Source organism: Dryobates pubescens, chromosome 15, assembly GCF_014839835.1.
Source record: "Dryobates pubescens isolate bDryPub1 chromosome 15, bDryPub1.pri, whole genome shotgun sequence".
Classification (NCBI taxonomy): Eukaryota; Metazoa; Chordata; class Aves; order Piciformes; family Picidae; genus Dryobates; species Dryobates pubescens.
The window spans coordinates 17,867,910-18,003,756 of NC_071626.1; the positions used below are offsets into that span (position 1 = coordinate 17,867,910).

At 53.8% G+C, this 135,847-nt stretch overlaps 10 protein-coding genes across 11 annotated transcripts; 1 reads left to right on the forward strand and 9 right to left on the reverse strand.

Moving 5' to 3' along the window:
• Positions 1-8,604: 8,604 nt before the first annotated feature.
• Positions 8,605-18,047, reverse strand: ENO2 (enolase 2). Its single transcript, XM_009899615.2, has 12 exons — positions 17,890-18,047; positions 14,794-14,885; positions 13,789-13,884; positions 13,443-13,501; positions 12,371-12,440; positions 12,054-12,187; positions 11,232-11,454; positions 10,605-10,802; positions 10,292-10,493; positions 10,009-10,117; positions 9,841-9,899; positions 8,605-9,514 (listed from the first exon to the last, which is right to left on the reverse strand). The coding sequence occupies exons 2-12, from the start codon at positions 14,876-14,878 to the stop codon at positions 9,445-9,447; spliced, it is 1,305 nt and encodes a 434-aa protein (XP_009897917.1). The 5' UTR covers positions 14,879-14,885; positions 17,890-18,047; the 3' UTR covers positions 8,605-9,444.
• LRRC23 (leucine rich repeat containing 23) lies at positions 16,929-25,093 on the reverse strand. The gene is made up of 7 exons (XM_009899670.2): positions 24,930-25,093; positions 24,737-24,849; positions 23,621-23,874; positions 23,395-23,525; positions 19,867-20,003; positions 18,867-19,122; positions 16,929-16,943 (listed from the first exon to the last, which is right to left on the reverse strand). Exons 1-7 carry the CDS (start codon positions 25,029-25,031, stop codon positions 16,929-16,931), a joined length of 1,008 nt encoding a protein of 335 aa, XP_009897972.2. The 5' UTR covers positions 25,032-25,093.
• A 5,534-nt stretch (positions 25,094-30,627) lies between these two features.
• Positions 30,628-33,504, reverse strand: TPI1 (triosephosphate isomerase 1). The gene is made up of 7 exons (XM_009899614.2): positions 33,368-33,504; positions 32,433-32,556; positions 32,263-32,347; positions 32,003-32,135; positions 31,666-31,751; positions 31,427-31,514; positions 30,628-31,172 (listed from the first exon to the last, which is right to left on the reverse strand). The coding sequence occupies exons 1-7, from the start codon at positions 33,477-33,479 to the stop codon at positions 31,054-31,056; spliced, it is 747 nt and encodes a 248-aa protein (XP_009897916.1). The 5' UTR covers positions 33,480-33,504; the 3' UTR covers positions 30,628-31,053.
• Positions 33,505-33,723: 219 nt separating this feature from the next.
• On the reverse strand, positions 33,724-53,199 carry USP5 (ubiquitin specific peptidase 5). Of its 2 annotated transcripts, none has more exons than XM_054167722.1 (20): positions 53,064-53,199; positions 51,460-51,585; positions 50,627-50,693; positions 46,323-46,456; positions 45,931-46,076; positions 45,137-45,321; positions 44,017-44,111; positions 43,006-43,199; positions 42,787-42,858; positions 40,426-40,507; positions 40,097-40,222; positions 39,541-39,694; positions 38,555-38,729; positions 37,341-37,429; positions 36,532-36,654; positions 35,783-35,926; positions 35,491-35,636; positions 35,253-35,406; positions 34,499-34,583; positions 33,724-34,340 (listed from the first exon to the last, which is right to left on the reverse strand). In XM_054167722.1, the coding sequence occupies exons 1-20, from the start codon at positions 53,169-53,171 to the stop codon at positions 34,247-34,249; spliced, it is 2,499 nt and encodes an 832-aa protein (XP_054023697.1). In that variant the 5' UTR covers positions 53,172-53,199; the 3' UTR covers positions 33,724-34,246. The 2 variants fall into 2 exon arrangements, with proteins under 2 accessions (XP_054023697.1, XP_054023696.1); XM_054167721.1 differs by having other exon boundaries at positions 36,463-36,654.
• Positions 53,200-53,568: 369 nt separating this feature from the next.
• CDCA3 (cell division cycle associated 3) lies at positions 53,569-55,765 on the forward strand. Its single transcript, XM_054167719.1, has 5 exons — positions 53,569-53,693; positions 53,761-53,890; positions 53,982-54,221; positions 55,150-55,271; positions 55,617-55,765. The coding sequence occupies exons 1-5, from the start codon at positions 53,580-53,582 to the stop codon at positions 55,752-55,754; spliced, it is 744 nt and encodes a 247-aa protein (XP_054023694.1). The 5' UTR covers positions 53,569-53,579; the 3' UTR covers positions 55,755-55,765.
• Positions 55,766-57,585: 1,820 nt separating this feature from the next.
• GNB3 (G protein subunit beta 3) lies at positions 57,586-68,731 on the reverse strand. The gene is made up of 10 exons (XM_009899611.2): positions 68,718-68,731; positions 63,375-63,476; positions 62,798-62,836; positions 62,531-62,637; positions 62,362-62,425; positions 62,105-62,267; positions 61,938-62,004; positions 60,151-60,352; positions 58,857-59,073; positions 57,586-58,055 (listed from the first exon to the last, which is right to left on the reverse strand). Exons 2-10 carry the CDS (start codon positions 63,429-63,431, stop codon positions 57,949-57,951), a joined length of 1,023 nt encoding a protein of 340 aa, XP_009897913.1. The 5' UTR covers positions 63,432-63,476; positions 68,718-68,731; the 3' UTR covers positions 57,586-57,948.
• A 3,218-nt stretch (positions 68,732-71,949) lies between these two features.
• On the reverse strand, positions 71,950-83,283 carry P3H3 (prolyl 3-hydroxylase 3). Its single transcript, XM_054167693.1, has 15 exons — positions 82,864-83,283; positions 82,376-82,528; positions 80,999-81,191; positions 80,742-80,873; positions 79,770-79,903; positions 79,414-79,503; positions 79,081-79,133; positions 78,820-78,878; positions 77,602-77,726; positions 77,381-77,476; positions 75,595-75,745; positions 75,313-75,430; positions 73,450-73,525; positions 72,907-73,047; positions 71,950-72,639 (listed from the first exon to the last, which is right to left on the reverse strand). The coding sequence occupies exons 1-15, from the start codon at positions 83,281-83,283 to the stop codon at positions 72,424-72,426; spliced, it is 2,157 nt and encodes a 718-aa protein (XP_054023668.1). The 3' UTR covers positions 71,950-72,423.
• Positions 83,284-87,328: 4,045 nt separating this feature from the next.
• On the reverse strand, positions 87,329-93,671 carry GPR162 (G protein-coupled receptor 162). Its single transcript, XM_054167709.1, has 5 exons — positions 93,453-93,671; positions 90,060-91,790; positions 89,087-89,276; positions 88,362-88,513; positions 87,329-88,201 (listed from the first exon to the last, which is right to left on the reverse strand). The coding sequence occupies exons 2-5, from the start codon at positions 90,897-90,899 to the stop codon at positions 87,674-87,676; spliced, it is 1,710 nt and encodes a 569-aa protein (XP_054023684.1). The 5' UTR covers positions 90,900-91,790; positions 93,453-93,671; the 3' UTR covers positions 87,329-87,673.
• Positions 93,672-103,124: 9,453 nt separating this feature from the next.
• Positions 103,125-110,425, reverse strand: LOC104299502 (T-cell surface glycoprotein CD4). Its single transcript, XM_009899666.2, has 9 exons — positions 110,365-110,425; positions 108,726-108,881; positions 108,497-108,640; positions 107,403-107,678; positions 106,410-106,772; positions 106,048-106,290; positions 105,558-105,676; positions 104,391-104,458; positions 103,125-103,140 (listed from the first exon to the last, which is right to left on the reverse strand). Exons 1-9 carry the CDS (start codon positions 110,423-110,425, stop codon positions 103,125-103,127), a joined length of 1,446 nt encoding a protein of 481 aa, XP_009897968.2.
• A 17,781-nt stretch (positions 110,426-128,206) lies between these two features.
• On the reverse strand, positions 128,207-132,229 carry LAG3 (lymphocyte activating 3). Its single transcript, XM_009899607.2, has 8 exons — positions 132,166-132,229; positions 131,828-131,996; positions 131,438-131,664; positions 130,844-131,101; positions 130,368-130,661; positions 129,758-130,048; positions 129,377-129,489; positions 128,207-128,314 (listed from the first exon to the last, which is right to left on the reverse strand). Exons 1-8 carry the CDS (start codon positions 132,218-132,220, stop codon positions 128,207-128,209), a joined length of 1,515 nt encoding a protein of 504 aa, XP_009897909.2. The 5' UTR covers positions 132,221-132,229.
• Between the last annotated feature and the right edge of the window lie 3,618 nt (positions 132,230-135,847).

Here is a 135,847-nt window from a genome sequence, read left to right on the forward strand (position 1 = left end):
AGGATGGAAGCAGGTTATCAGGTGTGCAGGAAAGCTGCACACCTGTCCTGGGCTAGCACGGCCTGCTCTCACCAAGCTCCTGACCCACGCACAGACAGGAGGGGAAGTACCAGCACAACCCCTCTGGGCTGAGATGAGATTCACTGAGAGGCTGCATAGGTACCTTAGCAAGAGCAGCAGAAGCCAGCAATAAAACAGCTCCTCCAAGCCCACTGCCAGCCCAAACTGGAAACCATCAGCAGCCACCACCCAGGAACCCTCCCATGCCCCAGTCTGAACTACAAGCCCCACCATGCTTTGCTCCAGGCAGCACTGCCACTGCGAAGCTGGCATGACACTGGCATGGGGTTGAATACACAGCAGCAGACTGAACTCAACCCAGGACAATACCCAAACAGGGAAAACTGAAGACTGGGGAAATGTTCAGGTAGGTATTTAAGGCAGGGCACAGCTGAATAAATGCTCACACCAATTACAGAGCCTGCACTTGCAAAGGCATTGCCCCTCAGATCTGGGGAATAAATCATCCTTCCCCACACAGCTCTGTATGCCACAGCAACTGTTCCCCCTGACTCCACCTCCACTCCACAGGAAAATGCTGATGAACATGAGGCAGCTCCAAGAGGAATCAGGAACATAACAGAAGCAGTGATAGAGGCTGAACTCCGGGAAGAAGAAAACCTGCCTGATTCATTTCAGCTACAAATGAAACCAGAATGGAGTACTTCTGTTGGAAGGAACCCACAGTGACCATCTAGTCCAGATGGACTTGGACACTCATCTTCTTGAAGAGAAATACAGACCAGGCTGCTCTGAGAATACTGATCCTGCGATGGTTTAGCATCACAGCTCCTGGCATGTACATCAACGCTTTGGAATACAAACATACCCACGAGAAACCTCGTCACAATTCCTTGTGCAGACAAAGCTAAAGGTGAGAACGCCAGAACTTCTCAGAGTTACCCAAGGAGTACAAAACCTGGGGGAGAAGGTGAATACATACGAAGAGAGGTGAAGGGAGGCCACCACAGCAGGCTAAACCTGTTCATCTTCTTCATTAGGATTCACTGCACATTTAATTTTCACATGTTTGGAAGGGTTTTCATTGTTTCCAGCACAAAAGTGTGGTACTGTGTCTTCACTTCTTAATGGCCATACTTGCAAAGCCCCACCATGAATCACAACTGGAAGTCTGGTTTGAAAGACCAGATAATTCCCAAGATGTTGGGGAAAGACACAAACAAATCGTTGGGCAGTCCCCAATAGCCAATGTAAAAACAATAACTTGGCCAAGAAATGGGGAAAGAAGGCTGAAATTCATTCCAACAAACAATCTGACCATTCACTTTTACAAGTGTCCCATCCATGGGTGATGACCTTGGAGCTCCAGCCCCTCAGGGATACACACATGCAGCACAGCACCGACACACAATACCTTCGGGCTTAGAAGAAAGGAGGGTCCAGCCTCCATCTCAAGCAAACGTGGGATTTGTGTTACAAATCTGGGGTAATCAGGCAGAGATTTGGCTGATGTGCTGACACTGACACACCGGTTCTGGGGGAAGTCAAGGCTGAACTCTGAAGCTTTATGCACATGCATACCTGCAGGTTGTGTAAATCGTGCTCAACCATCCAGGTGATCACAAAACAAATGGCATTTCCAACTGTTACTCCTCTGCTCTTCAGCTACACACCTTAGGATAATGGCCCACTACTTTCCCCTCACTTTTTCAATGCTGGAAGCACCGCACTTCCCATGCAATCCACCCACTACAATCAGAAATAACAAAACCAGCTTTGAACAGCTATCTCGGTAAGGGCATACTCCTGAAGAACCACGGCACTGCAAACCAGACCCTGCAGACAAAAGCCATCGAAATTCTTACAGTAGCCTTCCTCGGAGGCGCCCCGCACGCCTCAAGGCAGCCACAGCACTGAGCCGAAGGCAAAGACAGACACTGCCCATCTCGAAAGCAACTTCGGGAACGTACAACAGCCATCAAGGCAGAACCCAACGGCAGGCAGAGGCAGCGTGGGAAGCAATGCCATGGTGACCAAATGGCTGCCACTTCAAGAGCACCACAGCCACTCAGCAAAGCACGGCCGCCGATTCGCTGGGCAACAGCCAAAGCAGGTCCAGGCCAGCAGCCTGCAGAAGCCATCAGGGCAGAACCGCTACCAGCTCGATGGCACAGCATGGGAAATACGGGTGCCACTTCTCCAAAAACCCTAAACCGGCACACACCCAGCCCGAGGCATCGGGGGGTCCCAGCTGGCTCGCAGCAAACACCAGCGCCATCCTGAAGCCACCCATCCTCACGGGTCTGGTCTGCTGCCTGGTCACTAAGTACCAACGTCGAGTTTCAGAGGAGAGCGCGGCGGGCTCCTAGGCTGAGGGTGGCATCAAGGGGTGTGGGGGGACGAATCCCACCCGTGCCTGCCCTAGAAACAGAGGCCCCTATTCCCCCGCGCAGCTCCCGATGGAAACGGCGTTTCCAAATATTCCTGCCAGCCCCCCGGTCGCAGGGGACAATACGGGGCTCCTCGGGAGGCGGCAGCTGTGGGGGCCGGCAGGGCGGGCAGATCCCCCCTCCGGCATTGTTGTCCGTTCCTCCCGGCACGGCACCGGGCGGCGAACTCCCAACTCCCGCCTCGCACCGGCCGCCACCCCACCCCCGGCCAGTCGCCCCCCGGCCCCCACCGAACTTTCTGCTGCAGGGAAGGGGGGCTCCGCGGGCTGTGACATCACGGGGCCAAGCAGCGGGGGCTGTCCTCGCCCCGGGACCCCCGCGGCGGGCGCAGAGCCCCTGACAACACACACACACCCCTTCTCGCCCCCCAAGTGAAGGCACTCCGTCACCATCCGAGGCAAACGAGCCCCGGGCGGGTGGCCTGGGGCGGGCGGCGCACCCCCCGGTGACTTGGGAGTGCTCCCTGCCGCGGCCAGGACCCACCGCGGGGAACGGGATGGGCTCCCCGTACCGCCGAGCCCAGTCTCCGTGACCCGCGGCGTCCCGGCCCCTCGCTGCATCCACGCCGGGGCTGACAACGGCCACGGCGGTTAATCGCCATCCCGCCCTCGTCCTGTCCCGCGTCCCCCAAGCCCCCCAACTTCGCTCTCCCCCCTTCACCCCGCGCCGCCTCGCCCTCCTCCCGACAGACGGACCGGAGGGAAGAAAAAACACCCGTAGTAGAATGCAGCCAGTGGGCGAAAATGACAAGCGGGGCGGGAGCGGCTGTGAGCGGGCGAGCGACTCACCGACGGCTCCGGAGGGGAGGTCGAATGAAGGGAGGAATGGAGGCGACGAGGAGCAGGGGGAAGGGATTTAAACGCTGCCAGCCCCCCTCCCCCCCTCCTCCTTTTCCGCGCTCCCTCGTTTTCTCTCGCGTCTCCGGAATAACCGGTCGGTGGCGGGGGCAGCGGCTCCGGGGGGGAAGAGGGGAATGCAGCAAGGAGCGGGGCTCCCCCGCACCGCGGCTCTATCGTCTCGTCTCTCGGCGCGAACCCCGCGTCCAGGCGCCGCCGCCTCTGCCCCACCGCCCTCCTACCGCTGCCCGCCTTAGCCACCTCCCATTGCCGAAGAGCCCAGAACAAGCCCCCCCCCTTCTCCACTCCTCCGCTCCAGCACCCCCAAGCCGCACCCCCAGCTGCACTCTCCACCGCCCCTCCCCGCCACCCTTTCCCCGCAGGGGCCCCGCTAAACACACCATACACCCCCAACCCACCCGAGCAGCGGGGGTGGGAGGGAGGCCGAGGGGAGCGTAGGACGAGGGAGGAGACCTGGCCCGGGGCGGGCGGCCGGCCCCGGCCGCGCCCCGTTGCCCCCTCCCCCGTCCCGGCGCCGGCACAAAGGGCCGCGGAGGGGAAGAAAGAGCCCGGAGGAACCTTTTTTGGCAGGACGGGCTCGGAGCAACTCGAGTCCCCGGGGCGGGGGAGGGGAAGACCACCGGCCGGGGCCGGGCTTCCCGCGGCCGCGGGAGGGGACTGCGCCGGAGGGGCGGGGAGCGGGCCGGGCGGCGGCGCAGGGCCGGGGCCTGCGGCGAGGCCTCCTGGGGGGCGGAGGCCGCCTGCCTGGCGTTCATCAGCATGCAGCGCGCCGCCGCCTCCCATCCCCCGCCCTGTTGCCAGGCAACGGCACAAAGGGAGAGCCTTGTGGTAGGCCGCGCCGCCTCGCCCGCGCCGCGCAGGGCCATCGGGCAGCCTCGGAGCCTACGCGGGGTGCCCGGGTGCGTACCTCCTCTTGCTTCCCCCGCCCCGCCAGGCGCGGTGACGGCAGCGGCGGGAGCGGGGAGGCGCTCTCCGTCCCGGACCGCCAGCACAAAGGCGCCCGTGCAGGCCCGGCGAGAGGCGGTGCGCCCAGACGCTGCAAAATGGGAACGGCCCCATCGGAAGCCCATCTGGCTCACCTTGACGTCGAAGGAAGACTTCGGGAAGGGGGCAGCCCGTCAGGATTGTGACCTGGCAAGCTCCTGAAGGCTCTAACCCAACTGCAGCCACCACCGCGGCGTCTTGGGGGCATGGCCAGCTGGAGCTGGGGAGCGTGAGTCAGAAGCTACCAGTGCCCATAGTGACTGCTGGAGGTGCAGAAACCGAGGCTGGTTGTACCAGCAAGACACCGAGCACCACACGGCCGTGTCTGTCTGGTGGCTAAATAACAGATTTTGTATGCACACAGGCAAGGGTTTGTGTTGTTCTCTCAGAGTCTTTAATCACAAAACATTCCATCAGTAGGACCTTTCAGGGAGCAGGCTGGATCGTGGAGTCATTAGGGTTGTAAAAGTCCAACCTTTATTTAACTCTAGCAAGTCTGGTGCTAAATCATGTCCTTCAGCACCACATCTCTGCATCTTGAACACTTCCAGAGATGAGGATTCAGCCATCTTCACGGGGGACATGTTCCAGTGTTGGGAGAACCTTTCCAGTCAAGAATTTTCTTCTGATACCTAATCTAAACCTTCCCTTTTGCAACTAGAGGCCATCACGAGGCATACCCAGGCCCACTAGCATGGGTTGATGAAAGGCAGGTCCTGCTTGATGAAGCCAATCTCTTTCTATGACAAAGTGACCCGCTTGGTGGATGAGGGAAAGGCTGTGGGTGTTGTGTACCTGGACTTCAGTAAAGCCTTCAACACAGTTCTCCATAGCATCCTCTTGGACAAACTGGCTGCCTGTGGTCTGGACAGGCAAACTGCTGGATCACAACCTGTCTGGCTGACCCCAAAGAGTGGTGGGGAATAGAGTTAAATCCAGTTGGTGACCAGTCACCAGTGGTGCTCCCCAAGGCTCGGTATTGGGGCCAGTTCTATTGAACATCTTTATCAAAGACCTTGATGAGGGGATCGAGGTACCCTCAGTAAGTTTGCTGATGACACTAAGCTGGGAAGGAATGTTGATCTGCTGGAGGTGAGGAAGGCTCTGCAGAGGAGCCTGGGTAGGCTGGATGGGTTTAGGCCAACTGTATGACATTCAACAAGGCCAAGTGCTGGGTCCTGCACTTGGGTCACAAAAACCGCATGCAATGCTACAGGCTTGGGGAAGAGTGGCTGGAAAGTTGCTTTGGCAGGCAGGAACCTGGGGGTGTTGGCTGGCCATTCACTGCATATGAGCCATCAGTGTGCTCAGGTGGCCAAGAAAGCCACCAGCCTCCTTGGTATCAGCAATAGGATGACCAGCAGGACCAGGGAAGTGATTGTGCCCCTGTACTCAGCACTGGTGGGGCTACACCTTGAGTACTGGATTCATTTTTGGGGGCCTCACTACAAGAAAGACATTGGAATGCTTGAGTGGGTCCAGAGGAGGGCAATGACACTGGTGAGGGATCTTGAACATAAGTCCTATGAGGAGTGGCTGAGTGAACGGGGATTGTTCAGCCTGGAGAAGGGGCAGAGGGGAAACCTCATTGCCTACAGCTCCCTGAAAGGAGGTTGTTGGGAGATGGGGACAGGCCATTTTTCCTGGGTAACACGTGATAGGATGAGAGCAAATGGACTGAAGAGACAGCAGGGAAGGTTGGATTGGATATTGGAAACAATTTTTGCCAAAAGGAGCATAGGGCACTGGAACAGGCTGCCCAGGGAGGTGGTGGAGTCACTGTCCATGGAGGTGTTTAAAAGACACCTGGATGAGGTACTTAGGGACATAGCCTAACAGTTGTGTACAGGAAGAAGTTAGGTTGTGATTGCACTTGATGATACTAAGGTCTTTTGTAAACAGGCCATTCTATGATTTCCTCTCCTATCACTTGTTAATAGGGAGAAGAGTCCAACCTCAAAACCTGCCCTGCTCACCCATCACACTGCTCACAGAAGCTCTGCATCTAACATAAGGCCAAGGAGGTGTGTGGCTGGGACAGGCAGGTGTGTGGCTGGGACAGGCAGCAGTGAGGTGTGTGGCTGAGACACAGGCAGTAAGGTGTGTGGCTGGGACAGGCCAAGCCCCGCGCTGCCTGCCCTGCACAGCTGCCTTTGCAGGGGATGTGGCTGCGAGGGGCTGCAGGGGGCAGCACGGTTGGGCATCCGGGCCAGGAAAATGGAGTAGTATTTCCAGGGCAGTGCCTGGACTACAGCTCCCAAAAGGCAGCTGCTGGCTGGCCACCGTGGGCCCCTTTGTCTGTCTCCCAGCCCCTGGACTGCAGACCCCAGGTTGTGGACCCCCAGCAGCCAGCCTCGCCCACTGTAGCAGTGTCCTCCTCAGCTGCTGATCCTCGGTGTGGCCAGCAGCAGCCTCCCACGTGCTGTGCAGCCTCTCCAGGGATATATCCACCTGAGGGCACGAGGCCTGGAGCTGGATGTGCTGCTGGCTTCTCAGTGCAGCTCTGAGTTTGGGCTGAGACCGATGCCACAGCCACGCTGCTGCTGTGAGGCTGAGTGGGAGGCTTCAGGTAGAGCATGGGTGAGAGATGGACTGCAGCTGGGACACAAACTGTTCATCACCACCAAGATTTGTTCTGTATTCACTGGTGATGCCCTAGGAACCTGTCTCTGCCCTTACATTCTCCCCATCCCACCCCAAATCTCTTCTCTGTTCTGAGCAGGTGTGCCATGCCTTTGTCTCACTCCTTTTCCTCAGCTGTTTTGTACAGAAGCAGCAGTGAAGGGCCTGTGTTTTAACACCTTGTCTTCTGATTTTCAGGACTACATCAGCACACAGTCAAGGGGGCTTGGGACATGCTGAGCAAACTTAGTCTTTATTCTTGTCCTTGCTCATCGTGAAACACAGAGAGAAAGACCTGAGGGTGTTGATTGACAGCCACCTGAAGATGAGGAAGTGTGTGCCCAGGTGGCCAAGAAAGCCACCAGCATCCTGGCCTGGATCAGCAATGCTGTGACCAGCAGGGCCAAGGCAGTGATTGTCCCCCACTATTTAGCACTGGTGAAGGCCTCACCTTGAGTACTGGGTTCAGTTTTGGGGCCCTCACTCCAAGGACATTGAGGTGCTGGAGCAGGTCCAGAGAAGGCCAAGGAAGCTGGTGAAGGGTCTGGAGAAGAGATCTGCTAAGGAGCAACTGGGGTTGTTCAGTCTGGAGGAAAGGAGAGACTTCATTGCTCTCTACAGCTTCCTGAGAGGTTGGAGCAAGGTGGGTGTGGGTCTCTTTCATCCTAGTAGCAAGTGGAAGGATGAGAGGAAATGGCCTCAAGATGCAGCAGGGGAAGTTTAGGTTGGACATTAGAAGAAACTTCTTTCCTGAAAAGATTCATCAAAGACTGGAACAAACTCCCTAGGAAAGTTGAAACCCCATGCCTGGAGGTGTTTAAGCAAGGCAGAGGTGTGGTGTTGCAGCGCATGCTTTAGCACCAGGCTTCACTGAGTTGGAGAATGGTTGGACTCTATGACCTTAAAGGTCTTTTCCAGCTGAAAATGATTCCATGACAGTGTGGCTCAAGCCACAGTCTGAAAACTTTCTGTAGTGAAGTGGTGCAGGAGGTTTGCAGGAACTGAGTGTACCCAAGAGGGGCTGCAGCCATGAACCATTGTTGTGCATCATAGCTTGGGTTGAGTTACTGCCGGTGGCACGCCTTGGCCTCCCACGCTCACTGGAGCCTATCCAGAATAAGGCTGCTGAGCAGCCTCTGGGGTGTGCTGGCACTCAGCCTGGTGGGACACTGACTGCAGCAGAGGCTGCTGTGTGTCCCTGGCAAAGTCGATGGAGCTGAGACAGACACCCCCCTACCCCTCTGTTCACTGCAAGCCCATTTTGGGTGAGAAGGGTTAGCTTTTTCTCTTCCAAAAACTTGTAGTTCCAGTGTAGCATCTCTTGAGTGCAGTGGCCTGTGGCCCACCCTGAGGTCTTCCTTCAGTGGAGGGCATGAATGAAAACCACACACAGCAGGTTTTTGTGTGACTAGGTTTGGTGGAGAGGCTGGCAGCAATTCCCACCTGCCTTACCCTTGGCCTTCCTCGTTTGGGTGGCTGACCGAGCAACCCAGCTGTAGGACAAGGCTGTGAAAGGAGGTGGGGGCACCTGGGCCTTTTCTTTCTCTTGCTGGTCCCCTCTACTTCTTGCAATTACCTTTTTGCTTGAGCTTCTCCTGCTTTGATGGCAAAATGTCCCCATTTCCCAAATGCTGGCATGTGGAGAGAAACATCAGGCCAAGGCAGGCAGCTGAGGTGTGAAATACATTTTAATTGAGTTCAGGGATCTGTAGTTCATCTGTTGCTCAGCTGAGCATGGGCTGTCCAGAAGGTGAAGCAGACATTATAGGTGGAGAAGAAGGTGAAGCAGTGCAAGAGGGAAGGGAACAGAGAGAAAAAGATCACAAGAAGCAAATGAAATAGCATGGGTTTGTGTAGGGATGTGTTTCAATACATCGCCCCACAGTCCTGTGTGCTGACCTGGGGACTGATAACACACACAGAGCCCCCTCCCCAGCGAGGGGCAGCGGTGGGCTTGGATGCTAAACTGCTGGCAAGCACGGCCCAACACAGCACGGCACTGGGAGTGCAGGAGGGGACAGTCGGGTCCCACCAGGGCTCAGTGCAAACACGTCTAGGGGCAGAGGGATGCCACAGGCCGGTACACAGACACCTACACACATGCACGAGGAGGGTGAGCCACTGGCCACACTCAGCTGGCCACAGCTGCAGAGCCAAACACAGCCTCTGATGCACACCCACCAGGGAAGCACCCTGGGAGCAGGCTCCCCACGGCTGAGGGGCAGACAGTGGCCCAGGCACGGCCTGCACAGGAACCAAAGGGACAGCAAGGCCTAGATCCAGAACCGCTCAGGAGCCCAAAGCAAGGGACAGGCTGTGGGCCTCGCTGTCATCCTTCGCCTGGGGACACCTAGCTGGGGATGCTTGTACTCAAGGGGGTCTGAGGTATGAGGAGGACTGCGTGATGGAGGAGAGAGAAAGAGCAAAAAAGGGGGCAGTGGAGGGAAGGGAGCTTCAGAGTCTGTGAAGTGGAAAAGAGCAGCAGGATGGCTGTGCTTTGGGAACAACGTTCAAAGAACACTTGGGTTGCGGAAGTTGTGTCCGGCAAAGCGTGCTTCATCGCCAAGCTCTTCCTCAATCCTGCAGGACACAGAGAGAGAGACAGCACACTCAGGCCCGTCCTGCGAGGGAGCATTGAAGGCACCAGGGCACTGGAGAGGCAGTGTATCAGCAGGAAACTGGCATGGGCAGGAGAAGCTGCTGTGCTTGTAGGGCTGCACCCTCACATAAAGGAGAAGGAAAGGAGACTGCTCCAGAGGTCTCCCCAAGATCCTGCTGTCATCTTTGTGCACTGTCTTAATAACATTTCCCTTGCAAGCACTGCCTACCCTTGGGCTTTCAGATTCTCCCACCTCAATGAGTCACTCCCTCCTCTGTTCTGTGCCCCCATCCCTCAAGCCCCTTACCTCATGAGCTGGTTGTACTTAGCCAGGCGTTCAGACCTGCAGGGAGCACCCGTCTTGATCTGTGAAGCATTCCCGAAACAGACACTGTGAGACACCATCCTGAATTGCACCACAGCGGGGCAGAGGACTCTGCCCTCATGCTCCCTCACTTCCCTGGGGCTCACCTACCTGCCCAGTGCACAGTCCTACAACCAAGTCAGCAATGAAGGTGTCTTCGGTCTCCCCAGACCGGTGGCTTACCATCACCCCCCAGCCATTCTCCTGGGCCAACTTGCAGCTGCAAGGAGCGAGAAACTCGGTCAGTAGCTCCCAGTCCTACAACCACCACCTGCAGACATCCTCTGCTCCCACCCTCAGCCATCCTACACTCTGGTGGAGACAAAAGTCTCTTCATGCAGTGGGTAGTTGTTCATTGCCAGCCCTTTCACAGGACAAGGAGGGCTGCACTTACGCCTGAATGGCCTCTGTGACAGACCCGATCTGGTTGACTTTGAGCAGGAGGCAGTTGCAGGCCTTCTCTTCAACAGCTCGCTCGATGCGCTTGGGGTTTGTCACTGTCAGGTCATCTCCCACTATCTGGATTCCCACATTGGCTGTGAACTTGGACCAGGCCTCCCAGTCATCTTGGTCAAAGGGATCCTCAATGGAGACCACTGAAAGGACAACAGAAAAGATACGAGTGGAGTCCACCTACCTTCCCACCCTCAACCCATGGAGGGGATGCCTATTAAAAGTGCCCTCCAGTGCTGGGTGCAGCAGCTCACCTGGGTAATCACGTACAAAGCTTTGGTAGAGGTCTCCCAGCTCATCTGCAGAGATGTAGCGGCTTGGGTCATCTGGGGACTTGAAGTCCAGGTCGTATTTGCCATCGCGGTAGAACTCGGAGGCTGCCACATCCATGCCGATGACGATCTTGTCTGTGTAGCCTGCCTTGTCGATGGCTTCCTTCAGCAGCTCCAGAGCTAGGAGGAGGAAAGTTGCAGGCAGGAGAGTCAGCTCAGGCAGAGTTCTGTCTTTTGGTGAGAACCTGCCCAGGAAGGGTCCTGAGAGCACCTGAGAGCCTGACAGTGCAGTAGGAGAGAGCCCAGAACATTGGAACCGTGCAGGCCACCTCCAAAGGGATGAGGAGAAATTGAAACACAACCTCACAGCCCAGAGGCAAGTCATGGGGAGGCCTTGGAAAGGAGTGCACACACATGGAGGGTTTATATGGAGAGGCTGTAACGTATCAAGGCCACCCCAAGGACAAGGAGCATAGAAACCACTTCCTAACACAGGAGGTCAGTGACACTGAGGCAACATCTTTTGAACCAGTCTTTGGGGAGTGTTGTGAGCTGGGCTTAGGAAGCCACAGCATTGAAGGCAGGGGCCATCCTCTGCAAGGCTCTCACCTTCACTGTTTTCCAATATGTTGGGGGCAAAGCCTCCCTCATCCCCCACATTGGTAGCATCTTTGCCATACTTGTCCTTGATGACGCTCTTGAGGTTGTGGTAGACTTCAGCCCCGATGCGCATGGCGTCGCGGAAGCTTTCAGCCCCCACGGGCAGGATCATGAACTCCTGCATGGCCAGTTTGTTGCCTGCATGGGAACCTCCATTGATCACATTGAATGCCTGAAAGAGTCCAGAAGAGCATCTGAGCTGAAGGAACCAGTCTTGGCACCACCCTAGGAGAGGTACATCCCATGGGGTAACGGTAACACATCAGCCACAACGCATCACACCAAGGGCACATAAGCCTGGGGTCTCCCTTCCAACAGCAGCTCAAAGCAAATGGTTGGAGAGGACTCTCCCACCCATTTTCCTCTCTGAGATCCTCCCAGCCATGGGTGCTTATCTGTATGTGTTTATCAGCCTCCATCAGTGTCTCTTCAAAGACCTTTTTACTTGACACAGAAAAATTGAGCATCCACAACCCCCACTGTAAAGGAGTTTCACAGGGCAGCTGCCCTTGGTGTGAAGATCCATAGGCACTTGCTTTGGAATTGTGCCCACAGGCTTCACGTGATGACCTCTGATCCTCAGTCAACCCCCACCCCATCCTCAGGGCCCCCTTTTCCATACTGAAAACTGGCACATCTCAGGCCTTGGTTTGCTTCCTCGATGAGTGCAGTGCCCTCAGCTGATGTGTCAGCCCTGTGTCCCTTCCTTCTCTACCTCCCGACACATCCTTTAAGTTTCTGAAGGGGGTGTCAAGGACAGAGGGGTCTTACTGGCACGGGGAGGATGAGGTCAGAGTTGCCAGCCAGGTCAGCGATGTGGCGGTACAGGGGGACCTCCTTCTCTGCAGCTCCCGCCTTGCACACCGCCAGCGACACTCCCAGGATGGCGTTGGCACCAAACTTGGCTGTGGGGAAGCCCAAGGAGGAATTAAGGCTGCTCAAGCAGCAAGCTCCTGCCCACAGATGCTCTTGGCAGCACAGCCTTGAGCTCACCACAGCTCTAAGTGTCCCCTGCCCTAGCCCTGGAGCCTTCTGCGGCTCTTCTGTCTCTCCTTATGCCCCAGGCCAAGAAAAGAGGAATGACTTACATTTGTTCTCTGTGCCGTCCATCTCAAGCATCAGGTTGTCTATCTTCTCTTGATCCACAACAGAGAGGCCCTGCAAGAGAGAAACAGCTCCTAAGGAGGGGAGGCTGAGAAGGGCTGTTGGCTCTGCTCTGCAAGAAAGGAGGCATTAATGGAGAAGCTGGGGCTACAGAGACCTCTTTAGCTTGTGGAGGAACACACACACACAAAGCTCTGGCAGCTTGTGCCTCGGTGCATTGGCAAGGTAGTGACAGTGGCGGTGTTGCTGCAGACCAGTGCAGATATGCCCACACTGGAGAGGAGAGCAGCTGCATCCCAGACAAGATCATGCGTTTCTGGGGACACAGGACTGTCCTGGGGATTTACTCAGCCTTTTGGCAGCTTCTGGGGAGCTTTGTGATGCTGTGGCCACACAGAAGCTAGGCAGACCAACAGGACAAGCAAGCAAAGGTAGTCTAAATGGAGCTGTCCCCAGGAGCAAGGTGGAGAGCAGGACTGAGGCAAACACAGGCTGCCCTCCACCAGGCCAGTTATTTTTCAGAGCTGAAGAGAGCTGGGCCCCAGGCTGCACAGGGTTAACGTGTGGCTTCAGGTCAGCTTTTCTCCCAGCAGGCTCCAGGTCTTCAGGTGTAAGCAAGTTGCAGAGGTGACACCACCGCCCTGCACGGCTGTGCTGGAAGGCTGCCAGACCTTTCGTGGCATGGTCATTGCTCATCACACCATGAATGCTGGGTGGGACAAACAAGCATGAGGCCACAGACATGTGGATGAGGTTCAGTGCTTGAGGAGGAGAGCATCTGAAAGAGGGAGAGAGCTCTACAGGGAGCTTCAGGAGCACTAGTGAGGTGGTGCAGAAGCTGCAGAGGACCAGGCAGTGCTAAATCCTTTCCACTCAGAGAAAAGATTGCTGTGGACACATCCAGGCATGGGGAGCAGGAGGGATGTGCCCAGATTCCCAGGGAGCATCACTGTGTCTGTTATCCAAGTGGGATGAGGAAAGGCAGAAATGGAGATCTGAGAGCAGAGACTGACCAAAGAAAGTGTAGGACAAAGGAGATCAAAGAGAAATCCTTACAGAGCCCACGAGAGCTGGGGCGACAGTGCTGTTGATGTGATCCACGGCCTGCAGGACCCCTAGAGAAGGGAAGAGACAAAGAAAAAGAGAGAGAGAGAGACAGAGAGAGAGAGTGAGGCCAAGAGGAGAGTGGAGGGAGGGAGAGGACCAATAGAGACTAAGAGAGTGAGACAGCGAGGGAAGATCAGGGCCTGATCTTTCAATGTGTGCTAGGCCTGTGCCCCTGCGGTTCTCCTGAGGGCAGTGGGACACATCCACATCACAGCAGAGGATGAGTGGTACCCTCTGGCACAGCCCTATGCACAGGCAGCCCTGGGGGCAGGGTGCAGAGCAGGCATCTCCCCACCTTTTCCCAGGAAGCGTGACTTGTCGTTGTCTCGCAGCTCCAGCGCCTCGTAGATGCCAGTGGACGCGCCGCTGGGCACCGCCGCTCGGAACATACCTGGGAAGCAACAGAGCACAGCTGGGGGACACACAGAGAGAGGAGGGGAGGGGAAGGCCTCCTGCCACTGCTTCTGTCCCACTCCTGAGAGAAATCGTGTGCCAATCACTTGTGCAAATGGATGGTCCCACTGGCTGTCCACTCGTGGCTGGTCTTACCAGGTGGAGCAGCTCCTGGAGGTGAGCACCAGGGCTGCAGAAATAAAAGCACCCAGGGGGTTCAGAGCGGGAAATCTGGATTTCTGGTACCCAGAGGTGCACAGCATTCCCAGAACTATGGACAGCAGGTGGAAGTCTGGCTCCTCAGCCTTCCTCCTGGTTCAGAGGCAGCCTGATGCCCCAGCCACCAGTGACTGCCTTCCCCTCAGACTGGGGCTGGATTTCTGCCCCAGTGCAGGAGGAGACTGGCAGTGTGTCTGCTTTGGCCCCTCACCACTTCTCACCCCTCAGTCCACCTAGTTTTGGGCCCAGTGCAGATGCAGCTTTGCCTACACAGGGATCCTGGGGGCAAACATTTCTCTGCCTCTTCAGAATGGCTGTGGATGTGCTTCCAAACTCGTGCTGCGTCCTAGGAGCACATCTGCAGGAGAACACTAAGGGGATAGGGCAACTAATTAAATGTATTTATGTTAAGGAAATTTTCCATCCTTGTTCCTAGCAGGCACACATCTCAAGTCAGGTACAGGCCAGCCAGCTGCCTCCTTGTGATCTGCCCACCATGTGTGCAGATTTGCTAAGTACACTCAGAAGCAGAGCTACGAGCCAAGCTTTGGGCTCTGCCCCTTTCTGTGGCTCTCTGCCTGCCAGGGGTTTGCTGGAGAAAGCCCCTCTGTGCTCTTGGCAGAGTATGCCACCAGTTCTGCCAGGGTAGGTGAGACTCCCCTTCCATCTCTTGTCCTCATCTGCATACCTTTGTGTGTGTACAAGTCCACCTCAACCGTGGGGTTCCCACGAGAGTCCAGGATCTCACGGGCATGGATCCTTTCAACAGCCATGGTGAGTCTGTGAAGAGGACAGGACAGGACAGGACAGGACAGATTCAGTTCTGAGAACAGGGTGTAGTGCTCATCTGTCTGAGGTCTACACCAACACTGGCAGAGAGAAGAGAGCTCAAGGAAGAGCAGCCTTAGGAGATGGAGCTAAAACTGCTGTCTCAAGGACATGCAGAAACTGCTGTTAAACCCAGATTGTGGGAATCAACCCCTGTTTTGTCCAGGAACTGGTTACCTGTTTGAGTTTATCCTGCTCCTCTGCCGCAGGTAGGTAACAAACTGGGATCCTTCTCTCTGTACCACAGCTGAGCACTGCCCCTTCTCATGACTCCTGATAGAGCCCAGGTGGCAGACACAGGAAGGGTACCAACAGCATCCATGGGTGGTGGAATGTGAGGGATCAGCTGGTGCAGCCAGGAGGCATCCCTGTCCCCAGCATCAAGGACAGGGGAGCCAGTTCCCAGCATCTCCCTTCCCTTTGCTGGGGGAGAGGATGAGCCCTGCCAGGACTGTCAGTGAGCATCTGCTGTGTCCATACTCAGCAGGCAAAAAGCCAGCTGAGTGGTAGCTGCCTGGGGCAGAGCCAAGCAGGGCAGGAGGGTGCTGGACCCTGAGCCCCTCTCCAGTCTGGCTCCCCTGCATCCCCAGCCCATGGCTGAGCACCCATCTCAGCTTTCCCTTCCCTGCAGTGAGGCTTTGGGTCTGGCTGTGCTGTGGTGAGGGCAGCACAGAGAAGGCAAGCAGCCCGAGAAGCCATCTTGCTGAAAGCTGCCGTGCCTCAGACATGGCAGAAAGGGCTCTGAACTGAGGGGGAGACGAGGGGGACTGGCCATGGCTGAAGACAGGAACTGGGCCCAGCTCCCCACCCTTTGCTTCTCTCCTGAGACTGGGAAGCAGATGAGACCAGGAAGCGCCTCTGCTATCCAACAGAGACAAGAGGAAGGTGAGCACACCTGGCATTTTGGGGCACCTTATTAAACCTGAAGTGGAAAACAAGCTGGTGGGTGCGGATGGCTGTTTGAAAGAGCTTCTCTTGCTGGTTTGCTCCCTAGGAGGGGTCCAAAACAACTGATTCCCCCCTCCCCCAGCCACGGGGCTCTGCGATGGCAGAGAGCTGCATCTCCACTTGTGACTCTGATTCTGTGCAGAGAGGCAGCAGCAGCAAGGTGCACGGCACGCCCACCCTCCCCAGCATTTCCTCCTCCTGCTCCCACAGATGATTCATTCAACCCTCAGCAGGGCTGGACCCAGGCAAGGCTCAGTGCAGAAGCCAGGCCGGGGGGGGCGCATGGGGAAACAGACATTTTGGCCCAGGCACAAGCATGCCACGGTGCCTGTGAGCAGCTGGCAGAGGTGTGGGCAGCGCAGAGGCTCAGCACGCGTGTGGGGTGCTGCAGATGGTGTGGCACAGCACTGCGGGCAGCTAAGCAGCAGGCTGGGGGAGGCTGGCTTGGCTCTCGACTCCGCTGCCTCGGGTGGGCGGGAAGCACACACCGGGTGCGAGGGGACCACGCTGGGCGGAGTTCCAGCGAGAGCCTTAGTCAGTGACACCAAGGCACCCTGGAGCCTGCGCAGGGCCCTCCAGTGTGTCCACCGGGGCTGGGATCCCCCATCAGCCGCTCTGGCAGCGCTCCTCAGGCCATCTGGCACACGCCGTGGGAACTTCCTTCAGAGCTGTGCCCGCGCAGCTGGGAGCTTCCTTTGCAGGAGTGCCCTGGCCATGCCCCAACAGCCTCCATGGGGGAGAGAAGAACAGGACCCCATGAAAGTGACCTTTGACAGCAAGACCCGTGCCAGGTGCATTGCCTGTGCGGTCATGTTGTCCACATACACCTGCCCCTGCTCAGGCCATCTCTGAGGAAACCAATTACCAGCCCAAATCCAGCCTTGCTTGCCCCATCCCAGTGTTTGAGTTCTTCTCCCTTCCAGTCCATTAAACTCTTTTCTTCACTTGTGTTGCTGCCCCACATCCCCCCTGCATCTGCCCTTCTTTGAACAGTGCAAAGAACCACCCTGAAATCCCTGGCATCGGTTGCACTGTCCTGAAAGGAGGTCAGAGGCGGATAAGCTGGGATAAGGGATTGGGATGGAGCCACAGCCGGGAGCCCGTACACCATGGTGAAGAGAGGAAGAGGAGCCAGGCTGGAGGTTGGGCAGCCTTCCTTGAGCAGCAGCTGGGCAGGGCACCCCGGGACACCGGCACTGCTGCAGTGCCTTCCTGTGGGCACTGCTTTGTGGCAGTGTGTGTTGCCAGGGCATCTTCTCTCTGGAGTAGGTGCTGCGGCCATTGCCCCTCCCCGCCAAGCAGGCCAGCACGGCAAAGACCTTTCCCCAGAGCCACCAGCACCAGTCCTGTGCATTGCTGCCTTGCCCCCCGGGTGGCACTGCTCCCAGGAAGCCCGCACTGCTGCAGTGTCGTGGTTGGTGCAGCTACTGCTTGCCTGACTGTCACCTCCTCTCCCTGCTGCCCTTCTTCCCCCCCGCTGTGTGCTGTGGGGGAGGGAGGCAGATTGCTCTCCCTGGGATCCGGCTGAGCGCCTGTGTTTATGTCAACACCTCGAAGGTCGGCGGGGGGGCTGGTCTGTGCCGAGGCTGGATCCTTTCTCCAGCAGCCAAACTGAGCTTTACCTCCTCCCCACTAGCACCTCCCTCCCCCAGGTAAGGCTCCCTCCCGCAGCACCTCCCGGCAATGCCCTTGGCAGTACCACCTATCCTTGCTGGCTGCCCCCCCTCCTGAAACTCCCTGGGTTCAGCTGAAATGATGCTTGCCGGGGAGAGGGAGGGAGTACCCGAAATTAAAATGTGAAAGAAAAGTGAGAAAGGTGGGAATGAGGAAAAAGCGGTGGGAGGAGCAGGTGGAGGAAGTGAGGGGAGTTGCGTTGTTGATGCCGCTCACCGTGGTCCTTTCTCCGCAAGAGACCCCAAAGTGCGGGGGGGGAGGTTTGGAGGGCACAGGGTGGGAAACAGAAACACGCATGCTGCGAAAGGGAGGTGCTGGCCGTGGGGACACTTACCTTCCTAGGGCGGGGGTGAACGAGAGATTGAGAAAGTGCTGGCAGAGAGGAGAGAGGACGAAGCAGAGGAGGGATGCAGGACCTCAAGGGGAGATGATGTGTCCTCTAAGCCAACGGCAGCGGCAGCAGCAGGATGGAGACGCCCCTGATAGGGCCGGGACAGCAGCATGTGACCCAGAGCTGCGATGAGTCAGGATTCAGCAACGCTTTGCAAACAGCACGTAGGGGATGGAGAGAGAAAGAGAGAGAGACAGACCGGGGACAGACACAGCAAGCGAGGGTGAGAGAGCCAAGCAATAGCCGTGGGTGTGCAGGATAAACAATTCCAGTCGCTCCAGGCTCATTAATAAATTTAATTCAAATCAGACAATCCTGTCGGATTTGGGGGAGCCATAAACCAAAGCACAGCACCTGTAACTCTCCTCCCCTTTCCCCTCTTGGATCACATGGGGATAGAGCACATCAATACTGTGACAGCAGGACTGCAGTACCTCAGGTCAGCGCCCAGGACTGGGGTGGGTAGCCCTGCTCATTTCTCCAGGAGTGAGATGAGGTGAGGATAGCTCTGGTACCTACAGCTCTCACTTTCTCAGCTGCACAACTGGGGGAGGCATCTTCAAATCCTGACCAGCTCTGGGAGCAGCTGCTAAATACAGAGGTCACTGGAGGGACCCTTCCCTCTCCTGAAGAAGGAAAGAGGAAGAAGTTAAATGCCTCCATGTCTGACTTCTTCTCCCCTTTCACTTCTGGTGTGCTGATGAATGGCAGTAAGGCAGGGGGGTGGAACTAGATGGGTCCCTTCCAACCCAAACCATCCCACGAATCCATGAGTCTATGAGGTGTGATGCTGGCCGGCACAATCAGGTTGCAAAGCCCAGCCCCTCTGAGCTTCCTCTGCCCTCAGGACTGACCTCCTTCAGCCTTCTCCTTGTGTGAGCTAGAGGAGGAGAGGCTTGATCGGCAGGTTTGATACTCACTTCTGTCTGTTCCCCCAGCCCAGCTGTTCTCACCTTTTCTTTCTCCTGCCTTTCCTGACGGATCCTGGCTGCCTCTTGGTGCTCCTCTTGCTCAAACAACTCCTTGTCGAGGCGCTGCAGGTGTGGCAGCGTGACCAGAACCTCCAGCCGGTAACTGGGTCCTGTGGAGCATGGATTGTCCGTCAGCACCAGCGCCTGCAGCATGGGCAGCACCTGCAGTTTTGCCACCTCCTGAAGGCTGCCGATCCTGTTATTCCTAACAAGAGGAAGCACAGAGAGCAGGGGAGACACATGCAAGAGAGTGAGAGCTCTTTGGAACAGCAAGTTGACAAGACAGACAAAGCAAAATTTAGCAGCATGGCAGACTGCAGACCTTAGACCACAGGTCTCCGTGACCTAAAATCCAGGTCGCTCAAGGCCTCATCCAGCCTGGCCTTCAACACCTCCAGGGAAGGGGCATCCACAACCACCCTGGGCAACCTGTTCCAGTGTCTCACCACCCTCACTGGAAAGAGTTTCTTCCTGATCTCCAGTCTCAATCTGCCCTCCTCAAGCTTAAATCCATTCCCCCTCATCCTGTCACTCCAAGCCCTTGTCAAAAGTCCCTCCCCAGCTCTCCTGTAGCCTTCAGGCATTGGAAGGCTGTTCTGAGGTCTCCATGGAGCCATCTCTTCTCCAGGCTGAACAGCCCTAACTCTCTCAGCCTGTCCCCATAGGGGAGGTTCTCTAGTCCTCTGATCATCTTGCTGGCCTTCTCTAGACCTGCTCCAGCAGATCCACATCCCTCTGACGCTGGAGGCACCAGAACTGGACACAGCTGAATTTATAGGACTTACACTCCTGGACAGCTAAGTGATGAACACCAGCTAAAGATGGTAAAGATCAACCTGTTCCCATCAGGCCTTCAACTTCCAAAAGACCCAGAAAATCCTAAAGATGTCAGTGGGAGTACAGCCCAGTGAAGGATCTCTGGTCCCAACACAGAGCAGGGAGGACCCACCGTAGATTCAGGTACTGCAGGCACTTCATGCTGCTGCAGAATCCATCCAGGCTTTCCAGACTGTTGTCACGCAGGTGCAGAGTTGTAAGCTGCTCAAGTCTCTCAAGGCCTTCAAGGCTCTTAATGGTGTTCTGAGCCTGAGCAGCAGGGAGGCAGGAAGAGAGAAGGAAAGAGGGGTCACACAGGAGAGGGATCAACAGTTATTCCTGGCTTCTAGAGCTCTGTCAGACTTCCTCCACTCCTAACATGGCTTTCTCTGAAGCTAGATCAGGTTGTTCAGGGTCTTGACCAAACTGATTCTAAGCATTCAGACTCAAGGACCAAGAGTCTGAAGAACAAGTGTTCTCTGTAGGAGAACTGAGGCAAACCCACCCCAGGTGAATACTGCCAGCACAGCACCTCCTTCCACTGCAGCAACAACTCAGAGTCCCCAGGGCCTCAGAGAGCAGCAGTGTGGGGGAGAAGCATGGACCTGAGCCTGAAACAAGGGTATTTAAAGGATAAATAATCAGCCCCTCTCAGTCACACAGTCCATGCATTCCAGGGACCTTCCAGTATCAGTTGCTTCTCTTGTGGGGGACATCTACCACCAAGATGTCTGTTCTTCTACTCCTCCAGTAGAAGCAGCAGGCTGTGTGTTCCTGAGAGAGGTTGCAAGGGGGTTGTTGGCTGGTTTAACGTTGAGCTTTTGCAGGTGTACTTGTTGTTACCCTTCCACAGGTGCACCCTCTTGCCACGGTCTGACAATCACGCAGCAGGAGGAATGTGTCCTATCAGCTCAAAGGCCCCCAGCGATGAATTTCATTCCCTTCACTGCACTGAGAACTGGGAGCCAGGGAATTACAAAGCTCTGAATTTCAGTTTCATAGGATTCAGGGCGGAGAAGACCACTAGAGGTCTCCCGGCCACGCCGGGGCTCCCAGCGGGGCGAGCAATCTCCAATCAGGCCACTCCCGGTATTTGCCAGCCAAGCGTGGAGCTTCCCTGGCAACTACGACCTCCCCACCGCGTTCTGCAGCCTGCAGCTGGGCAGGGCTTCACTGTGGTTGTGGCTTCGAGCTGCAGTCCCTAAGGACACAGACACCTGAAGGGGAAACGCGGAGGGAGGAGCCACTGCTCCCTGCTCCTTATGGGTAGCCGGGCAGTGGCCAATGCCTGAAACTAATCAAAGGGGCACAGGCTGAACTGGGAGGATAGGAGGACTGTAATGGAAACTGGACAAGTAAAAGCCTGGAGCAGTTGGGCCAAGGAAAGAGGGTAACATGAGGACAAAAAGAGGGAAATCAGAGATTTAGCACAGGCCACGTGAAGCGATTTAACAGTCAGGAAGGATTAGGACACTGTACCTCAGAGGACATCAGGAGCTGGTGTGGGGGACAGGGTGAGGGGGAGCTCACTGATCACTGCTTTGTAAAATGAACAGTGACCTCCCATCACTCTCACCTTCTCCATTACTTCAGTGTGAATGGTTTTAGTTGCTCTGTCCATGAAATCACTAACAGGACAATGCAGGATGGATTTTTGTTCAGGGGGTTGTGTCCCCCCAGAATCAAATAACCTCCCACATGACACCCTTTATCAAATGACATCATCACCTTACCTTAGCTGCCAGTTCTTCACACAGATGTGATGCCACCACTGCTGATGGAAACCTGCTATGTTCTGTTCTCCATGCTTCCCTATCCCCTTCCTGCATGCCTGGCCTTGCCCTGGCTCGCCTTTGTCACCACTGTTGCACAACAGGCAGGAACTAAGCCAGCCCCAGTGACAGCAGTGACCCTCAAACCCACACCCATGGCACGCAGCTAGCTAGTAGGTATAACTTGGTTAAAGCTCAGTTTCATCTAGATGCAGTTCTGTCATGCATTAACCAAATTTGCTTTGGTTCCTTTAAACTGTACCCTTTGTCTTGAACCTTGTCCTCAAGGTGCCAGCTGCATCTGCCCATGGCTCCAGTCACACCAAAATCTTTGTACTGAAAGCAAAGCACTGCTGGGGGAGACTCCCCTCCAAAATGAGCAGATGAACATGGGAGACAAATTCAGGCCCCAAAGGTTCCTGAGAAATGAGTCAATTGTTCCTGTTTTAATAATGAATGATGACAGCCACAAAGATGATCAGAGGGCTGGAGAACCTCCCCTATGGAGACAGGCTGTGGGAGTTGGGGCTGTTCAGCCTGGAGAAGAGAAGGCTCCAGGGAGAACTTAGAGCAGCTTTCCAGTAGCTGAAGGGGCTACAAGAAAGCTGGGAAGGGACTTTTAACAAAGGCTTGTAGTGATAGGATGAGAGGGAATAGACTGAAGCTTGTGGAGGGCAGACTGAAACTGGAGATTGGGAAGAAATTCTTTACAGTGAGGATGGAACAGGTTCCCCAGGGAGGTTGTGGAGGTGTTCAAGGCCAGGTTGGATGAGGCCTTGAGCAACCTGGTCTAGTGGGAGGTGTCCCTGCCCATGGCAGGGGGGTTGGAATTGGATGATCCTCAGGGTCCCTTCCAACCTAAGCAATTCTGTGATTCTGTGATGCCTTGCAGTATTTGTCCATTTCATATGTGCAGCTCTGAAACCCCTCAGTCATGCCAGGAATCTTCCTGACATGTAGGTGCTGTTTGCTTCCCTCCAAATCATTCAAGTGAGGGGGTTTACCTCCAAGTTCTGTATTGTATCTATCCAGTGTATCTAGACTAAAGCCACTTCATCTCTTCTTCCAGCACCTCTCATCCAAAAACCTGTTTTCCACCAGGAAATTGCAAGCAATCTCAGCAAGTAACCTCCTCAGTGTTTTCTGTCAGGGAGGCTTGATAAAAAGAAGCCTTACAGCTTTTCAAAGCCTTTTTCATCTTTAATTGTTTTTCAGGAGGTGGTGACTCAGGACACCACTCCAGTCTCTGCAAGCTGTAGCACTGTGTGATGCATGGGACTGAGCCAGACACACTTTCTGTGTCTCTGGGAGTAAATGTTCCCTAAAGCAATCGGCTATGGCACTAGGAAATTGCTTCTCCTATCTTACTTTCACTGAGGTGTTTAATCAGTTCCCCTGTTTTTGGCAGCTGAAGCTGTGAATCATGTAATTGTGCTGGGTTTAAACCTGTGTTTCATTAGGCCCATCAGAGAAGAGAAAGAAGCATCCCCTCCCCGTCACGCAGAGCAAACCTGGCACTCTCCCCACTGACCTCTTGGGCACGCACCAAATGCGTGCAAGAATACTGCTCCTGCAGGAGGCCAGGAGAAAACAGCCTGACCAGCTGAACACTGCCAGCTCCTCCTCTGCAGAGGAATTGCTGGACAATGGCTGCTTCCTTCACATCATCTGGGCAGACAGCATAGAAGGAGCTACCACAAAGGAGTGGATTTGTTTTGGAGGAGCTCTCTGAAATCTGTTTCTCTTCATCCGAGAAGATGGAACTGAACTGGCTAGCAGAAAAAATACGCTGCTTTGAAGGGGGCAGCCTCCTCCCTCCTCACACTGCCTGGCGGTGCCAGGCTCTGCAGCAGCTCTGTCCCACTCTCCAAGCTAGCTATACCCTTTACCAAATAGAGGTTCTTCAGCTTGGGAAGATTGAGCCCTGCTGTGCTCTCTAGGACATTTCCTCGCAGCTCCAGGATTTGCAGGTTGAACAGCTGGCCATGACTCAAGCCCAGTGTTGACTGGATTCTATTTCCTGAGTGGCAGAGGAGGAAGAGACAATGAGAGAGTTAATCCCATCCAAAGTAAGTGTCCTATGTGCACAAGGATGAAGAAAGTGGTCTGTATCACCTTTCAGGCTGAGGTTGGTTAGGCGAGGGTGAGTGATGCCCTCCACATCCTTGATGCGGTTCTGGCCAAAGCTGATGAACTGGAGGTAGGGCAGCTCCTTCAGACAGGGACTGGTGAGCAGATTCCCATCCACCTTCAGCCAGAGCAGATTGGTCAGGCTGCTCAGTGGAGACAAATCTTGCAGCTTGTTCTCTGACAAATCCACATACTGCAGGTGTATGAAGCATTTGAGGAGGCTGATGTCTGTCAGGTCCCTGTGGGAGGGAGGACGCTAACAAAACATCTCGCTTACTTCCCTCCGATACCAGCTTGCAGTTTGCTCCTCACCACTACTGGAGGGAAGGTATCCTCCCCTCCCACTTCCCTGCTGTTCTAGGAAGCATTGCTGGAGAGCAGGAGGAAATAAGCAGGTGACAGAGCGAGCCTGAATAGTCTGTAAACAAGGCTGAATGTTAAGATGGGACCTGCTTTCCTGACACAGGCAGTACTTACTCCCATGGGACCCTGCCTGTCAGAAGACAGCAGAACAAGAGTAGGAGAAGGTAAATCTAGGGAGTGGGTCCAGTAGACACTAGTGGCAACAACTAGGGCTGCGTGGAAGGACTTTGCTAGTGGGGACAAAGCTGCTGAAAGACACACTCTGACTGAGGCCTGTTCATTAGCTTCAGGGCTGTGCAGGGGTGCTGATGGGGCCGAGGCTGCAAACCACTTCCAGGCCGTTGTGGCACATGCCTTAAATGTTAGCACTTCAGAGGAGAGAGATTTAATGGATAATTCTCCAAGTGGCTGTGGGGAGGTCCCCTGAGGACACCACAGTCCAGAGGGAAGCACAGGCTCCTGCCAATTTAGGGGGACACTGACGTTCCCACCAGTGCATCTGGACATGGTGGAGGCAGTCCTCTGCTCAGGGCTGAGGATGGCAAAGCTGTGCTGAGGCTCAGCCTGGAAGCGTCCACCACAGCCGGTCAGCAGCGGTCTCAGCGCGGGGCTGCTCCCCGGGGGCTGCTCCCCGGGGGCTGCTCCCCGGGGGCTGCTCCCCCCCCCGGGGGCTGCTCCCTGGGGGCTGCTCCCCGGGGCGGAGCTGCCGCACTCCCGGGGCAGGTTCCGCACACTCACTTCTGTCGGGCTTCACATTTCACGAAGGCGTGAGCCAGGCCGTTGCTGGTCTTGCAGAGGAGGGAGAGGCCTTCCCTCAGGACCTCCTCTGTCAGGGGAGACGGGGCCAGCTCCTGGGAGAGAAAACGAGAAGCGAGCACAGTGCCAGTGCCGGCCTCACCACGGCCAGAGGGTACTGGGCCCCCTCCCTCACCTGGGCTTCCTCCTCCCCTTCCCTCAGCGCCTCCTGCTCTCCCTTCTCCTCTCCTTCCTCCTGAAGGCTGTTCTCGTCCCCTTCCAGCTCCTCGTCCTCCATCCTCACAGGCCCCGCTTCCCACCCCGGTGAGGGAGCTCCGGCAGTGCCGGCGGTAGCCTGCCCAGGCGTGGCGAGCGGCGGCGCCTGGCCCCGGGAGAGGCGGCCCCGGCCCCGCTGCCACGGCAACCGCGCTGGCCTCCCGCAGCGCTGTGCCGCGGCCGCCCTGGCCTCAGCCTCCGCGCGTTCCCCCTCGCCTCCCCTAGCCCAGCCCCTCCTGCTGCCTCAGGCAGGGCAAAGGAGCTCCACAGCCCGCTCAGCCCTGGGGAAATCCCTCCCCAAAAAGCCTCCTGTTATTCACAGGTAGGGTTGGGTGATTGGTTGGACTTGATGATCTTGGAGGTCTCTTCCAGCCTGGTTGGCTCTGTGGTTCTGTGGAACATAGCATTTTTTTCAGTGGGGACAGACCTGTAAGGTCATCGAGGCCAGCCATCAACCCACCGCTGCCGTGCCTGCTAAACCGCATCCTGAAGTCCTATGGCTACATGGTTTTTAAGCGCCTCCAGGGATGGTGCCTCCACCACCTCCCTCGGCAGCCTGTTTCAATCCCTGAACGCTCTCTCAGTAATTAATTTTTCCCTAGTATCCAACCTAAACCTCCCCTGGTGCAACTTGAGGCCATTTCTTCTCATCTATTGCTAGTTACTAGGGGAAAGAGACCAACACCCATCTCACTGCAACCTCCTTTCATGTCTCCCCTCAGCCTCCTTTACTCCAGGCTAAACACCCCCGTCCCCTCAGCTGCTCCTCAACAGACCTGTTCTCCAGACCCTTCACCAGCTTCCTTGTCCTTCTCTGGGCACAAGCTCTGCTCTGGTTAGTGCATCCTGCTGCTCAATTTCCTGCAGCCATGCAGGCACCGCTGGTTTGCCTTTCATTGGCCATCACGCTCCCTGTGCTTTCTTTTTACATTGTCCTGCTAGGAATATTCCTCTCCTAGCTGACCACTTCTGCCATTTTGCTGCTTCAGCTGCAATAGCTTGTCATCTTTGGTATGAAATTCCAGGTGGAAAGCTCAGAGCACCTCTTGCCTTCATCTGCAATTATTAGGAGTGTATCCAGAGAACTGAAGGACTGTTTCTGTGGGAAGGGACCACTGGACGTCCTCCTGTCCATCCCCATCTCAGAACAGGGCTGGATGAGCCACACAGGATGGTGGCCACTCAAATGGTGAGTATCTCTGAGAAAAGGCATTCCCTCTGGTAAATGTTTAACATTCTGAGCAGAATTAAGGACAGGGTTGGCATGAAACCTTCCAAGACATGGTCTCCTAGATGCCAGGAAGTGGATTGTGGGATATGGTGTCTGGACCTGCTGCGGGTGACACTGCTTGAACACTCTCCTCCAGACTGGAGAGCTGGGGAGGGCTGAGGCTGCCAGTGCCCAGCAGATGCCATTGGTGCCTGCCCAGGTTTAGCACCCCTGGGCAGGTGGATGGCTGTGACCCCAACAACTGCCAAGCAGTGCTGGATGTTTGCCGGCCAGGAACACTGCATTTTGGGGTTAGAGTCCAAGGCTCTTCCTTTCCAGTGCACTTTGCTTCTTTGCAGCTTCTAGACAACGTCAGCATTAGATAAGCCAGTCCAAACTCAAGCTGGACACGCAAATGTCAGCCACGAGTCTCTCGCAGTACCTGTGCCAGCCATCACCCTTCCTGCAAAGCGCCCCTGAGTGCTCAGGGCTGCACCAAAGAACTTAGAAGAAACAAGAGAAATTCCCCAGGGAAACCCAAATCTTTAAAAGAGAAGAATTTTATTTAGGTTATCAAAAAGATCCTAGACCTAACTTTATTCTGACTACTGATCATTAAGGAGGCTATGAGACAAAAGCTCATCTGCACGTCCCCAAAGGAGCCCAGGAAGAAGGTGGCAGGAGGATGGCAACCCTGCCAGGTTGCTCCCAGGCCATCCCAGGAGCCATCAACCCACCAAAGGCCCATCTGGAGGAGCACAGGAGCATGAGTACACACGTACACACACGGTCACCGGCACACATGAGTACACACGTACACACATGGTCACCAGTACACATGTGAGTACACACGTACACACACGGTCACCAGCACACACGTCAGTACATACGTACACAGACGGTCACCAGTACACACGTGAGTACACACGTACACACATGGTCACCAGTACACATGTGAGTACACACGTACACACACGGTCACCAGCACACACGTCAGTACATACGTACACAGACGGTCACCAGTACACACGTGAGTACACACGTACACACACGGTCACAGGCACACATGTGAGTACACACGTACACACACGGTCACCGGCACACATGTGAGTACACACGTACACACACGGTCACCGGCACACATGTGAGTACACACACACACGGTCACCGGCACACATGTGAGTACACACGTACACACACTGTCACCGGCACACATGTGAGTACACACACACACGGTCACTGGCACACATGTGAGTACACACACACACTGTCACCGGCACACACGTGAGTACACACACACACTGTCACCGGCACACACGTGAGTACACACACACACGGTCACCAGCACACATGTGAGTACACACGTACACACACGGTCACCAGTACACACGTGAGTACACACGTACACACACGGTCACCGGCACACATGTGAGTACACACGTACACACACTGTCACCGGCACACATGTGAGTACACACACGCACGGTCACCAGCACACACGTGAGTACACACGTACACGCACGGTCACTGGCACACATGTGAGTACACACGTACACGCACGGTCACTGGTACACATGTGAGTACACACACACACGGTCACCGGCACACATGTGAGTACACACGTACACACACGGTCACCGGCACACACGTGAGTACACACGTACACACACGGTCACTGGCACACATGTGAGTACACACGTACACACACGGTCACTGGCACACACGTGAGTACACACGTACACACACGGTCACTGGCACACACGTGAGTACACACGTACACACACGGTCACCGGCACACACGTGAGTACACACGTACACACACGGTCACAGGCACACATGTGAGTACACACGTACACACACGGTCACAGGCACACATGTGAGTACACACGTACACACACGGTCACTGGCACACATGTGAGTACACACGTACACACACAGTCACCGGCACACACGTGAGTACACACGTACACACACGGTCACTGGCACACACGTGAGTACACACGTACACACACGGTCACCAGCACACATGTGAGTACACACGTACACACACGGTCACCGGCACACTGCTGTGCTGTGCAGAGAGGGATTAGGATGAGGCTGCCTGCACTGTGCTCGTGTTCTACACATCTGGGTACCCCTTCCCCCCCCCCCCAGTGCACCTGCGTGGTCCCTGCTGGTGGCACAGACTCAGCCTGGCTGCTGGCTAGGGCCGAGAACATGGAGCTGCAGCAGCCTCTTGCAGGCTGTCATCTGACACAAGGCATCTTTCCCAACAGCAACCTGTTTAAGATCCAACTGCTACAGTTTGCAGCGAGGATCTGGCAGCATTTCTACTCCTCCGGAGCCAGAAAGCAGGCACAAAGACGATCTGGCACTCCTGCTGATGCAGGAATTATGTTCCACAGGTTTATTCTGTGTTAAATTAATGCTTTCATGCTTCTGCATTCTCCTCAACTCAGTAACATCAAAACTTGGCTCCCATCTGGTTTGGTTTATGTAGGTCACTCTTTTGGCCTATCTCTGTGGACTGGGCTGGGCAGGAGCGGGAATGAACAGCAGAGCTGCAGCCACTGGCTGCTGCCTGTGAGCTTCCCACAGCCGCAAGCACTGTGTCCTGACCAAGCCACTGCTGCTTTGATCACACCGACCCCACGCACCACACCACAGTCGTCGCCCACCCACCCCTCAGAAGCACACACTATGGCTGAGGGAACCACAGGGGTTTCAGGGTTAGGTTCTCTCTGCCTTTGAAGCCTCTTCCTCTCAAGGTAACTGCATGCACCGAGAGCTGGTGGCTGTCACCTCTGCACTGGAGCCCTTCCTCCTCAGGCCCCCTCACATCCTGCCCTCTCTGCCTGCTTTGCTTCCATCACCAGAGGGTCGCAGCCGCCGCTCCCTTACGCCCCGGGCCCACCACCCTGTGTTTTCTAAGGCCAGGGCCGCTTTCGGCGCCATTTCCGCGCTGCCCGCCCATCTAACGCCCCGGCGCAGGCTCCGGCGGCCGAGAGCGCGGCGGCCGCCCGGGGGAGCGCCAGCGCCGCCCGCGGGAGCGCCAGCGCCGCCCGCGGGAGCGCCAGCGCCGCCCGCGGCACCCGGAGCGGCCGCAGGCTCCTCCCCGAAAGGCTCCTGCCCAGGAAGAGGCACGGCACTGGCCGCGCTGCTGCTCGCAGCTGGGAGATGCCCCTGCAGGAGCTTCTCCGTCCCTGTGCGTTCCAACCGCGAAGGAGGAATCCCTGCAGCAGCACGGAGGAGCAGCTGAGAGAGCTGAGGTTGTTTAGCGTGGAGAAAAGGAGGCCGAGGGGAGTCCTTCGTACTCCCTAACTCCCTTAGAGGCTGGAACAAGGTAGGTGTTAGTCACTTCTCCCTAGTAACAAGTGATAGGACATGAGGAAATGGCCTCAAGTTTCCCCAGGTTCAGGGAAGGTGGTTGAGTCCCCGTGCCTGGAGGTGTTTAAAAGAGGCAGAGATGTGGTGCTGAGCGACATGGTTTAGCACCAGACTTGGTCAAGTTAGAGAATGGTTGGATTTGAGGCTATTAAAGTTTTTTTTCTAACCCAAACAATGTGATGATTCTGTGACCAGCAGCATTAGTGTGTTTCCTCATACTTTCCTCCTTGGTCCCTCCCCATCTGCCTGTCACCCCTCAGGTGATGCTGGCAGGCCAATAGGCTGGCAGCAGAGTACCAGGGAAGGGACATGCTACAATTGCAAAAACCACTGCAGACCAGAAACGTGCAATGGAAGAGAACCTCTCAGATGGGCATCACCAGACTTGAGTGCCACTCTGCATGCCAGCTCCAGACCAGGGCAGTGTTCCCAAGGCCATACTGCCTCACAGCTAAGCTTCTGAGGCACTCCCATTACCCTTAGCACTACCTAAAAACCTCCTAGCTGGTGCAGCAGCTGGAAAGTAACATCTAGAACTGCAAGCAAGCAGCAAACACAGCTTCAGCACATGGCCTATAAACCTTCTCTGGATAGAGAGCCTCAGCACTCTGCATTTAATGACCAGTAAAGTCAACTACCAGTCCTCCCTCACAGGCAATGAATTGTTTCCAGGCAGCCTTGGTAACATGCTGGTCATGTAAGCTCACTAGTGAGACAACCAGGGGGTCCAAGCAGCTATGAAGTAGAGAGACAGATCAGAAAGAGGCACACAAATCACCATGAGACCAAAGAGGAGCTATCACAGAAAAGAAGCAAGAAGCTCAGGACATCCTGAAGATGAAACCTAGGATGTAGCAAGATGCATGTTGAGCCTGTGCCATGCCCACTGGAGCAATGTTGATCCCTTAAAGAATACAACAGCTCACAAATCCCAAATTGCCCTCTGCAGCCAGCTGCCTCCAGTAGCAAATCCTGTACAGCAGCTGCCCCCAGCTGCTTCTGAAGAAGATCAGGACACAACTTTGCTTTTCCTTTGTTCATTTATTGTTCAGTATGGGACACAAGTGAGGCAAGACAAGGGTCTAAGCTGACAGGCTCCCTGCTGATAGAGCTGAAGGATGTGAGACACTAGTTCCTTCCTTCTTCCCCAGCACCATGTCCCCCTGTCCCTGCAGCACCACAGAGAAAGGGGGAAGTGCTGGCCAGGTTGACTGTTACAGGTCAACAGACAACAAAGCATTTTGACAATTCAGAGAGGGGGCTGTCAAGACAGGTTCCTACCAACAGGACTCCAACACGGTGGTGGGTTAGCAGCACAGCTATAACAATGACTGTGGAAGGGAAAGCCTCAGAGAAGGTCTCTGTACCGAGATGTGTGCAATGAAAGGTCCCTTCTTGCTTCTGTTTCTTGTACTGAACCACAAGGAACTGCTCCTGACAGGCTGCTTCAGTGTTTAGCATTGATAATATCCACAAATTCTGGCTTGAGAGAAGCTCCACCAACGAGGAAGCCATCCACATCATGCTGAGAGGCCAGCTCCTTACAGTTGCTACCAGTGACTGAACCTAAGGAGGGAGGAGTGTTTCAAGGTCAGATGTGACCAGCTCTAGAAAACAGGGTCAGGTAAAAGTGAGGTACTAGCCACTTTTTACTATGCAGGCAGTAAGCCTGTCTTCCATTTACCCCAGTAAACTAGTACACGGTTCTTCATGCTGAGAACCTCAGGTTTCCTCACTAGCAGCGCATGCTGGACAACCACAGCAACAAGCAGAGGAACAAATCCTTTCCTACAGAGGAAAGGGGCTCCAGGCACATTTACCTCCATAGATGATCCTAGTTGACTGAGCAACAGCATCAGACACGTGGCTTTTCAGCCACCCCCTCAGCTTCTCATGAACTTCCTGAGCCTGCAATGGAATAGAAAGAAGGCTGAGCCACTCTGCATGCAACCTGTTTCCAAGGAGGAGAATGACTCTCTAGTCTTTAGAGAGCATATTCAGGAAGATCTCACATGGGAATAATCAGCTAGCCATTCAGCCACCTTTCCCCTGCTCCCACCTGTTGAGGAGTTGCAGTTTTACCAGTTCCAATAGCCCAAACTGGCTCATAGGCAAGAACCACTTTACTCCAGTCCTTCACATTATCTGGGGAGGAGAGAGAAGGAAAACATTTAGCACAGCACCTCACACTGGGAAGGGCAGAGGTGGAAAACTTTCTGGAACATGCTGACCTTTTATTTATGTGATCATGTTTATACTGACTGTAAAAATCTGCAGTAACCTATCTGTGAGCCTTACAAGGAAGGCAGGGTGGCCATAAAGGCTTCCCAGAGAAGGTCAGGACAGCATTTCCCAAATGGCCAAGGCAGCAGTGCACACTCAGCATCCTCCCTTACCAGCAATGGCCTTGGTCTGTTCAAAAACCACCTTCTCTGTTATGCCAGCCTCTCTCTCATCCAACTTCTCTCCAATGCAGGCAATGACACCAAGGCCCTCAGCTAGAGCATGAGCCACCTTCTGCCCAATCAACTGGGAATGGAAAAGACGACAATCAATAGATCAGACCTAATTTTGTAGTCATACTTGAACTGCTCTCCTCTCCAGCCTTCACAAGCACACCTGAGTGGGAACATCTCTCCATCCCAGAGACACTCACCTCGTCAGACTCTCCAAACACATGCCTTCGTTCCGAGTGACCCAGGATCACCCATGTGGCTCCAATGTCTTTGACCATTGCAGGGCTGGGGAGAAAGGAGAGCACTTACACCTCTGGTGGAAATTCACATCCCAGAGGTACTCTGGCTTTACTTTTCTTTGTGGGCTCACCTGATCTCTCCTGTGAAAGCACCCTTTGGTACCTTGTAACAGTTCTGAGCTGCAACTGCAATCTTTGCATCAAGCTTCTGACGGGCAAAGTCAAGATAGATGGAAGGGGCTCCACAAACCACCTCTGGAAGGCAAGGAGGGTGTTTATGCTTGAGACAGGTGAAGGTCAAATTGCACCCAGGCACCAACCTCAAATCCTACCCCCAAAAGCTCATCCCTCTCTCTCATCCCCTGCTCCTATGAAGGCTCAGCCTGCCTGCCCTTACTTATGGTTGAAGGACCCTCTGCAGCAGGAATCTCTCTGCTGCCTAATGACTCAACAGCAGGAAGGAAGCCCTTTTCGATGGTCCCATCGGGCCGACGGCCAGGCGTTTCGGCTAGCTCACAGGTCCCTTTGACAGGGCCCAGCTGAAAATCTGGTCGAGAATCCCGCCCTGCCGCCCAGGCCTAGCTGGGTCGGGAGCGGGAGAGGGCTGCGTCAGGTCACGCCAAGGGTTGGAACCAGGAGGAGGCGAGGCAGGGTCCCGGTCCCGCATCCTGCCGGGGCAGCGCGGCTCAGCCCGAACGCAGCTCAGGCACCGCACGGTTCCTGCCGACGCACGGGACCAGGGCTGGGGGAGAAGACCTCAGGTGGGACGCGGGGCCCAGGGAGCCTGGTGGCTGGGACGGGAGCTCGGCAGCGGCGACGCCGGGACAGCCGCTCCCATCGGGGCCTGCCGGGGCCCTGCGGCTCGGGGATGCAGCCGCAGGCGCCTGTGTGCGGCCGCACGTGTGGGCCGGGCCCGCAGCCGGCTCCGCAGGTATTTTTAGCCCCGACGGCAGGGTTTATATTTAGGCTCCCGCCGCCCTCTGACATTTTGCTGCTCCCCGGCCCGGGACCCGGCCCCCAGGCGCCAGCGGGCGGGACGTGCGCTACGTGCAGCCGCTCTCCTCACCGGTGTCGGCGGAGAGCTTGGCGCCGTTCAGCGTCTGGATGAGCTCGCCCAGGCTCTTCTTGTCGCCATTCATCTTCCAGTTGCCCCCCACGAAGAACTTCCTGGGCGCCATGGCGGGAGAGCACAGGGAGCGAGAAGCGCAGAGGCCAAGGTCGCGGAGCGCAGGACGCCGGCGGCAGCAGCAGGAGGGCTCGGCTCCCCGCGCCTGCCTTTATGGCGCAGCCCGCCCGAAGCGCCGCCCCCTTCCCCCGGCCCGGCCCCGCCGAGAGCACCGGCAGCCCGGCCCCACCCACCCGCGCCTTTCGGCTCCCGTACGACCCTTGGCGATGCAGAGGGCAGGCAAAAACCAGCGGGGCTATTTTGACCTTTATTTTGTTCCTCGTGTATTTTGGCATGTAAAGGGGAGGATGGGTGGGGGGATGCTGCTCGTGGCCCACCTTGCTGCGCACGGTCCGTGCCTTCCAGGCTGGATCCCCCCACCCAAGCCGCACAGACACCCAAACCCCCTCCTCCTCGTCCAGACAGCAAGGAGGTGGCAGCATCATCCCAGCAAGCAGCAAAGCACAAGGGCTGTGTCACACGGGGGTGGGGACAGCGAGGTCACTCTATCGAAACAGATATTCCCATTCCCTCCCACCCCCCAAATCCCTTTTGCTCATGTCCACGGGGCCTCCAGCCCCCAGTTTCTCAGTCAGAAAACTCTGGTCTTCTCCTGTGTCTTTGTAGAGAGGCCAAGAACGGAGGAGTGGAGAAAGAGGAGCAGGGGAGTGAAGGCAGCTGCTCTCATCCTCACTGCTCTCGTCCTCACTGTCCATACCCCTTTCCCCACCATGCCTTGAGCCTGCTCTCTCCCCCCACTACACACAGCAAGAGGCTGTTCTAGCTGGGAATCCGCTGATAGAAGTAGATGTAGCCCAGGTCCTTGGGGGGCTTCTCAGAAGCACAGACTTTCTGGTCATTGTAGATCACCCACCTGCAACAGGCAGAAGGGGAGCTCAGGGATGCCATTCCCTCATTCCCCCAGGCCTGCTCTCAGCCCTGAGCTCCCAAGGCTTCAAAAGAAACAGGAGAGGTCAGCTGATTTAAAGCTATACCTCACAGTCCCCCCTAGGCTGTGCAAATGCCTCTTACCTGCCATCTTTCTTGATGTGACAAACATAGTGTCCACACATAGTTGAAGTGCCCATGTGGCTGATGAAGGCAAACAGCTGATATTCTTGAGAGGAGGAGGGAAGAGGAATGATCAGAGAAGGAAAGGCATCTTACCCTGAAAGACCCTGTGTAAGGCCTGTGAGAAAAGGATCCCTGAAGGAAGGTCTGCTGGGTAAAAATTTATAAGTGGATCTCTGTCAAGTGTGACTAGGAGGATTTGGTCTGAAGGCCAAATGTATAGGAGAACAGGAGAGGGTAAATGCCACCCTGCCACTCAGCCTTCTCTCTTCTGACTCTTTATTTGGCCCTGTGGGTGTCAGGTGGCTAATGGCAGAGATTCCCCCTCCCTACAGCACCCAGTAGTGTAGCAGCACTAGCACCAATCCCAGAGACTGGACCTGGTTTTTCAAGGGGAGGCTGAAGAACAGAAGCCTCCCCAGGAAGACTTGGAAAAAAGCAGCACAACCCTTCCTCTCTTTCACCTGATGATACTTCCTCTGCCTTTCTTACCTTTGCCTTTCTCTTATTGGCTTCCAGGTTAATTCCCAGCCTGAAGGCTCTAGACCCTGCTTTGCTATCCTCCCTTTCCTCCCTGCTTCTCACCTCAACACCCAGACCAGCTCTGTGGCAGCTGCTGCTTGCTGAAATCTGTGGTACTGTGTGGATTAGGGAGAATAAAGCCACACTGAGTTTGCACTCCAGTGGAATCCACATTCCACTGCTTGAAACTCACTTCCAGGCCCGTCACGCACTTTAGGACCAACAGGGACAGACTCCGAGATGGACTCTGCTGCCGAGCGCCCCTCTGAGGTATCCATGGCAGCTTCTGCATCGAGGTCATCAATGTGACTGAAGATCCAATCCACAGCACGCTCCAGACTGTTGTTCTAGAAGGATAGAAGATTGTGAGGTTGGAATGTGGGGAACACCCAAAACTCTCCTTTCGCTCTGACATCGCCCATGCCTCTCACCGTGGCTCTAAGTGCTTTCATAGCCTGGTCCCGGGAGAAGCCCATGGAGACAATGGTGGCCACACTGTCTTCTGAAGGAGGGTCTGGGCAGGCAATAGTTGACCCTGGTCCACTGGATCCAGGCAGAACTAATGGGTTAGCAAAGTCTGCAGCAGGAAACAGAATGCAGCTCAGAGCAGCAAAGGGATGCTGTCAGAGGTCCCAACTACTTCAGTTTTCCACTGCAGCAGTAGGACAGGAGGTACAACGGCCCAGATGCAACATGCTCCCCCATGGCTGCGTGGCTTCATACCTGGATCATCCATATGTGACATGACCCAGTTCATGGCAGCCTCAACCCCACTGTTCCCTGTGTAGTACACGGCTTTGCGGCAGGCGTCCATGGGAAAACCCATCTCCACCAGCTGGATAATCACTGACTCATCCAGCATGGGTGCTGTGGGAAGACAGAGATTAGAGCCATCCACTCCCACCCAGCCCTGCCTGCTCCCTTTTGAGGCAGCATCACCTAGTTTCCCTCAAGCCACCACTTCCTGGCTTCATTTTGCACAGGTGCTGTGTCCCTGCTCCCTTTGCTACTTTCCTTCCTCACCAGCTGGTCTCAAAGGCAGGCACCCCAGTGGAACAAATGGACTCAGCTGGAGCTGAGGAACTCTTCCCTACCCTCCAAACCCAACCTCCTGCTGTGCCTGGTGAATATAAAACCTCGACCAGCTAGATCTGGTATAAACCCCAGCTCAGCCCTCTCTCGGCGGACCAGACGCGTGCCCTCCCCATCTTCCACACGAGAGCAAATCTCAGACTCCCTTGCATAACACCCTTGCATAAGAGGCATGCAAGGGAGGCAGCCAGCATGCACCGACAGCAGGGACAGGGACAGCCTGTGCAGGTGGGAACGGCTAGCGTGAGAGACAAGACAAGGAGAGCGAGGGGGCAGTCAGGCACCAGGAAGAGAGGAGGAGAATCACTAACATGTCGGAGAGGAGAAGTGAGGGGAGCAGAAGGAGTCGTCGTCCTCGTTGCCATAGAACCCCAGGCTACCTTTGGGCTCGTCTGGTGTCACCAGCGGAGGGGCGATGTCTGGCATCTCCTCTTCCCCATCCTGCAGCCCCGTGCCCTGCAGCGCAGAGATATCCAACTCCTCTGGCATCTCGATGGAGACATCTGCAAGACACCGTCCTGCTCAGCCTGCCTGCGGCGGCACAGCCGGAGCACTGCGCTGCGGGTGCGGCACGCTGCGGGCTGCAGCTCGCATCCACAGGCTGCAGTGGGTTGGGAGGGACCTTCAAAGGCCGTCTTGTCCAACCCCCCTGCACTCAGCAGGGACACCTCCAACTAGATCAGACTGCCCGAGGCCACATCCAGTCTGACCGAATGTCTCCAGGGGTGAGGCCTCAGCTGCTGTTCCAGTATTTCACCACTCTCTTTGTGCAGAACTTCCTCCTGGTGTCCAACCCAAATCTGCCCTGCTCCAGTTTAAAACCATTGCTTCTCACCCTGTTACCACAAGCTCTTCTCAACAGCCCCTCCCCCCCAGCCTTCCTGCAGGTCCCCTTCAGATATTGAAATGCAGCTCTAAGGTCTCCCCTGTAGCCTTCTCTTCTCCAGGCTGGACAGCCCCAATTCTTCCAGCCTGTCCCTATAGCAGCGGTTCTCCAGCCCTCTGATCACCTTGGTGGCCTTCTCCGGACCTGCTCCAGCAGGCCCATGTCTCTCTCGTGTTGGGGGGCCCCAGAGCTGGACACAGTAGCTCCTTTTTGGGGTAGTTCCTTTCCTCTTTGCAGCAATGACCACAGCACCCCTTTGTGACCCCCAACACCTCTATGCTCTGCACCTCTCATCCTTCTTACCAAGCTTTTTGGGCACCCAGTCCAGGCCGAAGGTGAACTTCTTGATCTGGATCACAAGATAATCTGGGAACGAGGCGAACCGTGTTGTTCTGAAAGAGATACACAAGGCCTTCAATGCTTGACTGGGGGCATCTAGTTGGCTCAAAAAAAATAATCAGGGAGCAGGGTAGAGCTATGGGGGATACACAGATTGGTGCAGCTCTCTTGTGCTGAGCTTAAGGCTCTTCAAACACAACCACTTCCAAAGCAGATGCTCTGCCAAGATAAGGCAGAACGCAACCTCCACAAAATCTTGGGGGTAGAGGAAAAATAGAACACATCAGCTGCCTGCCAGGTTTCTGTTTTCCAAGCCTTCTCAGATTTTAGTATGTAATTACAAGCCTAACCTTTGAGAAATTAAAGGAAATCAAATTTTGTTAGACTGACACATCCAGCTGCAGGAAGTGACAAGCTCTCAAGTGCAAGAGCACTTCTTCAGGCCTTAGAGCAGCCTTCCAGTAGCTGAAGGGAGCTACAAGAAGGCTGCAGAGGGACTGTTTGCAAAGGCAGTGATAGGACGAAGGGCAATGGTTTGAAATGAGGAAAGCAGATTTAGATTGGATGTTAGGAACAGGTTCTGCACCATGAGGCTGCTGGAACACTGCAACAGGTTGCCCAGGGAGAGCATTGAGGCCCTGTCCCTGGAGATACTCAAGGTCAGGCTGGACAAGGCTCTGAGCAAGCTGATCTAGTGCAGGATGTCCCTGCTGCCTGCAAGGGGTTGGACTGGATGAGCTTTGGAGGTGCCTTCCAACCAAACCATTCTATGCTTACATAGAGCAGAACAGCAGTGCCTGTGAATCCTTCCCATCAGATTTCAATGGCTATGGGGCAAGGAAAATCCAATCATCTTCCAGAAAGCTCTCAGCTTTTCATTCTAAATTCCAAATTCAGCTGTAAATTCAGTGCTGACCTTGAATATCTCCAGGGGTGTGGCCCTCAATTGTCATTCCAGTGGAGGGTCCCAGAGCTGGATGCAGTACTCCGGGTGAGGGACAATTGCTCCAGCACTGATGAACTGGTTGCCCCTCTCCTTCAGTGTCCCCTGGGCCCAGGGTGTGCAGGACTGCAAAGCTCTGGTAACACTTCTTCCCCAGACAACTAAAATAAGTCCCCAAAGGTGTGCAGCTATGGCCAGTTTGCCACAGCCCAGCTGGTAACTCCTACACACTTACTTGAGAGCCACAGACTTGGCCTGCAAGGCTGTGCTCCAGAAATCATCCACCTGCTCTGGAGCTCCATAGGCCTCTAGGCAGGAGCTGAAAGGCACCTTGGCGCGCACCAGCTCAGGCAGTGGCTGCTTCTCCTCCTCTGCCTGCCGCTTCTTCTCCTCATATTCCAGTAGCTCATCTGGAGAACCAAGCACAAGAGTCAAAGACCACATCTAGGCATCTGCAAAGCAACTGGTGTCAGCTACACCCAGAGGCAGAACTCTATCAGGAATGGTGCACAGAGCAGACATCTTCCAGAGCACTGCTCTGCTGCTGAGCTCCTGTGTTGCTGTTGTAGTGTCAGAGGGAAAGGTTCTAGAGGGTGTGTCAGTTTTAGGCTGTGCCTTGGAAGATTTTCCACAGATCTTGAGCAGGAAGTGGTAGAATGTAAATAAATTACCATTGGATGTAAAAGGAAAACGATGCTAAGGTCCAAGTAATCCCACTGGTCAGAGAACTAACACAAAACTAACTTTCTCTCTTTTTGACTCCTTCACTCCAGCAGATACTAACTGGTACTTCTGCTGGCTTTGCTGACCTTGGATGTGTTCCTCTGTTGTGCTTAAGTACTAACAAGTGACTCTCTGCTTTTCTCCTTTCTTCTCTTGTCCCCTGTACAGGGGGAAGGGAAGGGAGCAGGGAGGGGGAAGCTGTTGGTAGCCCCCTGGTTTTGTGCTGTTTATAAACTGTAAATACCTGTAAGTATTGTATGTTTTGTACATATTCATTGCATTCCATATTTCCAGATTGTAGTTTTGCTTGTAAATACAGCTCCATTGGCTTTCAACTGAGCTGGTCTGGCACTTTTATGCTGGGGGTAATTTCAACCCCCCATGTTCCTATTCATTGGCAAAGAAATGGCAAAGCCAGGAAGCCCCTTCCTCATGCACCCCAAGGACAACATTCAAACATCACCTTTGCTGCTGCCCTGGCCTTGGCACACCACTGACCTTTGTTGAGGGCAGCATCCATGGGCACAGGCAGCTGCATGATGTAGTCCACACGCTGGGTGTATTTCACCTTCTCTGTGGCCAGGCACTTCAGCTTCTCCTCCACCAGGAAACGGAACACCTCGTTAGGGTTCTCCGAGCTGCGGCAGTTCCTCTGCAGGAGGAGAGATCAGGACAGATGTGACAGCAAAGTGGCAGAAAGAACCACCTGCAGCAGCAGTGCTTCCACACAGGACAGGGCTAATGGGTGTGCACTTCTGTACTCATGCCACTGGAGAAGGCAGTGGAGAGTAAACTACAGCCAGCTTCTCTACCCCAGGAACCCACGCCAGACAATTTACACCTCCAGCTGTACCACTTCTGGATGAGATCCCTCCAAGGGACCAGCCCTGCAAACATGGCCAAGCAGCTCTCCTTCCCTGCTTCCACAGGGCTGGCTCTTTTCCCTGTGTTCTCTCCCCCACTCTGTTCACATCTTCACTCCTCACCTCCTGCTGTGGGCAGAAAACCAAAGCTGGGCTTTGCTACCATTGGACATGTGAGACTCAACCATTACCTCCACCATGTTGATGAAGTGCAGAAAGAATTCCTGGGCGTCCTGCTGTCGGTTAGTGGAAAATTCTGGGTGCCCCTTTCCAATGAGGGACTTAAACATGCGTGGAACGATGCCATTTTGCACTCCCTGCAAGTAACAAGGGAGAAGAAGGTGGTCAGGACTAGTCATGCATGCAGCACTCTACTTCTAGCACTGGTTTTCTTCAGGTGACAGAGCCCTGGAACCAGCCCCAGGATGTACCTTCAGAAAGGGTTCTCCCTCCTTTACCATGTAATGCACACACCACCTCAGGCAACACACTGCACAAGGATGCCACAGCCAAGTCTCACCTTCTGATCAGGCAGCTGATCCCCATCTGCAGAAGCTGGCTTTGAATACTCCCCAGAAAGCAGCCCATGGCCCAGTTTGGCTCTGGAATGATGAAGAGGTCAACATTAGCATAAAAATCTTTTCTTCAACCCCATATACTCCAGGAAGCACCATCAACCCACCCAACTGTCCACTGTCATGGACTGTGAATGTCAGAGATCAGTTTCTCTGCTGCACGGGCAAGGATGATCTTATCTTGGTCTGCTCTCTGGTCCCATGAGACTTGAAAGCTACTAGGACTTCTGTGCACTCTCAACCATTGCTTGCACATGTGTAGAACACAAAGGAAGAGCTTCCTTTTCCCCACAGTACTGCAGCTGCTGCTGAGCCATGCAGCAGGCAAGTGACAGGCAAACGAAGCTGCAGCCTGCCAAGGGTGTAGCAGTGTCTGTGACTGACTGTGCAGGAGACAACAGGGCAGAGTGGAGCTGTCTGAGCCAGAAATAGCACTGCTGTGAGCAGACTGATCATGTTTTCCCAGGGGAAAGATCAAGAATGCCTGCATGAAGCACTTAAAGGACAACATCCAGTGACTTCCTCCTACGCTCAGACTTTCCTACTCCTCCATTTCAGTCCTCCTCCATTACTGCTGCCACTTCTCTGGAATCAAACCCTAACAATTCCAACCTTTGCCCAGGCAAAAAATCTTCCTGGCTTTTCAACTTAACCCCTTCCTCAGTGAACACCTCACTCCAGGCTGTCCAAATTAAGACTCCTCCCTTACTGCTGAAGTCCCTTCCACAAATGCCACCTTCCATTGCTCCCTGACTCTGCTCTGCTGTTCCAGACAAGATGGAGCAGAGAACTCACACATTTGAAATGTACTCTCCCAAATCTGGTGTTCCCTCTCCTCTGCATTTTCCTACTATGGCTCACACAATAGCCCCTTGCAGGAAGCCTCTTTAAGTATAGGAATAAAACCTGGCTGGACGGCCAGGCCAAAGAGTGATGGGGAATGGGGTTAAATCCATTTGGTGGCTGGTCACAAGTGGTCCCCACACAGGCTCAGTGCTGGGGCCAGATCTCTTTGATAAGTGATCTGGACAAGGGGATTGAGGCCCCCTCAGTAATTTTGCAGATGACACAAAATGGGGAGGGAGTCTGAGGGTAGGAAGACTGCAGAGACCTGGCCAGGCTGGATTGATGGGCTAAGGCCAACGGGATGAGATTCAACAAGGCCAAGGGCTGGGTCCTGCACTTGGGTCACAACGATCCCATGAATGCTCCAGGCTTGGGAGAGAGTGGCAGGAAAGCTGCCCAGCAGAGAAAGACCTGGGGGTGTTGGTCAACAGCTGGCTGAAGATGAGCCAGGGTGTGCCCAGGTAGCCAAGGCCACCAGCACCCTGGCCTGGGTCAGCAATGGTGTGACCAGCAGGAGCAGGGCAGGGATTGTGCCCCTGTACTCAGCACCGAGGAGGCCATACTTGAGAACTGGGTTCAGTTTTGGGGCCCTCACTCCAAGAAGGATATCAAGGTAATGGAGCAGGCTCAGAGAAGGGCAAGGAAGCTTGGTGAAGGGTCTAGAGAAGAGGTCTGGTGAGGAGTAACTGAAGGAACTGGGGTTGTTTAGTCTGGAGAAGAGAAAGCTGAGGGGAGACCTTCTTGCTCTCTACACCTCCCTGAATGGAATTTGGAGCCAGGTGGATGTTGGCCTCTTCTCCCTAGTATCAACTGACAGGATGAGAGGAAATGGCCTTAAGTTGCAGCAGGAGAGGTTTAAGTTGAACATTAGAAGAAACTTTGTCCCTGAAAGGGTTCTCAAACACTGGAAGAGGCTCCCCAGGGATGTGGTTGAATCCCCATGCCTGGAGGTGTTTCAAAGATGCAGAGATATGGTGCTGAGGGAAACAGTTTAGCACCAGCCTTGGCACAGTCAGGCAAGGGTTGGACTGGATGATCTTTCTGGGCTTTCCCAATGAGAACAGTTCCATGATTCTCTCTGTAAATTATTCACTGACAATGAAGTTGCCTCAGTCTGTTTCTTTGCCCTCAGCCAGCTCTCCCAGTTTTGCTGTTAGGCAGATGGAACCTGCCTACAAGAAATGTCCCCTGGTACCAGGTGGCACTGCATTCCCTACAGAATACACTAAAAGCCTCTCATAAACACTGGGCTGCACTCTGTCCTCTCCATCTAGGGCACTCAGCTGAAGTTTCTTGGCTTAGATCCTTACTGACCACAGAGGATCAGTGTCTCTGGTGATGGACACAGAAACAAAGAGGCAAGGCCTGAGGGAGGAACCTGCAGTAGAGCACAATGCAGCAGCTAGAGGGGACACAGCCAGGCAGCCTCAGCCTCCCTCCTCTCACTAAACTCTACGTACACTTGGGTGCTGAAGTCCTGCGTGGGGTCCGAAGGTGCACTTTGGAATATCTTCTCCAGCTTGTCCACATACCTGCAGAGCCAAGGGAGAGCTGAGCTCAGCCAGCAGAACCACAGCTCTGAGCCAGCTTACTGTGGCAGGAGCTCCCAGCTCTAAGAAACCTTTGCACCGATCCCGGGGGATCCTAGGCTAATGGAAAGGAGTCCTTAGCTCACTTACTTTCTCTGGAAGTCTGGGATACTGAACAGCACCTGCATCACAGAGTTGAGGTAGCAACTGTTGCCCAGGTTACGGATACCAGTGTAGCCAGGCCCGTAGAGGGGCTTGAGCTGCACGCCGGACTCCTGGATGAGCTCCCACTCCCCAATGCGCTGGTTCATGTCGATCTCCAGTTCTGTCATTGTCTTGTCTGTCTGTGGAGAGAACAGGAAAAACCCTCAAGGGAACACCAGAGATGTGAAAAAGGCAATCACACAGTAGTTTGGCTTGGAAAGGACCTAGTCCAACCCCCCTGCAGGCAGCAGGGACATCTTCCACTAGATCAGCTTGCCCAGAGCCTTGTCCAGCCTGAGCTTGAATATCTCCAGGGATGGGGCCTCAACCACCTCCTTGGGCAACCTGTTGTGGTGTTCCAGCACCCTCATGGTGCAAAACTTATTCCTCACATCCAATCTAAATCTGCTCTTCTCTCATTTCAAACCATTTCCCTTCATCCTATCACTGCAGACCTTTGCAAACAGTCCCTCTGCAGCCTTCTTGTAGCCCCCTTCAGCTACTGGAAGGCTGCTATGCTGTGGAGAACCAAAAGGGGTTGAAACCATTCTGGTTTATTAAATGAGAAGAGAAAGAAAACTCAAGAGTTGTTCCCAAATATCCAAATCCCTGGGACAGAAGGAGGAATGTTAGGAAATACAGGAGAAATCTGAACCATCCCCTTGAAGGGGCATGGAATTCACACACTGAGTCGAGGGAGCAAAGCTGGGAGCTTGGGCACCTCCCTGCTCAAAGTACTAACACAGAAATCCAAGGAAATAAACCAATGGAGACAGAAAGTAAGAGCACAAAAGGCAATGAAAGTAGAGAGCGAGGTGGGACAAAAATCCCCCAGGGTTTCTTGACCAGGAATTGTTCTACATAGCCATAGAAAGCTGGGATCCAGTTAAGACACCTCAGAGGTGTTTCTCTCCCACTGTGGAACTATGGAGGACACTCCTGCTCCCCCAGACTCACCTTCTGCATCTTCAGCATGTCAATCCCAAAGTGAGCAAGGTGCTCTGCTAGGTTAGGGTCCAACACCATGTCATCCTCGTCGTAGGAGTAGACATCTGTGCAGGAACACAGAGGAAAAGGAGAGACTTACAGCTGCTGTGATCTAAGCTTCACTGCTGGATGAAAAGAGTGCTCAGAACTGGGGGCTTTGACAAGCTGAGCAGCTGGAGGTTCTCTTCTTTCTCTAGAGAGCAGCACAACAGATGGAATATTGAGGTTCCTTCAAAACATGTGCCAATGCAAACAACTTCATCACCGACCAAGGTGATGCCTCTGTGTCTGGGGTGAGGAAAGGGGTACAGTGCCAGGTACCCTCTGCTCAGGATGCAAAACTATTTGATACACATCTCACCAGAGAAAACAAGCCATCAACCTGGAGAACTGCCCTGAAACCCTTCCAAGTACAAAGAGAGGGTAGGAAGAAGGCAGAGTTTTGCCAGCTGGTTCTTTGCCATAAGAAGCACTTCAGAATGGGAAGGTTTGTGGCACCGAATGCTCCAGGTTCTCACAGATTCCCAGACTGCATTGGGTTGGAAGGGACCCTCAAAGCTCACGTTTTCCAACCCCCCTGCACTCAGCAGGGAAAACTCCAACTAGATCAGGCTGCCCAGGGCCACATCCAGTCTGATCTTGAATGTCTCCAGGGACAGGGCCTTAACCACATCCCTGGGCAGCCTGTTCCAGTATTTCACCACTCTCATTGTGCAGAACTTCCTGCTGATATCCAACCTAAACCTCCCCTGCTCCAGTTTCAAACCATTGTCCCTTGTCCTATCACCACAAGCCTTTCTAAAACAGTCCCTCTGCAGCCTCCCTGTAGGCCCCTTTCAGATACTGAAATGCCTCTATTAGGTCTCCCTGGAGCCTTCTCTCCTCCAGGCTGAACACCCCAAGTTCTTCCAGCCTGTCCTCATAGTAGAGGTGCTCAGCCCTCTGATCACCTTGGTGACCTCCTCTGGACCTGTTCCATCATGATGGACAACAACAGCCTGGAAACCATCCCTGACTTCTGTTGTCAGACTGAAGTCAGCCTGAGTGGTGCCTGGCATGCCTGTAGCCCTCAGTGGCCTGCCCTTCTCACCAGCCCCATCAGGAGTGATGGTTCCCAGTTTCACAGCCAGGGGGTAGCCAGTCTCCCGGTAATGCTCCACCGCGTGGTTGTTGCCGCCACTGCCATCGAAATAGCGCCGGCCGCAGAGGATGGCTCCGTCTGTCATGTTCAGCCACAGGTTCTCCTTCATGTCACACTTGCTGCACTTCCAGCCACTAGGGACAAGGAACAGAGAAAAACAGATTAGGGTGAAAATGGCTGGGTCCCAGCTCTCTCTCTGAGTATCTTGTGCCCAGAGTATAAGCAATCTCCCTCCTCTTTTACTTCAGAGCCCTGAGCATCCAAGGACTTGTAGTGACAGGATGAGAGGGAATGGATTGAGGCTTGAGGAGGGCAGAGTGAGACTGGAGATCAGGAAGAAATTCTTGACAGTGAGGATGGGGAGACACTGGAACAGGTTGCCCAGGGAGGTTGTGGATGCCCTTCACTGGAGGTGTTCAAGGGCAGGCTGGATGAGGCCTCGAGCAACCTGGGCTAGTGGAAGGTGTCCCTGCCCATGGCAGGGGGTTGGAACTGGATGGTCTTTAAGGTTCCTTTCAAACAAACTATTCTATGAATCTCAGTTTGCCATTTCTCCTGAGTGTCTCACACTCAGAGACTCACAGAAAAGGTGATTGCTGCTGCAGTCCAGGACAGAAGGTGGCGGGGGTGGCTCTGGGATATGGAATCGTGGGATTGTTTTGGTCGGAAAAGACCTTCAAGAGGCTGGGGCCTGCGCCGTCCGTAAGGCAGGGCAGCACAGCCGCTCCCAGCGGCGGGCTCACCAGGGCGGGATGCGGACGTCGTTCTGGAGCTGCTGCAAGGAGAAGGCGTGCTTGGAGACGCGGCGAACCTCCCCGTCCCAGGCCTGCACCTCCTGCTTCCGCGACGCCGAGTCCGCCGTCAGGATGGCCTCCACGGCGCTGGCGATCTGCAGCGGGGACAGCGGCCCAGGCGCGCGTCAGGGGCAGGAGCGGAGCGGCTCCCGGGGCCGCGGAGCGGCTCCCGGGGCCGCGGCGCCCCACGCGCAGGCTCGGAGAAGCCAGCCCCAGGCCAGCGTTCGGCAGCCTCGGTCCTGCTCCCTGCAAGCTGAGAAGGGGCAGCAGCTCTGCAGCACCCCCGGGACGGGGCAGCAGCCCCTTCCCCACCCAAGCAAGACAGCTCCCCGCACACACACCCGGTCCCTGACCACGTCTGGCAGCCCCTCCAGCCCGTCGTGAGGAATGTCCAAGTGCTCTGGGAAAATGACTATTTTTACATCCTCATCATATTCAAACTTCTCTTCTGTGATGTCAAATCCACCTTCGACACCTAGGGGAAGAGAAAAACATGGGGGAAAGAGGTAAAATCCATCAGCCTGCAGAGCTGCTGTGCCCACGCTTACATGAAACAAGCAAAGCTTTAGATCAGTGACCCACAACCTGTCCTCCATGTCTGGACCCCAGTGCTTCTGCTGGTGCTGTGAACTTGACAGACAAGCCTACTGACGGCAAGCTGGCTTTGCTCGTCTCTTTGTAGAGGTGCTTAGGAATCTTCAGACCCTGACTACAGCCAGAAAAACAACACCTGCTCTGGAGACAATGGCCAGAACAGTGCCATGACAAAGCACAGCAGGGCTGTTCACCCTTCACAGTACATTGGCCAAGAAGGCCAAGAGTATCCAGGGGTGGATTAGACAGAGGGTGGTGAGTAGGTCCAGAGAGGTTCTCCTCTCCCTCTTCTTTGCTCTGGTGAGGCCACAGCTGGAATATTGTGTCCAGTTTTGGGCCACCCAGTTAAAAAATGACCTCAGGGAACTGCTTGAGAGAGTCCAGGAGAGAGCCACAAAGATGCTGAAGGCAGTGGAACATCTCCCTGCTGAGGAAAGGCTGAGGGAGCTGGGGCTCTTGAGCTTGGAGCAAAGGAGCCTGAGGGGTGACCTCATTCATGTTTATTAAGGTGTGAAGAGCAGTGTGGGGAGGATGGAGCCAGGCTCTGCTCAGGGATGTCCAGTGATAGGACAAGGGGCAATGGGTGCAAGCTGGAGCAGAGACAGTTCCACAGGAACATAAGGAGAAACTTTTCCATTGTAAAAATGACAGAGCCCTGAATCAGGCTGCCCAGAGAGGTTGTGGAGTCTTCTTCTCTGAAGACATTCCAAACCCACCTGGATGTGTTCCTGTGTGACCTGCCCTAGGTGATGCTGCTCTGGCAGGGGGTTGGACTGGATGATCTCTGGAGGTCTCCTCCAACCCCTCACATTCTGTGATCCTGTGAATGCAGTTGCTGCCAGCCTGAGTGGCTTTAGAAATACTTAAAACCAGTCACCAGCATCCTGCAACAACACACCCAGATAATCCTCTTCTGTGCCTCCTCAGCACATCCCAGGGATATCTGGCACCACTTCACACAGTTAAACAATGCACAGTCCCTCAGGGTGTTACACAGCTTCTGAACACCAAACAAATTAAAACAGACTGATGAGGTCCTTCTGGGTGGTTCTGTGAATCTTCTGAAGGAGGATGAGGAAGAGGGTCTTCAACAGGGGACTGGACGTGGCACTTGGTGCCACGGTTTAGTAGTCATAAGGTCTTGGGTGACAGGTTGGACTTGATGACCTTTAAGGTCTTTTCCAACCTTATTGATTCTATGATTCAACTAGCAGACTGCTTCCCAGCTCTTTTCCCCCACATGTAGGCAGGAGCTCATCGGGAGGCACCACAAACTTTGTTCAACCAACACTTAAGAGGCAAGTACTAGAGATTTGTTTTCCATGAAGTGGGAAGCTGAGATACAAAGCGATGAAAGTGTTCAGAGAAGGACCATGAAGCTGGTGGAGGGTCCAAAGAACAGATCTTATGAGAAGCAGCTGAGGGAACTGGGGTAGTTTAGTCTGGAACCACTTCACACAGTTAACACCTCCCTGCCAGGAGGCTGGAGTGAGGTGTGGGTTGGTCTCTTCTCCCTAGCAACAAGCAATGGGACAATAGGAAATAGCCTTAGGTTGCCCCAAGGGAGGTTTAGGTTGGATATTAGAAGAAAGTTCTTGCCTGAAAGGGCTCTCAAAGACTAGAACAGGCTGCCCAGGGAAGTGGTTGAATCCCCGTGCCTGGAGGTGTTTCAGAGAGGCAGAGCTGTGGTGCTGAGGGAGATGGTTTAGCCCCAGCCTTGGCAGAGTTAGAGAATGGTTGGACTCTCTGGTCTCTCACAACCAAACCAATTCTATTCTGTGATTTTGCAGCTACTGACATTTTGCTCCTGAATGTTTCTAATACTTAAAAAAACTTCTTCCACGTCAGGATTAGCCAAAGCACCACAGTCTGGCTAAAGAAGATGGAGGAACAGAATCTTCTCCTAGATTTCAGACCACTTCCTGATGGGGCAATTCTTTCCTACTCTCCCACTCCATCCAGGTCACAGAGCTGTTATTTCAGGCTGCTGTTTCCTGAGCCAGTGACAACTCTTGTCTCAAGACCTTTACAGGGCTGAGGAAGCACAAATAACTCACAAACAGCAGGCTAGGCCTCACCTCTCCAAAGCCAGCATAATCATGTAGAGGGCACTGGCTGGCTGAGCAAACAGAGATTCCAGTCTCAGTTGTGCGTCAAGAAACCTTGAGGACTCCATTCACCTCACCAGAAAAGCAGCAAGCAGTGGACAGTCAGTGCTGGTGTTGGTGCTGAGGCAGCAGGAGCCTCTGGGTGTCTGCTACACAACGACACAGGCAGGCAGCAGCCAGCACAGCGCAGCCGTGCAGGGCCCCGGGTCTGACTCCCCTCTAGTGGTCAGCTCCCAGCAAGCGAAGGGCTTCGGAGTGAGTCCTGCTTTGGGCTGGTAAAGAGCTTGGCTTTCCTTCTCAAGAGCTAGAATAGTGCCAGGTGTGGAATTCAGCATGAAAATGGGCATGAGAAGAATGATACTCTGATGTGTTCAGGTGGTGACAAGAAGTCCAGGACTTTTCAACTTCCCACACCCTGCAAGTGTGCAGGGGCAGCAGAAGCTGGCAGGGAGCACAGCCAGAGCAATGGACCCAGACTGACCAATGCAATATTCACAGAATCACAGAACGGTAGGGGGTAGAAGTGACCTCTGGAGATCACCCAGTCCAGCCTCTCTGATAAAGCAGGAGCACCTAGAGTCAATCACACAGGAACACACCCAGGAGGGTTTGCAATGCCTCCAGAGAAGGAGACTCCACAGCCTCTCTGGGCAGCCTGCTCCAGGGCTCTGGCACCCTCACAGGGAAGAAGTCTTTATTACGTTTATGTGGAACCTCCTGGGTTCCAGTTTGTGTCCACTGTCTCTTGTCCTGGCACTGGACACCACTGAGAAGAGTCTGACTCCATCCTCCTGACACTCACCCTTTAGGTATTGATCAACATTGAGGAGATGCCCCTGAGGCTGTTCTCCAGCCCACACAGCCCCAGCTCTCTCAGCCTCTCATCATAAGGTGTTCCACTCCCCTCAGCCCCCGGGGTGCCCAGAACTGGATACTGCATTCCAGGGGTAACCTCACCAGGGCAGAGTAAAGGGGCAGGAGAACCACTCTCAACCTATTCACCACAGCCCTTCTAATCCTCCCCAGGATGCCCTTGGCCTTCTTGGCCACAAGGACACATTGCTGGCTCATGGGCATCCTTCTGTCCACCAGGACCCCCAGGTCCCTTTCCCCAGAGCTGCTCTCCAACAGGTCAGTCCCCAACCCTTCCCAGACCATGAGATTGTTCTTTCCCAGATGCAGAAATCTACATTTAGCTTGTTGATTTTCATTAGGTTTCTCCCCAGCCAACTCTGCATTCCTGAGCAGAGCCTGGCTCCATCCTCCCCACACTGCTCTTCACACCTTAATAAACATGAATGAGGTCACCCCTCAGGCTGCTCTGCTCCAAGCTAAAGAGCCCCAGCTCCCTCAGCCTTTCCTCAGCAGGGAGATGTTCCACTGCCTTCAGCATCTTTGTGGCTCTCTCCTGGACTCTCTCAAGAAGTTCCCTGAGGTCCTTCTTGAACTGGGTGGCCCAGAATTGGACACAATATTCCAGATGTGGCCTCACCAGGGTACCAGGGTAGAGTAGAGGGGCAGGAGAACCTCTCTGGAGCTACTCACCACACCCCTTTAATTCACCCCAGGATGCCCTTGGCCTTCTTGACCACCAGGCACATCGCTGGCTCATGGGCAACCTTCTGTCCACCAGGACTCCCAGGTTCCTTTCCCCAGAGCTGCTCTCCACCAGATCACAAATACCCACACCAAGCTAAGTCAGGCAAACGGAGTCAGGAGGATGCAAAACATCTACAGAAAACACAACATGACTTTGAACACAGAACAGAACAAAACCAGCACCCCAGCAAGGGCCTTCCAGACAGTGCCCACCTGAAGCACAGCAGATCACATGACACTGACCCAGTCTGAGGTACTAGCTGTGAGTTTGCCACAAAGCCAGGCGCTTGCAGACAACTGGTTCACAGCCACGAGGACAACGCAGGACACAATCGCTTCCTTACCGATAGCCAAGCGGGTTGGTTTCTTCCTCGGGGGGTCTCCAGCACTGGAGCTGGTGTCCTCTTCCTTCTATTCCATCGAAAAGAAATAGAGTTAGGGGGACAGGAAAGCTATGGCAAGCCCTCCAACCCCACCTTTCTGTGATTCTGTGGATGTGTGGTGGTTGCATCAGGCTCTTGGGCTTCTCACGTGTGTGTGGTAAGAGCCTGAGTTCTGCTGTGGCACACCAGCGTCCAAGACATGGGAAGGGGCTTCTGAGAGACCTAGGGTTGTTTAGTAGGGAGAAGAGGAGCCCAAGAGCTCATTGCTCTCTACATCTCCCTGAAAGGAGGTTGGAGTGAGGTGGGGCTTGGTCTCTTCCCCCTGGTGTCAGGTTATAGGATGAGAGGAAATGGCCTGAAATTGTGCCAGGGGAGGGTTAGGCTGGAGATCAGAAAATATGTCTTTGCTGCAAGAGTGGTCAGGGATTGGAACCAGCTGCCCTGGGAGGTGGTTCAAGAAATATGTGAACATGGCACCTGGGGTCCTGTTTTAAGGACCATGCTGGTCTCAGGTTGACAGTTGGACTCGATGACCTTAGAGGTCTTCTCCAACCCAAACAATTCTGTGATTCCATGACTGAAATGAAGCTACTCTGGCAACAGAAAGAGGCCAGGCAGAAACAGTGGCAGCAATCCGCAGAACAAGCAGAGCTGAAGAACTGGTGGAGCTCAGCTCACCAAGGAAAACATCAGCTAGGCTTGAGGAGAGGAAACTCTGTATCTGATGAACACAGAAACATAACTCAGGCCTCAAGTTCAGAGCCAGTTTGGCTGTCTGTGGTCTGGTTTCTTACCAGCTTACGAGTCCTCTTGAGGTGCAGGTAGACCCGCTGGCCTGTTTTCTGATAGTGCTTCTCCACATACTGCTTCCCAAAGCCCAGGAACGTGTTCATGCAGATATACAACCCCCCATCCGACTCCTGGAAAGAAGGAGATGTAAAGAAGTGAAGGGAGGTGGTAGAGAATGCCATTTCAGCTGCTAGGATAAGCACAGGCTTACCTCTAGGAACACTGCTTATTATTAATTAGCTCCTTCCTACATACTGAGTAGCTAGGCAGAAATAAGGTGGCAAGCCTCAGCCAGCCTGGCTGCCTCAGAACAGGTACTGCTGCCAAGATGATGCATTTATAAACCTCTTTGCCTGGTCCTTTATGGCAGGATGCTACCAAATCAGCAAAGCCTAAGCAAGAGTCCTCTGCAACTCATCTCACAAAACGTCCTTAGCACACACAGTTTGTGCTTTCAGAGCAGGGCACCATTGCTACCACCCTGACCAAAAGAGGATTCTCAGTGCCACAGGGAACTTGGCCAAACTACAGGAAGGAAAGTTAGCAGACCACTGTGTCTTTGCTGCTGCATTCACCAGCTTGTGAGAAGCTCTGACATGGACACAGAGTGAGCCCTCCTTACACTACAAACACTGGGAAACACCATGCTCATTCAGCAGAGACACCCTTTTTAAACTGAAAGAGCAAGTGTCCCCAAGGCAGTGGCTGGAAATGAGAGCTAAAAAGCTCTCAAGCTTCCCAACATTACACAGGTGGGACAGGATCTCTGCAGGTCCCTTCCAACCCCTCCCATTCTGAGAGTCAGAGCAGAGTGCACAGTCAGGTATCACCATAGGGCTCAGGAAGGGACAGAGGGCCAGGCTGCCGTGTGCCGCTGCCTTGAGGGATCCGTACCTTCCAGCCGCTGCCTATTTCTCCTGGCGGGCTGGAGCACGACCCCAGACGGTCTCCTGCTGAGGAGGCCAAGGGGGCGACCTCACCCTCCCGCCACCTAGGCCTCTACAGCTTTGCTTATGCTAAGGATAGAGAGGGAGGAAGAAGAAGGGATAGCTGCGAGATGGAGACGGCTGGAGAAGAGACCACTGCCATCTTAATGACACAGCACCGATTCATCCCCCGTCTGCAGGGCCAGGCCCCGCGATAAGGCCAGAGGGGCAGCTCAGACCCGGGCAGGGCGGGACCACTGGTCCGCCCCACACCGCCAAAGCCGGGCACAGGGCGCCGCCCCCCCCCCCCGGCAGGACTAGAACTCCCGGCAAGACTCGACCGGCGGAGGGAGGGGACTGGGGGGGCACCCTGTGTCCAGGTGAGTGGGGCCGGGTCGCCACCGAACGACCTGCCCACGCCCACTCTAGACCCCAGAACTACAGCCCCCAGCTCGCCGCGGCCGGGAGGGGCGCGTCGCGGGGCAGGCTGGGCGCTGTAGTCCCGGGGGACGCCGCACTCCGCCCGGCCACGGCCCGCTCCGGCCACCGGGGAACCACAAGTCCCATGGCGCTCTGCGCGGGCGCCGTCACGCCGGGCGGTTGGGCTGGGAACAGGCCGGAGCTGGGGGGGGTGCATCCCGGCGAGGAGGGCGGGCGGGCCGGCGGCGGCGGGGAGCGCTTACCGGCGTGTCAAACGAAAAGGCACACTCGTCCTTGTGGACCCGGTCGCCGGCCTTGGGCACCCGGATGGACGACAACACCGAAAGCAGCGCCTCGCTCAGCTCCGCCATGACAGCGGCTCGGTGCAGCACCACCCACCGCCCCGCCCTAGCCAATCGCGGCCGGCGTCGTCAGGCAGGCTGCGGCCAGTGCCGGGCCTCGGGGGCGCGCCCGCAGCCGAGCCGTGGGGCCGGCTCGCCCAATCGCAGCCACCTTTCATCGGCCCAGGAGGAGGCGCCGGGCTCCCTGAGAGGAGCAGAGCGGCGCAGGGGCAGGCGCTTGCCGGAGATGGACAGGTGGCCGGGCCGGGCCCTTACGTGTCGGGCAGGGGCTACGGGAAACGGGCGGGCGGGGGCGGGACAGGGCACGCCCCGTCCCTGCGGGAGGAGGACCAATGGGAGGGGCGCTGCGCGGCGCGCGGGAGATTTGAATGGTGGCGACGGGCGGAGCGGAGGGAGAGCGCTGCGCTGCCCGCTGCCATGGGGGTCTCTGGCAGCACCCCGGCTACCCCCGCGGCCCTCCGCAACAAGCACCTGGCTCATGTTAGCGACCCCCGCTCCCCGAGCGCCGGCATCCCGCGCACCCCCATTGAGGTAGGCGCCTTCCCGCCCGCAACTGCTCTCCCCCGTCCCTGGTTCTTACCTCTGCCCCCTTTCGCAGGTGGTGAGCTCCCCGACGGGCAGCCCTCAGCCCGGCCCCGCCGAGCCGGCGGTGGAGATCAGTCAGGACCGCGACCCGCGCTCGCCAACGCCCGGTATCTTCCGCACGCCCACGAGAGCCGTGTGGAGCGGTGAGTGAGATGTCCCCCTCCGTCCTGAGAAGGCAACTGGCCAGAGCTGGGTGACTCACGCTGCCTTCCATCCCTTCCTCCTTCCCGTCAGACAGTGTGGATCAGCTGGTGAAGCAGCTCGGCGAGGCCTTCGGTGCTGAGGCCGCGGCGCAGGAGCCGGCGCCGCCAGACACCGCCTGCTGCGCCGAGGAGCCGGCCCGGCGGAGCTCTCTGCCCGCTGGAGGCCCAGGACCGGCCGCGGTGGTCTCGGAGGAGAAGGTGGAGACGCCGCCCTCTCCCTGCGCGGCCCCGGCTTGGCCAGCCCGCATTGTCGGGCATGGCTTCTCCTCGGGTAAGTGCTGGGGGTGGGGGATGGCACGGCTGAGGCTCCATGTGCCTGGGGAGGTGCACGGCCCGTGGTACAAGCAGGTCAGCACCCTCCGGTGCCTCTTTTCGGGCTTGCTTACAGAAACCATGAGTGTGTCCTCCCACCCCAGTTCAGCTGTCTCCCACCACCTGGGATAGCTTGGCTTTGTGTCTCTGAAGCTGGTACTGCGGACACCCCTTTGGGAATTGTGCCTTTATGAGACTGAGTTCTGTCAGGAGTTGGAAAATTACAGGGTTTTTTTTGGTTTAGTTGGTAGTTTAAAGAGGTCAGTGACGGCTCTTCACCCTTCTGACAACACAGGCTTGGAATTTTGGAGGCCTGTTCTGTGTGACCTTGGAATGCTTTGGGATGAGCTGGGGGGTGAGGGTGGGAGTGGTTCTGGGAGTCATTAGACTGCTTCAGAAAGATCTCTGGGAGCTTCCCTTCTATGAGGAGGGACTGGAAACTGGGACTGTTCAGTGTGGAGAAGAGAATGCTCAGGGGGATCTGAAGGGAGAGTATGTGAAGGGGAGAGCCAGGTGCCAAGGGGTGGTAGCAGAGACAATGAGCACAAACTGGAGCACAGGAGGCTGCATCTGAACACCAGGGAGCACTTTTTCACTGTGAGGGTGACCATGTGCTGGAACAGGTTATCCAGAGAGGTTACAAAGTCTCTGTTCTTGGATATATTCAAAAGCCACGTGGACACAGTCCTGGGCTTCTATATAGCCTTGCTGAAGCAGGGTGGGCAGACCAGACATCCTCCAGAGCTCACTTCCAACTTCAGCCTTTCTGTGATCAATTTACCTGGAAGTGCTTGGGTGACATTCTGCTGTGCAGGCAAGCAAACTAGATGATAAAGGGCAGGAGCCCCCAGCCTTGTTGTGACACCTTTTTTTCCTCCTGTCACTAGGGAGCAAGCCCATGAAACGCAAAACCACCAGCAAAGTCCTGGCAGCAGCTGGGGGAGCTGCCCGCTCTCCCCTCAGCATCCTACAAGATGATAATTCCCCCAGTGCTCCTGCCCCTCGCCAGGTAAAGCTTGGGGGAGGGAGAATGGGCTGAGAAACTTCTGTATTTTGTACGGCCTCGGTTGGGAACTGTGGCCTCCTAGACCTTATAAAGCCTGGTGGCTTCATAAGTAGTTTCCTGTGAGTCAGTCTTGTCCCTGCATGCCTCTGAGTCTTGTTCAATGTCTGCCTTTTTGGCCTTGTGATCCTGCCTGTTCCTGTGCATCCTTTCTCTTCAGGCTGTAGAAAGAAGTCCTTTGCTCCTAGACATTGTCACAGGAGAGCCAATGATGAAGGGCCTGAAAATGGGCTGCATGTTCCACTGAGAATTAACAAAGCCTCAATTAACTTTTGTTTTTAATTTCTCTAGGGTAAGAGGCATGTGTTGGGAGAGAACCTTGGGGAGAAGGAAGTGACTGTGGACCCAAGCAGGAGCCTCAAATCTGGGAACTATGCTTGGAGTGCCTTGAACAAAGAGAACCAGCAATGCCCCTTTGTGGAGAACTAGGGATTTCCTTTTCTGGGGATCTTGCTGGACTTTGATATTGTTTTGAGAATCTTCTGAGGGGAGAAATCCTGTAATAGACTGAAACTCCAGACTTGTGGTCACTCTTCTCACCTCACCCTCTGGGGCAAGGGGAGAGCACAGTCCCTTTACCAGTTTTATGTACAGCACAGCCTGTCCTCTGTTGTGTATCACTTTTATTGACTTAGTGCAGATTTCTTACCTGTAGCAAACTCTTATTAAATTTCTGACTGTTTTTACAGCCTGGTAGGACAGTAGGAGCCTCCTGCTTGTCCAGTGCACTGTTTTTGTTTTACCCCACCTGTGTCCCGTTCTGGGGACCCCAACACAGTAAGGACATGGATCTGTTGGAGTGGGGCCAGAGGGCTGGAGGACCTCTCCTATGAGGACAGGTTGAGGGAGCTGGGTCTGTTCAGCCTGGAGAAGAGAAGGCTTCAGGGAGACCTTAGAGCAGCCTTCTGGTACCTGGAGGGGCTACAGGAAAGCTGGAGAGGGGACTATGGGTATGTGGTAAGAGGATCAGGGAAATGGTTTTAAACTAGAGCAGGGTAGCTTTAGATTGGACATTAGGAAGAAGCTCTTTACTATGGGGGTGGTGGAACACTGAAATGGGTTGCCCAGAGAAGCTGTGGACACCTCATACCTGGAAGTGTTTAAGACCAGCTTGGATGAAGCTTTGAGCAATGTGGTCTAGTGAGAGGTGTCCCTGGCAGGGGAGTTGGAACTGAGTGATCTTTAAGGTCCTTTCCAACTCAAGCCATTCTTTGAAGACTAGGATTTAGGAACACAGATTTCAGTCTTTCATTAACTCTACTGCTCACCTCTGTTCCCTGCCTGTAACATGCCACTGCTGTAGCTGGGCTGGGAAGGGTCTGCCCTTTGGCCTATGCACTATAGAGTGGGCTGGGAAGCTGCAGCTCTGCAGGAGACTGGTGCATCTTGTGCTGCTTCTGGAGTTCTGGTGCACCTACAGTATTCTCAAACTACACACAGGATTGTAGCTTACTGCAAGGGTCTGCTATTGAGGGTAAATAGCAAATAGGATGAGAGAAGAGTAGGTCAAGCTACTCATGTACAGTCCTAAGTCTCTGCACCTTGTTGACCTTCAACTCTTCCCCAGGACCTCAGAAAGTCACTGTCAGCCACCAAGTATAACAGAGGCTGAGTATGATAGCTGTGTGCTGTACTCAAGGGTTTTCACCTGTAGGGTAGTAAGCCTCAGCACTAACAGCCTCTTCCCAGCTAAACCAGAGGTGAGGAACTCTCACCTCTTGGGACTTTGAGGCAGAGCAAGGCCTGTGGATGAGGTATTCTCTGGATGGGGTCAGCAGGCAATGTTCAGAGGAGTTGTGTTTGCAGTAGCTCATTGCAGTGCTAGAAAGAAGACAGCCTGCAGTGCGTATGTGAACTTGCTTTATTTGTCAGGGCTATGAAGAGCTAGAACAGGCTTGGAAACAGGGGTTGATGACTACTGGGTAGACAGGGTCACCACACAATGCAGGAGTGAGGCAAAAAGAGAAGGAACAGCAAGAAGCATGCAATAAATAAGAGTCAATATAACATTCCCTGGTACTCTTGCAGGTCTGAGGGCTTCCTTTCCCTCATCTATGCATAGACAGACTTGAACTAAGCCTTCTCCAGTGGAAAATGAGCCCAGTGTTATGCTAGCTTTTGGGTTGAGGTTGCATGATAGACATCTCAGATCCAGTGCATCTCTGAGGCTGTCTGGAGGGATAGAGGACAGACAGCTTCCCAGAGAAGCTAAGTAGAGTTAAGTCAGGGACAGAGTTGTTGGATGAGAGGTTCATGGAGGGATGGATTTCAGCGTGGGCAGAGATGTTTGAAGGAAGATGCAGGGTGTCTGAAGTGTACTGTAAAGTCCTGAGACAATGAACTGTATTGTGCAGGTCTTCAAGCCTGCACCAGGCTGGAAACCGCTGGGCCTGTTTAGAGGTGGAGAGAAGGGCCAGTGTGTGTGCTCCTGCTCCTCAGCTCCTGCTCCCCCTGCTCCCCATCCCCAACCTATCCTTTTCACTCTGGGAGACCCCTACAAGTGTCTAGAGACAAGTGGGAGTGGTGGGTGGGCGTTTCGTTTGTGCTCGGCTGGCGATGCTGCTCGCATGGACTCAGGCTGCGGGCCGTGCTCCTGCTGCGCTTCCCCTCGCTGCTGCTCTCCTCAATTCCAGATCTTGAGGAAGCTGTCCCAGGAGCCAGTGGCAACGGCCATACCATCTGCTGTCACCCCCAGGCAGCTCACTCTGTTGTCATGGCCCGAAAGGATTCCTATGAGGGTGGAAAGAAGAGAGCTCAGGAAAAGAAGCAGGGTCTGTGAGAGAGAAAGGTATAGAGCACGCTGAGGATGTGCACTGTAGGCTGTGTGCCTACACCCCCATGTGCTGCCTGCTCCTGCACAACATGGTACAGTCAGTCTGTGGCTAGCAAGAACAAGAGCATTTATGCACGGCACGTACAGCCTACAGAGAACATTCTTGGGAAGGTCTGGCTAGCTGAATCCCTCTGCAACTGCTTCCACATGGGAGCAAGGGTAGGACTAAGAAAGGATGGTGTCACTGATGAGACTGAGGAAGAACAATGCTGCTGGAGGGCTGCACTATACATTTTTTGGAAGCCAGAAGCTGCATCTGGAGGAAAAATGGCACTTGGGTGGATTCTGTGTGTGAGCAGAATCACAGAGTATCCAAAGGTGCTGGACAGAAGCCCAGGTCCATGCTCAGGCTGGTGTCTGGCCAACAAGGTGGCATGGTGAGTAGCTGGAACTGGCAATTGGCAAAGGCTTGGATAAAGTAGGAAAAACTACTGGTGCTTGCAAGGACTTGTAGCTAACAGGAACCTGAATGTTCTTTCCCTCCTTGAAACTGTCCTGACTTCTTTACATTAGCAACACTAGCTCTGCACAAAAGAGCTGTACCGGCTGTGGCGTGCTGCTGACGTGCAAGGAAGCTTCACTGGGCTTCAGTCAGTACAGGACGTGTCCCTTTTCATAGAAAGAAAAGGCTTTTCCTTCCCTCTGTAAGGGACAGATGACCTTGTAGGGAACGACAGAGATGTCCAGGAGCCACTCACCCACACGCTCTGCTTTCAGAGAGTCCCAGATGTTGCAGTTGAAGTCGTCGTAGCCGGCGAGCAGGAGGCGGCCGCTGCGGGAGAAGGCGACGGAGGTGATCCCGCAGATGATGCTCTCGTGGGAGTAGACCAGCAGCTCCTGGTCCGCCCGCAGGTCAAACAGGCGGCAGGTGGCGTCGTCCGAGCCCGTGCAGATGGCCTCGCCGTTGGGGAAGAACTAGGGAGGGCACACCCCAGACTGTGAGCAGCCCGTGCCTTGCAGATTGCCTCAACTCCTTTGCCTCCCTGCTAACTGCCAGCAAACCGCAGAGGTGTGACAAACCACGGGGCCACGGGACTGGGTTCTAAAAGTGGAGTCTGCTGAAGGGGACAACTGGTGCTTCTCCTAAGACCTAGGAAACCCCTTCCACCTCAAGAAAGCAAAGGACTTTGGGCTATTTCAAGACATCCCAGTGCCCTGAGTTTAGGGCTCAACAAGCGTCCATCCATTATCCCTCAGGGGGGGTCTGGCATGATTCAGAGCCACAAGAGCCTTTGTCTGATTCTCATACCCATACCCTCATACCATATGTGTCCTTGCTTTGAGGTGCTAAAAAGAGCTCCTGTGTGTGGCAGAATATCATGACTGGTAGGGCAGCTATGGGAGAGGTAAGAACATCTGTGCTAGTTGAAGCCAGGGGAGGGTGGTTCAAGCAGCAGATACGGCAGGAAGCTGGCACACATTTGGATAGCTACTGGGATTACACTGATGTGTTTCTTGACCTGCCATCTCTAGGACTCTGTTTTGCACCCATGACTTTAAGGGCAATAATTGCCCCTAAATGTCTATGCTGTCTTCTGTGAAGATTTCCTTTCAGAAGATCTCCCTGTGATCCCAAGCTCCCACCTCTGCCCTCTGGAGCTAACTGAGACCCTCAGCTGAGTTAAGTATTCCTATGTCATCTTGTGCCAGGGCTCCTGGAGCATGACTGACCCATGGTTCCCAAAAGCTGCTGTGAGCAAAGCTGAACCAACACCTGCATTAGGCTGCTGAGCTCCACAGACCAGAGTGTGATGGCTGAGTCCAAGCAGTGCTCGGAGTTAGACCTAGATGCATCGGTGCCCCAGCATCTGGAAAGAGCCAGCTGTGAACTTCAGTGAACTCAGGCCCTCCCTGCTTCAGGTTGGATAATGGGGCCATGGTCTCCTGAAACTCCCATTCCCCACATGACTGTGACAGCTTCTGTCAATCTTGTCCCAAGCCCATGTTTCAGAGCTAGTCTGTCCCCCCACCCTGCCCCCGGCGCATACGTACGCAGATGGCATTGATGTCGGACTCGTGCCCTGAGAAGGTCTGGCGGCAGGAGCCCTCCCGCACGTCCCACAGTTTGGCAGTAGCATCACAAGCCCCAGAGATGAAGAGTTTGAAGTCTGGAGAGACAGCCAAGCTCATACAGTCTCCAGTGTGGCCTATGAACACAGTCTTCTGCTGCCCTGTCTCGATGTCCCAGAGTGCACTGTGGGAGAGGAGAAGACTTCTCAGAGCCAAACCAAGCAGAACAGACCTACAGCACTGAGGAGCTGCCCCACTCACAAGGCATAGGAGGGAAGTCATGGATGTGGCTACAGCATGGGGAAATGAGTGGAAGGTATCCCTAGAATCAGCTGCACACAACAGAATCTCTCTTGACAGCTGTGCTGCTCATATGTTTGCCAAAGCAGAGGAAAACTAAGACTGGGGGGAGTGAGGCTGGACCTTGCTCTCATCACTGCAACAGCTGAAGGGAATGCTGACAGAAGGCAACCCCTGGTATCAATCCAGGCTGGGGGATGACAAGATTGAGACCAGCCCTGCAGAAAAGGACTTGGGGGTGCTGCTGGATGAGGAGCTGGACATGAGCCAGTAAAAGGCACTTGCAGCCCAGAAGGCCCACGGCAGCCTGGGCTGCATGAAAAGCAGCATGGCCAACAGATGGAGAGAGGTGATTCTGCCTCTCTGCTCTGCTGAGACCTCACCTAGACTGCTGTGTCCAGCTCTGGAGCCCTCAACACAAGAAGGATAAGGACCTGATGGAGCAGGTCCAGATGAGAGCCACAAAGATGATCAGAGGGCTGGAGCACCTCTGCTAAGAGGACAGGCTGAAGGAGCTGGGGTTGTTCAGCCTGGAGAAGGCTACAGGGATACCAGTAGCTGATGAGTGCCTACAAGAAGGCTGTAGAGAGGCTGTTTGCAAAGGCCTGCAGTGACAGGACAAGGGGCAATGGTTTGGAATGAGAGAAGAGCAGATTTAGATTGGATGTTAGGAACAAGTTCTGAACCATGAGGGTGCTGGAACACTGCAACAGGTTGCCCAGGCTATGGTTGTGGCCCCATCCCTGGAGATATTCAAGGTGAGGCTGTACAAGGCTCTGGGCAAGCTGATCTAGTGGAGGATGTCCCTGCTCACTGCAGGGCTTTGCACTAGATGACCTTTGGAAGTCCCTTCCAAACCATTCCATGATTCTAAGAGGTAACAGGGACAGACAGCCAGACCTATCTGCTGTGTCCACACGCTGGTGGGATGTACAGACCATGTTCACTGGGACCCCACATTACAGCCAGGCAAATCAACCTGATGGGAATCATAGGATAGGTTTTGGTTGCAAAAGATGCTGGAGATCATTCAGTCCAGTGAAATGAAACATCCTGTCATGTCCTCACACAGGAGGTTTTTCCAAAGGAGGTATTGGGATGGGGTGAGGATGAATAAAGGCTCAGCAGTGCTCACAGTCCTAGCACAGCGAGACCTGAGAGCTGGGGACAAAAGGATCCAGGGACTGGATTTGCAGGTGTCCCTTGCAATGGGCAAGACTTGAGAAGTGGAGCACCTGTGTGGGCCCCACATGCAGTTATGATGTTTTCTGCCATTAAGAGCTGGCAGCATGGTTCCTACAGCTTCACCCAGAGACTTGCATCTTGACCTGACTTCAGCTGGGAAAAGAACCCCTCCTCCTCCAATGGAGGAAGAATAGATCTGTCTTCCTAAGGTGCTCTGCACGGCCTCCCTGTGCAGGAGCAATTTGTCCTTAGTGGATGTGCCCAGGACGCAGAAGGTAACTCACCACGTGGTGTCCCCAGAGCTAGTCACGATATTGTTGTCATCAAGAAATCGGCAGCAGGACAGGTAACCTAGGAGGCAGGGCCAGGCAAATATGAGCAACTAGGCAGGGCTGGGAGAGTGGGGTTTGGAAGCAGGGGGCACCCAGGCTGCAGGAGGCAGCACACACACCTGTATGGGCTGAGAGCTCCCTGCTCACTTTGACGTTGCCTTCACGAGTCTTGAGGTTGTAGATGGAGCACATGTTGTCGAGGCCCCCACAGGCCACAAAATTGCCTGAGGGGGCATAGGCACAGGTCATGACCCAGGAAGAACGCAAAGGGATGGCATGAACCTGGCAGGACAAGAACCAGTGTGAGACTGCAGAGGCGGCAGGGCGAGGGGGCCCACCCCAAGCCCCCGGTGTGCCAGAGCCGGGGGACTCCTACCTTGTTGGTTGTGTACGTGTCCCACACTATCAGCTTCCCATCTTGTGAGGCACTCACCAGAAGTCTGTGGGAGAGGAAGATCACATTAATAGCTCTCTTGCCAGTAGAGCCTCTTGCCCTCCACCCCCATGTGCTGCCCTGCACCCCACAGGTCAGCAGCGTTTCTCACTTGGAGTCTGTGGACCAGTGCATGGCATAGATCTTGGCCAGGTGCCCACGCAGGGTCCTTCGGGTCCGCATCTGGATGCGGCCAACGACCTCCACTCCAGACACAATCTGAGGGGGGGAGAGAAGGAATTAATCTTGGGCTGGTAGGAGCTTTACTGCTCCCCACATCTCTGCCTCCTAACTGCTTCCCAGCTGGAGAGAGTACTCCTGGGAGTGCTGCTGGCTGATTCCCCACACACTCTCCTGCCCAGCCAGCCCTGTCCCTTACCTGAGCAAGTGTTGTGTCTGCACAGGCTTTCCGGGCATCCTGAGGAAGAGAGCAGCAAATGAGACAGAACAAAGCTGTGTGGTGAAAGCAACGGCAAGACAAACTCAAGAGCATTCCTGGGGGCAGCTATGGCCGTGCTGTGGTTGGATTGTGGCCACCACAGTGGAATCCTGGGCTGTGACTGGGGCACCTCAGTGCCAGTCAAACATCAGGAAGGTGAGACAAAAGCTGCTCAGCATCCATTTCCCTGTGCTACCCACTTTCCATGGATCCTCCTGCCTGGCAGAACACCAGCTGCCTCCCAGGCAGAAGAGGTTCTAGGGACACACTACGATCTTTGCCCTCCCACAGAAACAATACCAGTGGCTACTTCTCGTGGAGTCCTCTCTTCTCCCCCTCCCCTTCCACCTCCCACCCCCTCCCCCCATGCTCTGAAGATCTCCATTAGCTGTGCAGGACTGCAGAGGGCTCAGAGGATGTAGCTGGAGAAAGCTCAACAGCCAGGTTGTGACAGAAGAAGTGGGAGGCAGGGGGGCAGAGGCTCTCCCAGCAGTGTCGTGACTGTCGCCAGCATTACCGCAATCTGCTTCTTCAGCTGCTCAGCCTCCTGCTTCATCTGTTCCATTTCCCCCATCTCTGTGACCTAGGGGTGGCTTCTCCACCTGAGGCAGCCTTGATTCTGGGGAGACAAATGCAAGGAGAGAGATGTGAGGTAGAAAGGGCACTGATAAGACTGCTCAGTTATGCACATGTAGGCAGCCTTCTTAAAGGTTTAGCAACCATTTTTTGCCCAAATTTGTCCTCTCACCTCTTTATTTTTAACCTCTCCATTTCAAGCTCTATCAAGTCCTGGGTCCTTCTATTCAGCTGGTCCCTGTCCATGACCAAGCTGTGCAAGTCAGCTCTAGGAGGAGGAAGTTTGATGGGGGAAGCCCCGTGGGTATTTCCTATTTGTTTTAGGCACAGCATCCCCAGGCAATGCCCAACAGCTCTTTGACCACTAAGGAAATCTGGGGGCTGTTGAGGTGCACTCCCAGGGTTCCCTTCTAATTTCCCTTTGCAAAAACAAATGAAAAGGTGGATGCCTAGGACAGGATCTTGAAACAACATAAGCAGATAAAAGTATTTCCTAAGTCTGACTTTTCCTTGATGTCCAAAGCTAGAAGCAGCATGCAAGTCCTTCACGGACTTTGCTTCTGTGCATCTGCACACACATTTTTTTGTGCCCATGTCAAGGTTTGGCATCCTCAGTATGTGACAGTGATGAGCTGTGCAGCTTAGGGGGAGGCTCTGCAAAGAAGTTTCTGGGTTTGTTACTCCTCAGTGGCACCTGTTCCACTTTGTTGTCGCTAACTTTTGGGTTGGAAGAATCAGAAAGTAACTGGTTTGTGTGCACCTTGGCATCATTCAGTGTTTTATAGATCTTTGTCTTGTGCATTTTCATCCATGTCTTCTGCAGAGGACACTAAGTCACAGAATGGTTTGGTTAGAAGGGACCCCCAAGGGTGATCCAGTCCAAACCCCCTGCAGGCAGCAGGGACATCCTCCACTAGATCAGCTTGCTCAGAGCCTTGTCCAGCCTGACCTTGAAGATCTCCAGGGATGGGTCTTCAGCTTCCTCCCTGGGCAACCCATTGCAGTGTTTCAGCAGCCTCATGGTGCAGAACTTGTTCCTAACATCCAATCTAAATCTGCTCTTCTCTCATTTCAAGCCATTGCCTCTCATCCTATCTCTGCAGGCCTTTGCAAAGAGTCCCTCTGCAGCCTTCTTGTAGCCCCCTTCAAATACTGGAAGGCTGCTCTAAGGTCTGCCTGCAGACTTCTCCAGGCTGAACAGCCCCAGCTCCCTCAGCCTGTCCTCATAGCAGCCCCATGATCATCTTGGTAGGCCTCCTCTGGACCCTCTCCATCAGGTCCACATCTTTCCTGTGCTGAGGGGTCCAGAGCTGGACACAGCATTTCAGGTTAGGTCTCACCAGAGTGGAGCAGTCATGCTGCAGAGCACACTTGGTCATCCTGCTCTAGCAGGGAGGTTGGGCTAGACAGTCTTCTGAGGTCCCTTCCACCCCCCACCATTTTGTGATTCCTCCCATATAAGGGGGCACATCCCATGAATTCTGTTGTTGGTCTCCAAGCCCTTGCAGTTATTTCCAGCCTCTGGATGAGATGTCTTTGCAGTGAGAGCAGTGAGGCAGTCCAGGTACAGATGCCCCATATGATGAGACAGCATCTCTAGCTCGTTCTCTTGCTTGTTGCCTGCACTGAAGATTTCACCAGTGGTTCTAGAACTTCCCACTCTTATGCACAAATCTGGCCTTCACTTGTTTCAGTCTTTCTCCTGGGTGAGTGTCCAGACATGCTCCAGCTGTTGTTTATCATCAGAGCCAGTGCTTTGCCCCAAGGCCCACAAATGCTCCAGCAGCACCTGCAGAATTTCTGCTAGTCCTTGTGGGTCACATCACCTCCATCTCCCTCTGGCCTGTTGCCTGCAGGCCTTGTCTCTTCCAGCCAACAGGGTTTTGGGTTTTTTTTCCATGCCAGGCTGCCCTCTTGCTGTGGCAAAGACATAGCTCCCCAGTCCTTTTGCTTGTTGCTTCTTGGAGCTCTTTGTAAAGCTCTTTGGATTTCCCTCCAGAACTCCTTACCCTGAATGTCTCCTTGGCTTTCCTCTCCTTGGCTTTCCTCTGGTCCTCCAGGCAGAGTGAGGTTCTGCCTGGACTCCTGCAGCACAGCTTTCAGAGAGGCAGAATTTTCTTGTAGCTGCTGGAAGTCACCAGCTTATCCCAGAAGGAGGCTATTTCGGGTGGTACTTTGCAGAGAGAGACTTGCAGTTGCTACCTGCAAACATGAGCAGAACCACAGCCCTGCTGCCTCTCCCCCTCTCTGCCCATGCACTGGACATGGCTGCTGATCTGGTCTGCTGGCCCCAGCACCCAGTGAGAGAGCAGGAGAGGAACCTAGGGCAGCACTGTCAGAGCCTGGAGGCACCTGCCACAGCAGTGGCCTGGGGCTGCCAGCTTCAGCTGCACCAAGGATGGGGATATCAGGCTATCACCTGAGCTGGGCCCTTCCCACTGCTTTTCTCTTCTCCCAGTTTGACAGAACAGTGGGAAGGGGGCTCCTCCCAGTCCAACCCTCCTGCTGAAGCAAGTTCACCCAGATCAGGCTGCACAGGAACATGTTCAGCTAGGTTTTGAAAATCTCTGGAGCAGGAGATTCCACAACCTCTGGGCAGCCTGGGCTAGGGCTGTGGCACCTTCAAAATGAAGAAGTTTTTCCTTATGTTCAAGTGAAACCTCCTGTGTTCCAGTTCATGGCCATTGCCCCATTGTCCTATCACTGGGCACCACTGAAAAGAGCCTGGCCCCATCCTCTTGCCCTCACCCTGTAGGTAAGTATTGATAAGATCTCTTCTTGGTCTTCTCTTCTGCAGGCTAAACAGCTACAGGTCTCCCAGCCTCTCCTCACCAGAGAGAAACTTCAGTCCCCTCAATAACTCTGTGGCTCTTTTGTCTGAAAGCCCACTGCATGCACTTTTCACTTCTCCTCCTTTGGGAAGAGGCTGGGCAAAGCCTTGTAGCTTCCAGCAGGAGGCTGCAGGTCCCTCTGATCTTGTGGCATTTGCTCCTCAGCAAAGATGGTGTCCAGCTCTGGATGCTCCCCACCAGCACATCAAGAATGAAACCTGACTTTCCAGCCATCTTGCAGAGACCAGCCCTGCTCTTTCAGTCTACACCACTCCTTCTATCAGTTCTCCCTAGAACTGCTCCTACCTCCCCTCCGTCCGTCCTAAGCATTGGATTGCCTTTTCCTGCTGGGCTACCTCTTTACTCTGACTCTCTCCTTCCAATCTTCTCTGCTTGGTCTCCAAGCTGTCCAGGCTGTTATTTCACACACCTTTGGCCATCTGAGATCACCATCCATCCACCTACCCTAATCTGTCTTTGTGGACTTCCTGGTTTTGCCCCCCCAGACCTGTGTGGAATTGAGAACCTTGTTCCGCCTCCCAGTTTCTGCCCCGAGTGAAGACAGCTGCACCTGTGCTCCTCATTAGCCAGCAGATCCACAGTTTTCCTTGTGTCTCTCCTGCTTTTCCCCTCTTCTCTCCCCTTCCCTGGGTGTTGCTTTCCCCACTGTTGCACCAGCACAGGAGTGCCAGCTTGCAGGTGCCCACCTTTTGAAGCTGCACAAGCAGCTGAGGGGCTTTCGAAGGAGGTCAAAGGGCAGAGGATGGATAAAAAGGGCTAAATATAGAGAAGGTGCAGCTCAGGTTCAGGCCTCTGTCCAAACCTTTAAATCCCTCTGAGGGAACACTAAATGAAGTTGGGAATTGTTCTCAGCTTCAGAGGACAAGGATCCACAGATGAGTGATAATAATAGCTCCAGCTTTGCCTGTCACCTCCTCCCATCGTGTCCCAGTGGTCTGTGGACAGCGAGCTACCTGATCCCCAGGGGAGTGCAGCTGCCTCCTGGGAGGCCCAAGAGCAGGTGTGCAAGAGAGTCATGGTCATGTAAATTTAGGACAGGAAGCGGGGAACCAAATGGGGGAAGAACAGAGGAAAGTGGAATGGAGTTTGGAGCCTGGCCAAGGCAGCCATGACTATGGGATGCATATTTCTTGTGAATCCAAGGGGCAGGCAGCAGCCCAGCCTGGTTTTAGTGGGAAAGACTCCTAATGGTGCAAACTCAGTGCTTTCCAGAGGGACTCTTTCAGGTGGCTGATAGGCAGTAGATGAAACCAAGCCCTGAGGTACCTTGGAAAATCAAAGCAGCCACTGCCAGCCCAGCACTACAAGGAAAAATTTGGCACCTGCACTGGTCCAGAGTTGTGCCTCGTACAGGCATCACTAAGGAGCATGGCACCACCAAACACAACCTTGGCTTGGTTCACACCAGCTTTCTTCTGAGCTCTGCCTTGGCTCTGTTCATCCAGTTCACAGTTCTTGGGTTTTGAGGCCACATTTCATTTCTTTTGCTCTCCAATGTGCCCATTCCTTTCCCTCCTGCTTTTTCTCACATATCTGCCGGAGGCACCAGCTGCAGTGCTCCTGTTTGTGGGCAACCAGACTCATCCTGAGCCCCTGGGTGTCTGTTCATAGCAGACCAAATGCCTCTCCTGTGAGGCTGAGGTGGGGTGTGAAATCATCTGCCTTTTGCCTCTAGGACTTTTCAGGGCAGTGGCTATGTCCCTTGAACCATGTCATGGCAGGGGCCCAGCCTGCACCCCAAGGGATATCCTGCTGAACCACATGCATCACTCCCTCTGGGGCTCAGTGCACCAGCAATGGGTGAAAACAAAGGGGAGGTGAACCCCCCTGGGGAGGGAGGGGGTCCCTCTGTGGGATACTGGGGGAAGGCTGTAAATAGAAAAGGGAAAGGTGCAGGAGGGACTGCGTATTAGGAGACAGCATCCCTGGGTCTCCGTGTAATCCCTGGCTGGCCTCGTATGCTCGCCCTGGTGACCCGGGGCTCCTTGCAGAGCCGGATACAGAGATCATCTCCCCTCTCCTGTGCTGGAGATCAAAGGCCAGGGTAAAATTACCCTACTCTGCCCCTTGCTTTCTGAGGGCTTCTTCTGCATCCAGAAAAGTAGCCAGCTGCACAGAGGTGTGCACAGGGGAGCACCAGGAATGCAGGACTGTGTATAGTTAGTGAGTGTCAGGTTCTTCAACCGAAGCATCACCTGGAAACCAGTGAGATTCACCTGCCAAAGGGAGAAGGAGCAATCCTATCCCAGCCCCTCAGCATCAGAGACATTGCAGCCCTATCCCAAATTCCTTCCCCACCATGATCTTCCCTCCCACATCCTTTGATGCCTAGCCCTTGTAAAAAGACTTCTCACAAAACCACACCAAGAAACTCAGGGTCCCAAGTGCCACTCACCAAGGTGACCTCAGGCATCACAAGGCAGTATCCTTACCGGGAGCTGTAGAGCGAGGTGGGTTGCAGTCCCCCCTGGCTGGCAGCCTCACAGCACTGCCTCCCTTGCTGCCAGTGGCTCCCCGCTGCTCGGGAGCCCCTCGTCCCTCTGCAGTCGCCAGTCAGCTGTGCCCGGCCACCCAGCAAGTCCCTTGTTCCCTCTCTGCGTCTCAGCCTCTCCCAGGACTGATCTCCCCATGGGGAGCTGGAAGGCTGTGGACGGGAGGGGTTGTGGGAGGGCCGATTCCAGGAGCAGCGTCAGGCAAATTAAATCAGACACCAGCGACTTGGGGAAATCGGATTGGGATGTAATGCAAAGCAGGTGGATGGGGAGGGCTGCAAAGAGAGAGTAGCAGGCGGCTCCTGAGGGAAAGAGACCCTGGCAGGCGGGTCGGGCTGCCTCCCTCCATACCAACAACCAACTAATGAAGTGAAGATTAGCCAGAACAGGCTGGGATTATCAGCCACTCGGGCAGGTCCAGAGGAATTCCCGTTTTCCCCGGGACAGCGGGCAGCTCATGTCCTGGGACGGGGCGGGAGGAGGGATGGTACCACCCACAGGGGGCCTGCCAAGCATCAGCACATGGCAGGGCTGGGGGCACACCCTCCCTGGGCAGCGGGCTCGGTTCTGCATGGGGGAAACCAGAACTGGGCACAGGGGCCAGGGGTGGCGGAAGATTTGGTGGTGTGCCTTTTGGCAGCCACTTTAGTGGGATGCTGCAAGGAGATTATCTTGGCCTCAATCTCTTTTAATCTCTCCCGCAGCTTTGGCCCAAGCCCGAGATAAATACCTTTTAACGGATCTGAGCTGACGTCAGGAGGCCATCAGTCTAATCACCCCAGCCACCTTTGGGCAGAGCAACCCAGAGATGTGGACACTGGCCCCTCATCCTTCCCACACGTCCTCATCGAGCAGGAACCATCCAGCTCCCCTACATGAATCACTGGAAGGGAGGCAGGAGGGTGGGGAGGTGATGGACACCCCAGCAGGGCGAGGGAATGACCGTGGGGAGGGCAGGAGGCACAAAGGGTTGCTGATGCAGGCTTTCCAAATTTGAGTGTCAAAGAAGTACTGGGATTCAGCTTAAGGAAAGACTTCCCTTTCCATGGAGCAGGGGCCCTGTGCCAACGGCAATGATGTGATCACACCCCCACCTCTGACACTGCTAGCTCTGGCCCTACTGACACACAGAATCACACAGAACACATCTGGTTAGGAGAGACCTCCGAGATCATCCAGCCCAACCTCTGACCCAGCACTGAAAGGTCACCACTAAACCATGTCCCTAAGCACCAGCTCCACACGCTGCTTAAACACCCCCAGGGACGGTGACTCCAGCATTGCCCTGGGCAGACCATTCCAATGTTTGAGAACCCTTTCAGTGAAGAAATATTTCCTAACATCCAGCCTGGACCTCCCCTGGTGCAGCTTGGAACCATTTCCTCTGGTCCTGTCACTTGTGAGGCTGCCCTCTCCTCACTCCAACCTCCCTTCAGGTAGCTGTAGAGAGCAATGAAGTCTCCCCTCAGCCTCCTCTTCTCCAGATTGAACACCCCCAGCTCCCTCAGCCCCTGCTTGTAGCCCAGGTGCTCCAGGCCCTTCACCAGCCTCACTGCCCTTCTCTGGACATGCTCCAGCACCTCAATGTCCTTCCTGTAGTGAGGGGCCTAGAACTGAACACAGCATTCAAGGTGTGCCTCACCAGTGCTGAGCACAGGGGATGATCACCTCCCTGTCCCTGCTGGCCACAGTGTTTCTAGCACAAGCCAGGATGCCATTGGCTTTCTTGGCCACCTGGGCACTCTGCTGACTCCTGTTCAGTTGATTGTCAACCAATACCCTCTCCAAGTTGCAGCTTTCCAGCCACATTTTCCCAGGTCTGTAGCTTACCATGGGGCAGTTGTGACCCAGGTGCAGGACCTGGCCCTTGGCCTTGTTGAACTTCATACAATGAGCCTTGGCCCTTTGGTGTCACCTGTCCAGACCCCACTGTAAAGCTTCCCTACCCTCTAGGAGACCACCACAGCCACCCAGCTTGGTGTCATCTGCAAACCTACTGAGGGTGCCTCAATCTCCTCATCCAGATCATTGATAAAGACATTAAAGAGGACAGGCCCCAGTACTGAACCCTGGGGGACACCACTAGTGACAGCTCCACTCACCACCACTCTTTGGGCCCAGCCATCAGCCAGTTTTTTATGCAGTGCAGAGGGCACTGATCCAAGCCTTGTGCTAGGAGTTTCTGAAGGAGAATGCTGTGGGAGAATACTGTGCCAAGGGCTTTATTAAAGTCTAGGTAGACAATGTCCAAGGCCCTTCCTTCATCCACCAGGCAGGTCACCTTATTGTAGATCAGAGCAGTCAGGCAGGACCTGCCTTTCACAAACCCATGGTGACTGGGCCTGATCTCCTGGTTGTCTTGTGTGTGCTGTGTGCTGGCACTCAGGATGCCCTGCTCCATGACTTTCCTTGGCACCCAGGTCAGATTGACAGGCCTGTAGTTCCCTGAACCATCCTTCCAGCCCTTCTTGTTGACAGGTGTCACATTTGCTGGCCTCCAGTTAGTTGGGACCTCCCTGTTTAGCCAAGACTGTTGATAAGTAACAGAGAGTGGCTTGGTGAGCACATCTGCCAGCTCCTGAAGCACTCTTGGGTGGGTACTTACTTCCATTTCAACTGCACTTGGGGTCTCTATGCTCAATTCCCATCAAGGCCTGAGTATGTCGTGACCACAGATTGATCTCTGGCTCCAAGGCTTCCCAGGAAAAGGGTCACTGCTCTTTTTGATGCTCCACATCCACCCCATTCAATTCCTCTTTGGCTACAATATAATCCCATCTCGGGACACTAATCCCCTGGGCAGTGACAGCAGATTGTCTTTGTACCAGGGTGGAAAATGATAAACAAAGCATCTCTTCTGCTTTCACAGGCCATGTGGTGCACAGAGAACAAAACTAAAACAAGGAAAAGCAAGGCCTTGCTGCAGGCAAAGGTAAGCATGCAGCACGTTCTCCTTAGAGGCACTTCCCACCTCCCCAGGGTTTGGTCAGGGAGAGCTGACTTGCTCTCCTGCTCTGCCTTAGTGAAACTTGCTGGCATCTGGGCTAATGCTTTGTTTTCTTTCCCTGAGGGTTCAGCCTCCTTCCATTGTGTTTTAATTAAGTTTCCATCAGCATGTCCATCTCCTTCCTGGTGTACAAACTCACACTTTCACCAAGATCTGTGTCCAGCATTTTCCCTTTATTCCATATATTCCCAATTCCTCACCCTCCCTCCCTCAGAGCAGCTGAGAGGTCATGGAGTTTGCAGGCACCTAGGAAATTCAGAGGCTTCTCTTTTGAGTTCCTGAATGTAAGACAGTCCTTGCTGAAAGACCTCAGGCTCCTCCTCCTCAGATTTGACCCTAGATGACCAAGAAGCTGGCACCTAGAGGAGCAGGGTGAGGAGACTCTGCCTTCTTACTTCTTAGGGACACAAATGTGCTGGTGAGGCAGTGAAGAGAGTTCCTGATACCACTGATTTGAATCCTCTGTCCCTGCTCTCCTTTTTCCAGCTGCTGGGATGTCACAAGGAAGAAAGCCACATCCCTCCCCATCACTATGGCTCTAGCATGCTAAGACACTGCTCCAGGCCTCTGTGGTCCTGGTGCTACCGTGAACTACCAGGCCATGCTGTGTGCCAGTCCTGCTTCTGGGCCCCTGTGTACTCAGAACTCATCTCTGGTCCGCAGCTTCTTGGGCTGCTGCATCCTTTCCGAGCCAGGCTTGTGTCTCCAGCTTGCTGACCTGGCTCCACTGTTGGCAACAGGAGGAGGATCTGAGCAGGATCTGCTGCTGCCATCAGTCCTCTGACACTCTTCTCCATCAGTCTGGTCCTGCTTCACATCCCTCTGCTCTATCAGCTCTTCTGCCTTCAGCTGTTCCTGCAGCCAGGGAGAGAGAGAGGATGTGACCCGCTCCCTGCTGGGGCTTTGGCTGTGCTGGCAGGGGCTAACAGGACACATCTTGGCCGCAGCTACCCAAGCCTCCCACAGCCTCTTCTCTTTCGGACACACGGCAGGCTGGCCCCTCCACCAGGCAGAAGAAAACTCCCAGCTGCCCTGCCCCACAGGAAAGCCCACAGGGCATTGCCCAGGGGGAAGTGATGTGGCTGGGGGCACTGAGAGTGCTTCTCTGACAGGGTGCTTTACCTGCTCGGCGTGCTCCCGCGAGTGTGTGTACCAGAGAGCCACGGCGCAGCGCCTCCCGCTCCGCACCGCCCACACGCCGTGCGGGTTCTCCTTGCCAGAGCTGAAGGCCACCAGCCTCCCACACTTGGGATGCACCTCAGCCTGCCACCAGAGAAGAGACAGTGAAGCCAGAAGCCCTCTGGGGCACAGGATCTTTCTACAGAGGTAACACTACCTCTGGCAACGTGGAACAGCACAGAGCCACTAAGCCTCCACTTGCCAGCCTATGAGCAAGGCAGAAGCAAGGTATCCTTGGGAAAGGACAGAGGGACAATACAGGTCACAGACTGGAAGAGCCTGGAACATCTCAGCTAAGAAGCAGTTAACCTCTCTTCTGTCTGTTATTTGCCTCAGTTTGCATTTAGCTGCCCCCATTTGAATCTGTGACACCACCAGCATTACACTGCTTTGGGAACAGTGGCATCCAATAACCAACCACTTCCCTCCCCCCCAGAGTCTCACCCTCAGCCCCCCCCCCCCACCTTTGCTCAGTCCCAGACTTACTGTGACAGTCACAGTGTCCATTTCAGTGAAGAAGAGGCCCCCACCTTGGAAATCATCATTGAGGTAGAGAATGCCACTGTGAACAAACAGAGAGGGCCTGTTCCTCCCTGGTGCCTGCCCACACTCCCTGGCAGAGGAGGCTGTGGACACCAGGTGTTCAAAAAGCAAACAGACCAGTTAAAGGAGAATCCATCCAGGGGTGTCAAAGGCAGCTGTGCCTAGGTCAGGGGAGTTCCTGAGCTGCAGGCCACAGGAGAGCAGGGGAGGATGTCAGGGAGCTGGCTCTACACATTTGCCCTGTTAAGGTTTTAAGCCTCTGCAGCATTCATCTGTGGCACCACTGTGACAATATGCTGGGCTAGACACACCTGGGTGCTGACCTGGCATGGCATTGCTTAGGTTTTAAGATTGGGAATAATCAATAGCCTGGAAAAGGAGACTGATGAGCAAAGAAAGCCATATCTTAAGAGTCCAGGAATTTCAGGGTAACCTAAGAATGGTCAGAAGGAGGCTTGGTGCATGCAGAAAATTAAAACCAATTTCTTTACTAATGTCAGACAAAAAATGTAGTGAGGCCACTGTGCAGTGCAGGTCAGAGCATGGTCAACTAAGTGGAAGAACACACCATAAACCACTTGAGTTCCCCTTGTGTTTCAATTACTTGCAGGCCAGAAGGCCAATGGCAGCCTGGGCTGCATCAAAAGCAGTGTGGCAAACAGATGGAGAAAGGTGATTCTGCCTCTCTGCTCTGCTGAGACCTCACCTGCAGTGCTGTGTGCAGCTCTGGAGTCCCCAGCACAGGAGATAGAGGAGGCCACAAAGATAATCAGGGGGCTGGAGAACTTCTGCTGTGAGGGCAAACTGAAGGAGCTGGGGTTGCTTAGTCTGGAGAAAAGAAGGCACCAGGCAGACCTAATAGCAGCCTTCCAGTACCTGAAGGGGCTACAATCAGGCTGCAGAGGGACTGTTTGCAAAGGCCTGCAGTGATAGGATGAGAGGCAATGGTTTGAAATGAGAGAAGAGCAGATTTAGATTGGATGTTAGGAACAAGTTCTGCACCATGAGGCTGCTGGAACACTGCAACAGGTTGCCCAGGGAGGAAGCTGAAGACCCATCCCTGGAGATCTTCAAGGTCAGGCTGGACAAGGCTCTGAGCAAGCTGCTCTAGTGGAGAATGTCCCTGCTGACTGCAGGGGGTTTGGACTGAATGACCTTTGGAGGTCCCTTCTAACCCAAAGCATTCTATGATTCCATACTGGGTACAGCTGCCACTCAAAGTGTGCAAAAATTGTCAGAATCTTTAAAATAGATTTCAGGTTCTTTTACAGCAGGGTAACAAAACCTGCCACAGGCTGGAGAAAGCCTCTCACATGGAATGAAGAAAAACTGACACAAAATACTGGTGATGAATCTGTAGAGAGATGAATGAAGAGACAGCAAAGCACAACGACTGCTCAAGCCAAGGAAATCCAAGGAGTTTGGTTCTCCCTCTCCTGTACTGCACAAGATGGAACTTGATGACAAGAAACTGCCTGTAAATGGGCTAGAGGTGGACCAGAGTACTGTGGTAGACCCACAAGACAACAACTTGACACTGTTCTAGTACCTGCAGCCTCCCAGCCTCCTTCTGCTCTCCATTAATGCTGGCTGGGAGGAGGGAGGAAGGAGAAAGGGCAGACCTTCTTCCCAGCCTAGGGAAGGTGTTTCATACCTCATTCTGAAGCTACAGATGAAGCCTTCTGCCCGATGCTGCAGACCTGTCTGGCTTTGAGCCAGCAACCCATCAGCTGGTTTCTGTAAGCTAAGCTCACCCTGATGGGGCTGGGGAGACACTGTGATCTCTGCTTGATCTTCCTCGCTTACCTGTAGTCCCGGTACACGTAGGCAGGCGGTTCTCTCCAGCACTCCTGCCCCTCAGGATCCAAGAGACAATTGTCAGCATGGACAGGATGACTGAGATCCATGCGACCTTCCTGCTCCTCTGGAAAGGGAAGTTATGAGAAGGAATATGGGAATCTCCAGGTTCCAGAAACAGCAAGGCAAAGAGAAAGGGGCACAGTGAGAACGAAGGGAAAAGTGTCTCCTGAGAGCTGAGGCTGAGGAGACCCCAGGAGACAGGGACAAACAGAGGGAAAGGTCCTTTACCGTCCACAGCTGTGCGGCACACCAGGTGCGTGAAGGAGACGTGCAGCTTCCGTGCGGGGCTGAAATAGGACTCGATGATTTTCCCTGACTTCTCACTGGCCTGCAGAAGCAATCTGGCATCTCTCCAGTCCACGTCCCCACTCTGGGCCAGCTACAAGTGATGAAGAAGCCTGTTAGAACACTTACAGACACAGGCACCCGGAGAAATGCTACACGTATGCAGGGCAGGAGAGGCCTGTGTGAAGTGCTGTGGTCACACCTTAGAAATGGACCTGTTCACTGAGGAGCACACCTACACCACCCAGTTCTGTCCTTCTGCTTAGTGCAGGAAGCCACAGCAGGAAGGCAGCAGCATTTTGGGTCAGAGACACACAGAATGTTAGGGGTTAGAGGGGCTTCTAGAGATCATCCAGTCCAACATCCCTGCCAGAGCAGCACCACCTAGAGTAGGTCACACCCGAACACATCCAGGTGGGTTTGCAATGTCTCCAGAGGAGACTCCACAACCTTTCTGGGCAGCCTGCTCCAGGGCTCTGGCACCCTCACAGGGAAAAACTTTCTCTTTTTGTTCACACAGAGCCTCCTCTGCTCCAGCTTGCACCCATTGCCCCTTGTCCTGTCATTGGACATCCCTGAGCAGAGCCTGGCTCCATCCTCCCCACACTGCCCTGCACATCTTGATCAACATGAATGAGGTCACCCCTCAGGCTCCTCTACTCCAAGCTAAAGAGCCCCAGCTCCCTCAGCCTTTCCTCAGCAGGGAGATGTTCCACTGCCTTCAGCATCTTTGTGTCTCTGTGCTGGACTCTCTCAAGCAGTTCCCTGAGGTCATTCTTGAACTGAGGGGCCCAGAACTGGACACAATATTCCAGATGTGGCCTCACCAGGGCAGGGTAGAGGGGCATAAGAATTTCTCTCAACCTACTCACCACAGCCCTTCTAATCCACCCCAGGATACCCTTGGCCTTTTTGGCCACCAGGGCACATTGCTGGCTCATGGGCATCCTTCTGTCCACCAGGATCCCCAGGTCCCTTTTCCCAGAGCTGCTCCCCAACAGGTCAGTCTCCAATCTATCCTGGTCCATGGGTCCCACAGTACACAACTGACTACAGAAAACTGGAGTGAGTATTCAGTGAAGGGTCTTCAGGCAGCAGGGTGTTAGAGCGTGTGACTTAGAAAAAATGACTGAAAGAGTTGGAGTTCTCCAGCCTACAGGAGAGAACAGCAAGTTCAGCAGTCTCCAGACACCTGAAATGGGATTATAGAGGAGATGGAGCCAGACTCTTCTCAGAGGAACGTACTAGAAAGAGAAGAGGCAACAAGTGAAAGCTGAAGCAAGGAAAATTTTGGCTAGATACTGAGATGGTGTAGCACTGAAACAGGTGCTCAGCAATGCTGGGGTATTTCCACCCTTGGACTTGCCTGCACTAAGCCTTGAGACATCTCGTCTAGCTTTGGAATTAGCAAGCATTGGGTCAGACTAGACATCTCCAGAGGCTTCTCACACCTTCATTTGTTCTCAGATTCTCAACTGAGTATATCTGTAAGATTACTACAGAGGGGCAAGTAGCAGCCCTGACACCTTGTCTCACAGGAGAGAAAGCCCTTGTTAGACCCTCTATGTCCTGTGTGCCTCAATGTGTCTGTGGAGGGAGAGGGTTGGGAGGACGGTGACTGTCACACACTTGTGACCCCATCCAGAGTGCACCTCACAGACAGAAACACTCAGCTGCAAACACTCCTTCTGGGCAGTCAAGAAGGCAGCAGGCTCCCAGAGCCACTTACCTGCATGGCCTTCCCAACAGTTAACCCTTCGAATCTCTCGTGTGGGGTGTGAGGTGACCGCCTTGCCCTGATGCCATCTCCTGCCTCTCCTGCTGCCTGGAACAGAACACAGATGACACCACCTATCAGGCTGCCGTCTTCTCCTCCATAGAAACACTATAACCCTGCCTGCTGTGAAGGGAAACTCACATAGGTGAGCTCCTATCAGAGCCAGGCCTCACCTTTGTCAGCCGGAGCAGGTCCTTACACTCAGCCTCCGTCAGCACTCCGTCAAATACAACCCTGTGTGTTCCGTTCATCTGCTGTGAATCCAGCGTGACAGCAACACCCTCAAAAGGCACAGAACCTGGTGAGAAGAAAGCACACATAGCCAGGAGCCACCTTGGAGAAGTAGCCCTCAGACACCAACCTCCAGCCTGGGTAAGGAAGTGGAGAGACACTGGACATTCTCTAAGATGAGCAAGTTCCCCAGAATTGCCCATTCCTTGCAGACCTGTGCCACTTGCACCCCTCACATGCTTCAGGGAAGCCAGAGCATCAGCTGGAGAAGGTGGCCTACAGTGAGTGCTTCAGGATACCAGCAAAAACCTGGGGCTTGCTGGGAGAGCAGCAGGGAGCTGGGGAAAGTTGAGTGCACTGCAGACTGCAGCAGCGGAACAGGTCTAGCCTGCTGGAGTGAGGCTCTGGAGAAGAGAAGCAAGTAAACACCTCTCAACCCTCCTTTCCATCACACACCATAGCCCAGGATTATCTCCAGTGAATCCTTCTACTTTGTTTAGCCCCACAGAGAAGCAAGGGGTGTTAGCTGGTGATTTTGGCCTTTCCCCCTCTGCTCCAACCTCTGGAGGGTCAGGAATGCCAAGACACTCAGGCCCTCAGAATGATCTGCTGTCCCATGTGTCACTTCAAAGCAAAGGCTCCAGGACAAAGCCCTACAAGAGGCTTTGAGAACAGAAGACCACCAAGCATACAGGACTCTGCACTGCAGCCTGTAGCATTCAGCCACGAACCACCTGGACTTATGTTCTTCAGGGAAAGACTTGCCCAAGCCAAACAGCCTGGTTCCAGTGCCTCCCCCTCTCTCCTCATCCCCTTCCAAAAAACATTTGAAGTTGGGCTGATGGAGCTGAAGCATGCTTGGTGTAGACAGTTCTGCCACATTGCACAGGGGACTGCATGCCCACAGGCTTGCCATGTATTCAGGCAGCACTGCTCTCACCTTGTCCTGCCACAGCGCTCTTTGAGATCCCATCCCAGGGCTGTACGAAGTGGTTTGCAAGATTACAGAAGCATCAAAGAGGGAGAAGAGAAACAGAGAGCAGTCCTAATGAGCCATTCCAGCCAGCATGCAAATGTCTGAGGATGGAAGACAAGACAGCACTTATCCTGGTTAAAGCTGGCTGACTACATCCAAGTCCTCTTCAAGCTCTTTTACTCACCTCTCTTCACTTTCTCTTCCTCATCCAGAGTTTTCTGCTTTTGCTTCTCCTGATCCTCTCTCAGGAGCAAGGTGGGGAAAAACCAGACCAATGCTGTCAGTACACAAAGCTATGCCTAACCCTCCTCTGTAGGAGCATTCTACCCTTCCTCTTCAGGTCCTGCCCATTCCTCTGCAGGTATTACTGTTTCTTGCCAGCTTCCAGCCCCATCCCTGCTCCCAACACTTGTATTCCAGTCATGGTCAACTTGGCCAATCTTACCTGTGTTTCTCCTTTAGACTTTCAGGAATCAGTTCATCTGGAGTCCAAAGGTCCTGTAGGAACAAATGCAGATGTCTCAGTACACAGCAAACTTCTCCCACGTTGGATCATACCAAACAGCCAGTTTGCACTAACACATATGGCTACAGCAGCAGCTTCAAACTGGCTTCAGTGCTGGGGCAGAGGAAAGGCCTTAAAGATCCATCTCATGAAGGACTTGGGGTCCTCTTCATCAGCATCTGATCTTTCCTGGATCATGTGCTACCAAAGTGAATTCTGGCAACAGTCTGGGCAAAATCAGGATAGGAAGATCAAGATGATATCATTACTTACAGGGTCGTTAAAAGTTCCTCCTAGATGCTCCACTGCATAGTAAATCAACTTCTTCTCCATCAAAGATCTCTGCACATAATGTTGAATATCCTAAGGAAGCAAAGAGGCTGTTAAACAACAACCCCACAAAAGAGAACCCTGTCCTGGGCAGAAACCCGCCCCAACATGCTTCTCTGCACTATGCAAGTCCAGTTCTGTTCTGATACACACTACAAGTAAATTCAGGCTCCAGTTTCTTCAGGCCTGGTCTTGGCACACATTTCCATTGAAACACATCTCCCTTTTTGTCTCCTGGACTGTGACCCTGTTGTATGGGACAGGGGAGGGCCAAGAAGCACAGCTAGGGTTGTAGTTACCTCTCTGGCTGTGACAGCTGTGTCCTCTCCCAGTTCCACACGGTATTGTTTCATTTTCTTCAGCATTTGCTCATCCGTGGGATAGAAGACCAGGTAGGAAGCAGCACATTCAGCAGCTAGTGCCTGGTTCCCAACTTGGGGAAGGACAGAACAGAACAAACAGGTGTGTCTCTGAAAGACTTGACACTTGCAGCCAATGTGTAGAAACCAGCAGCACCCCGTGCTTCGTTTGGGATCTGGCCTTACACTGAGCACACATCATTCCCTGCCTAGCTGATGACGGGCAGAGAACAGAGGGAGTGAGCTCAGTGAAAAACGGACCCACTCTCAATACTTATAGGGAGCTTCTTCGGAGGAGACCGAGGGGAAAACAAGAGTCTGTATTTGCAAGCTTTCTTCTTCATCCCCTCCTCCCTCAGCCAACAGACATGATGGGGCAGTGACATACAAGTTTTACCAGTCGTCTGGAAGAGGAGATGAGAGACCAGGTGAGTTAGTGAGGGAATGAGCAGGAGTATCCAGGGACTGAGGGATGTGTGATAGTGACAAGGTGACAGAATGACCAATGTCATGACAGGCCATGAGTTCAGCGAGGGCAGGCTGGGCTGGCTCAGAAGAAAAACCACTGCTAAGAAGGGATGCACCTGCACGCTCTAGATGGGAAGTGGGGACTTGGTCTGGAACAACACACTGAAAAGGACAGACTAAAACACACAACAGATAGCTGAAATGAAGAGAGCTGGAGGAAAGAAGTGGGAGCACCCATGCCTTACAGGAACTGCACAAGGAGACCAAAAGGGACCACAAGGGACCTCTCCGAAGGTGGCCACAGGCTTGTGCAGAAGTTCTGGGAAGGGTTGGGGGAGGGCAGTGTGCCACTTCTCCCTGTGACATGAGGCCCTCTGGATCCAGAGGTAAAGAGCAAGTTTAGGGCTATGACAGCATAACCCACGGGTCTGTGGCTCTGCTTACCTTGATCATAAGCAAAGTGCAGCAGATCAAGGTGGGAGGGTATGAAATCTTCCGTGGCAGAGATCCGCCCTGGCTTTGTGGCAATTTCAAGGACGCACTGCTGTCTGCACTTCAAAACCTGAACGTAATGGGCTGCAAGACAGGAGCAAGAAAGCCACAGGTTCACACTGCTCCCAGGCAGGAGCGCTGGCAAACGGGGCATGGCCAGCGTGGGGAGCGTGGCCCTCCCACCCAACCCTCTGCACCTTTAATGCTACCTGAAATAGCTTCGTACAGGCCAGGTTGCATCTCCTCCTCCTCCTCCTCCTCCTCATCTTCCCAAGGCCCTTCACACAGGGCACGACACTCTTCCAGTGCTAACAGAGCATCTTTGAGGGACTCCTCCAGCCTGACCACAGCCTGCAGGTACTCATCTGCGTTGTAGTGCTGCACCCCAGCCTCATAGGCTTCCTGCCAAGGACAGAGCCAGGTCCCTTATCAGTGTGGGTGACACAGTGCGATACTTGGCGGCTTCTAGTCGCTCACAAAGCAGTGCTGACATCTAGGGGCCTGCTTATCATGCACAGCCTGTGACACACAGACAGCAGATCTGACTTGAGCCTAAAGGACTTCCCCAGGGTCCTGCAACCTGCCATAACTGCCACCAGAAAGTCTCTATGCCACACTTGCAATGGTTTGTCTTCACCCTGAAGAAAAGGTTTCAGGGAGAACTTTTTGCAGCCTTTCAAATATAAGAAAGAGCTGAAGGAGCCTTTTGACCAAGGCCTGTAATGACAAGGGGCAACTGTTTAAAACTGAGAGAAGGTGGATTTGGATTGAAGGAAGACACTGGTCATGATGAGGCAGGTTTCCCAGGGAAGATGGGGACACTCTGTCAAATAGAAGTGTTCAAAGCCAGGTTGGATGGGGCTTTGAGCAACCTCATTCTGTGGCTGCTCATGTTTGTCCAAACTCAAGGCCTGGGTTCAATTTGAGGCCCTCTCTACAAGGACACTGAAGTGCTGGAGTGGGTGCAGAGAAGGACAATGAAGCTGGTGAAGGATCTGGAGAACAGGTCTGGTAAGGAGCAGCTGAGGGAACTGGGGTTGTTCAGCCTGTAGAAGAGGACTCCCTGAAAGGAGGTTGGAAGCCAGGTTGGGGTTGGTCTCTTCACTCTAGTAACAACTGACAGGACAAGAGGCAGTGGCCTCAAGTTGCACCAGGGGTGGTTTAGTTTGGACATTAGAAGAAACTTCTTGACTGAAAGGGTTCTCAAAGACTGGAATAAGCTGCTCAGAGAACTGGTTGAATCCCCATGCCTGGAGGTGTTTAAAAGAGGCAGAGATGTGGTGCTGAGGTTTAGCACCAGACTCAGTCAAGTCAGAGAATGGTTGGACTAGATGACCTTAAAGGTCATTTCCAACCCAAACAATTCTGTGATCCTACAATTCTGCCAAGTGAAAGATGCCCCTGCCTGTGAGTGGGGGGCGGGATTAGATCTTAAAAGCTCCCTTCTCACGCAAACCATTCTGCGATTCTACATATGGGGGCCTGTCTCAAGCCACGTCCCTTGGGCAGGAACAGATCAGGTACCCTAACTGGGCCCTCAGATGGGAAAAGAGCTGACGACACCTGGGTCTGCATTGAACCCTCACCCAGTGTGGTGTAGGCTCCAGGTCACGGAAGTTGTCTGACTTCACCCCTGCCATGCGCTGGTACTTCTTGATGTCGTCTCGCATTTGGAGGTGCTGAGGGTTAGCGACGAAGAAGGTGTGAGCTGCAGACACGGCCTGATCCAGCTTCTTCAGCTGCAGAGAAAAGTGCTCATCATGCTCCTGCAGACCCCCTTCTCTTCAGGCCCCATCCCTCACCCCTCAGCTGCACCCCGGATTCACTCACAAGGTGCCCGAGTCCCAGGCCTGGGAGCCCTTACTTGCCACGCAGGGTTAGATAACAGTTGGTCTCGATGCCCTTAAGGGTCCTTCCCAACCAAAACGAGCCTACGATTTTATCTCCTCAGCCGACTGCTGGCTCTCCTTTCCTCGGCTGACTGAGGCCCCTGGGGGGACCACTCCCAGCCCCCCTGGAGAGACCCCATCCTGGGGAAGAGATGCCCCTGGCTACCGCCGGGGCCAGTCCGCACCTGGAAGAAGGCCACTTGGAGGTAGTTGTAGGGCTCCCTCCGCTGGAAGTCGCGTCGGTTGGCGCGGCTGGCGCGGTGCGCGGAGGGCGGCGAGCCCAGGCGCTGCCCCAGGCAGTGCTGCAGGCAGTCGGCGCGCTGCAGCACCGGGCCGAAGAGGGCAGCTTCCCAGGGCCCGCCCGCCGGCAGCGCATCCAGGAAAGCCGCCTCTCGCCCGCAGGCAGCGCGGCAGTCGCGGCGGGCAGCCCGCAGCCCCGCGTAGCTGTGCAGGGCCCGCTGCAGCAGCTCGGCCGCCCGCTCGTAGTCCCGAGCGAAGTACGCCCGCACCCCGTCGGCGTACAGCAGATCGTAGGGGACCAGGCGGCCGGGCGACGTGGCGGCGGCGGCGAAGAAGAAGAGGAGAAGACTGAGGAGGGAAGCCATTGCCGAGCCGTCGGGGAGCAGGACAGAAGGCGGCCCCGCTGGCGGCCTGGCGGGCCCCGGGCTAGGTCCACCCAGGGGGCTGGGCCGGCGGGCGGTGCCGGGCGGGGGCGGCGGGGGGCGGCCGTATCGGCGGCCCGGAGCAGGGACGGGCGGTGGGGTCCCGCCGGCTGCCCGGCGAGAATGAAGAGTCTGCCTGTCTGAAGGCATTCCAAACCCGCCTGGCCCTGTTCCTCTGGGACTGACTCTCGGTGACCCTGCTCTAGGAGGATCCTGGCACCTCTTTTTCTGACATGGACCTTAGAATCATTTCGGTTCAGTGCCCAAATAGACGCCAGTGGCAGACCAGCGACAAGTGGCAACCCTCAGGAGTCAGTACTGGGACCACTGCTGTTCAGCTCCTTTGTCAGCAACATGGGCGGTGGCATTGAGGCAGCCTCAGCAAGTCTGTGATGACACCAAGCTGTGTCAGGAGGGGAGGGATCCATCCAGAGGGACTGGGACAGGCTGGAGAGGTGGGGTCAAACCAATCTCATCAAGTTCAACAAGGCCAAGGCCAAGGTCCTGCACCTGAGTCAGGACAATCCCAAGCACAAATCCAGGCTGGAGGAGTGGCTCAAGAGCAGCCTTGAGGAGAAGGACTTGGAGCTGTCAGTTGGTGACAAACTCCCCAGGAGCCAGCAATGGTCACTGGCAGCCCAGAAGGCAGCTGTGTGCTGGGCTGCATCCAAAGCAGGAGAGCAGCAGCACAGGGAGGGGATTCTGCCCCTCAGCTCTGCTCTGCTGAGGCCACCTGCAGCACTGCCTCCAGCTCTGGTGCCCCCAGCATAAGAGGGACATGGAGCTGCTGGAGCAGGTCCAGAGGAGGCCACAAAGATGATCAGAGGACTGGAGAACTTCCCCCATGGGGACAGGTTGAGAGAGTTGGGGCTGTTAAGGCTGGAGAAGAGAAGACTCCAGGGAGACCTTAGAGCAGCTTTTCAGGTACCTGAAGGGGGCTACAGCAGAGTTGGGAAGGGACTTTTGACAAGGGCTTGTGGTGACAGGATGAGAAGGAATGGATTGAAGCTGGAAGAAGGGAGATTGAGACTGTATATTGGGATGAAATTCTTTCCAATGAGGGTGGTGAGACACTGGAACAAATTGCCCAGGAAGGTTGTGGATGCCCCTCCCTGGAGGTGTTCAAGGCCAGGCTGGATAAGGCCTTGAGCAACCTGGACTCGTGGAAGGTGTCCCTGCCCATGGCAGAGAGGTTGGAACTGGATGATCTTTAAGGTTCCTTTCAACCTAAACCATTGCATGAATTTATGAAAGAAAAGCCTTTCATCCAGGCCTCTGCTGAGCATCTCCCAGCACTCACCCTCCCTTTGGTACTGTTACTAAAGAAGCTGCATTTCAGGGTTAAAATTAGAGGACATGCTGAAACCATGAAGAACGGGACTTCTAATAGGGGTGTTCTTGGGAGCTGAAACATTTTGAGTGTTGAAACATCCTAGACAAGTACTTGAAAAGTGTCACTAAATAGCATAGTCAGCTTTTGTCTTGATCACAGTGTCCTAAACTAACCTCACTGTAATGTAGAAAACCACAGCTCCTATCTGGAAGGCCTCTGCCCAGAATGAACCCTTCACCCTCTGAGCATGATCCAGTGAATTTAAGAGAATCTGGACCTTTAATGTGGCGTAGGAAACTGCCCGATGGATGGTTAGCAGGTGTTGCCATGAGGTGTAGCTACTACATCTCGCTGTACAAATAACTGCCAGGAACTTCTCTTGGCGTGTGCTGGGTGTGTGGGAATGCCCCCAGCACCCAAACTTGCACAGCTCTCTAATACAGCAATGGCTGCTCCTTAGTGCCAGTCCCAGCAGGGAGGAGCTGGGGTCCTGACTTTGGTGATAGTTTTGGTGACCCATATGGGACACTGCTTCAGAACTCTGATGGATCTGTGGGAGTACAGGACCTCCAGCCAGCACCGAGGGATTCTCAGGGAGAACCTCTGCTCCCTGGATTGAAGAGCTCTGAGCATGACCCCTCAGAAAGGTAAGAGCATTTCTTTTCTTAAAGGGACAGCCTGCCCATAAGGAGCAGTGAAAGCCACACAGGGACAGGGCTGAGGTATGTAGCTCATGAGGCAAAGCCTATCTGTGAGTCATGGTGAAAGCTTCACATAGTTGGAGCTAGGACAGCCTGCAGGAAGGGAAGAATTTGATCCTTCTGCATGAGAGTCTGTGGAACACCTGGATTTAAAAGTATGAAGGCTGTGGGTTACAGTTCCTCTTAAAAAGGATTTTAGGCTCCTTTCTGACTTGTTAAGTGGGTTTAAGTCCCCCAGGTGGGTTTGCAATTCAGTGACTATGGTGCAGGGGTTAGAGTCCCCTTCTGGGTTGCTAGGGTATAGGTTTGATTGCCCACTGTTAGAGGTACACTCTGCAGTGCCAGCCAGGTATTGTGTATTGTGTTGGGAACTATAATTTGTGTGCTTTGTTTCTTCAGACACTGCAGTGTGTGTGCCAGGTGTTTATTTTGTTTTACTGTGGGGCCCAGTCAATTGTCTAAGGGATATCTTAAAGAAGTTGCCTCTGGGATGTCTTTAAGAAAGGCTCATGAAACAAGACAGTGTTGACGTGTTAATAGTGTTAACTAATGAGAGGATGTGGATAATGTGAGCTGTTAACACCAGACTGAAACATGTCAGTAATGAGAATGAGCTGGTAGTTCCTGGGTAGCACCTGACAACAAGGGGACACAGTCTCAAGCTGTGCCAGGGGAGGTTTAGACTCGAGGTGAGGAAAAAGTTCTTCACTGAGCGAGTCATTCGTCATTGGAATGGGCTGCCCAGGGAGGTGGTGGAGTCGCCGTCCCTGGAGGTGTTCAAGGGGAGATTGGACGTGGCACTTGGTGCCATGATCTAGTTGTGAGGTCTGTTGGAACAGGTTGGACTTGATGATCCTTGGGGTCTCTTCCAACCTTAGTTACTGTGATACTGTGACAGAGTCAAGGACACAAACCTTGGCAGTGGTGCTTAATCTATGGCAGTAAGAGTGATGCCAGCTGAGGCAGAGGAGGGGCAGGGGCACAGCCCCTCTATTGTCCTCATCTTTGCTCCCTTCACAGCCTTTTATGGTTTTGGTTTTGTTTTGCAATTCTTTTGTATCCTGGTCCAGCTGCCTCTGCTTTCTACTTGAAGTTTGGCATGATCTGGATGGAGGATTGAGTAACACAGTCATTTAACAAGTGCTCCATTTGACTTGTTATCACACTTAGGGCTTTAAACTTTAGCATTCGTTTTGCAGTTAATTAGGCAAAGGTCTTCACTTGGGCATTATAACTGGGGAGACACACAGGCTCTTCTGGGCTTTGTTTACTCCTGAGCCAAACTGGACAGTCTGGAATAAGGCAGCAGAGAAAGTAGCTCAGAAGCATGTACCCAACTTTGTATCTCCTCAGGAAGGATATGAAATGGAATCCTGATAAAGCCGATGAATTGGAGAGTCTATAGGAATATCAAGACTTAATTCTGTATGGAATTTAAAACGGACTAGAAAACCCTAAACATTTGCCTAAAGTGTATGAAATAAGGCAAAGAGATTGTATGAAGCAGCCTGGAAGTGGAGAGGTTTGAATGTAGAGGATGCCAGCATGAGATACTATAGGTCGGGGACTTGTTGGAGAGACTTTAGTTTTGTTTCAGGGCTGGAGCTGCTGTAGAGCAGTGCCTTTTACTGAGCAATATTAGAAGGCACAGTGGCTGCTCCAGCTTAGCTGTAGGCAGACCAAATCTCCCTCGAAATGGGCAGGAAAACTTTTCACCTCCCTGGACAACTCCTTTGTGAGCTTTGTTCCCTTCCCCGGGCTGCTAAACACCTGCTGCTTTCCAGGTGTACACACAAGAATGGGGAAAAAGGAGGAAAAAGAGCCTTGCTCATTCCCTTGTTTCCCTTCCAGGAGCCTGGGAAGCTTCATTAAACACTGGGCCAGTCACTCTGTTTCTATGGAAACAAAATTATTACTAATGTATTATTTTAAAAACAGACACACGATTGACACTCCAAAGATAGAACTTTAATACCATTCTGCGCCTGCATTGTCTCAGGGCAGAGCGGAGGCGAGGGTGGAGCTCACAAAGGGATGGGACTGGCGAGGGTGCCGAGTGGCAGTGGCAGCAGAGGGTGTGTTTGGAACCTGAGAGCAGGCACAGGCTGTCAGTCCTTCCCACGCCCGTCAGAGGGTCTGTCCCACTTCTTTCCCCCTCCCCCCCCCCCGGTGCTTCCTTCCTGCTGCTTGGCAAGAGAGATGAGAATGTGAAGTAGTGATCGGGTCCTGGGACAGGAGGGAACGCTTGGAAGTTTTATTTAAAAATCGTGATGGCACTGAACGTTTTTGATGCTGTCTCTCATAGTCTGGGATCCTGGAAGGTCTGTGCCTCACAGGCCTCAAGGGTCCTTTCATGCGATGCCTCCTCTCCGTCCTGCGGGTGCCAGGCTTCGTTGGCAGCCAAGGAGCCGCGCCGAGGCCACTCAGCATTCTCCTCCTCCCTGCTGCCGAGGGAGAGGCGCCGGTCTCGGTGCGCTGCTAGCAGGAGCCGGGAGTGCCGCGGGCTGCAGGCCGGGCTGGGCTGCGGCGTCTCATCGATGAAGGTGGTGATCTCATCTCGGAAGAAGCAGGCGCTGGAGCTGGCGGCCCGCGGTATCAGCCCCGCCTCCAGGAACTGCCGAAGGGTGGTCAGCTCATCCTCGGAGGGCCGCCGGCGCTGCTGGTAGTCATGCAGCTGGGAAGGCAAGAAGCCGGGGCCACCGGGCTTGCGGGGAGTGGCGATGCGGATGTCGTCAGACGAGGACCACTTGTGTAGGAAGGATGGAGCAGAGCGGTGGGTGGCAAAGATGTTAGTCTCATCATGCGACATCCTCCGAGAGAGAGGGACCTAGAAAACAGAGAAGGAGGCAGGTGATGGAAGGCTTGAAGAGCTAGAGCAGGAGGGGAAAGCTGAAGCTTTCTCGGAGAGTCAAGAGGACACAAAGGTGTGGGAGACCAGCAGAGAAGAAAGTGAGTTGAGAGGCTGCTCCTGCTGGCTCTGGGCTCACCTGCAGGTAATGCACCTTGTCTTGGGGCAACAGCATGTGGTGCATGGGTAGCAGCTTGATGTCCCGGGAGTCCCGCTTCACGGCTGCAGCGCCATTCGCATCAAATCTCACCTTGCAGATCCTGCCATCGCCGTAATCATCACACACACCATCTGTTGTGAAAGAGGAGGATGGCAGTCAGTGCTTGCCAGTCACAAGAGGAGCATTATCAGGGCACCTGGATGCCATCCTAATGCTTGTCTGATATCTGCCACCCTACTTGTGGCCTTCGGGGCACATCTCTGAACAAGGACCTTGTCTTTCTGCTCGCAGCAGTGCTAAAGCACTCAGAAATTGCCCTGTTCCTTTTGTCTTGGTTTTGAATTGCTCCCTGCCAGAACTTGGACCTTTGGATCAGTGAGCTGGGCTTCAGCCCAGCAAGCTACTTGCACTGTGGTTTGGCAGCTGTTCATATTGTCTCTACTCTTGCATCTACTGTTGCGCTAATTTTTCCTGGATGCTGAGAGTCCTAAGGCAGCAAATGAGTGGCAGAGCCTTTTCCAGAATAAATCTTCTCATGGTTTCTGACTTCTAACTGCAAGATGAATCCTACCTAGCCACCCACAACACCACTCCTGGTGCTGTCAGATCCTTTTCCCAAGGCAGACTCCTCTTTCCTCTGTAGTTTCTTGGCAGGGGAGGGCGGTTAGTGAAGAAAGGTGCCTGCAGGGTGGTGAGGAGCTTACCATCATCCCCATCATCCTCAGACATGATAGCCACACACTGCTCCCACACGGTGCGGAGATCCGCTCGGTAGCGCTCACAGGACCAGATGAAGGAGGGGAGCAGCAGGGTCTGCACCATGGAGCACCACAGCACAGCCAGGACCATCCAGGTGGGGGCCGTATCATAGCGCAGGCTGAAGAAACTCACAACCTGCAAGGGAAGAGAGAGAAATGAGGCTAAGAAAGACAGAAGTGGGGATCAAAGGAGAAAGGCAACGGGAGGCACTTCCATAGTAAAAGGGAATCTGTCTGCAAAGGATTTGCCAAGCAATTACACCACATCCCTTTGAAAAACTCTTCCTGGGGTGTTGCCCCATGTTTGCTGGATCTATCTCCAGCATGAGACCTTCTTCCCAGTGCTCATTAGGAGCTGGAGTTAAATAGGTTCTAACAAAGGACACAGCCACTGGGAAGAAAGAAAAAAAAACAGGCTGTGACTAAGCCTCTATTCTCTTAATGGTTCCATTTGAGAGACTCCCAAGGTCTCCAGCTTTGCAGAGAATCAAGCAGCCAGCCAAAATCCAAATGCTGACTACAATCATACGAGCAGAAGGAAAAACTATCTGCAGCAGCTTTTAAAGCTGGTGTATCAGTTGTCCAGAAGCAGAAATCTGATTGTTTCTACAGGGCTAGATCTCCCTGTAACTTTGCAGAGTGATTTCCCCTCCTCTTAGCCACTTTAAACTTTCACAGTGGCTCTGTCTGTGTGGTGTGGAACTCCCCAGGCTTAGGCTTGTCTCAAGAACATGCTGCTGTGGAGTGATGAGACAACTCCTGCAATCTTTATAAAACCAGCCCTCAGAAGAACAGATTCAGAGCCAGCAGCTCTGTGGCTGACAGACAGAAGACGGAGTTTCCTCTCTAAAACTTTAGCAAACTGTCAATCTAAGTTTAACTGTAGGCTCTGAAGGCAAAGAGAGAACTCGCTGCTTACCAAGATGGGTACCCCGGTGAGCGTGTCATACAGAAAGACAATCGCACTGATAAGGTTGGTCATCTGCAGGGAGGTCTTGGCTGACTCAGAGCCATCCAGGGAAGACCTTCTTTTGCCTCGGACATCCTCCACCACGATGGCTGGCACGTTGAAAGTGGCGTGTGCTGATGAAGAGCAGGACGACGCTTCCTCTGCTCTCTGATGGCGACACCGCTGGAGTCTTCTGTGTGCCCACAGAGTCTGGTAGAAAGTGATCCCCACGCACACCAAGCCCATGACGATTCCTCCGAGCAGCAGGAGGCTGAAGCAGACCCCAAAGCCCAGCCCTATCTTGCTGACGATGAACTGGCAGCCACGGGCGTAGTAGCGCTCACCGTTGTTGTGCCAGCCGATGGAGGGCAGCGTGGACAGGATGAAGGACACCATCCAGATACCCATGACTGCGTGCAGAGCCTGCTTCTTGGCATTGCTCAGACGGTAGTTGACCGGCCACCTCACCATCCACATGCGGTGGTAGGAGAGGGAGGCCACTGTAAAGCAGGTGGCCAGGGCCAGGGTGTAGTACGTGGAGACAAAGACCTTGCAGATGCTTTCATTCCAGTCGTAGTCGGAGGACTCCCGCCGCAGCTGCACCACAGCGTAGGTGGTGAGCGGCACTGCTGCCATGAGGATGTGTGTCCCGGCAAGGAAGCACAGCAGCAGCTCCAGGGGCTTGTGTTTCTGTTGTTTGGCTGTGATGCTGAGGATAATCCAAGAGTTGGCCAACAGGGCTAGCATCCCACATGCCAGCCACCACAGTGAGTTGTTGTGCAAGGTGGACTCTGATTCAGAGTCCCCCATGCTGCCAGCCCTCCTGGGTTGCTCCCTGTCTCTGCTGCTTGGGCTCTGTTAGGGGGGCTCCACGCTGGGGGAGCCACGTCCCTCCTCATCTGCTGCTGCAACGCAAGGTGCACGCACACTGGATTTCCTCAAGGCATTGCCACCAGGTGCTAGGTGGAACAGCAGTCAACTGTCTCAGTCCTCCCCTTCCACTCTGTGTGCTTATATTTCTTCCCCTTGTTTTAACTTTTTCACCTGTTTTTTCCCTTGTTCTCTTTTTTTTTCTTTCTTCCACCTTCTTTCTCTCTCATGAACACTTGCCAGAGCTTCGTCCCCTACTTGCTGAGCCTCACTTTTTTTTCCTCTCCCCATCTATTTCATCCCCCTTGTCCACTCTTCCCCCAAGGAAAAAGCTCTCCTTACTTCAACTGCACACCAGGCACCCTCTGTCTCAGGGACCACCTTCTGCTGGCCACACACAAATGGGGATTGCTGGGGACTCTGAACAGTTTGGTAGTAGCAGATGCCTGTTGCCCAGTGTCCTAGTGACTGAGGAGATAGCCAAAGGTTTCTGAGAAGATGGGACACAGGACCAAGGTCCTGCAGGAATAGTGAAGGTGGTGCATACACTGTGTGTAATACCCCTCTCACCAAATGCCACGCTTGTGGCCAGGCAGAGGTTCCTGCCAAGGCTGTCAAAGACTGAAGGGTGAGGAAAGAATTCAGAGGGTTCCCTATGTAAGGCCTCACAGTACCCTCACTGTGTTGTCCTTTTTGTTGTCCTTCAGGGCTCAGGCTGCTCTTCAAGCTTTCCTGCACAGCACAGGGCAGACCGGGCAAACAACAGGGAGATGTCGGGGAGGGGAAGATCCTTTTCAAAGGTTCCCTCGGAAATTCAGGGCACGAGATTCACTGTAGAAAATAGAAAGAGTAATTTCAGATCTTTCTGTCTCCCCAGATCTCTCCCTCGCCATGCCCACACAAACACCTTGTCATGATTTAGGCTTTGCAGAGGACTCCCTGTGTTTTTCAGCCAACAGAAGAGCCAGATTTGCAGCTGTCCCTGTGTGCTTCAGGCCAGACTGGCTCCCAGCAACTCCCTCCAGTGCTGCTAAGACACCCTGTGCTCTCTGTCCTTTCATTCAAAGGGAGCTTTGGGTGCTCCCCATCCAAAGTGTTACTACTGACATTTCTGTCCTGGAAGGCCTGATTTGCATTGCTCCCTGCCACGCAGGTCCTGCCCTCCCCACACACCCGCTCCGACATCCCTCACTCCTGTTACAGCTCCTACAGCTCTGACAGTCTGTGGACTCAGCTTTTCTCCACTGGTGCTCTCAGTTATAACCTGCTGCTGCCCTCTTGCCCCAGCTGCACGCGTGTGCCTTCACTCCAGCTTGTACTCTGCCATTCCACAGGCTCTGGGCCATGTGCCTTGCCCATCTGGCACATTTCTTCTAGAGCAGCTCTGGTCTCCAGACACCCCACAGTCACAAACCCATTGAACAAGACTGCTCATCTAGTCCTGGGACTACTCACCTTTACCATCAACCCCTGGTCCTAGCAGCTCAGACCCCCTCTCCTCACTTCAATTAGAAAGGGGCAGCTCAACCAGTGAGAGTATTATGCCTACTTCACACCTTGACTGGAGCAGATGTAACAATCAGTCTGTGGATGGATCAGTGTCCCCCTAGGCTGAACTTGTGGCTGAGTTCTTACCCATACCCCTCCCCTTCTGCTTCTGCAGTTCTTCTCACCGTCTCTGTATCCACCTGAAGCTTTTCCTCCTTGAACGTAGCACTTCGTTCTGCCCTAGTTCATGTTTTTTCGCCACCCCAGTGCCATCACTGTCACAGTTAGGCCTGTGGCCTTTTGAAACAGTTACCAAGCTAGCCAGCCCTGATGATCCCACGGGAACGATTTTCCTTGTAGCATCTGCTGCTGCTGCCCTTCCCACCCAGCTTGTTCTGGTGGCCCACGCTGCTCCCTGGATGAGGCAAGAATCCTCCCGCCTCTGCTGGCTTGGGGGACCAATTCTGCGCCGAGCCGTGGTCCTCCCGCTCTCAGAGACGGGAGAGACCCGGCGGCGATGCAGGTCAGCCAGTTCGGGGAAGCCCATCCTCACCTGGCCCTGCTCCCCGGTCCCCGCGCACCGCTCCATCCCACCGCCCGCCCCACCTGCGGCCAGAGGCTCCCGGGGCTGGTGCCTCAGGGGACGGCAAGGGAGGGGGATCTGAGCGGGCGATGACCCAGAATCACTGCAAGCAAGAGTGGAAAAAATCGGGATGCCGGGGGGCGCGGCCGGCCCGAGCCTCGGGGATGAGTGCCGCCGCTTCCCCGGGCAAGGCTGCGGCTCCCGCGGCGGCCGGTGGGGCGGCGGCGGGCCGGGCCGGGTCGGGTCGCCCCGAGCCTCGCCCGGCGGAGCGGAGGGAAGAGGTTCGGCGGCCCGGGGCCGGGCAGGGCCGCGTCGGGCGGGGGCCGCGGAACCCGCGGGGCTTCTCGGGACGCGCCCCGTGCCCGGCGGCGGCGGGGGCCGGCCGCGTCGCAGCGGCGGGGGCCCGGAGGGACCCATCTTACCTCTCGCCGGAGCCGGCGCTGCCATGGCGACGGGCGCCCCGCGCGGCTGTGCGCGCCGCTGCCCCGCTGCTGCCCGCTCCCCGCTCCCCTGCGGCAGCCGCCCCGGCCCCGCGCTCCGGCCATCCGCCAGGCGGGGCGACGGCGAGGGGCGAGGGGCGGGGAGCGGCGACGGGAGACGGCGACGGCGGCGGCGGGAGCACCACCGGGCCGAGCAGCCAGGGGGCGGGACGGACGGACGGACGCAGCGGCAGCCGCCGCCGCACCGGCCCCAACCGCGGCCCCGACCCCGGCCCCAGCCTCAGCCCTCGGAATACGCGCGGCTCCCGGACGGGGTCCAGTTGCTGCCGCTGGGCCCCAGCCGGTGCCCCTCGGTGCGCATCCCCTCCCGTGGCACGGCGAGTAGGAGTTGCAGCACAAAGATGGTGCTGGGCTCCCCATGCCCAGAGGAAGCCGGTTATGAATTCGCGCTAGGGCTGTAAAAGGGGTTGGGAATATGGTGCTGACAGGAGGGGAAAGGCAAAGAGCTGGTGCTGGCAGAGGGGCCGGCGAGGGATGTGTGGAGCGTAGGGTGTCCAGGACACCCGCTCCCAGGGTGAGCCGTGGTAGCAGAGCCGACTGATGCAGTTGTGATGGCCTCTGCCATCACCGGCCAGCAGCATGGTCCCACAAACAAGGAAAGGAGAGGAGTAGAAGGAGACAGAGTAGGAGTAGTACTCAGTGGAATGACTGGGTCATGTCAGAGGGGTAAAGCTACACCTCCAGCTGTGTCACCTCTGTGGAGCAATCCTGGCTCAAACACCTTCACAAGAGACATCTCATTTTGCTGGTACTATCTTGCTGCTGAAATGAAGGCACCGACACCTTCCTTGCCCTAGTTCCTTTCAGGAACTGCTGTCTACCAAAATCTCTAGGTGGACAAGGTTTATGCCTTGAAGTGAGGAGGTCTGCATCCACAAGTGTAAACTTCTATGCAGCTCCAATTGTGTCATTTGTATGAATTACTTGATGTGATAACTTCCACATTACCAGCCTCTTCTGATTCAGAAGTTGAGTCTCCTTCGTGTGAGCTGTTAGCCTGCCTGCGTGGGTGAACAAATCCTCTTTGTTATCTCAGGGAAACAGCAACCAAGCTTCCTGCACTTTCCATGCTGCCTGCCTGCCTCAGCTCTGCTCAGGTAGGAGCATGCTGCATGCAAGCACCACTTCATGCCTTGGGCTACACCTGACAGAGACTGGTGAGCAGAGCTGGATGGAGACAGGTCCTCCTATCTTGAGGAGGCTTCTTGTGTTTGCAGATGTGTCTGGGCTCTTGGTTTGAATGAAAGCACAAAATACAGGATTTACTGTGAAGGGGAATGAGCTTTGTGGGAAGGGGAGTTTTTACCCTAGGGCTGGGACCCATCCATCCATCCATCCATCCATCCATCCATCCATCCATCCATCCATCCATCTCATCTAAATGGATTTCAAAGACTCTCTTTATTTGCCTATGATTTCTAGACACCTGGTTTCACTGCTTTTGATGAGAACTGGGTCATGACTGTGTATGTGCTGCGTATTTGCGGTACACATGCAGAGGAGTGCCAGTGCTTGGATCTAGGAATCCTGAAGCTCCACGGTGCAGGGTTCCCTGTGTATCTAGGAAGTCCAAACTAGATGTGAGACCTCCCACAGACTCATCTCTTGGAAGGCTTCAAGGAGCTGGGAATGATTTTTAATTCCTACAGAGACAGGCCGGACTCTGATCAGACTTCTAAAGGATCAGCAGCTCACTAAAACATCCTGAGGCATCCAGGCCCAAGTGAACACACAGCTACATTGCCAGGGTAAGAAATGTTTTCTGGAGAAGTTCATTGCATAAAGGTCAGCTGTTTCTGGACAGCAGCTCTGCAGGTCCAGGGAAATGCTCTTCCCAGAGGTACCCTGGATTCTTAAAGCAACAGAGCTCATGAAGCAAGAAACAAACACCAGTAACCTAACAGTAAAGCATTAACAAAATAATCAAATCCACTTCACAGCCTGAGGCAGCTGGGGTTGTTTAGCCTGGAGAAGAGAAGGCTCTAGGGATACCTAATAGCAGCTTTCCAGTAACTTTAAGGCTACAGAAGGCTGCAGAGGTACTGTTTGCAAAGGCCTGCAGTGACAGGACAAGGGACAATGGTTTGAAATGAGAGAAGAATGGATTTAGATTGGATGTTAGGATCAAGTTCTGCACCATGAGGGTGCTGGAACACTGCAACAGGTTGTTCAGAGAGGTATTTGAGGCCCCATCCCTGGAGATCTTCAAGGTCAGGCTGGACAAGGCTCTGAGCAAGATGATCTAGTGGAGGATGTCCCTGCTGACTGCAGGGGGTTTGGACTGGATGACCTTTGGAGGTCCCTTCCAACCCAAAGCATTCTGTGATGGTTTGCAGCTTGTGCCCAGGACTTTGGTAGTGACTGTGGGAGGTTTCACCCATTTCTCACAGATCATGGATGCAATAAAATCCAGCCTCAGAGCCCCAACACGACTTTACACAGCCTCTTGTGAGGCTGCGGCGATGTGCTTTCAATCAGGCTTCCTGGCATTCTTCCCTAGCTCTCTGAGCAGGGGATGGTTAATGGCTGAGAAGAACCCAGCCAAGCAGATATGTTAGCACATTCCTTCAGCAGAGGCAGTGACTGCAGTGAGGATTTGTCATAGCCAAACCTTGGATTCTATTTCTAGAAGCAGACGGAAAGATTTAGTGATATTCCTTAGATAACTCATCTGCAGAATGGGCAAGTGACAATGGCTTACATCAGGGGACAAAGGACCACTGCTGGTCATGAGCTATGCAGAAATATGAAGGGCTTGCTCTGTGAGACCTAGAATTTGGATGCTTGTTTATAGCTGGATGTTTTTCCTTACACAGCTGGGCACCTTCTAAACAATTCTTTCTCCTGTCACATACATAAATATCTGTGTATGAGATTTTCCTTGAGGAAATGAAGCAAGTTTGCTGATGACATCGAACTGGGAGCAGTGGCTGACACCCCCTCAGGCTGTGCTGCTATTCAGCCAGACCTGGCCAGGCTGGAGAGCTGCCTGGGGAGAAATTGAATAAAATCTGAGTGAAATCCAACAAGGCCAAGGGTAGAGTCTGCATCTGGGGAAGAACAGCCCCATGGACCAGGATAGGTTGGGGACTAACCTGTTGGAGAGCAGCTCTGGGGAAAAGGACCTGGGGGTCCTGGTGGACAGGTGGATGCCCATGAGCCAGCAGTGTGCCCTGGTGGCCAAGAAGGCCAAGGGCATCCTGGGGTGGATTAGAAGGAGTGAGGTAAATAGTTCCATAGAGGTTCTTTTGCCCCTCTTCTTTGCCCTGGTGAGGCCACAGCTGGAATATTGTGTCCAGTTCTGGGCCCCTCAGTTCAAGAAGGAATTCGGAGAACTGCTTGAGAGAGCACCCTGTGAAGGTGCCAGAGCCCTGGAGCAGGCTGCCCAGAGAGGTGGTGGAGTCGTCTCCATTACAGAGATTCCAAACCCACCTGGATGTGTTCCTGTGTGGCCTGCCCTAGGTGATCCTTCTCTGGCAGGGGGAGTTGGACTGGATGATCTTTGAAGGTCCCTTCCAACCCCTAACATTCTCTGATGCTGTGATCCTAGGGCATGCTTGTCAGTCACCTGGTTGTTAGGACACTCCACACCATGCAGCAGAGCTGTACGTGTCCTCCTGCTTCCCCTATGCCATCCAATGCAATGCTCTGCGTGCTCCTCTCTGACCCCTTTTTCTTCTCTCCTGCCCTTGTGGCCTCACTGATATCCCAGCACAATGAGTTGCAGTCAGGAGAGGATGTAAAAATGCAATTTCAGAATTTAATGATGCCACTTCCCAGAATTACTCAACACCTACTTGTTTGTTCTCATGCACAGACAGGGTAATTAGGAGCTCTTGAATCATTAATCTGGGCCCTGTAAGATACCTGGAAGGAGCTGAAATGATCTCTTTCCTTTGGATTTGTAACACAGAACTGCAATTTTCATTTTACCACCTGTTCCTCCAGCTTGTCAAGGTTGGTCTGAGGTTGCTGGAGACCAGCACAGGAGTGCTACTGACACAATGGATGCGGCTGACCCATGCCAGGGAATCTCTTCTCTTCGTCATTCCAGCTGGTGTGGTAGCCCCTCCAGAGCCGTGGTTTTCACAGGGCCAGCATCATTTACTGCTGTTCATCTCCAGGACCCCACCTCCACACAGCACACAGACAAGCTCGAAAGAGGGAACTCCCAGCACTGGAGCCTGAAACAAGCACTTTGACACCAGCCAGCTGGTGCTGGAGCGCTAAGGAGCAGGGCTTTCTCCTCTCTCCCCTTTTGATGCCTTGCCAGCAAGGCAGGCTCTGCCACCCCCTCTTATTCTGCTGTTCTCTGGTTCTCCAGATCTGGAAGCACCTCTGAGGCTTGGCCAGGCTGGCTTGAAAATGAATGGGAGGAGAGCCAAATACTTCTTCAGGGGAGCTGCTGGGGAAAGATGCTGACTTGCATGAGGCAAAGACAGCCCCTGTGGTTTGGAGGTGAATGCTTTAACAAAGCCTTGGGGGCCCTCCTGGTAAAGGTGCTTGGCAATGCCAGCAAGGAAGTAGCCAGTCCAGAGCTGAGCACCTGGAGGGGTTTGGTACTCCTACTCCACCCTCATCTCCAACAAGGGTGGATGGAAGCTGCTATCCCTCTGCAGCTGCATTAGGCTGATGAGACACTTAAATGGATGCTGAAAACTGTTGTCCTTTTTTTCCCCTCTGAAATAAAAGAAACTAGGAGAGGCTGAAGTGCACAGCTTCCTCCCTTCTAGACCTTGGGAATGTGTGAAGGAGCAGGCAGGGTCATTGGGCTCTGAAGGCTGAGGGTTGTGAGTGCTTTGCTGCAGAGCCTGCAGGGAGTGTGACTCATGTGGGCTGCTGTGGCAGATCAGGCTGACAGTATTGACTGTGGCCTGCCTGGTGTTGGACTCAGAGGGCAGGAATAAACTGAGAGCAGGAAGAGCTTCAGGAGATAGTGCTGTGGGATGGGGTGATCTCAGCCCATGGGGTTTTAGTTCAGCAGAACTGGGTAGGACAATGCTGGATATCAACACAGCCTGAAGGGTGATGACCCTGAGAGCAGCCCTGCAGAAAAGGACTTGAGGGTGCTGGTGGATGAGAAGCTGACATGAGCCAGCAATGGGCACTTGCAGCCCAGAAGGCCAATGGCAGCCTGGGCTGCATCAAAAGCAGTGTGGCCAGAGATGGAGAGAGCTGATTCTGCCTTTGCTCTGCTCTGCTGAGACCTCACCTGCAGTGCTGTGTCCGGCTCTGGAGCCCCCAGCACAGGAGATATATGGACCTGATGGAGCAGGTCCAGAGGAGGCCACAAAGATGATCAGGGGGCTGGAGGACAGGCTGGGGTTGTTCAGCCTGGAGAAGAGAAGGCTCTGGGAAGCCCTTACAGAGGCTCACTGCATGCTGTGAACACCCAGCAAAGGGACAAGTCACAGAATCATGCAGAATCACAACATGGTGGGGGGCTGGAAGGGACCTCTGAAGGTCACCCAGTCCAACCCCCCTGCTTAGGCCAGATCACCCAGAGTCAATCACACAGGAACACACCCAGGCAGGTTTGGAATGCCTCCAGTGAAGGAGACTCCACAGCCTCTCTGGGCAGCCTGCTCCAGTGCCCTGACAACCTCAAAGGGAAGAATTTTTTTTTGTGCTTAGGTGGAACCTCCTGGGTTCCAGTTTGTGTCCATTGCCCCTTGTCCTGGCACTGGACACCACTGAGAAGAGTCTGACTTCCATCCTCCTGACACTCACCCTTTAGGTATTGATCAGCATTGAGGAGATGCCCCTGAGGCTGCTCTTCTCCAGCCCAAACAGCCCCAGCTCTCCCAGCCTCTCATCATAAGGTGTTCCACTCCCCTCAGCATCTCTGTGGCTCTCCTCTGGACTCTCTCCAGTAGTTCAAGTCCTCAGTGTCTCCTGAGAAGGAGGACTATGACAGCCTGCAAAGCCTAGATTGTCAGAAGGAAGGGAGCCCACAGAAGTGCTCTGATAAGGACTCCTGGCTTCTCTTCCTTCAGTGCTGCATGGCAGTGCTGTTGCTGCGGTGTTAGCTGCTGCTGAGGCTGTGAAGACACCATGGTGGGGCAGAAGTGGAACCTGCTGTTGTATGGCCACAGGCTAGGCCTGGGCAAGATGTTACTGCAGGCCACTGCCACCTCAGCTGGGGTAACAGCTCAGATGCATCTACATCAATGCTTAGGTTTTGCACAAGCTGCTGCTTATCAGATTTGAACCTCCACCTCCAGCTTTCCTTGAAGCCCACGCTGAAGCTTTCAGTATTGCACTCAGCTGGGAAGCAAAACCCATCTGGGGCTTGCTCTGTGCATGACTTTTCTCTCAGTTAGGAGGGCAATATGTGCACCTAGGGACCAGAGAAGGTTCCCATGGGGAAAGATAAAGACAGAATTGCTGCCAAACAAAAGGGATTAATGAGATTGGAGACCAGAGTAGTTTGTGCTTGCAGGGGACTTTGGAGTAGGGCAGGGCAATGACTGCTGAGCTCCACAGAGCTGCTGAGGAAATGTGTGCTGTTGGGAGAAGACTTTGTTTTCTTGTCACACCCATGCAGGTGGGATAACTGGAAGCTGTGCACTTACAGGTGTCCCAGTGACACCATCACGTCCTCTGTAACTCTTGGCCAGGCCACCTGGAAACAGGTGCAGGGACCTTTGATGATGGGGATGTGCCTGGGTGGCCAAGGAGGCTACCAGCATCCTGGCCTGGATCAGCAATGGTGTGGCCAGCAGGAGAAGGGAAGTGACTGTGCCCCTGTACTCAGCACAGGTGAGGTCACACCTTGAGGGTTGTGTTCAGTTTTGGGGCCCTCACTCCAAGAAGGACACTGAGGTGCTGGACTGGGTCCAGAGAAGGGCAACAAAGCTGGTGAAGGGTCTGGAGAACAGGTCTGGTGAGGAGCAGCTGAGGGAACTGGGGTCATTTAGTCTGGAGAAAAGGAGGCTGAAAGGAGACCTTCTGGTTCCCTACAACTCCCTGAAAGAAGATTGGAGCCAGGTGTGGGTTGGTCTCTTCTCCCTGGTAACTACTGATAGGATGAGAGGAAATGGCCTCAAGTTGCACCAGGGGAGGTTTAGGTTGGGAACTTCTTGACTGAAAGGATTCTCAAAGGCTGGAACAGGCTGCCCATGGAGGTGGTTGGATCCCCATGCCTGGAGGTGTTTGAGAATGGTTGGGCTTGATCTTAAAGGTCTTTTCCAAGCAAAGCAATTTGGTAGTTCTACAATTCTGTGTCTCTGTCATCCTCTCACCGGAAGAGTCCAGGCTTGTGCTTTTAGGCACACAGGGGCTTGGTTCAGCTGCCAGAGCTTCAGGTGAGCTTCTGTACCGCTGGAGATGGCTGCAGTACCGGGTGAGCTCACGGTAGACACTCACCCCGTGTGTTGTGTTACCCCATCCAGAGATGAGGTGGTACAGGGTAATCCCTGGGCTCTTGTGTGAGTGGAAGGAGGTGCAGACCTGGGTCCTCTAGCAGTCATCTGGGGAGCAAGGTCTGACTGCAGGAGTTAGGAACTGGTTTTGGTTAAGGGAACTGTGCCAAGCATTTTGTCATGATCATTATATTGACCACCAATGACCCTGTGCTCATTTTCCATTGTACAGCTCCCAGATCTGACCTCTCCTTAAGCCTTGATGATGTTTTGTGTAGCAGACTGATGGCCTCCAACTGGCTCCCAACATATGCTGGCAGTTCTGGGGCATGACAGAAGCAGGAGTGACTGTGTGCTCCAGGATATGGATGAAGGCTTTGCCAAACTTTGTGCAGTCTTGTGTGCACAAGCACAGGCTGTGGGAAGGGAAACAGCATTGGGCCCAACCTTCATCACTCCTGGTTTGGGGAGGATGATGGTACAGGAGCAGGCATTACACTGGTGATGCCCAACACCTGCTGCCACAGCTGCCTGGGGCTACATCCCCACTTGAGGGGAGAGGTGGGGAGGGAAGTGCAAGATGTGCCCCAGCGGCTCGCAGGTGCTGTCTGCCGTTGTTGCCAGCTGTCAGTGACTGTGCTGCTGGTGTGACTGCTACAGAGGAACCCCTCCTCCAGCAATGGGCATCCTGCAATGCAGAGAGCACTTCCCACAGCTCAGAGCTCCTCTCCCCAGTCAGCCCAGTACAGAGGAGCAAGACTGGACCACAGGCAGTGACAGCTGTAGGACCTGCAGGACTTTCTGACCTGCTGCTGGCAGGAGGGGGAAGAACCTCTGTGAGCACCAGGGTGCTGCAGACACATGTGAGCAGTGCTTGTCTTGCAGGGCAGTTGGGCCTTTCTGCAGCACACTTTTACTTCAATGGTGCTTTTCTGGGCTTTTTTCTTACTTTCCTGGGCTTTTCATTCCCTCTTCCCATCTCCTCAGGTCAAGAAGGACCTCAGGGAACTGCTTGAGAGTCCAGCACAGAGCCACAAAGATGCTGAAGGCAGTGGAACAGCTCCCTGCTGAGGGAGCTGGGGCTCTTGAGCTTGGAGCAGAGCAGCCTGAGGGGTGACCTCATTCACGTTGATCAAGATGTGCAGGGCAGTGTGGGGAGGATGGAGCCAGGCTCTGCTCAGGGATGTCCAGTGATAGGACAAGGGGCAATGGGTGCAAGCTGGAGCAGAGGAGGCTCCACAGGGACAGAAGGAAAAAGTTTTTCCCTGTGAGGGTGCCAGAGCCCTGGAGCAGGCTGCCCAGAGAGGTTGTGGAGTCTCCTTCTCTGGGACATTCCAAACCCACCTGGATGTGTTCCTGTGTGACCTGCTCTAGATGATACTGCTCTGGCAGGGGGGTTGGACTGGATGATCTTTGGAGGTCCCTTGAACCACTACCATTCTGTGTGATTCCCAAAGTTACCTTTTAGATCAAGATTCACAACTTCTTCAGGCTCTGATTTCCAAAGGCTCTTGGTAGCCTGAGCTGCCTTCCCAACAAAATCAATCCTGAATTGTCCCACTGCTTGCAGTGTTTCTGCTTGTGCATTGGTTTGTTGTAGGAGAGGAGAAGATTGCAGGTGGGGGGCTGGGTCAGGAGGGTACTGTAAGGCTCAAACTGCTCAGGAAACCCAAATGGGAATGGTCAGCTTTCATGGAGAGTAGAGGGATGGTGTGTTAAGGAAGGCTCATAGCAGCCAGAGAGGCAGGAGATAGTGAGAATCAGGATTCCACATCCTAGTGGGAAAGGGAGAGAGGCAAACTTGGAACTCAGAAACAAGTAAATAAATGCAGTTTGCAAGAGAAAAAGTGAAAGCCTCCAACCCCAATGTAATTTACTGTGGCTCAGGCAGGTGAAAGAAGTGCATTAAACTGGTTAAACAAGAAGGTCAGATTAAGGGCATGAGCAAAATACCAGTGTGTTTATGTGTGTGTCTGTAGATATCTATAGCTTCTGTTCAGTGTCCCTCGTTATAGAACTGGGGAGCAATCAGAACCCCTCAGGGTTTCTTGGCTTGTCCATCAGCTCCTAGCCAGACAACATTCCTCCGTGGCATCAGGCTAGGGGAATGCTGAAGGCATGGGTGAAGAGTTGCATCAAAACCAGAGCTAGGGAGATGGATTCAGGGAGCACTGTGGGCTGGCAGGTGTGCTGAGGCTCCAGCAGTCCTTCTGAGTCCAGTGCTGCAATGCTATTTCTTCAGCTGGCTGCAAGAGAAAAGTGTTGTGTGAGTAGCAGTAGTGCAGAGGTGAAAGGCTTCACTTGGATACCTCAAAGCCAACCAACCCTTCATTTGGTTGCATAGTGTAGAGAGTGAAAACCTGCCACTGTAGCTGAGGATGGCAAACCCTTGCTTGTGCATCCACATGGCTGCACCAGCTGAGGTGTCAGTTACAGCCAGCTGCTTCCTTGGCAAAGAGAGCTAAAGAACAACTGTATTGGTACTTGTGCTGCACAGATTTATCTGCTTTTGATGTGGCTCTAAGGGCTTTGTCCTCTCCTTATGGGGATTGGTTTTTTTAACCTTGATAAAAAGTAGGGGAGAATGAGATTTGACACCTTATGGTAGCCAACCCTTTGCCATAAACACATCCCACCTCTGAAACTGACCTTCCAGCACCTGAAGGGGCTACAAGAAGGCTGCAGGGGGACTGTTTGCAAAGGCCTGCAGTGATAGGATGAGAGGCAATGTTTTGAGAGAAGAGCAGATTTAGATTGGATGTTGGGAACAAGTTCTGCACCGTGAGGGTGCTGGAACACTGCAACAGGTTGCCCAGGGAGGTGGTGGAGGCTCCATCTCTGGAAATATCCGTGAGGCTCTGATCAAGCTGATCTGGTGGAGGATGTCCCTGCTGAATGCAGGGGGATTGGACTGGATGACCTTTGGAGGTCCCTTCCAACCCAATCATTCTCTGATTTCATGATTTCATATCAACCAAGGCCTTTGGCAGAGGGCATGGCTCACAGTGCTCTGTGTTTTTCTCTGCTCTTTCCTTGCCTCCATGAGGTTGTCAGTCTGTGGTTCAGCAGAGCTGGAATTACATCATACACAGATGGATATTGTTTTAATTTGGGTGCCCTCTTTGAGCTTGGTTGTGTGCCCTTTCACCTCTACAACTTCAATATCCAGGTCCCAGATCCTCTGTAGAACATCTCAAAGGACTCTGAAGCTTGGGTTTGGTTAACATCTGTCACTACCAAGGCAATTCAGGTGAAACCTTTCTGCAGAAACACATTTCCCAGCACATTGTTACTGTGTGTTTGGGGCAGAACAGGATGTTTGTCCTGCATTGCTCTTAGCTCTCAAGCATGGGCTGCCATGAGCTGCCAGTGCTGGAATGCAGCTGTGCTGTTGCACCAGCAGGCACAAGCTGCATGTCTCCACACTTGACCACCCAGCTTTGCTATCTTGAAAGCAGAGCTTTTACTCACTCAAGATGCGCTTATTGCCACTTACTGGTGACACTGGCATGTCTTGTTTTCCAGCAAGTATTGCCTTGCTTGTGCCATCTTTCTTGCCCGTTGCTGCCAGGGGAGAAGGGATAAATGATTGGTTATTGTTATAGAGTAGAGTAGAATAGAATAGAATACAATACAATACATAGAATACATAGAATAAACCAGGTTGGAAGAGACCTTCAAGATCACCGTGTCCAACCCATCAACCAATCCAACACCACCCAAACAACTAACCCATGGCACCAAGCACCCCATCAAGTCTCCTCCTGAAAACCTCCAGTGATGGCGACTCCACCACCTCCCCAGGCAGCCCATTCCAATGGGCAATCACTCTCTCTGTATAGAACTTTTTCCTAACATCTAGCCTGAACCTCCCCTGGCGCAGCCTGAGACTGTGTCCTCTTGTTCTGGTACTGGCTGCCTGGGAGAAGAGACCAACATCCGTCTGTCTACAGCCTCCCTTCAGGTAGTTGTAGAGAGTAATAAGGTCACCCCTCAGTCTTCTTCAATACAATACAATACAATAAACCGGGTTGGAAGAGACCTTCAAGATCATTGTGTCCAACCTATCATCCACCACCACCTAATCAACTAAACCATGGCACCAAGCACCCTGTCAAGTCTCCTCCTGAACACCTCCAGTGATGGTGACTCCACCACCTCCCTGGGCAGCCCATTCCAGTGGGCAATCACTCTCTCTGTGTAAAACTTCCTCCTAACCTCCAGCCTAAACCTCCCCTGGCGCAGCCTGAGACTGTGTCTTCTTGTTCTGGTGCTGGTTGCCTGGGAGAAGAGACCAACCTCTGCCTGTCTACAACACCCCTTCAGGTAGTTGTAGAGAGCAATAAGGCCACCCCTGAGTCTCCTCTTCTCCAGACTAAGCAACCCCAGCTCCCTCAGTCTCTCCTCATAGGGCTTGTGTTCCAAGCCCCTCACCAACTTTGTTGCCCTTTTCTGGACACGCTCCAGCAAGTCAACCTCCTTCCTAAACTGAGGAGCTCCCTCCGAAGTGGTAGTGGAGGACTGTGACAACTGCAGACTGTCCATCTTTATCCATTTCCTTGCAATCTAAGGATTTATCTGTTCTGCCCCACATCCAGGCAGAAAATCAGAGTTCTGTGACTGGGGAACCTTTCCTCTCTTCACCCTGCACAGAGGCACTTACCCTTCTCTGCTGCCATCTCACACCACTAATGATGCACAGGCACACGAGGCTAAGCACCAAAACACTGCCTCCAACACTTGCTCCAATCACCACATAGCTGGTCCAAGCAGGAGCTTCCTCTGTGGAAGCAGAGAAGCATTCAAACACAGAAACAAAGAGAATACAAAGACATCACTTTGTACTTGGGAATGAGGCTGTATTTGCACCTGTGTTAAAGCTAAATCTCCTTGCAGGGTGTTTGAACCCTTGTGGCTGTTTTTGCAACAGCACAAGAAAGAAAGGGAAGTTTGTATTTGGCCCTATCTTTAGTTAATACAGTTTTCTATTCAAGGTCAGGCTCGATGGGGCTCTGAGCAACCTGACCTAGCTGAGGGTGTCCCTGCTGACTGCAGGGGTGCTGGACCAGATGGCCTTCGAGGGCCCTTCCAACCCAAACCTTCTCTGATTCTATGTTAAAGCTTTTGGCTGAAGGTGATGCTCATTTCCATACCCACGGGGTAGTTAAGGCTGATCTTCCTGTGGCCATCTTCTATGAGGTGACAGTTCCACAGCCCTGCAGCGCTGACATTCACCTCCACCTTCGCTTCGTTCTGCTTTGAGCGCTTGGTGTCCATCTGAGTGCCGTTCACCCGCTCCCAGCGCAAGTGGGCATTGGGTGGGAGGTGACTAGAGACCTGGCAGATCAGGGTCATGCTGGTCCCTCTGAGGAGTGGCCCCACAGGGTTAGCAGAGACTGTAAAGGTAAGGGAAGGCTGTGTGAGTGAGGGGATGGGGAGATAGGTCCGCCCAGGCTCTCATGACTTCCATATTTCTGCAGCTCCTCGTTTCTCGACTCACTTCTCTCTCTCTCACCTTTCATCACCACCAGCTCTATCTTGCTCTCTGTGTGTTTCCCCTCGTACATCAGCTGGCACAGGTACTGCCCAGAGTAGTTGAAATGGACTTTGGGGAGTTTCACCTCCATGGTATTTTTAGGTGTGCTTTTGGGTATCTCCAGCTGAAAGCGGCTGCTTCTTATCATCTCATGCTGCTGTCCTTGGGCTGTGATGTTGAAATCGAGTAGCTTATGAGCAGTTGCACCTTCATGTTGTGCCCAGTGCAGTTCTCCTGTGAAATCTTTATTCCACTGTATCTCGTGGGAGTTCAGGTGCCATGACAAGGTGGCTGTGCTACCCACAGTTGCATACTGTCGTTCCAAATCTGGATTCTGAAAACCTGAATTGAGGAGAGAGAAGGAACAGAGAGGCAGGGAGAGCCATGGCTGCACCCCCCTGTCTGCTTGTGATCTGGAGAGATGCACGCTGTGCACAGCTGAAAAAGGACTCAGATAAAAGCTGCAAGGTACCCCAGGAAGGGTAAACAGAACAGGTTTAAAGAGGCAAAGCTCCCAAGCTCACTGGATCTGAGAAGAATAGACCCCCAAGGAGGGGAGAATCCTCTCCTCACCAAGCCTGGAGAGGAAAACAGGAGAAAGCCTGGAGCAGAGCTCAGGCAGCAGAGCAATCCCCAAGCTGCTGTGTCAGCAGCCCTGGGAGATCAGCCCTGGAACACCATTGAATACATAGAATACATAGAATAAACCAGGTTGGAAGAGACCTTCAAGATCATCGCGTCCAACCCATCAACCAATCCAACACCACCCAAACAACTAACCCACGGCACCAAGCACCCCGTCAAGTCTCCTCCTGAAAACCTCCAGTGATGGCGACTCCACCACCTCCCCAGGCAGCCCATTCCAATGGGCAATCACTCTTTCTGTATAGAACTTTTTCCTAACATCTTGGGATGCTGGAGGGAGCACAGATTCCCAAGGCTGTGTGTGAGCTGCAGTTTGTTGTTGCATACCTAGTACCTTGACATCAAAGAAGATGTTGTGATTGATGGGCGGGGAGTCTGAATGGATGTGACACACCCAGGTGCCGCTGTCTGTGGCCTCCAGTTGCTTCAACTTCAGGGTGTACTTTTGAGTGGTCTTGTTTTGCAAGAGTTGTGGTCTGACTGTCTTATTGTTACTGTCAAACAGTGTGATGTTGAGGTCAGGCGGACGGTGGGTTGAGTTTTGCATTAAAGTCAGCTCTGGGACATCACTGGGCAGAAAGTGCCCATCTGAAGAGACTGTCACTGTAAAAAGAAAAAGCACAGCCAGCAAGTTAGCTCCTCTTCCTGCAAGAGAGGGACAAGTGTCCCAGCAAAGAGGAAACAGAGGCTGTGTGCCCTGGAGATGGAGGAGAAATGAGCTATGATAGCCTGGGCCAGAAGAAATGGCAGCTGCATAAAAAAATCCCAGGAATGTGTCCTTGTGGCCAAGAAGGCCAGGGGCATCCTGGGGTGGATTAGAAGGGGTGTGGTTGAGAGAGGTTCTCCTTCTCCTCTTCTCTGCTCTGGTGAAGCCACATCTGGAATATTGTGTCCAGTTCTGGGCCCCTCAGTTCAAAAATGACCTCAGGGAACTGCTTGAGAGAGTCCAGCACAGAGCCACAAAGATGCTGAAGGCAGTGGAACATCTCCCTGCTGAGGAAAGGCTGAGGGAGCTGGGGCTCTTTAGCCTGGAGCAGAGCAATCTGAGGGGTGACCTCATTCACATTGATGAAGATGTGCAGGGCAGTGTGGGGAGGATGGAGCCAGGCTCTGCTCAGGGATGTCCAATGACAGGACAAGGGGCAATGGGTGCAAGCTGGAGCAAAGGAGGTTCCATGGGAACAGAAGGAGAACGTTGTTCCCTGTGAGGGTGCCAGAGCCCTGGAGCTGCCTGGGTAAAGAGCATGGATGTGTTCCTGTGTGACCTGTGCTAGGTGATGCTGTTCTGGCAGCGGGGTTGGACTGAATGACCTTTGGAAGTCCCTTCCAACCCCTCACATTCTGTGATTCTGTCAAAGATGTCACTCTGTGGTCTCCTCCCAGTTCTCCTCCCCATGCGTAAGAGCCCTCTCATCACTCACAGTTAAAGACATGCAGTGAGATGGTGACTGTGTGAGAGCCATATGCACAGGTGTAGATGCCAACATCAGACATCCTTAAGTCCATCAGCTTCAGGTGCTTGCTGCTTGGGTCAATATGGGAGCGATCAGCCATTGCGGCTCTGCCTGTTGGGAACACAAGTTGGGTTATGAGGGCAGAGGTGTCTCAGCTATATACTGGAGAGAAGGGAGGATGGATTGGAAGCCTTACCTTTCAAAGGAGAGGTTGTAAACGACCTTATGACAGCCTTATAGTACTTCCATGTCACACCTGTGTTAGGAGGTATGCCCCTGCAGTTCAGGATCACCTCCTGGCCTGCAACTCCAACCTGTAGTTCATTCTGCTGAGCCTTAATGGGGATCAGACCTGAAAGTTGATGTGCACCAGAAAGAAAGGGTGGCTAAGTAAATACTTCTCATCCCTCTAGAAAGATGCAGATAATTCTCCCTTTCCTCAAATTCTGAATTATTCACTCCTTCATCTCATCCATGCCTCCCTCCTTTCCTCCCTCCTTCCATCCCTTTTCAGCTCTGGACAAGGTTTAGCTGACCCATTGGCAGCAAAGGCAGGATAACAAATGCCAACCCTCCTTCACTGCCCCATCAAGCCTTGTGGCAGCACTGCCAAATCTGCTCACCCTTTCTTCCAGTCTTTACCTGGAGCAAGACTAAAAGCTCAGGGAAATGAAAGGATAAAATAAAAAGGGAAGAAAGAGGGCTGGCTTCATGTCAACTTCCTGCTCTTGGGGTGAGGACTATGTGACAGTGAAAAAAGCAGGATGTGTAGTGAAGAAACAGGAGAAGTGGTTTCATGGAAGAACCACTTCCTTTCCTTCTCTTCAAAGTGGATTTCTGCAGACCAGAAGGAGTTGGAGTGGCAGAAAAACAGCTGGGATTAAGGTGGTTGCCTCCTGCCTCACTGCTGGTAAGATCTCAGAGCTGCCTAAGCTGGCAGATCCCCCAGGTGGCCCTAGGACTAGAGAGCCACAGATGTTTGTATGAGTTGAATGGAGAGTTTTGCACAGGTTCGGTGTCCTCCAAGAGCACAGGGGATCTGCAGTGTTCCCAGTGCAGATTCCCACACTGGACCAAAGAAAGGATGATTTTGTCTCAGACTGTGACATGAGAACTGCTATTAATGTTGGTACCTTTCACTTTGCTTTTAGTTCTAGGGTTAGTCTTTTTCTTCTGCAACCAGAAGAATCAAACCTGATTATCTGAGAAATGCAGCTTGGCCTGACTCAGACACCTTCTTTTCCTGAAAAATCAGTGCTAACAAGTTCACCAAACACCAGCAGCCAAACCAAGGCAGTGGCATCACATTTGTTAGGGCAGGTCTGTGATGAGAAACACACACTCTTTGCCCAGCCAGCTGCAGGCAGTGTGGAGAGCTGGGTTTTCCACTCTGTGCTTGGTGTGCACCCTGGCTCTCACAGGAACCTCACCCCTGCATCTCACTGGGGCAGCTCTCCAAACCTGATGATGCCCCAGACACCCTGGTTTCAGCTGGCAGGCTCAGCAGGCAGACTGGGAACAACCTGAATCCCAAAGCCTGAACTGTCCATGCTGCCCCTGTAATAACAGCAAATGGGTGTAGGGAGCCTCTCAGCTTTGAACCTTCTGTCATCATCTTCACTGCATGGCCCACAAATAGCTGTTGAGCATTGCAGGGATGGGGCAGAGAAGGTAAGCAGGCAGCTGTGACAGCTTCATAGCTGGAAGGAGCCTGCCCTAAGCCAGGTGAGGTTTGTTATGGGGCAGATTGGGAGGAACCCAAAAACACCCCAGGTGTTGTGAGGCCTGTGGGAAGGCTGTAAGTAGCAGGGGAGTTTGCTGAACTGAAGACTCACCCAGATGCAGAACCAAGAGGATGGCAGGCAGGCTGCTTACCACCATGCAGCTTAACTCCATCACTGCAGGGACAGAAGGAATGCTGCCACTGCCAGGGGGTGCTCTTCCAGAAGGCCCAAATGCTCTGTTAATGATAGAATCATGGAATGGCTCACGTTAGATGGGACCTCAGAGATCGTCTACTCCAACTTCCCCACCCCGGGGAGCCTTTCAAATAGACTCAGCTGCTCAAGGCCTCATACAGCCCTGGCCTTGACCACCCCCAGGGAGGAGGCATCCACAGCCTCCCTGGGCAGCCTATTCCAGAGTCTCACCACCCCTGTACTGAAGAACTTCTTCCTAAGATCCAGTCTAAACCTACTCTCCCTCAGCTTAAAACCATTCCCTCTTGTCCCTAGACACTTGAAGAGTCCCTCTCCAGCCTTCCTGTAGGATCCCTTTAGATACTGGAAGGCCACTATTATGTCTCCCCAGAGTCTTCTCCAGGCTGAACACCTCAGCTCCCTCAGCCTGTCCTCATAGCAGAGGTTCTCCAGCCCCCTGATCATCTTCATGGCCCTTCTTTTGATCCTCTCCATCAGGTCCATATCCTTGCTGTGTTGAGGGCTCCAGAGCTGGACGCAGCACTGCTGGGAGGTCTCCCCAGAGCAGAGCAGAGAGGCAGAATCAGCTCTCTCCATCTCTGGCCATGCTGCTTTTGATGCAGCCCAGGCTGCCTTTGGTCTTCTGGGCTGCAAGTGCCCATTGGTGGCTCATGTCCAGCTTCTCATCCACCAGCTCCCCTAAGTCCTTTTCTGCAGGGTTGCTCTCAATCTCATCATCCCCCAGCCTGGTCTGATAATGAGGATTGCCTCAGCCTAGGTGCAGGACCTTGCACTTGGCCTTGTTTAACCTCATGAGGATCACCTGATGGTCCCAACACAAACCCCTGAGGGACACCACTTGTCACCTATTTCCATCTGGATGTCAAGTTGTTGATCACTACCCTTTGGATGCCATTATCCAACCAATTCCTTATCCATTGCACAGTCCACCCATCCAATCCATATCTCTCCAGCTTGGAGAGGAGGATTTTGTGGGGGACCATGTCAAAGGCCTTACAGAAGCCCAGATAGATGACATCCATTGCCCTTCCCTTGTCCAGATGAAGTATCTGTCACCAGCAGAGACCACGTGCTGGTGTAAGCTCCAGCTAGGTGAGCTGACAAGGCAAAGGGGACCATGGCAGTTGGGCTGAGGGGACTTCTGAGCTCTCTGTCCCTAAACCAAGGCATGTATCAGAAAAAGGAAGCCAAGCAGATCAACTGCTCTAGGGAGCAGGCAAAACCCCTTGTGTGAGAGCAGACACTGCCAAGCCCAGAGCAGTGTCTCTGTGCCACAGGCAATATTAAGTACAATATCTTCTATCAGAGGATAATTGAAGTGGTCAGAGTGCATGAAATGATCAGAGTAGAGGACAACATCAACACTGCATTTACATGGAGATCAGGTCTGCAGGATCAGATGTTGTCTGCCTTGACTTCAGCAAGGCTTTTGACACCATCTCCCATAACATACTCATAGGTTAGCTTGGGAAGTGTGGGTCAGATGAGTGGGCAATGAGGTGGGTTGGGAACTACTGAGGGACAGAGCTCAGAGGGCTGTGATCAGCTGGTCCGGGTGCTCCTGAGCTGGAGCACTCACCAAGAGGGCCTCGTGTCAAACATCCTGAGTGCTGTGTGCCCAGAACTAAAGCAAACACAGCAAGCAACAAGAAGTCACTCACCAGGAAGAGATAAGGAAGAACTTTGTGCCACAGGGCTGCCAGCAGCAAGTGGCCACACCTGGGCAGGCAGCAGGGGAGGTCTGGCAGGGGATGCAGAGGCAGCAAAAGCTGCCAGGCAGGTTGGCACCTGACAGGCACCTGGACAAGCAGTGGGGTTTTCTGAAGTCAGACTGGGATTCACTGTGAGACTTCTGGCACTGACTGGGAAGCTCAAGGAACTAAGAGAGACCTAAGCACAGCTGAGGAGCACAGGCAGTGGAGCTGCCGTTCTCTGGGCACTCAGGACAGGGGCTGGTTCCTGAGTCAACTCCCTGCCACTATGGATGAGCCCAGCAGCAGAACCCTGAAGCAGGAGGAGACAGTGTCTGTGTCCTGGCAGGCTGCCTGAGAGTCACAGTGTGGACATTAGCATCCCCACAGCCAAGCTTCAGAAGCAGGGATAGGATGATTGGGTGATGAGGTGGGTTGGGAACTGGCTGAAAGACAGAGCTCAGAGGGTTGTAGTCAGTGTGGCATCCAGCTGGATGTCTGTGGTCAGTGTGGCATCCAGCTGGATGCCTGTGGCCAGTGGTGTTCCTCAGAGTTCAGTACTGGGTCCAGCCTTGTCCAACATATTCATTAACAACCTGGATCAAGGGCCTGAGTGGAGCCTCAGCCAGTTTGTGATGGTACCAAACTGGGAGGAGTGGCTGCCAGCCTGTCAGGCTGTGCTGCCATTCAGACCTGGACAGGCTGGGAGCTGGGCAGAGGGGAACCTCATGGAGTTCAACAAGGGCAAGTGTAGGGTCCTGCACCTGGGGAGGAACAGCCCCATGGACCAGGACAGGTTAGGATTTGACCTGCTGGGAAGCAGCTTTGTGGAGGAGGACCTGGGAGTGCTGGTGGAGTACAAGTTCACCATGAGCCAGCAATGTGCTCTTGGGGGCTAAGAAGACCAATGATATTTTAGGGTGCATTAAGAAGAGTGTGGCCAGCAGGTTGAGGGAGGTCTCATCTGGAATACTATGTCCAGTTCTGGGCTCCCCAGTTCAAGAGAGAGAGGAAACTACTGGAGAGATGCTGAGGGGAGTGGAATATCCACTTTATGAGGGGAGGCTGAGAGAGGGCTGTTTAGCCTGGAGTAGAGCAGACTGAGAGGGGAGTTAATCAATGCTGATCAGTATCTAAAGGGTGGAGGTCAAGAAGATGGAGTTGGGCTCTTTTCAGTGGTGCCCAGTGACAGGACAAGGGGGAACAGGCACATACTACAACACAGGAGGTTTCATTTAACCATAAGGAAAAACATCTTCACTTGGAGGGTGCCAGAGCCCTGGAGCAGGCTGCCCAGACAGGTCATGGAGTCTCCTCCTGGATGCATTCCTGTGCAGCCTGATCTGCATGAACCTGCTCTAGCAGGGCTTTGGACTGGATGATCTCAGAGGTCCCTTCCAAGCCCTGCCATTCTGTGATTCTGTGGTTCTATGACCAACGACCTGACAGCCAGGCAGCTGCTCACAAGTGCACTTGTGCAAAGTACAGGTGCAAGAGCGAGCTGCAGCCACGTGCACCCCCAGGAGGGAAACAGGTGGCAAAGGCAGAAGATTTGTGGGTCACCTCTTGCAAAGCAAAGCCACCATCCCAGCCCCAGGGAATATTTGCATGGGCTGGTTTACAGCAAAACAGAGGAGCCAGCACGTGTGACTGGAGATCATTTCTGCCTGATGCAGTGGCAGCGATCAAGCAGATTGCTTGACTGTGCCACAGAATAAAGCAAGGGGTGGCAAGAAGGCATCTGCATTCAGCTGATGGCAAAGCAAGCACTGGCACAGGGCCCTGGGTAGGATCTGTTCCTGAGATGACAGAAGAAACCTCATCCCCCTCTGAGCACTGCTGTCACCTGTCCCAGTGGGACCAGCAGGAAAAGCCAGCCCCCACTCTAAAGGGATACCTGCATTGGGTTTGAAACATTTAAAATCATTAGACATTACATAAAATGTGAGGTAAAGAACAACTGAAGTCCCTGAGTATTGGCTGGGAATCTCTGTTTTCCTGCCATCTCCTGCCTCCCACCTTTCCTTTCTCTTCCTGCCGCTTGGTTATTGAGCAAACCCCCGCAGCCAGAGTGCCGTGGGACTGCTGAACTGCTGACCTCCTCCAGCTGGGTAGATGCAGGTTGCTGTACCTCTGCCTCTCTGGTTCCTCGCTTGGTTTCACGTCTTCTGCATTCCTGCTTCGCTCATCTTTGTACTTCTGTGAGGTGCCTACGGTCGGATGTTTGCCCACAAGTCAGCGGGGAGCTGGGGCGCCTGCAGCGAGGCTTTCTTTCCCACACTCCCTCTCTCCCTGTTTGCTTCTCAGGCTTGCCACTTCTTATTTCCCCCCTGTCTCTCTCCCTCCTTCTGCATCCCTCCAGGCTGGATCCCAGGCAGTGAGCTCTGGAGTTTACACATCTCAGCGAGCGAGGCTGAGCTGTGCTAGCTGAGCAAGCCGCTCTCGCCGGCGGGTGCCCGTGGCAGCCCCGCAGCCTCCTCACGGGCAGCCCGGCTGTATCTGGCGGTGGTTCTCATAAATTCAGCGGTGTCAGGGAATGTCCCCAGGCACTGGAACACACTCATCCGTCCTCTGCAATTGCTGGCATATTTCCTGACACATTTTTGGCCCAAGACAGGTCTCACTCTCCTCAGCAACTCCCGGGGTGCTTTTAGGTGTTAGCACAGGCCAGGCACCACTCCCATTAGGCAGCTGGCAGGGAGCCAGTTCATTCTGGAGGTTAAGAGAACTTAATAGCCCAGACCATCTCATGCCAGTTGGCCTGTGTGCAGGAGCACTTCAGACATACTTAATTTATCAGCACATCCAGTGACAGAGGAGCAGGACTGCCTCCAAACTGAACATCCACTGCCATTTAATTTTGATTTCCCCCTCTTATTAAACAGCTTTCTTTACCTCTTGACTTATCTCAATAATCCCTGCCTCTCCAAGAGAGGGGAAAAGGAGAGCTGAGGTACTGAGGGGGTCTCACTCCAGGGAATGATGCTTGCAGGACCAAGTCTGTCCTGGAGAGCATCTGCTTGAGAGAGGATCTCTCAGTCCCTCCAGCACTGAGCCCCAGTGGGTGATGGTTGCAGAGAGCTCTCCCCCAGGGCTGGCACCAGCATGACACAGGAGGAAGCCAAACGGAAAAAGGAACACTCAAACCTCTGCAGCCACTCCTGGTGCAGAGGAAGCCATTTCCCCCTTGGTGCATTCCTGTGCCTCTTTCACTCAGTGTGGTTTTCTTGTTTTCTTCTCTTGCTCTGGCTTGTGGCTGTGCTTTTCATCTCACAGCAGCCCGCTCTGCTGGGGCAGGGCGTGGGGAGGCCTTCCCAGCCAGCCAGCCACACAGGGGTTCCACACCTCAGCCCATGCTGCCACACTTGCATTTCCCCTTGCAGGGGCTGCCAAGTGAGATCTGAGTGACACAGCTGCCTCTGGCCCCTGCATACCAGGGGCCTTGGCTTTGGGCCTCCATGTTGCAGAGGATCACCCATCTGGAATTACTTATTAATGCTAAAGCAAATGTAGCTGAGCAGCAGGCAGGGTAAGAGAGCAAACACAGCAAAAATAACCAGCAGAGACCAAAGAGACAATAACAGTAAAGGTCATTTCATGGGCCCTTGAGTGCCTCTGGCTGATCATCCGAGGGCAGCTGCTGCCCTTCCGAGCTGCTGTGCGAGGAAGGTGTTGAGCAGGGTGCGCCTACCTACCCGTCTGGGAAGAGGTCCTGCTCTCAGGATGAGGCAGGGCAGCCAGGCCACTGTGTCAGTGCCAGCTGAGCTCTCTTCAGCCACAAAGTCCCCCTAGCCTAGCTGCTTTCCTGGACAGAGGTGAAGACCATGAGAAGTGGCTCTGTCTCTGCAGCCCGGGCTGCTCCCTACAGCCTCTAACCCCTCCTGCAGCCTTAGGGGAAGCCAAGACCTTTCTTTGTCACATAGGCATTTCAGCACTTGCTTCCCCCTCCACCTTGCCCCTCTTCTTTCCTCCTAACCCTCTTCCTTTTGGCTGCACAAGCCTTCTTTCATCCTACAGTTCACAACTGCAACCCAGGGGTGACTTTATAAAGCCACTGGGGGTTGTGACTAGCAAAGACACCAAGATGCCCTCCGAGGGCAGGCCTCCAGCACCCTCCCAAGCCATCCACATGCCAGGGATGAGACTTAGGTATCATGGATGCATGTATCCCCATGCAATTTAGTTGGTGTGCAGCCCAGACAGGAAAAGAGGCTGGTTAGGTATTGGTCAGGTCAGCACAGCTAACTGGCATGTTTCAGAGCAAAAATGCATCCCTCCTAGAGTTGTCCCTGGTGAACACAGGGGCTCTGCATGAAGCTGCAGCAGATCAGGAGGGCACTGACCCTCAGCACCCAAGAATCACAGAATGTCAGGGGTTGGAAGGGACCTCCAAAGATGATCCAGTCCAAGCCCCCTGCTACAGCAGCATCACCTAGGGCAGGTCACACAGGAATACATCCAGGTGGGTTTGGAATGTCCCTAGAAAAGGAGACTCCACAACCTCTCTGGCCAGCCTGCTCCAGGTCTCTGGCACCCTCACAGGGAAAAACTTTCTGTTCCTGTAGAGCCTCCTCTGCTCCAGCTTGCACCCATGGCCCCTTGTGCTATCACTGGACATCCCTGAGCAGAGCCTGGCTCCATCCTCCCCACACTGCCCTGCACATCTTGATCAACGTGAATGAGGTCACCCCTCAGGCTGCTCTGCTCCAAGCTCAAGAGCCCCAACTCCCTCAGCCTTTCCTCAGCAGGGAGCTGTTCCACTGCCTTCAGCATCTTTGTGTCTCTGTGCTGGACTCTCCCAAGCAGTTCCCTGAGGTCCTTCTTGAACTGAGAGGCCCCATGAAGGGAAGGGGACGGATGCTCAGTTTAGATGAGGCAAGCCCTGACCTGCTGCAGGCAGCTTTGGCAGCCATCTTTGTGAAACTCTGGGGAGGAAAAGTCTGCAAATGGATCTGAGGCAAAGATGCACCAAGGACATAAGAGAACTGTGCAGGTTCTAGCGGAGAACACTCAGTAGTGACCCAAGCTCATAAAGCTCTGTGTGCCACTGATGCACCTGGCAGAGGCTGAGTGGGATGCACCATCTGAAAGGTGAACAATTCAACCAGAAACGGAGCTCCCACCATTTTTAACGAGGCACGAGCCCACGGGAGGGGACGGGAAGTCTCTTCTGTGGTGTCCTTACATTGACAGGACCCCTCCTTCTCCAAGCAGCCCTGCTCGCCCAGCCCTGAGCTCGTGGGTCAGGCTGCACTGGCAGGCAGTGGCAGGCAGAGAGGCAGTCAGCCTGGATTAGCAGCACAGACCCCTCGGGTCTCAGCACACACAGATGCAAGCAGACATCCCCAGTTAGCCAGGGCTGCCATCTCCTTGTTTTCCAGGCTTTTGTTGTAGAACAAAGTTCTGTTTCCTGGAAGGCACATGGAGAAGGCGATGGCAAGTGGCAGCTGGTGGAGGGCTGCTCCTGGGTGCATGGCCTTGGGGATATAAAGTCACCAGTGACTGGCACGTAGGACATTTGTTCCTCTACCTGGGTTTAGAAGATCTGTGAGATCTCCTGGCTCCAAGGCAGGTTCAGCTTTTCATAGCTTCCTTTTTTTAAACCCCTTTAAGGGCAAAATCCAGGGAGACAAACACTTTTTAGTCAAAACTGAGAGGCCTTGGGGAACTGCGCAGCCACAGAAGCGTTGCCAGTTGAAAGCTTCAGGACTGTTTTACATCAGACCTTTAAGTGGGGCAAAACCAATCTGTCTGTGCCAAAACAGCAACTTGGGTGGAAGAGTAAAGTTCATAACATTAAAAGAACCCCAAAGAGGTTGGCCTCTGTTCTCAGAGAAAGAAAAAAAGACAGAAAAAGCTGCCTTACCTCTTTTCCTCCCTCTGCCTCTGCGTTTCTGTCTCCTTGAGTTTGTCACCTGCTGTCACTGATCTCACCCAGCTACAGCAGAAACAAAAGAGTGAGGCTGGTGTTCAGCAAGCAGCTGAAGAGACGCTGGCCTTGATGTCTCCACCTCTCCAGCCAGGACGTCAGCGAGGCCTTGCTGCCGCTCCAGGTTTTGCTGGCGTCCGCCAGCGACGGTGGCGCTCCAAAGGCAGTTGAGTTCAGCTCTGGGTGTGAGCAGAAGTGGAGAGCACAAGAGGAGGCAGTGGGGAGGATGAGTGTGCGCAGCAGAGAGAGCCCATTGGCCATGTGGCAGCCGATGGGAGCCCAAACCTACACGGAACCGAAACTTACAGGCGGCTGGTTGGAAGCAGGCTCTGCGCTGCTGGCAAAGCCAGCCAGTGAGCAGCTGAGCTGAGCAGATGCAGGCCCGACCTGGGCCTCTGATGCTCTGCAAGACCAAGCTGCCCTCCGTTCCCCAGCCTGCCTCCTGCAGCACTGCTAAGAGAAGGCATCTCTGAGAAGTGGCCCAGGGACCTGGCACCAGGATCACAGAATCACACAGAGTCCCAGAATGTTAGGGGCTGGAAGGACCCCAAAAGATGATCCAGTCCAACCTCCCTGCCAGAGCATGATCCCTGATGATATGTTAGGGCCGCCTGTCTGGGGAGTGTGGCTGAGATTTGGGGTGAGATGAGAGAATATTTTCTTTCTAGCAGTGGTAGGGTGATCTTGGCTGGCCATCAGCTGCCCACCCAGACACTTTCTCAGTGCCCCTTCTCAGCAAGGCAGAGAAAGAAAATAAGAAAGAACACAGAATCACAGAATTAACCAGGTTGGAAAAGACCTGCAAGATCCTCGAGTCCAACCTATCACCCAACACCATCTAATCAACCAAACCATGGCACCAAGTGCCTCATCCAGTCTTATTTTAAACACCTCCAGGGATGGTGACTCCACCACCGCCCTGGGCAGCACAGTCCAATGGCCAATCTCTCTTTCTGTGAACAATTTCTTTCTAACACCCAGCCTAAACTGCAAAATTGTTTTAGAATCATAGAATTGTTGGGGTTGGAGGGGACCCCAAAGATCATCTGGTTCCAACCACCCTGCCATGGGCAGGGACACCTCACACTAGATCAGGTTGCTCAGAGCCACATCCAGCCTGGCCTTAAAATCCTCCAGGGATGAGGCTTCTGCCACCTCCCTGGGCAAACTGTTCCAGTGTCTCACCACCCTCATGGTGAAGAATTTCTTCCTAACATCCAGTCTGAATCTACCCATTTCTATTTTTTTTTCCATCCCCCCTAGTTCTCCTAACACCCTTAAAGTCCTCACCTGCCCCATTTCCCCCTTTTTCCCCTCAAACCCCAGGGCACCTGGGCTCTGTTGGAGTCTCCTCCCACCCCAGGTGTGGCCACTTGGCCCTCCCCACCCACTCCCCTATTTAATCCCCCCAGGAAAGGCAGAAGCCCAAGCTGAGCCCATCTGGGCTGAGGGATCCTCCTCTCATCTCTGGTGAGTGCCCATGGTGCACACTGGGTGATGGTGGTGGTGACAACAAAGGCCGGGGGGCCTGGTGGCCCCCCGGCTAGGTAGGGCAATGATTGATGACTCCTCCAGTATCATGCATGGGTGCTGCCTAGGCCTCCTTACTGGGGCTGAGCTCCTCTCTGTGGTATCTTGCTGGTGAGTGTCTTGCCCCTGGCCCTGGGATGGGTGCACAAATGGTGGTGGTGTAGCTGGAGCTGTTTAGTCATATGATATTATGCTAATTACACTATTTTTACCTGGAGGCCTCTTGAGTCTGCTCTCATCATTCAGTAAATCTCTGCTTTGTGCCTCATGTACAGACCATTCCTTCCCCCTCACTACTTCCTTTCAGAAATAAGGAAGGAAAGGAGGAAAAGCAGCAATAAAGCACTTCTGGAAAATGCATTCACTTATCAATCAACTCTGACCAGGAAGCCTTCAGGAGGAGGGGCAGGGTGGAAACTGAGAATCACTTCTTATGAATCACAAGACAAATTTCATAAAGAACAGACAGATAAAGACTGTGTCTTCTCCATTGTAGTTATGTTTCATGGTGGTAAATGCAGAGGAGAAAAAGTTCAAGCTGGCTTGGAAATTTCAGTCACACTTCTCTACAGAAAGAGTCACTGAGAAAGGGACATTGTGACAAGTGAATACCCATCCTTCATACAGAATTAACAAGGTTGGAAAAGACCTTTGAGATCATCAAGTCCAACCTATTATCCCACACCATCTAATCAACCAAACCATGGCACCAAGCGCCTCATCCAGTCTCTTTTTAAGCACTTCCAGTGATGGTGACTCCACCACCTCCTTGGGCAGCCCATTCCAATGGGGCAATCTTTTTCTGTGAAGAATTTCTTCCTGACATCCAGCCTAAACCTCCCCTGGCACAGCTTGAGACTGTGTCCTCTTGTTCTGGTGCTGGTTGCCTGGGAAAAGAGACCAACCCCCACCTGGCTATAACCTCCCTTCAGGTAGTTGTAGACAGCAACAAGGTCTCCTCTGAGCCTTCTCTTCCCCAGGCTAAGCAACCCCAGCTCCCTCAGCCTCTCCTCACAGGGCTGTGCTCCAAACCCCTCCCCAGCTTTGTTGCCCTTCTCTGGACACCTTCCAGCAACTCAGCATCTTTCCTAAACTGAGGGGCCCAGAACTGGACACAGAACTCAAGGTGTGGCCTAACCAGTGCTGAGCACAGGGCAGAATGATTTCCCTGCTCCTGCTGGCCACACTGTTCCCAATCCAGGCCAGGATGCCATTGGCCTTCTTGGCCACTTGGGCACACTGGTGGCTCACATTCATCCTACTGTCAACCACTACCCCTAGGTCCCTTTCTGCCTGGCTGCTCTCCAGCCACTCTGACCCCAACTTGTAGCACTGCATGGGGTTCTTGTGGCCAGTGTGTAGAACCCAACACTTAGATGTGTTAAATGGCTAATTAAAACCAGAGTAGGATAGTGAGAAATGAAAACAAAGCTGAAACAAACTTCCCCCAGACCTCTTTTCTTCCCAGGCCAAGCTTCACACCTGACTCTTCTGTCCCTTCTTCCTTCCCCAAAGCATTGCAGGGGTACAGGGACTGGGGCCTGTGGTCAGTTCACAGCACTTCAGCTTTGCTGCTTCTTCCTGCTCGTGCTGTTCTCCTGCTCCACCATGGGATCCCTCCCTCCGGTGAGAATCCCTCCCATGGGCTGCAGTTCTTTGTGTTCACCTCCACACAAGCCATCTTTTACAGTGAGGACAATCAGTCACTGGAACAGCCATCCCAGGAACATGGTGGAGTCCTCATCACCAGAGTGGTGAGGTGTGATTAATTGGACAGGGTGATGAATAAACTCATTTAGAGCCCCTTTCCCAGGACAGCCTGGATCAGATGAGTCATGAGGTCTTGTTCAACCTGAGCTGTTCTTTTATTTGATGATTCAAACTGCTCCAGCACAGAGTCTCTGCACGAGGTACTGTCCTTCAGGAATGGACTGCAGAAGCACAACCTGCATCACCATGGTCTCCTGCAGGGGTACAGGAGTATCTCTGTTCCAGTGCTTGGGTGGAGCACCTCTTCTTCTCCTTCTTCACTGATCTTGCTGTCTGCAAAGCTGCTTCTCTCACAGCTGCTGTGCAGTGCATTTCACCCTCTCTTTATCCAGTTATCACAGAAGCACCACCAGCATCACTGCCTGGTTCAGCTCTGGCCTGTGGTGGGTCTGGTTTGGGACTAGACATGGCTCTGGATGATGTGGGGCCAGCTTCTGCTCATTGATCACAAAAGTCATCCCTTGTAGCCCCTGTGCCACCAAAGCTCTGCCATGCAAACGCAGGGCAAGGTTACTCTCAGGTAAGCTGTACCACGGCTGAGCCTCAGCTGTTTCCCTTCTCTGAAGGGTGGAGGAGGGGGCTCTTGTGGTTTTGCACCCACATTTGGTCTCTCTCTCTCTCTCTGAATCCCAGCCTCAGTCAAGACGGCGGAAACCCACTGAGCCCCAGACACGGCTGAGATTTCATCTCTCTGCCACCCACTCTTCTCCTCTTAGCAGTGACTTGCCCCTCTCTGTGCAGGATGGGGTGCAAGATGTAACCAGGCTTTGGAGTAGTGGGGACAGACCCAGTACTGAGGTTTGTCATAGCATCATAGATTCACAGAATCATTTCAGTTGGACAAGACCCTTAAGATCATCAAGTCCAACCATTCTCTAGCTCTACCAAGCCTGGTGTTAAGCCATGTCCTTCAGCACCATATCTCTGCCTCTTTAAAACATCTCCAGGGATGGGGCTTCAACCACCTCCCTGGGCAGCCTGTTCCAGTCTTTGAGAACCATTTTGATCAAGAAGTTTATTCTAATATTCAACCTAAAGCTGCCAGCAGATGGGAAAGGAAGAGCACTGATCCGGCCTCAAGTGCAACAGTTGGTCCCCTGGTTGTATCTTTGGAGAAAGACGAAACTGTCCCATCACAGGGCAAGAGCCACCTCTGTGAGACAGAAACTTCCCAGGGTGGGATCCAGGGTATGGGATGGGACAGGATGTAAGTGTTCAGAGCCTGTGAAAGCCCTGTCCTGAGACTCAGCTCTCCCACCAGAGCCTGACACATGGCAGCATCTTCAAAATGCTCTCACAGGCCTGCAAATAGAAATGTCCCTTCTGATCCCCAGCTGCCAGAGAGGGGCTGTGCTGGGAAAATCAGAGCTGAGAAAAGTCAGGTTGGGATTGTAAGACCTTGAAGTCCCAGGGCTTGGGGTTCTTACAGATCCTGGCTTGTATTTCCTGTCCTGAGCATGCTGCAGTGCAGACAGGCTGGCTTGGTGTAAATGGTTCATCCATGTCACTGCACACATCTCCCAGAAATGGCATCCCCCAAAGAGCTTCGGAATGCACTCAAAACTGCTGCAGACTTGCGAGGAGAAGCAGAGCTGTGTGTCTGAGGGGACTAAGCTAGAGGCTTGGCCCCCACATTGACCCATTCCCACTCCAGGGAAGGGATTCAGGAGGTATCTTGGTCTCTCAGAGCTGCTACAGCTGCATGGTGACCAGGTACCGCTGGGACTGAGGGTCACAGCATGCAGCGATGCATTTGTATCACTTCCATCCAAGCATCTCAAAGCACATTGCAAGCATTAATTAAACATCAAAATCCAGAAGGCATGAATAATATTAGCCATCCAGTCTCTCCTTTGAATGGAATGTTGCTCAAATATTTACCTGGGTGTATCATTCTGTGTGAGTCTGGTTCTCACCTTGCTGGGACAGCGGCCATACGGCAACCACAAGGCCGAGTGTAGAGCCTGGCATCTGGGAAGGAACAGCCCCTTGGACCAGTGTACATTGGGAACTGACCTGTTGGAGAGCAGCTCTGGGGAAAGGGACCTGGAGGTCCTGGTTGACAGAAGGATGCCCATGAGCCAGCAGTGTGCCCTGGTGGCCAAAATGTCCAAGGGAATTTGGGAGTGGATTAGAAGGGGTGTAGTGAATAGGGTGAGAGAGGTTCTCCTGGCCCTCTTCTTTGCCCTGGTGAGGCCACAGCTGGAATATTGTGTCCAGTTCTGGGCTCCTCAGTTCAAGAAGGACCTCGGGGAAGTGCTTGAGAGAGTCCAGCACAGAGCCACAAAGATGCTGAAGGCAGTAGAACATCTCCCTGCTGAGGAAAGGCTGAGGGAGCTGGGGCTCTTGAGCTTGGAGCAGAGCAGCCTGAGGGGTGACCTCCTTCATGTTGATCAAGATGTGCAGGGCAGTGTGGGGAGGATGGAGCCAGGCTCTGCTCAGGGATGTCCTGTGACAGGACAAGGGCCATGGGTGCAAGCTGGAGCAGAGGAGGCTCCACAGGAACAGAAAGAGAAAGTTTTTCCCTGTGAGGGTGCCAGAGCCCTGGAGCAGGCTGCCCAGAGAGATTGTGGAGTCTCCTTCTCTGGGACATTCCAAACCCACCTGGATGTGTTCCTGTGTGACCTGCCCTAGGTGATACTGCTGTGGCAGGGGGCTTGGACTGGATGACCTTTGGAGATCCCTTCCAACCCCTGGCATGCTGTGATGCTGTGTGATTCTGATCCAGCATCACACAATGACTTTGCAGCAGAGTGAGAAGAGCCCCTCAGCCAAGTTTGTGGCTGCTATCTTTCCCTGTTTTCTTCCCTGCAGTCACTCCCCACCCCCCCTGCTCTGTCTGTCTTTACTCTAATCCCATCACCAGCAACAGTTTTGAAAACTGGGCTTGGTGTGTAACAGATTCTTTTAGACCTCTGTGGAGAGAGGAAGCTCCCAGGCTATGCTGAGTGGAGGCTGAGGTGGTGCTGGGAATGATATCTCCCTGCAGGCACTTGCAGTCTCTCTGCAGAAGCTTAAATTGTGAAGAGAGCAAATATCATGAAGGTCAATTTGCTGATCAGAATGGAAAATCAGGGAATCTCCAGAGGTGTTCTTCATGGGCAAGGGATCCTCTGTATTTTGGCAGATGGTGCAAAGTCTCATGGAGAAAGAGCAGGCAGATGTGCTGGGATGTCAGAGACTGGTTGAGGGTACTGGAAAGGGGCATAGTCCAAGAATCACTGCAAAGGTGTGTCATCAAAAGTTATAGGGCCTAAAGCAAACCTAACCAGACCCAAGCTGATGTTAAAAATGTGCCATAAGTGCAACAGGCACAAGAGAAGTGGCTGGAGTTGTTAGGGACCTGTATGGGATGGACATTACTGACTTACTATTTATGACCTTGGCAAATGGGAAGAGGAGAAGTTGGTGACAATATTTGTTATGATGCACCACTGGAGGAGTTTCAGCAGTACAGAGAACCTGGAATATCTCCCTGGAAGCAGCTTGAAGCTGGGAGCGTTAAAATGGGATGCAACTGAGCAAACAGCAGTCAGGTTTTGTTCCTGAGCAGCAAGTAGAGGAATGTTCTGCGTTCATTTCCGTAGCTGGAATCCAAGGGTTGTGAGAAGGAGCTGGAGTGACGCTGGGGACCGCGGCGCGCCGCTGGTGGCTCCCCGGTGGGCGGAGGGACGCTAGATGGCGACACGAATCCAGGTCCCGGCGCCGAGCCGCCCGGCAGCAGCGGCGCCCAGCGCGCCGCCGGGCCGGGGCCCCTTCGGTTCGCAGGGTCACAGAGCTATGGCGCTTGGAAGCGAGCTCCGGAAGTCATCCGGTCCAGCCCCGCTGCTAAAGCAGGGGGACCCAAAGCAGATTGCCCAGGATCGCGATGTCCGGGCGGGTGTGAAAGGTTCCAGAGGAGATCCGCAGCCTCTTTGGGCAGCCTGGGCCGGTGCTCTGGCACCTTATGTACGAGTTAAACCTCCTGCATCCCAGTTTGTGTCCATTGCCCCCTGTCCACCTCTGACATGAGCTCGGCCCCATCCTCTTGACCCCCACCCTTGAGCTACCTCATAGAATCATGCAATCATAGAGTCCTTCAGCAGGAGTGACATCCAATTCTGACAGCTGTAGGAGCGAGCTGCATTGACCTGGCAGTCCAGCAAGGTGGAAACTCTTGGGTATGATGGAGACCAAAAGCTACACAGCAAGTCTCAAAGGCCTTGGATCTCAGTAGGTAGCATAAAATGCAGTAGCATTCTCATCAGGAGCTTGGTTTGAGACGAGCTCAAAACCTCAAAATGAGACCCCAGATTTTCTGGCTTTGTTCATCGCTGCATCCCAACATTGATTGCAGCATTGGGGAGGCAGAGACCCCCATAGGCAGCTCTTTATGCATTGGTGGGCTCTTGAGGTCTGTCAAAGCAAGCCACTCAATGGCCATAGTTGACACTTTTCTCGGTGCCTTCATCTTGTCAGTAAAGGGCATCTGGGTGAAGAGCTCTGCTGGTTACAAAGGCAAGACTGCAACACCCATGAGGCTTCAGATTGCATCCTGAGGACATCAGAGGTGTTGGAATTTGTGTTTATGTCAATTTGTGCTTGTAGATGTATTTGTGTTTGTGTTGCTATTTATACACAACCTTGTCTGAGGCCTTTGTAGATGGTGTCACCCTAAACCTACACAAATTATACACCTCAGCCACTGTTAACTTCTATGGTACAAAGAAAAGTATTTTCAGGACCTGCTGCAGGTGTTATAATGATTGTGGAGGTGCTTGAACTGCCTCTCTAAGGGCTTCCCAGAGCCTTCTCTTCTCCAGGCTGAACAACCCCAGCCTGTCCTCATAGCAGAGGTTCTCCAGCCCCCTGATCATCTTCATGGCCTCCTCTGGACCTGCTCCATCAGGTCCATGTATTTCCTGTGCTGGGGGTTCCAGAGCTGGACACAGCACTGCAGGTGAGGTCTCCCCAGAGCAGAGAGGCAGGATCACCTGTCTCCAACTCTGGCCATGCTGCTTTTGATGCTGCCATTGGCCTTCTGTGCTGCAAGTGCCCATTGCTGGCTCATGTCCAGTTTCTCATCCACCAGCGCTCCTGAGTCCTTCTCTGCAGGGCTGCTCTCAATCTGATCATCCCCCAGCCTAGATTGGTATCTAGGGTTGGCTTGACCTGACCTAGGTGCATATAATGTGGTCCTGCTGAACACTGGATTGTCCCTTAGCTCCACTGGGGCTAACCCACCTTTTTTCTATCTCCAAATCATCTGGCAGAGAGAGAAGGCATAGCTATACAGGTGACTCCAACCTGAAAAATCCTGCAGCTTTGCCCTTTGCCTTGGAAGATGCCCGGTACCAGCCCGGATTACCCTGCCTTATGTTGGTTCTACTTCAGAGTCCCCCTGAAATGCTGTGGGACAGTTGAAGCAGAGAAGTCTACCTTGCACCTCTGCTGCATTTCTTTAGGCTCTCCAGAACAGGCTAGTTGGGAATTCTGTGCTGGCCTATTACCTGCAGTCTGAGGATTCCAGAGTACATTCATGACTTGTGGACCTGAACCTCTTGGCAGGAGAAGGTGAGAGTCCCACAGCAAGAAGGCCTCTTCATGTGCCTGCTGAAATAATGCAGATCTGGCCTGGTAGTGATTCTCTCTCAAGCCAAGAGAATCTTCCTTCCTGAACACAAGGAAAAATTCATTTTTGTACCCTTGCCTCCTTGAGCAGCTCCAGCCTGGGAACCCATGTGGGAGCAATGACATGTGTGACTCTCTGTACCAGTGAGGCTTCCTTCTGGGGTGGCATGCAGTGGCTGCTGGAGAGCAGTGTTGCAGCCCCCCATGGCTCTTGGGGAGAAGGTAAAGAGCATTCTGTGACTACAGGAAACCTAAACACGTATAGGGTCTTGAGAGAGCGATGGGACCTGGTGGACCCACTTTTGCCTTACCAAGTGAGAGAGCCCTAACACCAGTTAAAGATCTGTCAGGAGAATGTGAGGATTAAAGGAATAAATGAATTAATGAACAGGAACAGCCTGGCAAGAGAGAAAAAGAACAAGACAGAAAACTACTTCTGAAGCATAGCAAAGAGAGACTGAACCTATGATTGTTTCTTTTCTAGGGGCCTTAATTTCCCCATCCCCACTGTGAAAATATCTGAAATGAACAGGTGTAACTTCAGTGAAAACAGAAGATAGAAGGAGAAGGCAGCAGAGTCCCTGGAAGCTGCCTCACCCATGCAGAGGTGCACCCAGCACCATCAGCAGTCGCGATCTCTGCAAGCACATGCAGGGGCCAGCGTTTGGTGGGGTTTTGTCAGACAGTTTATTTTAGGTTCTAATAAAATAAAATGCTCTAAATGTGCAACATGTGCAGTCCTCTGTGAAGTCCCCTCTGCCACTGAAATCGGTGCAAGAGCAGGGCAGTGTGGGGAAAAGGGGAAGAGAGCGGGTGGTAGGGAGGAAACGCCGTGGGGCTGCAAGGGACCTGAGTTGCAGCCATCTCCCACATCCCAGTGTCCCACTAGTCTGTGAGAGAGGCTGTGAAGGAGGGAAAAAAAGTAGAAGAAGGAAATGGCCGTGAAGCAGATAATAGCTACTGGCTCAAATACTCCCAGCAGCTCCAAAGCATCCATGCAGCCTGTCACCTTACTGCAGTGGTGAGTCTTTCCTTGCCCTAGTCTGCATCTTCCAGCTCCTCTGCAGCTACAGAGCTCCCATAGCCTCCCTGGTGTGTTCATGCCAGCCCTAGCCCCTCCTGAAGAGTCTGCATGGCCCCCCCTCTGCAGCAAGGCACACAGAGTTTCATCCTCCTATGCAGACTGGGCTTAGTGTCCCTGCTCCCATCAGCACTCAGTTTGCTGGATCTTCTCTCCCTGCTTTTTCTCCAGCTCCTTCCTTGGCACAGTGACTGCAATCATCCCTTCCAGTGCTGGAAAGACAGGAGGCTGAGCCTAAAAGGGAAGAAATACACAACATCAGGAGTAGGAGGAGGAACAAATGGCCTAAGTCTGGGCTTCTGCCTGCCATGGAGGGCTGCAAAGAGACTGTTTGCAAAGGCCTGCAGTGATAGGACAAGGGGCAATGGCTTGAAATGAGAGAAGAGCAGATTTAGATTGGATGTTAGGAGCAAGTTCTGCACCATGAGGCTGCTGGAACACTACAACAGGTTACTCAGGGAGGTGGTTGAAGCCCCATCCCTGGAGATATTCAAGGTAAGACTGTACAAGGTTCTGAGCAAGCTGATCTAGTGGAGAATGTCCCTACTGCCTGCAGAGGGTTTGGACTGGATGACCTTTGGAGGTCCCTTCCAACCCAAACTGTTGTGTGATTCTGTGACTAGGTGTTCTCTGCAGTCTGCAAAAGAGATGGACGTGAAATGAGGTGTGGAGGTCCCTTGTGTTATGTTTTCAAGTTGCTTGCTGGTGAGGGATAAGTCAGAAACTGGTGTTTGGGATCACAAAGGCAAAGCAGAGTTTTCAGAAGATGAGGTACTGGAACAAGCTGAGCAAATGAAGGGCATTAAGTTGCTTCCAGCAGACAGTCGTGGTGAAAGGGCTGAGTCAGCAACAACAGGTTGCATTAACATCAGCGGTGGGTGTTTGTATGGAAGAGGAGACTCTGTAACACCAAATCATCCAGAAAAGGAATGAGAGAGGATGTCTACAAAAGCCTGGAAATGAACCCTCCTCTGCTACAGTGTGGCTTGATCTCAGGGGGAGCAAAGAAGCAGCTTTGCAAGGTTAGGCTGTGGTTGTCTTCTGGGAGGTTTTATTCCTCCTCTGAAGTGTCTGACCTGCCCCAAAATGAATGGCACATTTAGTCAGAGCTGCCAGTGCCCAGGATCCAGCATCATGAAATGTCCATGACATCCTTAGCAGTCTGTCTGAGCCCCATTTTTCCTCTGGCTGCTGTGTTGCTAAGGCATTTCACTGATGGCTCCAGGGTACCCAGGAGAGGGTCAGAAGGGGCTGATGTGCAGGGAAGCTAATAGAAATGGCTTGATGGACACTTACCCTTTTTTGTAGGGCCAGAGCCAGAACACAGACCATAAGCAGGAAGAAGAGGGCAAGTGTGAGCCCAAAAGTAACCTGCCCACTGAAGATGGGAGGACTGGAGACCTGGGCACCTGCGAGGAGGAACCACAGTTAGGAACGAGAGAAGATTGATTTTGTACTGAGGCAGGGCTGGGAGTGCATAAAGGCAGAAAACTGGGGGGAAATGCAGAAAACTGGAAGGAGCAACAGGAGGAACTGGTGAGAGCTAAGACAGGATGGCAACAAGATGAGATCCAAGTGGTCTAAGGGGAAAAGGATAGGGTGAGGCTGAGAGGAAAGGGCACCAAGGAATTGAATAGGGTGAGATGGGGTCACTTAGACATCTGTGGGGGACAGTACCTGTGATCTGCAGTCCATACTCCACTGCTCCCAGCCTGCCTTCAGGCCCATACACACTGCACTCCCATGTACCCATATCCTTTTGTGACACCTGAGGTATTTCCAAGGTAGGACCCATCTGGAGTCTGTGGCCTTCCTGGTTACGGGAGGTGGCCACAGTCAGCTGCCTGTCAGTGGGGGCTGACTCCAGGTGCTCCCACTGGAAACGTTCGTGTCCCCGGGGGTGTGTGAGGCTGCAGAGCAGCAGCAGTCGAGACCCCTCAGAAACTGCTCCTTGGATGCTCGGGGTGACTGCAGCAAAGCAAAGCAAACATACCCTCAGGAAAGACTACAGGCAGGCCCACATCTCTTCCCCTTCTTTCCTTCTTTGATTACACCCCTCCTTTATTACTTCCCCTCATCTATTTTGTCTTCCTCAACCTTAAGCAAAATAACCAAGCAACCCGGGGAACCCTCTGCTTTCAGCAGAATCCAGTGCTGCCCAGCGCCCTGAGAAGAGACCTCCTCAGCAGGAGCAACCCATGGTCACTGCACTGATGTGTGGGGAGGTTTGGCTGCAAGCAGTGGGGAGCCCCAGAGCAGAGATGCACATCTTTGTTTCTGCTCCCACCTGTAACTACTGCCAAGGTCACGTCCCTGCTGATTGTCCTCCTGCCCACACTGACAGCGCAGCGGTACTGCCCCGCGTCGCCTGGCCCCACTGTGGGGAGATGAAGGGGGAAGCTTCTGCTGCTTCTGTTCTGGGAGATGCTCCATTCTTGCAAGTGTCCTTGAGCAAGGTGGCTCCAGTGGGCTGTCACCATGTTGCTCCCAGAGGTGCTGGGAAGGTGGCTCAGGGTGCATGGTAGGTCAGCTGCAGAGCCAGCTGCAGCATAGACTATGGGGTTGCTTGGGCCACTAAAACCTGTGCCAGAGAGAAGGAGGACACTGTGGGGGGGTGGATGGAAAGGGCTCCACAGAGAGGTGACTGGCCTGGGAAGAGAGGCCAGGGTGGGATCTGGGAAGCTGGAGGCACTGCAGTTGGTCAGTCACATCAAAGGGAGCAACTTGGGGGTGCCAGAGTGGCAAGGCAGGGGCTGAACTTGCCTAGGATCTGCAGGTTGTAGGTGGCAGAAACGATCTCGTCATCGGAGTACCTGAGCTGGCAGCGCCAGGAGCCAGCGTCGCTCATGGCTGGCCGGAGCATGAAGTGTGCCCCACGCCAGAAGCAGAAGGGCCTGGAGGTGGGGAGCAGGTGCCCCTTGTGGAACCAGCAGGTCTCCACCAGCCTGGCCCGATGGCTGGAGTTGCAGCTCAGCAGAAGTGGCTCATTTTCTACCACAGGGCTGGGCTGGCTGAGGGTTACTGCAGACACAGAAAGTTTGTGAGTAGGTGAGGCTGAGATCACGGGGAGCTACCAAGCCATCCCTTTATGACCCTCCTGTCCTAGCCTTGTCCTTCAGGCAGCTCCCTCTCAAGAGATGAGAGCAGACAGCAGGAAGATCCATAGATTCATCGAATACCAGCTTGGAAGGAACCTCGAGGACCATCTAGCCCAACCCTTCAGGGCGTGTGCTTTCAGAAGGCTGTTGCCTCTAACCCGCCCTGGCAAAACACAGCATCCCATCCCCACCCCACCCCACCCTTGCAACTCCCCGGAGCCAAAAATCCATCGCCTTCAGGGTTTCTGTCTTCACCCACCTGTAACTACCCCCAGCTGCAGCCGGCAGCTCAGCAGCTCCGTGTTGTGTGCCACCCGTGCCTCATACAGCCCAGCATCGCTGCTCCGCACCGGGCTGATCCGCAGCGAGAAATCGCCGCTGCGTAAGGCAGAGTCCTGGACGGTCACCCGCGGCCGCATGGGCAGCGACATCTTCCGCAGCCCCGACGGCCCCACCTCCAGCACCACCTGGGGCTCCTGCTGGCCGCTGCCAACGGGACAAGGGAGCGGCTCACGCCGAAGGCAAAGACGAGATCAAGGGGTGGGGACAGGGAGGATGGAATGTGGGGAAGGAAAAAGGGGGCTCTGAGCGTCTCCCACCCTCCCCGGTTCCCCCACAAGGACAAGAGCCTGGCTCGGCCCTGGCATACCTTCCCCCGTGCCGGAGCCACAGCATGGACATCTTATCAGACAGCAAATTCTGCCTCTTCCCGGGGCTCAGGTAGCAAGGCAGCGTGGCTGAATCCCCTGCTCTGGCCCACACTTTCTGCTCCCTGCTTTCCACCTCTGCTACTGCTTCTCCTGGCAGGATGTGGTCAGCTGTAAGGAGATGGAAGGTTGAGCAAAAGGTGACTCGTGGAGCAGAGAGCAGGATCTGACCATCTCTAATGTGGTTGGAAGGGCACAAATTCTCCCTTCCAGACCAAGCAAAGCCCAGACTCAGCTCCTTGAGCTCCCCTGCCACCCTGATATCTCAAGTCCTTCTTACCACTGAAAGTCAGCAGAGCGGAGGTGAGGAACAGCACCAGGGAGCTCAGTCTCATAGTGGCATCCAGGAGAGCTGACAGCTGTGTCTGCCCACTCAGGTCCGTGCTCAGTTAGGTCCAAAGCTTTTAGAGATCAGCAGAAATGAAGCATGGGCAAAGAAGGTATGAGAGTACTTGGTTGAACCAAGGAGGGTCAGCTGGCCGTGCTTGCTCTCATGCTGCCTCTCCTCTGCTCAGAGTCTTTCCCTAGACACCCTTATATTGCGGGTGGGCAGCTGATTTCCTCCTAGCGTCACAGCCAAGAAACCATCTGGCTGTGAGGCACATGAAGGCCAGGCTGCAGACAGCGCAAGAGAGGAGGGACAGGGCAGAGGCACTGCTCTGAGCATCTCCAGTGGAAATTCTTTGGGTGGCTGTTGTTTTTCTGGCAAGTTTCACTTCTACAGAGATGGTGGAAAAAGTGTAGAAGCCACTTCCCAGAAAGCGCCCTGCCTCCAGCTGTGTCTTTCATCTCTTACCTTGTTTGGTTTGATCTTTCCGCCTCTCATGACTTCTTTCTAGTTGTTTCAGGGCTTTTGAGAACTCTCGTGTGAAGTGGGGGTAAGTTTAGTCAGAGACGGATGCCCCTGTGTCTGCAGAGCTCAGTCCTCGGAGATGAGAGGGGCTGGGGGCAGCTGGATTTATCTCTTAACCAGCTGGGGTGGGTTGTCCTGGGTCTGACAGCAGACAGCCCAGATTTGCCATAGCTCCAGTTCATGGATTGGCATTGGGTTGGAAGGGACCCTCAAAGGCCATTTTCTCCAACCCCCCTATACTCAGAAGCGACACCTCCTGCCCCAGCCTAGGTGTAGGATTGTGCCCTTTGCCTTATTGAACTTCATGAGGTTCTCCTCAGCTCACCTCTCCAGCCTGTCCAGCTCCCTCTGCATGGCACCCATCCCATCCTTCAGTCTTATCAACCACACCACTCAACTTGGTATCATCTGCAGACTTGCTGAGGGTGCCTCAATCCCTCTGTCTGTATCACTGCTGAAGACCTTTAACAACACTGGTCCCAGTACAGACCCCTGAGGGACACCACTTGTCACCTGTCTCTGTCTGGACATTGAGCCATTGACCACTACCCTCTGGATGTGATCATCCAACCAGTTCCTTATCCACTGCACAGTCCACCCATCCAATCCATATCTCTCCAGCTTAGAGAGGAGGACACTCTGAGAGACTGTGTCAAAGGCTTTACAGAAGTCCATCTGGATGACATCTGTTGGTCTTCCCTTGTCCACTGATGTAGTGACACCTCTGTAGAAAGCCACCAGATTGGTCAGGCAGGACTTCCCTTGGTGAAGCCATGCACTTGGTTCTCTTTGAAAGGGAGCAGTTGGATGCACAAATAACAACACAGGTTTTCCATGATTATAGATCTGAAATCAGCTGCATGAGCAACCCAGTTCTGCTGCAGGCCTGGTTGCACTCCAGCAGTCAGATACACCAGTCACAGGCTTGGAACTGCTCTACAGAACCTTTGTCTTTGCTGGTGGTGGGGACTGAGCTGCAGCAACCACTCTGCAGCTTTGAGAAAAGACAGCTGGAATTACTGCTGTAGTTAGAGTCATTTAGATTCAGAGAGTCATAGATGGTTTAGGTTGGAAGGGACATTGAACATCACCCAGTTCCATGGGCATGGCAGGGACACACAGAATCACAGAATCAATAAGATTGGAAAAGACCTCAGAGATCATCAAGTCCAACCTATTACCTAAGACCTCCTGACAACTAAACCATGGCACCAAGCACCACATTCAATGCTTTTTTGAACAGCTCCAGGGACGGTGACTCCACCACCTCCCTGGGCAGCACATTCCAATGGCCAATTACTCTTTCTGTGAAGAACTTTCTCCTCACCTCAAGCCTAAACTTCCCCTGGTGCCTCCCACTAGACCAGGTTGCTCAAGGCCTCATCCAGCCTGGACTTGAACACCTCCAGGGAGGGGGCATCCACAACCTCCCTGGGCAACCTTCACTGGAAAGAATTTCTTCCTTATCTCCAGTCTAAATCTCCACCCTTGCAGCTCAAAGCCATTCCCTTTCATCCTGTCACTACAAGCCCTTGTAAAAAGTCCCTCCCCAGCTTTCTTGTAGCCCCTTTCTCCAGGCTGCTCTCAAACCTCTTCAACCAGTTCACAGGCAGCATGAGGAAAGGGTCTGTGGAGAGCTCCAACCAGAGCACCTGTGACCCGGAAATCCAGAGTCCAGGGGCAACATGGGACAAAGTGGAGGTGTTCTGAGGAGACAGAGCAGCAGACAGGAAAAGCAACCAGCACTGAGGAGAGGGTCTGCATGCTGTGGCACTGTGAGGAAGGCTTCCCTCATCCTCCAGCTGTGCTGGGGAAAACTTATCTGAGTTTGTGTGCTGAGAGGGCTTGTCCTAGCTTCTGTGTCAGCTGCCCAGCTTTGCACAGGGCAAGACATTTCCATCCCTGTGCCTCGCCCTGGGGCCCTTTTATCTCTGGGAACCCCCACTGGTGTGGCTCACACTTTCCAGCAACCCACTGGCTCTGACTCTTGGATTTAATCAGCCCTTCATGACAGATGTCAGACACCCAAGCCCCTCAGCAGCTCATCCCCTGAGGGCTGAGATGGGGCTTTTCCTGGAGGGCGAGGGAAGGCAGACTGCTTCCTCATGACAGAAGGATCCTTGCTTGCTCTCTAGTCTTCCTCAGCTGGGTGGTGAAGGATAAAAGGGAGCAAGTGGTGTGCCTCGCTTCAGCAGCTCCCTGTTGTGGTGGCAGCTCCTGTCTCTCTTATCACACCTGGCTTTTCAGCCTCCTGAGGAGTGGGATAGGTGTACAGGAACCCGATGCATCCTTGTGTGCCTCGCTGTTCCCAGCGGACTGCTTCGTAGTGGCTCTTCAGTCCTTGCTGTTACTCAGGATCGTGCAAGATGGGAAGAGAGAAGGGAGATGGGGGAGAAATTGTGACAGTTGGCAGGAGATGTTTGTTTTCCTCCTGTTCAAGAAAAATAGTTTGTGGTGCCCAGTCCAAGCAGAAAGCATCAACTTCTCTTTCCCCTGAGTCAGCAGTGTGGGAATGGTGTGAGCGTGTGGGTGAAGACGAGAGATGGAACCGTGGTGGGGAGGCACGTACAGCTCTGCAGCCTGGCATCATCTTCTCACCCTCCCCTGGAGACACATTAAGCTTGCTCCTCTTCCCCTCCACCCTGACCTCTCTGTTCCTCTCTAGCCCCCCAAACCACCCCTAACATGCTCTAGGAAATGCTTCTTCCTTCTAAGAAGCAGTAATGGGGAGAGCTGCATCCCCATCCTGCTGCTGCTTCCTGTGGGGGTGAGCACAAGGAGCTGATGGGGAGCCCAGGAAAGTGCCAGGTGGTGCTTGGGGCTGAGGGGTTATCATGCTGAGTGAGCATGTTGAGAGAGGAAGGGTTTGGAGGCACTGTTTTACTCAGCACCAGACACCTGCGACGTTCCTTTCTGCTGACCCATTTTAAGTGCTGACTCCCTCGAGTGACATTTTCATCATCTCCCAGAGCAGGACCCACGGCGGAGGTAATGGGAGGCTCTCCTCAGGGCCATCTGGATGGGTGCCCTGGGCAAGAGGGGCCAACATGGCTCCAGAAGAGCCATGGGGAATGAGGGGCTGCCTACAACAGGAGTGTCCTAGGATAGA

Coding starts and splice junctions, on each gene's coding strand:
- GPR162 (XM_054167709.1), bottom strand. CDS start 90,899: ATGGGGGACTCTGAATCAGAGTCCACCTTGCACAACAACTCACTGTGG. Junction 89,277..90,059: donor TCACCGGGGTACCCATCTTG/GTAAGCAGCGAG, acceptor CTTCCCTTGCAG/GTTGTGAGTTTCTTCAGCCT. Junction 88,514..89,086: donor TGAGGATGATGGGGATGATG/GTAAGCTCCTCA, acceptor CTTTCACAACAG/ATGGTGTGTGTGATGATTAC.
- TPI1 (XM_009899614.2), bottom strand. CDS start 33,479: ATGGCGCCCAGGAAGTTCTTCGTGGGGGGCAACTGGAAGATGAATGGC. Junction 32,557..33,367: donor CAAGCTCTCCGCCGACACCG/GTGAGGAGAGCG, acceptor CTTGCCTTCCAG/AGGTGGTTTGTGGAGCCCCT. Junction 32,136..32,262: donor TGTTTGGAGAGTCTGACGAG/GTGAGTGTCTCT, acceptor TTCCATTCCCAG/TTGATTGGGCAGAAGGTGGC.
- ENO2 (XM_009899615.2), bottom strand. CDS start 14,878: ATGGCTGTTGAAAGGATCCATGCCCGTGAGATCCTGGACTCTCGTGGG. Junction 10,803..11,231: donor CATATTGGAAAACAGTGAAG/GTGAGAGCCTTG, acceptor TCCTCCTCCTAG/CTCTGGAGCTGCTGAAGGAA. Junction 10,118..10,291: donor GTCACAGAGGCCATTCAGGC/GTAAGTGCAGCC, acceptor CGCTCCTTGCAG/CTGCAAGTTGGCCCAGGAGA.
- USP5 (XM_054167721.1), bottom strand. CDS start 53,171: ATGGCGGAGCTGAGCGAGGCGCTGCTTTCGGTGTTGTCGTCCATCCGG. Junction 35,927..36,462: donor TCACTTCTCCTCTCCGACAT/GTTAGTGATTCT, acceptor GTCTTCCCACAG/CACCCATGCTGGATGAGTCA. Junction 34,584..35,252: donor AGTGCGTGACGGGCCTGGAA/GTGAGTTTCAAG, acceptor CCTCCTCTCAAG/AATATCAGCTGTTTGCCTTC.
- GNB3 (XM_009899611.2), bottom strand. CDS start 63,431: ATGGGGGAAATGGAACAGATGAAGCAGGAGGCTGAGCAGCTGAAGAAG. Junction 62,426..62,530: donor CACTGGTCCACAGACTCCAA/GTGAGAAACGCT, acceptor CCTCTCCCACAG/ACTTCTGGTGAGTGCCTCAC. Junction 59,074..60,150: donor CCGACATCAATGCCATCTGC/GTACGTATGCGC, acceptor TGCCCTCCCTAG/TTCTTCCCCAACGGCGAGGC.
- LAG3 (XM_009899607.2), bottom strand. CDS start 132,220: ATGAGACTGAGCTCCCTGGTGCTGTTCCTCACCTCCGCTCTGCTGACT. Junction 131,997..132,165: donor CGCTCTGCTGACTTTCAGTG/GTAAGAAGGACT, acceptor ATCTCCTTACAG/CTGACCACATCCTGCCAGGA. Junction 128,315..129,376: donor CTCTGGCCCTACAAAAAAGG/GTAAGTGTCCAT, acceptor CTTCCCTTTTAG/GCTCAGCCTCCTGTCTTTCC.
- LOC104299502 (XM_009899666.2), bottom strand. CDS start 110,425: ATGGAGTTAAGCTGCATGGTGGTAAGCAGCCTGCCTGCCATCCTCTTG. Junction 107,679..108,496: donor CTCACTGCATGTCTTTAACT/GTGAGTGATGAG, acceptor TTCTTTTTACAG/TGACAGTCTCTTCAGATGGG. Junction 105,677..106,047: donor CAGCCTTAACTACCCCGTGG/GTATGGAAATGA, acceptor CTGCTTCCACAG/AGGAAGCTCCTGCTTGGACC.
- LRRC23 (XM_009899670.2), bottom strand. CDS start 25,031: ATGGAGGACGAGGAGCTGGAAGGGGACGAGAACAGCCTTCAGGAGGAA. Junction 23,875..24,736: donor AAATGTGAAGCCCGACAGAA/GTGAGTGTGCGG, acceptor TCCCTCCCACAG/GGACCTGACAGACATCAGCC. Junction 19,123..19,866: donor CTGCAGTACCTGAATCTACG/GTGGGTCCTCCC, acceptor TCCTCTTGTTAG/GAATAACAGGATCGGCAGCC.
- CDCA3 (XM_054167719.1), top strand. CDS start 53,580: ATGGGGGTCTCTGGCAGCACCCCGGCTACCCCCGCGGCCCTCCGCAAC. Junction 53,891..53,981: donor CACGAGAGCCGTGTGGAGCG/GTGAGTGAGATG, acceptor CCTTCCCGTCAG/ACAGTGTGGATCAGCTGGTG. Junction 54,222..55,149: donor CGGGCATGGCTTCTCCTCGG/GTAAGTGCTGGG, acceptor TCCTGTCACTAG/GGAGCAAGCCCATGAAACGC.
- P3H3 (XM_054167693.1), bottom strand. CDS start 83,283: ATGGCTTCCCTCCTCAGTCTTCTCCTCTTCTTCTTCGCCGCCGCCGCC. Junction 77,727..78,819: donor GGAAGAGAAAGTGAAGAGAG/GTGAGTAAAAGA, acceptor TCTTCTCACCAG/GTTCTGTGCCTTTTGAGGGT. Junction 75,431..75,594: donor GTGCCGCACAGCTGTGGACG/GTAAAGGACCTT, acceptor TTCCCTTTCCAG/AGGAGCAGGAAGGTCGCATG.